Source organism: Schistocerca nitens, chromosome 9 (assembly GCF_023898315.1).
Source record: "Schistocerca nitens isolate TAMUIC-IGC-003100 chromosome 9, iqSchNite1.1, whole genome shotgun sequence".
NCBI classification, from domain to species: Eukaryota; Metazoa; Arthropoda; class Insecta; order Orthoptera; family Acrididae; genus Schistocerca; species Schistocerca nitens.
This window is the reverse complement of record NC_064622.1, coordinates 8,442,089-8,586,267: the sequence shown is the minus strand read 5'-3', so window position 1 is coordinate 8,586,267 and position 144,179 is coordinate 8,442,089. Positions and strand designations below refer to the sequence as shown.

The 144,179-nt window shown below is 39.4% G+C and overlaps 1 protein-coding gene and 1 non-coding gene across 3 annotated transcripts in view; both read left to right on the top strand.

Moving 5' to 3' along the window:
* The window catches only part of Trnas-cga (transfer RNA serine (anticodon CGA)), a 75-nt gene extending 37 nt beyond the window's left edge, over positions 1 to 38 (top strand). The window contains exon 1 of the tRNA in view: positions 1 to 38. This exon is cut by the window's left edge and continues 37 nt beyond it. This is a non-coding gene — a tRNA (tRNA-Ser).
* Positions 39 to 47,658: 47,620 nt separating this feature from the next.
* On the top strand, positions 47,659 to 133,265 carry LOC126203421 (splicing factor ESS-2 homolog). 2 transcript variants are annotated; one of them, XM_049937731.1, is made up of 8 exons: positions 47,659 to 47,793; positions 47,909 to 48,051; positions 48,326 to 48,482; positions 50,539 to 50,834; positions 74,140 to 74,299; positions 81,234 to 81,485; positions 97,155 to 97,377; positions 130,763 to 133,265. In XM_049937731.1, the coding sequence occupies exons 2-8, from the start codon at positions 47,953 to 47,955 to the stop codon at positions 131,085 to 131,087; spliced, it is 1,512 nt and encodes a 503-aa protein (XP_049793688.1). In that variant the 5' UTR covers positions 47,659 to 47,793; positions 47,909 to 47,952; the 3' UTR covers positions 131,088 to 133,265. The 2 variants fall into 2 exon arrangements, with proteins under 2 accessions (XP_049793688.1, XP_049793687.1); XM_049937730.1 differs by having other exon boundaries at positions 47,660 to 48,051.
* The last annotated feature ends 10,914 nt before the right edge of the window (positions 133,266 to 144,179 follow it).

The window sequence follows — 144,179 nt, the reverse complement described above, 5'->3', positions numbered from 1 at the left end:
AAAGGCAAAGGTCCCGAGTTCGAGTCTCGGCCCGGCAAACAGTTTTAATCTGCCAGAAAGTTTCAAAGTTTAAACGGATTGTAAGTCGCGTTCTGGGGACGTATGTACCGAGAAAGTGGAATAAGAACGGAAAAGATTCACTGTTGTTTAGTAATAACATTCGGAAAATGCTGAGGAAGCAAAGACTGTTGTACTTTCCGTTCGAAATAGAAAGCGGAAATGACGAAAGGCAAAAATTAGTAGGAATGCATGTGTCTGTAAAAATATCGATGCGGGAAGCTTACATCAACTACCACCGTCGTACCGTAGCAAAAGATCTTGCCAAACACCTGAGTTAATCCTGCTCCCACGTAAAATCATTAAGCTGATCGAAGGCTTTTATCAAGTCACTCGCTGGCCAGTCTAGCGTGGCAATAGAAGATAGCAAAGGGAAACCTGAAGTTTTAAATTTCTCGTTTAAGAACTCGTTCACGCAGGAGGATCGTAAGAAATACCATCGCTTGGCAATCACACAGACTCCAGTATGAAGGTCTGATAAATCATATTAATATTTTTTTTCCTTCTTCGTTCTTTTCTTTTTATACGTGCAAGCTATATATATTTGTAAAGTCAACGGTAAAGTAACAAGTTATTTTGTGGCCAAGATAATGTTTTGATACATACAAGAGAGGAGATGTTGTTGTTGTTGTAGTCTTCAGTCCTGAGACTGGTTTGATGCAGCCCTCCATGCTACTCTATCCTGTGCAAGCCTCTTCATATCCCAGTACCTACTGCAACCTACATCCTTCTGAATCTGCTTAGTGTATTGATCTCTTGGTCTCCCTCTACGATTTTTACCCTCCACGCTGCCCTCCAATGCTAAATTTGTGATTCCTTGATGCCTCAAAACATGTCCTACCAACCGATCCCTTCTTCTAGTCAAGTTGTGCCACAAACTTCTCTTCTCCCCAATCCTATTCAATACCTCCTCATTAGTTACGTGATCTACCCACCTTATCTTCAGCATTCTTCTGTAGCACCACATTTCGAAAGCTTCTATTCTCTTCTTGTCCAAACTGGTTATCGTCCATGTTTCACTTCCATACATGGCTACACTCCATACAAATACTTTCAGAAACGACTTCCTGACACTTAAATCTATACTCGATGTTAACAAATTTCTCTTCTTCAGAAACGATTTCCTTGCCATTGCCAGTCTACATTTTATATCCTCTCTACTTCGACCATCATCAGTTATTTTACTCCCTAAATAGCAAAACTCCTTTACTACTTTAAGTGTCTCACTTCCTAATCTAATCCCCTCAGCGTCACCCGATTTAATTAGACTACATTCCATTATCCTCGTTTTGCTTTTGTTGATGTTCATCTTATATCCTCCTTTCAAGACACTGTCCATTCCGTTCAACTGCTCTTCCAAGTCCTTTGCTGTCTCTGATAGAATTACAATGTCATCGGCGAACCTCAAAGTTTTTACTTCTTCTCCATGAATTTTAATACCTACTCCGAATTTTTCTTTTGTTTCCTTTACTGCTTGCTCAATATACAGATTGAATAACATCGGGGAGAGGCTACAACCCTGTCTCACTCTTTTCCCAACCACAGCTTCCCTTTCATGCCCCTCGACTCTTATAACTGCCATCTGGTTTCTGTACAAATTGTAAATAGCCTTTCGCTCCCTGTATTTTACCCCTGCCACCTTCAGAATTTGAAAGAGAGTATTCCAGTTAACGTTGTCAAAAGCTAGTCTACAAATGCTAGAAACGTAGGTTTGCCTTTTCTTAATCTTTCTTCTAAGATAAGTCGTAAGGTTAGTATTGCCTCACGTGTTCCAACATTTCTACGAAATCCAAACTGATCTTCCCCGAGGTCCGCTTCTACCAGTTTTTCCATTCGTCTGTAAAGAATTCGCGTTAGTATTTTGCAGCTGTGACTTATTAAACTGATAGTTCGGTAATTTTCACATCTGTCAACACCTGCTTTCTTTGGTATTGGAATTATTATATTCTTCTTGAAGTCTGTGGGTATTTCCCCTGTCTCATACATCTTGCTCACCAGATGGTAGAGTTTTGTCATGACTGGCTCACCCAAGGCCATCAGTAGTTCTAATGGAATGTTGTCTATTCCCGGGGCCTTGTTTCGACTCAGGTCTTTGAGTGCTCTGTCAAACTCTTCACGCAGTATCTTATCTCCCATTTCATCTTCATCTACATCCTCTTCCATTTCCATAATATTGTCCTCAAGTATATCGCCCTTGTATAAACCCTCTATATACTCCTTCCACCTTTCTGCCTTCCCTTCTTTGCTTAGAACTAGGTTGCCATCTGAGCTCTTGATATTCATACAAGTGGTTCTCTTCTCTCCAAAGGTCTCTTTAATTTTCCTGTAGGCAGTATCTATCTTACCCCTAGTGAGACAAGCCTCTACATCCTTACATTTGTCCTCTAGCCATCTCTGCTTAGCTATTTTGCACTTTCTGTCGATCTCATTTTTGAGACGTTTGTATTCCTTTTTGCCTGCTCCATTTACTGCATTTTTATATTTTCTCCTTTCATCAATTAAATTCAATATTTCTTCTGTTACCCAAGGATTTCTATTAGCCCTTGTCTTTTTACCTACTTGATCCTCTGCTGCCTTCACTACTTCATCCCTCAGAGCTACCCATTCTTCTTCTACTGTATTTCTTTCCCCCATTCCTGTCAATTGTTCCCTTATGCTCTCCCTGAAACTCTCTACAACCTCTGGTTCTTTCAGTTTATCCAGGTCCCATCTCCTTAAATTCCCACCTTTTTGCAGTTTCTTCAGTTTCAATCTGCAGTTCATAACCAATAGATTGTGGTCAGAATCCACATCTGCCCCTGGAAATGTCGTACAATTTAAAACCTGGTTCCTAAATCTCTGTCTTACCATTATATAATCTATCTGATACCTATTAGTATCTCCAGGATTCTTCCAGGTATACAACCTTCTTTTATGATTCTTGAACCAAGTGTTAGCAATGATTAAGTTATGCTCTGTGCAAAATTCTACAAGGCGGCTTCCTCTTTCATTTCTTCCCCCCAATCCATATTCACCTACTATGTTTCCTTCTCTCCCTTTTCCTACTGACGAATTCCAGTCACCCATGACTATTAAATTTTCGTCTCCCTTCACTACCTGAATAATTTCTTTTATCTCGTCATACATTTCATCAATTTCTTCATCATCTGCAGAGCTAGTTGGCATATAAACTTGTACTACTGTAGTAGGCATGGGCTTTGTGTCTATCTTGGGCACAATAATGCGTTCACTATGCTGTTTGTAGTAGCTAACCCGCACTCCTATTTTTTTATTCATTATTAAACCTACTCCTGCATTACCCCTATTTGATTTTGTATTTATAACCCTGTAATCACCTGACCAAAAGTCTTGTTCCTCCTGCCACCGAACTTCACTAATTCCCACTATATCTAACTTTAACCTATCCATTTTCCTTTTTAAATTTTCTAACCTACCTGCCCGATTAAGGGATCTGACATTCCACGCTCCGATCCGTAGAATGCCAGTTTTCTTTCTCCTGATAACGACGTCCTCTTGAGTAGTCCCCGCCCGGAGATCCGAATGGGGGACTATTTTACCTCCGGAATATTTTACCCAAGAGGACGCCATCATCATTTAATCATACAGTAAAGCTGCATGTCCTCGGGAAAAATTACGGCTGTAGTTTCCCCTTGCTTTCAGCCGTTCGCAGTACCAGCACAGCAAGGCCGTTTTGGTTAATGTTACAAGGCCAGATCAGTCAATCATCCAGACTGTTGCCCCTGCAACTACTGAAAAGGCTGCTGCCCCTCTTCAGGAACCACATGTTTGTCTGGCCTCTCAGCAGATACCCCTCCGTTGTGGTAGCACCTACGGTACGGCCATCTGTATCGCTGAGGCACGCAAGCCTCCCCACCAACGGCAAGGTCCATGGTTCATGGGGGAAGAGAGAGGAGATACGCCCTTCAATTGATTAGTTCCAGTATCTTTCCGGCCATCCTGATTTAGGTTTTCCGTGATTTCCTTAAATCGCTCCAGGCAAATGCCGGGATGGTTCCTTTGAAAGGGCACGCCCGACTTCCTTCCCCATCCTTCCCTAATCCGATGAGACCGATGACCTAGCTGTCTGGTTTCTTCCCCCAAAAACAACCCAATTTCAGTATCTTCAACTGCTTGTTGCTATAAGTGGTAGTTGGCAAACGTATGACTAGCTCCGTCGTATCAGTATTGTTTAAAAATATGTATTCCAACGGTATATTAAGAAGTGTTATAAAAGTTAAAGGGAAAACGTCGAAAAACCCATGGGTCACACAAGAAATGATTTCCAAGATGGAGGAGAGAAGAAAATTGAAAAACAAGAACACTGAAGATGCAAGAAAGATATACCGAGGGTTAAATAAAGAACTGCGAAGAGAAACAGAGCAGGCTAGGAAAAAAATGGCTAAAAGAGGAATGTGATGAAATTGAAGAACTGGACAGAAAGGGAAGATACGACTTACTATACAACAGAGTAAAGACTATGACATGGGAACAAAACAGAGCAGGAAGTGCTACTATGGAAATTTTGAGTAAAGACGAAGAGGTAGTGTACAAAGATCGTGACGATGTCCTCCAGAGATGGGAAGAATATATAAAAGAGCTATATAACACAAATAGCAAACCAGAAACTCTGGAACTTGAATCACACAACAGTGTAAGTGATGAAGAGAAAGGACCGACCATCATAATGGAAGAAGTAAAGTCTGCCATTGCTGCAATGAAAAATGGCAAAGCATTAAGTACAGATACAATACCGGGAGAAATACTAAAATGCTTGAACCACAATGGAATAAGAGAAATGTTGAGATTATGTAATAAAATATATGACAGTGGTGAATGGCCTGAGGACTTTTTGACAACAGTAACGATTCCATTACCGAAAAAACAAGGAACCAAGAAATGCAGCGAGCACAGGACAATCAGCCTCATTTCACATGGAGCCAAAGTGATGTTAAGAATAATTAATAAAAGACCTGAAAAAGTAATGGAGGAGAATCTCGGCGAGGATCAGTTTGGCTTTAGACGGAATACGGGCACCAGAGATGCAATAGGGCTCCTACGAATCTTGGGAGAAAGGTTTATTGAAAAAGGAAGAGACCTATATATGTGCTTCATCGATTTAGAAAAGGCATTTGACAATGTGGTTTGGGACAAGCTGGCGACTATTATGAGGGAAAAGAGAGTGGACTGGAAAACCAGAAGACTTATAAACTCATTATACCTTAATCAAAAAGTTTCAGTTAAAGTGAGAGGAGAGAGTACAAACTGGATCAGACTAGGGAAAGGAGTAAGACAAGGATGCTGTTTATCACCTACTCTTTTCAACCTGTACTTGGAAAATATGATTGACCAATGCTCATTAGATGACAAAGGAGTAGAAATTGGAGGAAGAAGAGTAGGGTGTTTGAGATTTGCTGATGACATGGTCCTTCTAGCCACAGTGGAAAAAGAATTACAGGATTTGGTGGACACCATTGCAACTAACGGAAAAAAATATGGAATGAAAATTAACACAAATAAAACAAAAGTATTGGCAATAGGAGGAAATAAGGAAATAAAAATTGTGCTGAATGGAGAAACACTAGAACAGGTGCAAAATTTTAAGTATCTTGGAAGCAGGATAGACACCGACTGGAAGTGCACCACAGAAATTAAAACAAGGATAGCAATGGCAAAAGAGGCGTTTTATAAGAAAAGGAGAATCTTCTGCAGTGATCTGGACAGAGAACTCAGAAAGAAACTCATAAAATGTTTTGTATGGAGTGTTCTTCTATATGGCGCTGAAACATGGACTATGAGGAAAAAAGACGGAGAAAGGCTGGAGGCTTTTGAGATCTGGACATGGCGGAAGATGGAAAGAATAAGTTGGATGGACAGAATAAGAAATGAAGAGGTACTGAGAAGAGGGGGAGAGAAAAGACAGTTACTAGATGTAATAAAGAGAAGAAAAAGAAATTGGATTGGGCATATACTAAGAAAGAATGACGGACTGATAAAAACAGTTTTAGAAGGTTATGTAGAAGGGAAAAGGAAGCGAGGAAGGAAGAGATTCCAGATACTGGATGACATGATGGACGGCACAACATACAGCAGCCTTAAGAAGGAAGCAATGGATCGCAGAAAATGGAGAGGCAAAGGACCTGCTAATGTAGCAGATAACTGATGATGATGATGATATAAAAGTTATTAGGAAGTTCAAGTTTATTCATATATTTACATCGATGACACCTGTCTGTTCATCATTTCGCCCGCGCCGAGAATCCTGCATCAGGAGGTTCGAAGCAGACAAGAGGAAAGAACTGTGACTGACGCCCGAACAACAGAGACTTATATGCATTGACAATAGAAAATAGTGCATTGAGAATGGCTAGTTACTAGCCGAAATCTGGATCTGCGTAATAAGATTTAAAAAGGACGACTGATTGCTGCACTCTGTAATTTATAAGACAAGAGGAGTTTGCGCGAGCAGCGGAGGGACGATCCTGTAACAGCATTGTGACATCGGCGCTACGCACAATGGAACTAACGTGAAGCAGTACGTAACTCGAAAATCTGGATATTGATCTTAAATGTATTGACGTTGGAGGTCTGTTGACATTAGTACCAGTTAAAGTTTCACCCAGGATATGTACACAGATTCAGTCATTCCTTCCAATAATTTATTCAATTATTCAAGCAGCAATTATTAATCAGTTACTATTACTTTGTCCCCCCACTCACATGACACTGTTCAGAGGACATACATGGGTTGTAGTAGGCATGCCTGACGTAGAGAACCAACTGAAAGAACTGAAAGCAAATAAGTCACCAGGTCCGGGTGGGATCCTAATTCGATTTAGCAAAGACTACTCTACGACACTGACTCCTTTCTTATCTTGCATTCATCGCGAATCGCTTGCCAAGTGCAATGTCCCAAGCGACTGTAAAAAAGCGCAAGTGACACACGGATGTGAGAAGAGTAAAATAACGCACCCGAAAAATTACAGACCAAAATCATTGACATCGGTTTTCTGCAGAATTCTTGAACATATTCCCAGTTCGAATATAAAAATTTCTTTGAGAAGAAAAAACTCCCGTTCGCGAATCAGCACGGCGTTAGAAAGCATCGTTCGTGTGGAACTCAGCTTGCCCTTTCCTCACGTGGCCTCCTGCAAACTGTGGATGAGGAGCAAGAGGCAAGTACCATATTCCCAGATTTCCAAAAAGCACATCTACACTGCTGGCCGCTCAAAATACAGCATACCCAAGGAAGCATTCAAATCGGGTGACATTTGCAGTATGCCTTTGCGGCGACGAGGGATACAAATGATTAGCATTTCAGCGCAGGCGCGCATCACGGGCGCCAGTAGCACCACCTGCAAAGCGCTATATAAAGGGGGGACAGACGGCCGTGTGGACGTACTGTCGTTGTTCTTTCGCGCGGTTGTTTTGCGTAAGCAGCTTCAGTATGTCTTGTAGAAGACAGAGAGCGTCTCTCGAGCACGTTTCGAAGTTCTACCGAGGAAGAATGGTTGCCCATAGGGATTGCTTATTATCATTCACAGAAATCGGTGATCGTTGTAAGAGGTCCATGATTAAGGAATTTGTTGCTAGCGCACTCGAGAGGATGTAATTTCGATGGATTGCTCACGCGCTGTCTGCGATATGTAAGCTATAAGAGAATCTCAGACCAGAGAGCAGTGTTGTATGCAGTAGGAACTGTGGCAGTAGCAGCAGGAGGTTGTAGTAGCTTGCTGTCTGGTGTATGGAGTTGGCTGGGCCGGTCGTGTGGAGCGATGGCGGTGCCTCAGCGTTGTAGAATAAGGTAAAAGCAGCCTCGCGCATTATGTACTATTGTAATATCAAGTCCCATGTAAATGTTTTTCAAAAAATCTCTTAATAATAATCTTTCTCAAAAAAATTAACTTTTGACAATCATTCATTTCAATTTAAAGAATTTACTATTTTCTCCAATCCTTGGTCATCCCGATTATTGAAAAGAAAAATCAGTTGTTTCTTTTTATACATGACAAATCTATCGGCCAGCATTGCACTGGGCTGTGCCAGAAAAATTTCTTATAGGAGCAGATATATATGCGTTATCCGGCGACCTTATTGAGGTAAGAATTTTCAGTTTATTCAGAATGATCTTTCATGGCCATGACGCAGCACTGCTGACGTCCAAAATTTACCAGTTCAAATTCAGTCACTTATTGAAAGCTTATAACTGAGCCACAATTTTTTATTGAGAGATTGGTCACATTTTATTATTGATAGGTTACGCAATTTATTTATTGGGAGGGTGCGCTAAATGTCGATGTTATAGTTATATTTTTTACTGTTGGGAGGTTTCGGAACTTTTCTGTTTTGAGGTTACACTGTAACCTCCCAACAAATAAAATATTATGAATAATATTGACATTTAGTGTAACATCCCAACAGAAAAGTTCCGAAACCTCCCAACAGTAAAAAATATAACTATAACATTGACATTTAGCGCACCCTCCCAATAAATAAATTGCGTAACCTATCAATAATAAAATGTGACCAATCTCTCAATAAAAAATTGTGGCTCAGTTATAAGCTTTCAATAAGTGACTGAATTTGAACTGGTAAATTTTGGCCGTCAGCAGTGCTGCGTCATGGCCCTGAAAGATCATTCTGAATAAATTGAAAATTCTTACCTCAATAAGGTCGCCGAATAACGCATATATATCTGCTCCTATAAGAAATTTTTCTGGCACAACCCAGTGCAATGCTGGCCGATAGATTTGTCATGTATAAAAAGAAACAACTGATTTTTCTTTTCAATAATCGGGATGACCAAGGATTGGAGAAATTAGTAAATTCTTTAAATTGAAATGAATGATTGTCAAAAGTTAATTTTTTTGAGAAAGATTATTATTAAGAGATTTTTTGAAAAACATTTACATGGGACTTGATATTACAATAGTATATAATGCGCGAGGCTGCTTTTACCTTATACTACAACGCTCAGGCACCGCCATCGCTCCACACGACCGGCCCAGCCAACTCCATACACCAGACAGCAAGCTACTACCACCTCCTGCTGCTACTGCTACACAGTTCCTACTGCATACAACACTGCTCTCTGGTCTGAGATTCTCTTATAGCTTACATATCGCAGACAGCGCGTGAGCAATCCATCGAAATTACATCCTCTCGAGTGCGCTAGCAAAAAATTCCTTAATCATGGACCTCTTACATCGTGTCGGACGGAACCAAGCAATTGTGGTGCCGGTCTGTAATCGCCGGATGCGGGAGGGAACGGCGGACCGACGGGACCAACTGCACCCACCTCGCTGCACCAACACACGTGGTGACAGGCTTACTGTGCGAATGACAGTGATGGATCGCTCTGCCGTATCACCAACCGTACCACAACAAATGCGATCTGTCGCGCAACAATCGGTGTCCGCGCGCACCATCCGACGTCGCTAGCAGCGGAGCGGACTGTCCGACCGCAAGGCGTCCGTTGCTGCGGTTACCACCGAGTCGACGCCACAGGCGTTTGTGCCGGCACTGGAGGACGGACACGGACAACCAATGTAAGTACATTTTTTTTTACCGACGAATCCCTAATCTGCCTGCATCACCACTATCGTCGGAGTAGAGTCTGGAGACGCAGTGGTGAGAGACCATTCAACTGTGCCTTATGTATCGCCATACTGGTCCTGCACCTGGTATTATGGTTGAGGTGGTATTGGATTCTCACTGCCGCACCCACCTAGTGCGCATGGCCGGAACACGCCAGCGATATGTCCCTGAAGTAATGGAGCCCGCAGTCCTCCCATAACTTGAGAGCTTGCCGATGGCCACGTTGCAGCAGTGTGATGCGCGACCACACGTGGCACGCAGTGCTCAAGACTTCTTCGTCGGCCATCGGACTGCGCTGCTGCCTTGTCGGTCCTGTTCTCCCTATCTCTCGCCTATCGAAAACGACTGTGCCATGACTGCTGAACGACTGGTCCGGGATACACCGCCCGCTGCTGCACCAGATCAACTTTGCCAGTATGTGGAAGCAGCATGGGCTGCTATACCCCAACGATACATCCGGAGCCTCTTCGATAGAATGCGGTGGCTTGTAGCAGCAGTTGCAGCCAGCAATACCGATTTCATCAACTGCCTCAGCTCACATGGGGCTGTATTTTCAACAACCCTGTCATCTTTGTACGACGTGTTATCTCCCAGCCGGCCAGGGTGGCCGAGCGGTTCTAGGCGCTGTGTAGTCTGGAACCGCGCGACCGCTACGGTCGCAGGTTCGAATCCTGCCTCGGGCATGGATGTGTGTCATGTCCTTAGGTTAGTTAGGTTTAAGTAGTTATAAGTTCTAGGGGACTGATGACCTCAGGAGTTAAGTACCATAGTGCTCAGAGCCATTTGAACCATTTCTATCTCCCAAATCAGTTCGGCTGTGATATCTTCGATCCTTATTGGTACTGCATTCTGGATGGCCAGCAGTGTACATACTCGTACATGAGGTCATTAAAAACTAAAGAAGCACTACAATATTGAGCACTATAGAGTGCGAGAGAAGTAACTCTCTATTAAAAATCGTTTATAAAATTTTTAATATTTAACCAATTTTCACGAAACAAAAAAACATTTTGTTCCTTACAGTGTTACAATTGTTATGTAGTGCTAAAATTCAACATAAGCAACACAATTATCTACTAGTTTCCATAAACGGATGTGTCTGTTTGTGACAGTCTTCTGCAGATAATTCCGCGGAACTTCTCCAAGAACTTGGCAAATTCGCTCTTCTAATTCATCAAGAGTTTTTGATTCTGTGCGATAAACTGCCTCTTTAGTTCACATCCAGAGGTCAGAAATCCTTACTGTCCATTCAAGGTACCCGCAACGTCCCAACCAGCGTCCAGCAAAATGGGTGTCGAATTTCTCGCGCACGAGATTTACGAATGAGACGGGGCCCAATCTGGCACAGCGATTATGACACAGTAATGGCCCCATGTGGATATAATTCCATCAACATAATATTCAAGCATATGAAGGTACCGTTCTGTATTCACTCCGTCCCGAATAAGATATGGACTCACACAATAATACACTACTGGCCATTAAAATTGCTACACCAAGAAGGAATGCAGATGATAAACGGGTACTCACTGGACAAATATATTATACTAGAACTGACATGTGATTACATTTTCACGCAAATTGGGAGCATAGATCCTGAGAAATCAGTACCCAGAACAACCACCTCTGGCAGTAATAACGGCCTTGATATGCCTGGTCATTGAGTCAAACAGAGTTTGGATGGCGTGTACAGGTACAGCTGCCCATGCAGCTTCAACACGATACCACAGTTCCTCAAGAGTAATGACTGGCGTATTGTGACGAGCCAGTTGCTCGGCCGCCATTGAGTAGACGTTTTCAGTTGGTGAGAGATCTGGAGAATGTGCTGGCCAGGGCAGCAGTCGAACATTTTCTGTATACAGAAAGGCCCGTACAGGACCTGCAACATGCGGTCGTGCATTATCCTGTTGAAATGTAGGGTTTCGCAGGGATCGAATGAAGGGTAGAGCCACGGGTCGTAACACATCTGAAATGTAACGTCCACTGTTCAAAGTGCCGTCAATGCGAACAAGAGGTGACCGAGACGTGTAACCAATGGCACCCCATACCATCACGCCGGGTGATACGCCAGTAAGGCGGTGACGAATAGAAGCTTCCATCGTGCGTTCACCGCGATGTCAACAAACACGGATGCGACCATCACGATGCTGTAAACAGAACCTGGATTCATCCGAATAAATGACGTTTTGCCATTCGCGCACCCAGGTTCGTCGCTGAGTACACCGTCGCAGGCGCTCCTGTCTGTGATGCAGCGTCAAGGGTAACCGCAGCCATGGTCTCCGAGCTGATAATCCATGCTGCTGCAAACGTCTTCGAACTGTTCGTGCCGATGGTTGTTGTCTTGCAAACGTCCCCATCTGTTGACTCAGGGATCGAGACGAGCTTGCACGACCCGTTATAGCCATGCGGATAAGATGCCTGTCATCTCGACTGCTAGTGATACGAGGTCGTTGGGATCCAGCACGGCGTTCCGTATTACCCTCCTGAACCCACCGATTCCTTATTCTGCTGACAGTCATTGGATCTCGACCGACGCAAGCAGCAATGTCGCGATACGATAAACCGCAATCGCGATAGGCTACAATCCGACCTTTATCAAAGTCGGAAACGTGATGGTACGCATTTCTCCTCCTTACACGAGGCATCATAACAACGTTTCACCGGGCAACGGCGGTCAACTGCTGTTTGTGTATGAGAAATCAGTTGGAAACTTTCCTCATGTCAGCACGTTGTAGGTGTCGCCACCGGCGCCAACATTGTGGGAATGCTCTGAAAAGCTAATCGTTTGCATATCACAGCATCTTCTTTCTGTCGGTTAAATTTCGTGTCTGTAGCACGTCGTCTTCGTGGTGTAGCAATTTTAATGGCCAGTAGTGTAACAACTGCGCCGGTTAACAAACACCCCAACATGAAACTCGGCTTCATCTGACCACAGGATATTCCTGAAAATATGAGACCAGTCCTCAAACCAAGCAAGTATCATCTCCTCATATTTCAGTATAGGCTCACAGCCTTCCAACGATAATTCCCGGCAGTAATGTGGTTTCCATGCACGCAAATTCAGCTCTATCTTCAGAACAGTGCGGGTTGTGGTTTGGGTTAAATCACTTCTGCGAGAAGCCTGTCTTTGTGATTTCTGGGGCTTCGAGTGAACATTTCCTGGACCGCTCGCACATTTTCCCCCGTCCTGGATGTTGAATTTCGACCCATTCTCCTAACATCTGATACACGACCAATGTCCATTAGTTCCGAGTGTCACCTCTTTATGGTCTTTGAATCTACCGAAGCGTGAGGTCCTTTCACACTTCGTCACCATCTCTGTACTTGTACCACGGATCGCCACACATCCTACTGAGATGCCAGCTGAGCCCAACTCGCTCAAGGTTAGACGTTGCGCCATAGTCCACCACTGATATGTGCAGTGACATAAATGGAACGTAATGTAATAAATTCTACCGTTGTAGGGAACAAAATATTTTTTTAGGGTTCCGTACATCAGTCGGTGAAAAAAGAACTCCTATACGATGGATCACTATGTAGTCCGTCTGTCGGTCTGTCCGGCAGTTAAGACACTTTTTTGTCAGGAACGGGTGGACATATTAAGCTGAAATTTATGTTACATGCTAAGGTCTATGGTCTCTTTGGCGTTGTAGAAGATTTAAGCTTTCTACGTCATTGCAGTCAAAAGATGAGCTCATTCGTGTCACACATTTTGTTACTCGCAAACTCGCTCACCAAAAACTGTATGGCACTTTCCATTTAACTACAATCATTAAATCTGGCAGGAAGCAAGGTTCAACAGTAGAAGTATAGGAAAAAATCGTAAAATTGTTAATTTGTAATTATCACACGAAAAAGACATTTTTTTGTAATTTGTTATCCGCCTGTCTGTTTGTTTGTTAAGACACCTTTTCGTCATGAACAGGTAGGCGTGTCAAGTTGAAATTTATGTTACCCACATAGTTCTACTGGGTAAATCATTTAAGCATCTAAGTCAATGAAATCAAAAATACGATCATTTGTGTCTCATATTTTGATACTCGGAAACACACACACCGAAACTTATAGGGCAGCTCCCTTTGACATAGAATCATGAAATTGTACAGGAAGCAAGATTTTACAGTACAAATAAAGGGAAAAATCCGGTAATTGTTGATTTATAATATCACAAAACACAATTTTTTCATCATGTTATTCAACTGTTATCTTCCTATCTTTTAAGACGACTTTTTCTCAGGAACGGGTTGGCGTATCAAGTTGAAATTCATGTCACATACTAAATTCGACGGACCTTTAGTGGTGTACAAAATTTAGGCTTCTACGTCAATTCAGTCAGAAGATACGGCCACGTATGTGACATATATTGATATCTTGCCAGCATCGATATCGGTAACATGCAAAAACAGCCGAAATTCTCGATTCTCGAGGTGGATGAACTGCCCGTGTACCTAATTAAGTTTGTGTGGAACACTCGATGCGTGAGTCCTACTCGAACTCCGAATTTTTGTTTTCCGAAAATTAGTTAACTATCAAAAATTTATAACCAGTTATCAACAGATAATTATTTCTCTCCACCGTGTTGACGTATGTAGCATATTTTCACTCAATAATATCATACGGATAAACGTTCTTGGTTATTTATGTTTAAGAAAGGAAGTCTTCATTGCAAAAAACGTGCTGTAACTATAATATGGGGTGCTCACCCACGATCATCTTGTAGACATCTATTTAAGGAGTTCGGCATTGCGACTACCGACCGAGCGAGGTGGCGCAGTGGTTAGCACACTGGACTCGCATTCGGGAGGACGACGGTTCAATCCCGTCTCCGGCCATCCTGATTTAGGTTTTCCGTGATTTCCCTAAATCGTTTCAGGCAAATGCCGGGATGGTTCCTTTGAAAGGGCACGGCCGATTTCCTTCCCCATCCTTCCCTAACCCGAGCTTGCGCTCCGTCTCTAATGACCTCGTTGTCGACGGGACGTTAAACACTAACCACCACCATTGCGACTACCGCTTCACAGTGTATATATTCCCTCATGAAGTTTGTTGTAAATAATTCACTACAGTCAAAAGGAACAATCATGTACATAATTACAATACCAGAAGCAGAAACGGCATTCATTACTCCACATTAAGGATGTCTTTAGCACAAAAAGGGGTGTGCAATGATGCAACAAAAAAAATTTTGATCACTTACCCGGTGGGGAGAAAATTTCTCTTTGACAACGTGCTATAAAATGTCTGACAGACTGCAAAGTAAAATCTGAAAACAAACTGAGAAAGTTTCTCCTTGACAGCTCCTTCTATTCCGTAGAAGAATTTCTGTTACTTTAATATGTAAAAGGTGGTGGATGGGACTTACTGACAACATGTGTACATCTTTTTCTCCTTTTTGTAATAAAAAAACTTAGAAATATTTAGAAAGTAACCATATGGAGAAATTCATTTGCGATGGGAATGTAAAATGACTCGTTCCACATCATTACGATGTATCATGCAAAATGATCCATGGAATATGAAACTACAGAAGTTACTACTGATCAAAACTAGAAAAAAATCTCCTATACAAATATGTAAAAAACAAACGAAAAGTTCGCTTTTATGTTGTGACGTGGTAAACTTGGATGTAAAAATCAATATCTAAATAAGAATTTTAGTTTACTCAGTATGAGAAGCAATGGGCGATGTGTGATAACACATTAGTGAAAATAAACTTCTTTGCCAAGATCGCTAATAATAACCGTTACTCTCGATAACCGGTTTCGATAGTCAAAATGTGGACAGACAGGTTAATGCATATCTTAAAAGAGCAGGAAAAGTACGCTTTTTCATAAATTGGCAGGTACGTAAAAGACGAGAAGACTGATGGACGCATCAGCGTGTTAAAATTAAAAGAACTATATGCGTTATGTGGTGAATAGCTGTGTATATAGTTGTTTTAACTCTGATATACCGATTTATCGGTCTTCTAGTCTGTTACATACCTGTCAGTTCATGAGAAAGAATACTTTTACTGCTATTTTAAGACACATGCAATAACCTCTCTGTCGACATCTAAAGAAGTTAACTTTGATTATAGAAACCCGTTATCGAGTATAAAAGTTATTATTCGCCATCTTGGCAAAGATATTTATCTTCACTAATGTAAAAAACAAACATGTGTCTGATTAGAATGCCTTCAATGAGATAACCAAATTAAACGCTGAATTAATTGAAACTGCCTCACTAACTGTTACTCCATGCCTCTCTCCGGCTAAAAGTTGGCTTACCTGAAGATCTTTTGTCTCCTGGACCGTGGCGGTATTGAAGATCTAAACTGCAGCCGTGTCTCAGCTAAATAGTGGTACAGAATGAAGGACAAGGGGAAAGTACAGAATGAAGGACAAGGGCAAATCCATAAACACATAACGGATAGGCAGAAAATGTAAGGATACAAGGAGGGGTCTACCTGCACATTAATGTTGGCTTTCGGTAGCTGTGCCACTGACCCTTTAACTTAAAATGTTCGTGATAGGACTGCATCTCTTAATAAATAAAAATACAAGTCTAGTAGTTCTTTTCAAACCTTCACACGAACTCGCTTCGCATATTTATTTCTGAATTTGATTCCTACAGATCAAAAATGTTTCCTTGTTCCGAGATTTAACGGATAACTTTAAATTACATTCTATCAAAAGAATGAGAATCACGAAATGATTGGCACACAAAGTAATTTTTCCTATAGCAGATCAACAAATTGTCTACAAAGCACACGGAATGATGATAATAGTTCTCTAAAGTACAGTTGAATGTTTAGTAATGCTACTTGTTAAGTGATTCTAAAAGTCACTGCTCATATCTTCGAATAATCCCGAGGCTAGTTCAGACAACAACACTAGAGCACACAGCATACAGAATACTGAAATCGCGAGTATGTTACATACTGACCAGGTCTTAGCTCCAAGAAAACTTAAAAGCGTAATAATGGAACTGAGAGCGTTTCGTCATTATATAGACGGGCGCTAGGACATTATGTGATTTCGGTTTTTTTATTACTATTTGAAATGGTCAAATTATTCCTTTTTAAATAGATGTAATAATTATCGTCAGATTTTATTTATCTGATTACTTACATGAGCAGTGGCTATTAAAATATTCAGAGCCAAATTATGCTTACGCTATGGGAATTCCTGACTTTCAGGTATGGCGTCCATATTGATTACTAAGATTTGGATATTAAAAATTACGCAATTCTTAATTATGACAATTACATAGTCGTTATTGGTGTCGTTGGGTTCAGAAAATTTAGCCCATCAATAGTATGTTAACAAATTCCAGAAATTTATAATGGTTTGGTCAAAATACGAGCTGAAAGTTTGAGCTGCTTGAAATTTTTAATTAATTACATCTGAATTAATTATGTTTGAGCTAAAATAAACATGTCTTTGAAATGACCAAAATTTGGTCTACAGTTTAGAGATAATCTAGTTTTCTGAACCTATTTATTAGTTCACTGGACTTTTATGGGTGCCTTCTAGACCGAAAACTTGAAGTACAATAACTTTTAAAATACATCATTTCAAGCAAAACTAATCAATACAAAACGTTCAGAACAGCGAATTGTATAATCTGAATAAACAGGATTCGCAGGGGAAATTAATTTACGTTAGTTTGTAAATTCATGTAATGTTTGCTCAGATAAGAGATTCTATCGTGAAAATTTTTGGAAAGAATGACAGCAAGAAAAGAAAAAAAGTAGTATAGATGCTAGCTATTGCAATTAGGAGTATAAAAGACCGGATAGGATGGTGGGGGCCAAAGATGACTGAATATACAAGGGGCAGTCAAATTAAAATGAGAAATGCTAATTTGTCGAAAACAGACATTCTGAGCCCGTGGCTGTGTACAAAATACAGGTTGACTCTTACAGAGAAGACAACAGCAACCAGTCACTTTTGACAATGTTATTTATTTATTTAAATAGCGCCGCTACCGGTTTCGAACCTATAGGTTCACCTTCAGACGGCTAGTTGACGTTACGATACATTTTATATTAGTTTTCACTTCTTGTTTTCCCAAATGATGAACTTTTCTTGGGGTGGACGAACAACAAAGGTCGCAGCGTATACTCACTGAGAAAAAAGAATGAAACACTCAGAAGGGGAGGAGGAAACGACAGGAGACTTCATTCACGGACTGAGGCGGTGTGTGAAGTTATTTCAGTATGAGGCCACGACACGAAAGCCGTCTGTCCTGGATTCATGCTAAGCCCTGTCCTCTCCTGAGACACACTGGCGCATGGCTGCCGTACCTGGTCCTTGATGTCCTGGGTACTTTCACTGGGACGGAGCTGACGTCAGACCCGCTCCCACACACGTCCTGCTGGGGCCTCGGCTGCCGATCTGCCGGTCACGGGAATCACCTCAACACCACGCAGGCGGTTCTTACACCCAAACCGCCAGGTGTCAGACACTCAGATCGGTATCAGTGATTGAATGTCGGTAGACTGTGAACCAGAACACTGATTTAGTTCGTCCTGTGTGTTGTCGTCCAGTAAAACATGCGTAAGCTGTAATTAAAATTACCACCAGAGCTACGGAGCACAGGAAAAGTGTATCTGTGAGTGACTGCCTTACAGATCTCGCGTGGGTGAGAAGGTAGAGTGTTTAGTTGTAATAAAGGCCCCGCGTGAAAATGTTTTTTAACCATTTGATTATGAAACTCTTATACGGGAGAACATTTTCCAGACATGTAAAAGGACTTTCCGGAGTTTGTAACAATGTTATTTTGGCAGTCTGCTTCTGCTTCGTTAGTTGAACGCTATGTACATATTGATCTTATTATTTTGTTTATTATTAATCATTATTATCACTATTACTTCCGCGCATGTGATGCGGCTGTTTCTTTATTTTTCTGTTCTGATTGTATATTCTGTGAAACTACAAATGCAGGTACTATATAAGTTTACTACTTTCTAATAAACGAAGCGAAAGCACACTGCCAAGAGAACATTGTTGCAAACTCCAAACAGCCCTTGTACATGTCCTAAAGACGTTTCCCCGTAAAGTACTTTCACGCATCATACGGTAAAAAACTTGTCGTCATTGGCATTTGAACTCGGGACCAGGGGCAGGGGTATCTAACGCTCTACCAACCTCCCCACGGGAACAACAAGCGTTAGTTACTCACAGTTACGCTTTTGATATGCTCCGTGGTTCTGGTGTTACTTTTAATTAACCTTTACGCCCGTTCGGCTGGACCACAGCACATAGTACGAACTAAATCTCAGTTTTTGTTGATGCTCTATCGATATACAGCGTTTGGTACCGACCTGAGAGTCTTAGATCTGGAGGTCTGCCTATTAGAGCCACGTGCCATGTCTGGACGAGGATTGTACTGGTAACAAATGGCACGACGATACAGTCGTGTGAGAGACAACACAAGAGAACACGGGACCTGAAGTCATACCCGATAACTCACCACCACACCGTGACACCTGGACTAGCACCGCTGTGCTTTTCTGAAACGTTGTTCAGACAGGAGCTCTCCTCAGATAGCCGCCCCACTCGCCGACATTGGCCATCCGGGTTAGTGCACAACTACTGCGATCAACGAGGACCAAAAAAGGACTACTGGGAAAAAAAAAAGTTCGTGAAGTCACAAATTCTTGTACAGTGGTAGGGGGAGTGTCATCAACAACATACCGAAAATCCGGGTCAACTGGAGAACGGGATACAATTCGTCGGCTTTGACCAGTGATGTATTTTAGTCATAGACATTCATTTGTTTATTTTCGGTTATATTCTGTGTCGAAGTGTAGTTATCGTAAACAGAAATAAATGAATGTGTTGTTGGGTGACAGATGTTGTGTACGCTTTTTGTCGCTTGTGGCAATTTTAAATCATATGAAAAAAAACGACGTACGTAACACTGACATCCCGTACCTCAGCTGAACTACGATGGTTGTATCCTATACTTCAACTGACCTATATTATACTTTTGTCGCTTTTCTCGCCTTCGCTAGCATTTCTTCAGTTGACCTATATAGATGAACTAAAGTACAGGATACAAACTTTACGTTTGTCGCTTTTTTCGCTTTCGCGAGTACTAGTACCCTAGTCTTCAGATGATCTCATATAAAGGTCAGCTGAAGTACAGGATACAAATTTAACGTTCGTCGCTTTTGCCGCCTTCGCTAGTACTAGTATCCTATCCTTCAGCTGATACTAGTACTAGCGAACGCGAAACATCCGAGATACGTAAAATTTGTGTATATGTCAACTGACGCACGCCATGCCAATATTACGTACGTCGTTTCTTTGCTTTCGTTACCACAGTACCGTACCCTTCCATTAACCTATATAGCTCAGCTGAAGAATAGGATTCTAGCCATTTCTGTTGTGAAAAAAGTGATAATGTACGATTGCGTTCGAAATATGGGTCTACGTGATTATGTCCACGATCTGTGTTCTCTGTACTGCAGTTGTTTGTTTCTCGCCATTCTGTTATGCTTTTAAATCTTTGGAATGCATTCATCATCTGTGGTAACTTGTGACGTCATTGGTCAAATCCGACGAGTTGTATCGCATTCTTCAGTATTCCCAAAAATCTTGACCGGCAGGGTTAGGACGCGGGGGTGGGGGCGGCCGTGTAATGGTAATTTTTTCAGAATTTTCTTGAACAGCTGAAAAATCTGTGTATCTAGCGAAAATATTTCCTGGCACAAAATTAAACTACATTGACTTTCCTACAGAAAAGGTCCTGTTCATTTTTTTCTCTTGAGCTAATAGAAAAACCACATTTACTAAAAATATTTCGAAGTTGTGTCGCAACCGCGAAAATTTTTGAGATCAGCTGTATTTGGCATGGAAAACATATCTGCTGGTGATACACGAAAATTTGTGATGGACCGGGACTCGAACCCAGATGCCCCTCTTATCGTTTGTGACCAGTCGTCTGAACCACTCGGTTTTCGCGCACGCTTCCACGACCGATCCAAACCTCACATGCCACAGTACAAACTAGTACACCACAGATGGGCAAAAAGACAGTAATACTAAAGCTGAACACGTATGTCTCGTTAGCCCTGTTACGGGAATCAATTAAGCTGCGAGCAATGGAGGCGTATACACTGTGCCGTGTGGAGGTTTACATCGGTCCTGGAAGCGTGCACAAGTAGCCGAGCAGGTTGAGGCGACAAGTCGCCATGTGCGGAAATACGGGTTCGAGTCCCGATTTGGCACAAATTTTCATTTGTCACCAATAGGTGTGACTCCCATGCATAATATAGCTGATGTCAAAATATTCGCAGTTGCCACAAAATTTCGCAATATTACTGCAGCGCCGATTGTCACCAATGTCTGTTCCTTCAGAGATGCTTGCATGCATGCGTGTCTGCTCCTTCAGACATGCATGCATGTAAAAATAAGTGAAGAAAAAAACTAAAAATAGTGCTTTAATGGTATAAATTGATACCTACAGTTGAATGAAGTGGATGAAGAACAAACATTAAATGTGAGTAGCACACCTAAGTGCTGTAGAACCATATTAGGGAATAAATTGTATTCTGGTGCTGCTACAGGCCTGAAAGTTGGGGGCAGAGGTCAGAAGTGTGAGGGAATCTAGGTCGCCAGATTTTGGTCATGCTGTTCCCTCCTTTAAAGGTCTGCAGAATGAAGAGCGAGTAGGCTATGCCCCATTCTGTCTGCTGCACTATGACTCAAAAACAACTACAGGTTCTTTCGCAAAGTACCCTTCCACAGCTCTCCTTATGAACAGCTGGCAACGCAGTGCCTAGACACAACGGAGGAAGGGGGGTGTTTGATTTTTCACAAAGTACCAGGTGAGCAAAAAGTCAGTATAAATCTGAGAACTGAATAAATCACGGAATAATGTAGATAGAGAGGTACAAATTGACATACATGCTTGGAATGACATGGGGTTTTATTAGAACCAAAAAATACAAACGTTCAAAAAATGTCCTACAGGCGGCGCTTCATCTGATCAGAATAGCAATAATTAGCACAACAAAGTAAGACAAAGCAAAGATGATGTTCTTCACACGAAATGCTCAATATGTCCGCCATCATTCCTCAACAATAGCTGTAGTCGAGGAATAATGTTGTGAACAGCACTGTAAAGCATGTCCGGAGTTATGGTGAGGCATTGGCGTCGGATGTTGTCTTTCAGCACCCCAAGAGATGTCGGTCGATCACGATACACTTGCGACTTCAGGTAACCCCAAAACCAATAATCGCACGGACTGAGGTCTGGGGACCTGGGAGGCAAAGCATGACGAAAGTGGCGGCTGAGCACACGATCATCACCAAACGACGCGCGCAAGAGATCTTTCACGCGTCTAGCAATATGGAGTGTTTTTTTGGTTCTCATAAAACCCCATGTCATTTCAGGCATGTGTGTCAATTTTTACCTCTCTATCTACATTATTCAGTGGTTTATTAAGTTTTCAAATTTATACTGACTTTTTGATCACCCGGTATGTTAACTCTACAGTGAAGACGGATATGAGTTACTAACCACACAAACGCAAGAAAAACAGGAGAAATTGATTTTCAGTCACCCTGTACGGCTACTTCAGCTTTCTTCCGGGACAGACGACTTACCCCACCACGAGCACCGCTCGATGTTCAGTTTACAGGCTGGCAGTATCACCCCAGCATTTCCTGGCCAGTTCCCTTATGTAACTAAACAAAATAACTTCACTGAGCTCCTGCTTACACGGTGCTATTATTTTCAGTTTATCAAGTGAGTGGTTATTTACATCTGTTAAGCGAGCTTTTATATAAAATACATTCCTATAAGCAATGGCTAATAATTGTTTAATTTGTGAACACGATATTGTCAGTGACCTGTGTAGTGGTGGTGAGAAGGAGATTGGATTGATAAAGGTGTCAACTTGCTGCTATCTGTCACTGGCAGCATATTGTAAAGCCATGTAACTGTGGTGGCGAACTCATGAATGACGAGAAAATTGTTGCATTTCTCTAGCCATTAACTGTGTTATTGTTAGACTGCATCAACCCCTTCGATTCAGGAATTGCTAGCATTTGTAGAGTGCTAATTGGAACAGTTCTCGGGTATCCGACCGGGTAGCGTCGTAATTTCTCCACAATATTTCGGCAGACGTACACACTGCCATCTTCAGGTCGTTCCTGGCGAATGCTGTGCTGTTCCTCTCGGCCGAGAAGTCCTATAAAGAAACTAAATACGCTGCCTTGTTCGCCAGTAAGACACGACAAGCGAATCAGCTAACGCTTGCAGCTTTTCCCGACAGAGGCCAGCACATTCCGGCCGTCCGTACAAGCGATTTAGCCTCACGCCAGTACGATTTCTCCGTTTCTTTGTTTGCGCCCACGCTTTTAATAAATTAATTCAGAGTTTGTTTTTAATAAGCAAAAATAAAAACATGTGAGGGTCTAAATAAGTGACCAATATAAAATGGGGCAAAGTTGCGGAAATATTACAAGCATTGAGCTAAGATTGATTAGGACAATACAGACCGTAGTATCATGTTCCAACCAATATGTGAATTTGCGACAAAGAATAGGTTTAGTCGGTCCACATCCTCATCATACTTTGTTTTCCACGCAGACGGACTGAACAATGATTGGGTATTTGCCGAAGATACCATATGTATATGTTGTTATCTTCACCAGACATACTAGAAGACTGAGAAATAACAGTATTAAATGATCATTTATCGTACGTCCTTGGGAACTGAAATAGCATTCATGGTTCTTCGCTGATATCTGAGACACTCCCTGATGAATGTTAGGACATCTCGCTGGCTCGCTGCAGCTAGATACATCGCTTGGTTTGCGGATGAAATCATTGCCCACGCGAAATACAGATAGCTTACTTTTTTATTTTATTTGGTTTCAGGCAGAGTCCGATTCATCAGATACAATTACTGCGCATAATGACACAAACAGGGCATTGGTCGGATTTCATTGCATAATATAAAAAAATAATTAAACGAGGTAAGGAGTCGACAGAGTACGTAAGTCCGACTGCTCCATTACAACAAAAGCAATGAAATTTTATCATTAAATAAAATTTATACGTAAATAATGAAACACTAAATATATCCTCAAATATTAAGTTTCCTTTTACAAAGACGTGTGAAATGGCAAACACATTTGGCAGCGGTCGTATTCATGGAAGTAATGGAAGCTAAGAGAAAAATAACCCTAAATTTTTAAATTATTGTATAGTATAATTGTTCGTGGGTGATGGTATTTATCACATTGTATGAATACATGTATAATGTCTTCGTTAATGAGACACGAATCACAGTTTGAAGAAGGGATGAATTTTAACAAATGTCTCGTTTTAGTGCTATTCCCATGACCAGCTCTTAGTCTGTTTAGAGCTATTTCTCTTCTCGTGAGCGCCGAGTTGAAAAACAAAAGCGAGGATGGAATCTGTTGCTGAATCGCTCAATTCCATGATTCCATGATTTGATGTTACAGTCGATATACAATAACATTGTCCATACCGTTTTTGCTTATCCGGTGAGTCTTCTACGAAAATCACTGAATGTTAGGGGTATGTCGATGGGAAGTAGATGCTGCAGCATTTTTGTCGATTGATCTGCACTTTCGCTGTCCACAATTCCATATCCTAGTCACCACTGAAGATGAATACGTTGACGCAGCACCTTTGCTCGACTGGGACTTCCCAGTATATCGTGTGTCAGAGAATTAACAGTTATTGCTTCAGCTGCCCTGATAAGGCAGGTCGGAATCAAATCAGAATAGGAAAAGAAGAATTCTGCTTCTTGGTGGCAGTCATGGGAGGGCTGTAGGCCAGTAGCTTCAGGAGAAATTAGGTGCATGGTACCAGGTCACAAGTTTTGTCAAACGAAGTGCTAGCCTTAGCCAAGTGACAGAAAACTTATCTCAGCTATGCAGCGCCTTTGACAAGGAAGATCAGGTAATTATAATTGGGGCAGCATGAAACAACCTGGCTATTAATCCTAGATATAGGATAAAATAGGAGCAGTAACAGACCACACGAATGTGGGTTTTTTTGGAGGTCTTTCAGCGCCATTATCGGCCCTGGGTCAACTCTGCTGTAAAGCATGTTAACACTGAGCTGAACGGAATGCTCCAGACACGGACAAAATCTCACATAAGTGTTCTTCCAGTTGACGCTGTTGGTAAGTGGGAATACACTACACATGGCCTGCACCTAAACAGGAAGGGGAAAGATAAGTTAGCTTCTCTATTAGCAGGTACTGCAAGGGGGGGGGGGGGGGGGCACAGTCACACAAAGGATGATCCCTGTGTTTAATGGGACTAGGCAGACAGGTTTTTTTAGGTTAAAGCCAAAGTCCAGACAGACAACACTCAAGAAAAATAGAATAAAAGAAGCTTTATGTACAGTAAACAGGGATAAAGCTAAGAGTAGCATCAATTTACTTCATCAAAATATCTGGGGAATAAAAAATAAAGTAGATGAGCTGTTAGTGTGTTTAGATGATCTCAAAAATAAGAATGAGTTTCATACTTTGTCTGTCTGAACACCATGTAACTGTGGAGATGGAAAATGTCACTTTAAATGGGTATGATTTAGCATTTTACACTTGCAGATATAGCATGGATAAAGGCGAAGTTGCCATCTACACAAAAAAGGGTATAAATACAGAACTGTAGAAGTAAGCAACTTCTGTGTGAATCAGCACTTTGAAGTTTGTGCATGTGAACTACAGCTAGATACTGTGGTGTGATATGAGCAACAGTGTACAAGTCGCCATTAGGAGACTGGGAGCTATTCATAAAAAAGTGTGACTCCTTATTGTGCTCTCTGTCAGACAAAAAGAAGAAGTTATTTATCTGTGGTGATTTTAATGTAAACTTTCTAAGCATTTCTGATCGAAAAGTGAACTAGAAGTGTTATTAATGACATATATCTTAGAATCAGTGATCAATTTCCCTACATGTATAGTTCAAGATAGTAGCACTCTAATAGACAATGTTTTCGAGCACATGTTTTCCCTGTGATAAATGGATTATCAGACCATGATGCACAGTTGATTAACTTTCAAAACCTAGCAGCGTGTACAGTTCAGAAACCATTAAGTAAAAATGTAAGGATTCTCAACCCAGCATCTATAGAGCACTTCAGAGAGTGTTTAAGAAATGTTAATTGGGGAGATCTACACTATGTGATCAAAAGTATCCGGACACCCACAAAAACATACGTTTTTTATATTACGTGCATTATGTTGCCACCCACTGCCAGGTAATCCATATCAGCGGCCTCAGTAGTCATTAGACATCGTGAGAGAGCAGAATGAGGTCCTCCGCAGAACTCACGGACTTCGAACGGGGACAGCTTGGTGTCACTTGTGTCATGCAACTGTACACTCCTAAACATCTCTAGGTCCACTGTTTCCGATGTAATAGTGAAGTGGAAGCGTGAAGGGAGACATACAGCACAAAAGCATACAGGTCGACCTCGTCTGTTGACTGACAGAGACCACCGACAGTCGAAGAGGGTTATAATGTGTAATAGGCAGATATCTATCCAGACCATCACACAGGAATTCCAAATTGCATCAGCATCCACTGCAATTACTATGACAGTTATGGGGGAGGTGAGAAAACTTGGGTTTCATGGTCGAGCGGCTGCTCATAAACCACACATCATGCCAAACGACACCTCGCTTGGTGTAAAGAGCGTAAACATTGGACGATTGAACAGTGGGAAAATGTTGTGTGGAGTGATGAATCACGGTACACAATGTGGTGATCCGACGGCAGGGTGTGGGTATGGCGAATGCCTGGTGAACGTTATCTGCCAACACGTGCAGTGTCAACCATAAAATTTGGAGGTGGTGGTCTTATGGTATGGTCATGCTTTTCTTGGAGGGGGCTTGCACCCCTTGTTGTTTTGCGTGGCACAGGCCTACATTGATGTTTTAAGCACCTTCTTGCTTCCCAATGTCGAAGAGCAATTTGGGGATGATGATTGCATCTTTCAGCATGATCGAGCACCTATTCATAATGCATGGCCTGTGGAGGAATAGTTACATGACAATATCATCCCTGTAATGGATTGGTCTGCACACAGTCCTGACCTGTATCCTATAGGATACCTTTGGGATGTTTTGGAACACAGACTTTATGCCAGGCCTAACCGACCGACATTGATGCCTCTCCTCAGTGCAGCACTCCATGAAGCATGGGCTGCCATTCCCCAGAGAACCTTCCAGCATCTGATTGAACATATGCCTGTGATGGTGGAAGCTGTCGTCAAGGCAAAGGGTGGGCCAACACTATATTGAATTCCAGCATTACAGATGGAGGGCGCCATGAACTTGTAAGTCATTTTCAGTCAGATGTCTGGATACTTTTGATCACATAGTGTATATAATCAGCCAAATACTAAGGATAAATGCAGCATATTTCTTAATAAATTTATATCCCTTTTTGAACATTGTTGCCCAAAAAATACTAAGTGTAACACCAAACCGTTTTCAAAGAAACCTTGTATTATTACAGGTTTTAAAGTGTCTTCAGAAAGAAAAAGAAAACTGTATGAGACAGCAAGAATTAGTAAGGACCCAGAAGTAATTTTACACTATAAAAATTATTGTACCATACAGAGAAAAGTGATCAGAAAATCAAGAAATATGTATATTAAGGATGAAATTCACAACTCGAGCAATAAAATCAAATCAGTGAGGACTGTTATTAGAAGGGAAACCGGAAAAGTAACCACTGGGGTAGGTAGTATTACTTTAAAGAGAATGAAACCATGTTAACCAACAGTACACAAGTAGCTACTGTATTTAACAACCATTTCTTAAGTGTAGGTGAAAAAATAGGTGAGAATAGCTCAAAAGAAAAAGCCACCAGTACATGGAAGAGTCAGTTTTGAGAAATCCTAGTCAGATTAATTTTCACCTAAGAAATTCTTGTGAAATAAGGGAAATAATTAAAAATTTGATAACTAAATGTTCTGTTGGAGTATATCACACCTCTAACAAGGTATTAAAACAATGTGTAGCAGTTACAGCTGATGTTCTTATTCATATATGTAATGTATCACTAACTCAAGGTATTTTCCCAGACAGGTTAAAATATGCCATTTTCATGTCTCTCTACAAAAAAGGGGACACCACAGATGTTAATAATTGCTGGGCAGTATCCCTGTTTACAGCATTTTAAAAAATCGTTGAGAAAGTAATGTACTCAAGAGTGGTTAGCCATCTCAACAGTAATGGGATACTTAGTAAATCACAGTTCGGATTTCAAAAATGCTGTTCCACTGAGACAGCAATATACAGAAACTCCAATAGAAAATTATACAAATAATGTCTTTGGAAAAGTTATTGATTGCTTTTCTGCTAATGAGCTTCCTCTGAACTTTGAAAAAACACAGTACATTCAAATTTCTACTACAATGAGTACAGTTGCTTCAATGAATATAACATATCAACAGATGTCGCCTATCTAGGGTGGTGCATACTAAGTTTCTGGGTGCACATAAAGATGAGAATCTGAAATGAAAAATTCATATTTTGAATCTCCTAAAGCGACTAGGTTCAGCAAATTTTGCCAATTTTGAGGATACAGAAATTATTAAGCTAACATGCTTTGCATTCTTTGACTCTCTGTTGTCATACAGATTAATGTTTTGGGGTAACTCAACACATAGACGAAAATTATTCACTGCTCAAAAGAGAGTGGTTATGATAATGTATGGGGCTCATAGTCGCACATCTTGTAGGTATCTGTTTAAAAGTTTAGGAATTCTTACAACAGCCTCACAGTAAATTTACTCAATACTGAAATTTGTTCTCAACAACATGGACCAGTTTAAAAACAAGAGTGACATTCATGATTACAACACCAGAAGAACAAAAGGCTTACACTATTCTCTACTTAACCTATCTTTGGCACAGAAAGTGGTAAAATATGATGCTGTATAACTTTTTGATAAATTGCCATATGAAATAAAATGCCTGACAGACAACATAGATGAATTCCTGAACACGAAAAAGTAAATCTGTAGGTATAATTTATGCATTTTGTGCCATTTAAGGGAATGAGGTAGGTAATAAAAATGTTGAGCATTTTTTTTTTTTAATTCTTGATTCATGTGTGCATTTCTTATGCTTTTGGCATGTTTCACATCATAATGGTTACCATGAGATCGATCGATGGAACATGTAACTAACCAGCCAACTAAGAGATTGTAGGGCACTCATTCAGTCAATATATGCTAGGACATAGTCGACTTGTAAGTTGTCTTTAAAATAAAGTATAGTTTGACAAATGGTGCACAACTCCATGGCTATTATCGACACATCTGAAGGCAAAAGGAAAGCTAATAACCTGCTTCATGGCAGAAGAGACAGGTGTAAGGCCCCAACTGCAGCACCACACTGGCACAAGCAACTGTTACAAGGGGGCCAGTGCGAGTCACTGAACTCTTCCTCAACGATGTGTAATGCCAGCTGTAACACATATTAAGTCGATAGGAACACATTTTGGTACAGATTTAACGTTTAAGGGATATGACAGGACGTATGAGAAAAGGTCACACAAAAAATGTAACTCGCGCCAGATGAGCACTGTAGTGGGAAGGTCAGCAAATGGCAATAGCTCGTGCTGAATTCTATTGCAGTCAGGTAGACCATGTTGTATTGGTGCTTTAGTAGAGTGGCCAGCAAGTGGTCGTAGCATGTGGTGAACTCCATTGTGTTCGGGCAGACTGCATTGCACTGGCACTGCAGTAGGGTAGCCAGCAAGTGGCCATAGCTCATGCCAAAGTCCATTGTGGTCAGGTAGACCGCACTCTACTGGTGCTGCAGTAGGATGGCCAGTAAGTGGCCATACTTCATGCCGAACGCCATTATGGTTGGGCAGACTCTGTTGTACTGGTGCTGCAGTAGGGTTGCCAGCAAGTGGTTGTAGCTTGTGCCAAATTAAAATATTTCATTATGGAAGCGGAATCGCTTTATGGTCAGAAGTACGTCTGCAAAAGACCATATTTCTATGGTCTTAATTAGTAAGAAAAGTGTGAAGTTGTTGGAATTCGTGATTTAAATCAAAGAAACCTATTTAACAGTCACAAAGACAAGTCAGTCTTGTTGGAACTGCACTAAAAAGAAACAGATTTTTAATACATTAATTTTTCAGTAGACCTAATATATGTTTCTAAAGCTATTTTTGTTGTAATTACTACGAAAACTAATCATTACTGATGCTAAAATAGATACTATTTTTAAATGCGATTTCATGTGCATCTGTTTGAGATGAAGGAATGCAGGTGTAAAATTGGCGCTAATAACTATAGAACCTCTTATTTGTGTCTTTCCTTCTTTAATTCGCTATATGAAATCATATCAAAACTCGACATAACACTTTAATTATGCAAAGCCATGTAAAGGGTCACTAACTCTTTTATAATGTGTAGATTTACACATGAGCATTACAGAAAACCGAAAAGGCTGTGTATACCATACAATCTACATGAGCAATGAGCTCTAAGCCAGTATGATTATAAAGTTTCATTATTAAACTAAAAAAATTACATAAATTTTGTGTTTGCATTCTTTACACTCAGTTGGATAGATATATGGGTTTACTGAAGCTCCAACAATATGATGAGTCGAGTTCTTTCTGCTTTAATTGAAAGCTTTTAATAATTTCATGAACTACCTCAAATTGAAATTGTTCCATATTTAATGGGCTGATAACAATGGAAGACGATTAAGAAATTTATTTTTGTTACAGAGGATTGCATATGTAGTACTTATTATAAAAGAAAAACAATCCATTTACGCAATCATTACATTCAGATTTATTTTTAAAGTTTTTACAAAGAGCTGAAGAAAAGGCAGCTACTATTGCCTGTGTGGGAAAATTTCTCAAACTGGCAATGTTTACTGTAGGATCTCAAAGGATGGCAAGCAGGTGCTGAAGTAGATATACTATTTGACTGGAGGCATCCAATTCTTGTCTATTTCTGCCAAATGAGGACTGTAGTGAGACATTATGCCAAGGGAAGCAAGGAAATAAATGGAGGGGTGTGTGCCCGATCAGCCAGTCCTTTTACTGCTGCCAAGTATCATTTGGTATGATTCCTGTGCAAATAAAAGAAGAATTCAAGAGTAAGGCTTCTGTGGCTGTATAATAGTGTTATGGGTTATAGTTTGGTTTCATGTTCCTTTGGACATATATGCATGTTCAAAGGTGCATTATATCGAACTACACAGACACTGTAAAATAGAGACACCGCCGTACTGTATTTCATGCCACACCAAGGCAATCTGACAAGTAAAACAATGTCCCTCCCTGTGCGAGAATCACATGATTGGTGTGAGCACTGTGGGACGTTGACACTAGGAAATATGGATGTTTGAGGCTGACTGTCATGTTTTTGGATAGCTGAAGCAGTTAAGAGACTGCTCACCTAAGTCGAGAAATCTGGGATCTAGTCCCAGCTCAGCACAAATTTTCATATGTGACTAGTAAACCAAATGGCTGTTAATACATTCAAATTCACATTTTCTAAATATGTTTCTTAATAGGATAATAATCTGTCTTGGATATTTTAATTTCCCCCAAATTTAAATATAGGGCAAATATTCTACTTCCCCAGTGACATTATGGGAGTGTATGAAAAACCTCTATCACAATTAAGCTATTGGGGATTGGGAAAATATGGCAAGAATGCGTGATGTTGTTAATGATGGGGAGTGGGGAAATATAACAACAATGCAGATTGGTCCAGAACTGTCTCAGCCCCACAACTATGTATAATAAATATTTCTCTTATCTGATATATAACTGTCTTATTCTCTCACTTGTGACTAAAAATCAAAAAGAAGTAAAAAATGATTTCTTGGTGATGCAGCTTGCCGCATTTTTCTATACTGTTTTGGAATATTTGATTCTACAATAGATTTGTTCAAACGTGCATATGAGATTCTCATAAGAAAACCCTTTGGTGTGAGGTTGTAAGTTCAATCTTCAATAAGGCTCACTTGAAAGCATTGTGTCGCCGATCATGACAGGATAAATATTAGCTGCTAACGACTCAGCATGAACATCAGGAGGGTGGCAGAAAATGAGTGTCAGGCAGGTGTAGAGATCAACCTTCTATGGGATGTAAGTGTTACACTTCAAAAAATGGAAATTGTCGACATTCAAGAATGTTCTAAACAAACCATTATCTTGCACCGTGAACATCAAATAAAAAATGGCATGTCATAGTCATCACAAAACTTTGCAGCATAAAGATAGAAGGCGAACTCCATGAGAATTACAAACTGTGCCGGATGTTCAGCTAGGTATCCACTGTTAAACCATGCATATAGAATCATACAAATGTAATGGGGTGATGAGAACTAATGGAATGTGATGGCATCCAACGAAATGCAAAATAGTCTGCCATAAGTCTATTGTGAAATTGGCTAGCCTTTAAGGTGTAGCTGCAGATAATGCAACGATATGTTTGATAGAATCTGAAAAAAAACAGACATCCAGAGGCTGAATTTGTCCAATGGTTTCAGGTGGTATGAACTGCAGTGTCACACACTTTTCAGGACAGACAGTTTCCCCTAAAGGAGTATGATTTTTATATGCAAACCAGGAATCAACCAAGAGCAAGTTATTTTGACCAGCTGTCTGCCAAAAGCACTGCTCATATCATAGTTATAGTTCTCTGACGTTCATTTCCCCACTCTTGCTTGCTACGACGTAAATATTCCGCACTGCCCTTGCAAAATCACGCACACAAGAAAGAAACGTAAAGGGCAGAGGACCTTCAACTTCTTGCATCACAGTAAATAGCTTTCTGGCCAATTTACCATCCAGATTAACAGTCGGCATAATTGCACCTGAATGCGTTGAGGCATTGATGTTAGCTGATCTTGATACAACTCTCTTGGTACCTCTAATCTCCAGGGTTCTATTTATATGTATTTCTTCTTCAAATCCAGATTGGTCGGAATTGAAAACAAATTCCTTACTGAACGATAGCTTAAGTTTGTTTATCTCATCTATGAATTTTCGGGCCAATTGCACAGTTTCCTGTGCTGTATCGACTCTTTGTTTGAAATTTCGTTATCTTATGTCTTCCAATTCTGTAGCACTGTCTGAAATTATGCATTGACTCTGCTTCCCTTGGAGTCACTGTAATCTGTGTCATGCGCAGTTTGATGTCCATAATGTAGTAGATCACTACCGTGTAAATTGTATCGAGCATTCTTGAAACGCGCAGAGCGCGGTTTTTGTAACAAGTGCACCTTGTCCTCACTTGAATATCTGTAGGTTTTTTAATGTACTATCGCTCATATTGTTGTGGGCTTATTGAAATTTGTTCGTAGTTGTTTTTTTACTATGCTGTGGACTATCTTCCGTGTATGTAATTTAGTACCTACTCCTTGAACCACGATTGGCCTTGACTACATTTCACTGGAGACGGTATTTTTGTCGCTATCTGATAAGAATGATGAACTACGTGACTTCACACCTGTTTCAACATCACTTTCACTTGTTAATCATGTATCGTCATCATTGTACTCCTCATATACATTGCTCGCACAATCGAGCATATACGACACCACACATTCCACTGACTCATCTTGCAGAAACGCTAATGTTTCATCTGCCACTTCTTTTTCAATCTGAAAAAGTCATTGGGTTTCTTTCTAACAAAACTTCAGCTTGACATCTGTTGTCGTACATTTTATGTAGTGTTTTCTTTGTTCATCATTTCCATTGCTCTGCTTTGTATCAACATCACTAGTTCTGTAGCGCTATTGTGGGTTACACGTCGACTAAGCAGCTGAAGTAGGTTGCGTATCCTCATGCTATATTCACCATTGGATACCTCCAGTTAAGCCCCTGTTGCCATTAGCAGCCAACATTGTGGTTGCGTGGCAGACAATGTGTGGGACGCCAAATGCTGTAAACATTATTGGCCTTTAGCGGCTTCACACTCAAGTGGTTCCTTTTCAGAGAGTTTTTAATCTGACTAAAGTCCCCTGGTTTTAATTAATTCAGTAGTGCTTCTTGAAAACTTAAACATGTATATGCCTCTGTATGCATTTCATTACCCAAACTGTTATTTTTTCTGAACTTTTTGTTTTTCTTCACTGTTTTTGAATAGTAATGATAATTGCAACAATGTTGGTGGCTGCTGTGGTTTCTAAGCATGCCATTGTAAGCTTTCCATCTCACAATGTGACTCCTGTGAAAAGAGTTCTGCAAGTACTTGCAGCAAATTGCTGAAATTATCTTGCCCAAACGACCTGAAGAAATAAATGTGCATAAGATTTCATTCTGCTATAAACACCTAAGCAAATACTTGCAGAAGCTACTTCCGAAAGTAGGACGACTGGGCACTGTCACTGAGGCTAAGAATTTTCTTGGAGAAATTCATGATGCACACTGTGCTGTCTTAAAGTATATTTATTCACAACCATTTTCGATCATCTTCACAGTGCTGGCACAAAAATGGAAACAAAGTGAACACTGTGAATATCAATATAAATTACATTTTCATGAGAGTCAATAGTCAGAAAAATTAAGCACACTTACAAAATATCTACAGTATTATGACGACTTCACGTGTCATATACGCTTATTAGAGAAGTATATGCCATAGCCGACTTGCAAACATCAGGAAAAGATACTTAACGCCATAATACCGGTTTAAGCAAGCACATAATTCTTCTGACCAATAATTCTCATGAAAATATAATTTATGTTGATATTCACAGTATTCACTTTGTTTTCATTCATGTGCCAGCACTATGAAGATGATCCATGATTGGAAACGGTTATGAATAAATAAATATATTGTATGGAACCATGCATTTCTCTGGTATATCAATGCTGTTGACAGCTGCCTGAAAAATTTTTTGGTAAGAGTTTTGATATTTATCCATTGGCGCAAAGAGACAGTCACAAGTGGGGCAGATGAGTTGTGATACATTTGTAATTGTGCCACCCCAGAATGACCCTTGACATAGAATCATCCTTAAGAAACACAACTAATCTGTGCTCAACGAACTACATGAATGAGAATTAATAAAGTGTGTGGCCCTAGTATTGAATCCTAAGTTGGAATGCTTGTGATAAAGCAATAAATAACATTTAATATCCCATAGAAAAAAATCTGTTAATTGATCAAAGTATACTAGTTAATACGAAATGAAAGGTCATTTGTCATGGCAATGGATTTATTGAATAAATAGTGGATTTAATTTGAATTTAAACACAGAAGCAAAAACACATATCGATATCTCTATATCAAAAATCGGGTAAGCACTAAGGAGGTTAGTAAAGTTTCCATAGACCGATGACCTTGCTGTCGGGTCTCCTCCCCCAAACAACCCAACCCAAAGTTTCCATGAAGGGGTAGAACTCTGTGCATGATGCTGTCCCTCTTTTGAGTATCAATATTTATACTATCTGGTTCTTTCTGTACTGAGTGTCAGTGAGTGTGAACCATTAAATGTAAGAGTACACTACATGCGTTAACTAAACAGCTGCAAATGAAAAAAAAACACACGCTACAGACAGTGATAGAATATCTGGAAAATTCCTAACATGCCAGGCTGCAAAGATACACATCTGCTTCTTGTGTGTAACTCCATACTCGCCTCCGATAGTCTGCAAGTGTGTGCCTAGTACACCCTAGATGGATTCGAACAATGGACTCTGCTACTATCATTACATCCTAGGTACACGCTACAGAGAGTGATAGAATATCTGTAAAATTCCTAACATGCCAGGCTGCAAAGATACACATCTGCTTCTTGTGTGTGTAACTCCATACTCGCCTCCGATAATCTGCAAGTGTGTGCCTTGTACACCCTAGATGGATTCGAACAATGGACTCTGCTACTATCATTACATCCTAGGTGCCTGCTGCTATTTCGATCCTCTGTCGACTCCATCCTCAGACCAATTCTCTTGATCAGCATTCCCAAACGAATTCTCCCAAAATTTTCACAAGAAAAACCTGCTTCTCGAAATGTGCTCCTTGAGGAACACGATGGAAAATATACACTACCAACTGACACGTGTTTGGCTGTCTCTATGCCAGTCTCATAAATATGTTCCTATACACAGCCTATCTCCATAAGATGAGCAAAATCACTTGGCCACCCTCCCCCAATATAGTGGCTTGCCTCCAAGTAATACAGCATGATACATCTTCTGAAGTCACTAACGCTCATGTCTGGTGAATTACTTTTAAGATAACTAGCTGAATAATGTTACGATTGTTGATTTTTAATATCTTTTCGTAGAGATAAAGAACACACTTGGATTCATTGAGAATGGGACTGGAAATTGCTCACACTATCATTCCAGTATTTATCTGGACTGCTAGTGGAAACCAAAGTTGATGCTTCAGGTATAAGCATGATTTTATTTTGAATATCTCTGAATATGCTGCACCATGATGATTCACAACAAAACTGAGTTAGTTGGAGATGTAATACAGGATGTCTTTTTCAACCTGTGACATAATGAATGTGGTGGCTATGTATCAGCATGGTGTCTTTCAGCCTAGTTTGGATATCGCAATATCAGTAGCACAACAGAAAATTTTATTGCACAGATGTTCTTATAATAAAGTAGAGGGTATAAATGAACGTAAAATCATTTATTATAATATTGTACAAGTTACTTATCGGCACAACTGTGGGAATTTCATATTGTCATGTGGAAACATTCTGAATGGCTAAATAATACTTACATAGTAGAGTTATAATTATGATACAGAATCATGTAACATACAAAACTATATTTTTCAATAAAAATCAACTTCAGTTTAAAAAAAAAGAATTTTTGCTGGACTGGGCACAATAATACACAGTACAAATTGAAACATACATTTTTAGCATAAACAGATCATAGCATACACAACAAAATAAACTTTACATATACAACACATAAAAGGCAATGATAACACAGAAATAGAGGTAAACCTACAAAATGTCATTGATACAACACAATCACATTGGTGTACTTCCTTGACAACAAGCAACATGAAAATTAATATGGGTAAGAATTAGTTCAAAACGAGTTTCTAGAACTAATCAGTATATTTTGATATCAAATGCTATGTTTACTAAATAAGTCACTGCAGTACTGCAATATTGAAAATTCCTGTTTTCGGTTTTTTAGTTTGTAAGTACATATCACAGTTTTAGCTTAAGACATTTTTGATATCAAAATTGTATGCAGTTTTAATGTTGTTGAAAAAGTAAATAACACGATCCATTATACTATGGCTGGGCAAACAATTACTGAGGTCTGAAGGAGCATCAGTTTCCTCAGCACACCATTGAGCTTGATGCAGTATCAAGTGCTGCTCAACAATCACGTAACATTTAACTTATGTGGTACCAGAGAAAGTGATCGTGAGAAACTGAAAATATACCAAATGTATATGTTATAGCTCTGCTTGGAATTTGAGTTTTGTGAAACAAAGACGGACACAGTAATAGATATTACCACAATACAAACTCCTGTTGCAGCTGAACTAATTTACAATAAGAATTTTCATACAGTATTTATGGATACCTCACATAAACATTCGTTGTAATTTTTTGTGTAAAGCTAGCAGTCTAAGGCGAAACCAGTTCCTCCAAAAACATTACTCGACTATGAACATAATACAATGTTTTATTTGGTTATTAGAGACTATAATACTTCGCAAGTGAGATGCAAATGAACATTTTGATCTCTGTTCAGACATTAGAATAATGTGTAAAACGTTGCCAATTTGTAATCAAATTTAAAACAATATTATAATATTCAGCTGAAACATAGAAGAAAATTAATTGGGAATTGAATGTCTAATAAACGAAATAAATCATATTAAATACAATGTAGTTATGATTATTAGACAAGACTCATTGGAAGACAGTACCAAGTGATAGCTTTTTCACTTCAGCTATGCTGACATGTCCCAATTCAGAAACTGTGCAGTGCACTGTCTTCACTGCATTAGTGAATCCTTTGTGTTCACTAGTTATTCTAGTGACTCTAGTTACCGTCCGGATAATCAAGTATCCAAATTATTATAATTCATGTTAGAGAGACTTATTTCTCATCTGTACTTTGTTCGAATAAATAGTGTCTTTATTTATTCTTGAATTTTTTAATTCGTTGCGAAAGGACAATAGACTTTCCCAACAGCCAATGTGTCAAATCTTTACTCTTGATTACTGTCGTGCGAATTACCTATTAGCCATGAGACGCCATCTGGGGTGTTTCGGCCGCCAAGTACAAGTCTTTGTATTTGATTGCACTTCAGTGACATTCATGTCAGTGATAAAGAAATTATGATGTGGACAAAATACCCACACCCAGCCCCGAGGAGAGAAAATCTCAGACCCAGTCAGGAATCGAACCTGAGGCGCTGTGCTCAAGAGTCAGAAATGCTAACCTCAAAGCCACAGACTACTGACTCAGCTTTGGTAGAGAAAGTGGAGCAAATGACGCAAGTCCTAACTCATCACTGCTTCCAGATTCTTTCTTTTTTTTTTATTTTTGGAAGATAAAACAACAAGAGTAGTCAGTCTTGATTTTTTTGTTAACTTCAAGGCCTGGCAAAGCAATGCGATTTTTGTTGTCCTACTTGTAAAGCACGATCTGATTCTCAGATAATTAGAGACATTACTGCTCACAACATTTCTGACTCAACATTGTGGCAGGAGATTTTTAACTGTATCGCCCAACATTGCATGATGTTAATAGAGTTGTCCAAGCCTATGAAACTACCTGTAACAGTCGGCTCATTGAATTTACTGACTTGGAAGCTATGGATAAAGAAGCAGTTCATTGTTGCAGCAAACCTCACGTACACAAACTCTGTGTTCCCAGAGGGCAGTATTGAAATTGACTAAGTACTGCCAACAGCCCAACAACTTGCTGTACAACACAATGTGGATGAATAGCTCAGTATTTCGTTTACCCCAAACCTGGCAGATAAACGCATAACCAAAGGCACATGTTGAGCTTTCACACTAGTTAACCAGTCCACCTACAGGCAACTGGGCGTTCCAAAGCTAACACATTCGAAAAAGAAACTAGTTAGCTACAATAAGTGTAAGATACCAATCAAAGGTCGTTTCGTCATCACTGCTGTTTACAGGGAGATTCAATTAACTTTTAATTACCTCAATCATCAACAGCAAAGAAGTGCAAAATCTTTTGGGCTAGGTTCCTTTCGCACCTTTGAATTCTCTGGTAATGACTTAATCAACTTCATTGGTACACATCGATCATCTGAAAAAGTCAACTCACTTTGTTCGAAATTCAAGAATATTTTTTCTGGCTCACTTGCTATTGCTACTAATTCTGAAGCACACATTACACTGGAATTGGACACTCGTCTCAGTTTGTGCAGGCTCATCAAGTGCCATAAGCATTGTGTGACCCCATGAAGTCTGAACTGGATTGCTTATGAGGAGAACACAGCAAGTACCATAACATGATTTCCGAGAAACTTCGTTCAATGGGAGAGGGGTCAAAATAAGCGAACACTTGTCTTGGCACACTCGATCGTTTCTGAAAAAACGACGTTCAAAGTTTTCGAGGTAGTTTCGAGGTACGTTATGTGCCTTTTACAGGACGATATCCTCAAACGAAATGGTGGCACAGTGATTAACGTCGCGGTTTCTTAATTTTGCGCACCATCTTCGACACCCGATTTTACTTTTAGTTTTTTTTTTCATTTTTACACTTACGTTTATAGAAGATTACTACACGAATGTTTTCTAGTGTATGTTGATATAACGTTGCCCTCATTTGTCTACTAATTATGTGTCAGATGAATGATCTAAAAAAGAATGACAAAATTATTAGAAGTAGTTTTCGATGACATTCCTGTACTCTATATTGATTCATATTCAATTGTAAGCCCCAGTTTTCGGAAAAGTGACCATTGCTCATTGCTTGCCGCAAAATTATTGCCAACGCGCGAAATCATCTCCAATGTTAACGGCATTTCTTTTCTGAGTAAGATTCCCTAATTTGATAAGAAACATTCGTGTAGTAACATTCTATGGGCTTGGGTAGATGCGTTTCGAACACATGACGCAATATTAAGAATCTGCAACACTCATCACTGAGCCAACAAGTCATCTGAAAATATCGCGCGGTAAAAGCATACAAGGTACTTCGTTTTCAGATATGGTCGAGTATCTATAGAAAAGCCGAGAGACATGTTCGCTTAGCGAAGTTCCTGAGAAAGCAGGTGATGGCACATACCATGTTCTCCTCGTTAGTGTTATTGGACATTCTCAAACCTATTCCTAGCAGCACTTGGGCTGCGTCTACTGTAGCGGTCCGCAAATCTGAAGAGAGTATTAGCATTTGAGCCGATTTTGAGGCCACTGTCAATCCACAGATTCTTGTTGACTTTTTTTCAAACACTGACCCCGAGGATTTGACTTTGAAGTCGATGGTGGGAGCTCATTATTGAATGACTGATGTCGCTGATGCCTGTCTGCAGCTCCCTCTCGACTCAAAGAAATTCGTGGTGCCATCATCCAAAGATGAAGAAATGGATCTACCTTCCGCAAACCTCTCAGAGCTCCAGTGGTTTTCCTCGACAAGCCTATAACCGGAATGGGCGAGAGTGAAGCCTCATGGTTCGTCACTGAAGACATCTCTCCCCAACCCTGTCTGGACACCACAGCTGCTGACAGCGTCGAATGTAGTCCCAGCCATATGAGCCATGTTCTGGGAAGGGAGAGTGTTATTTCTTCTCCGAGCATAACGTCATGGAAACAGCAGATATGGAAAACACGAGTCTCCATGGTTACGGCGCATATAACAAGAACACATCAGCCAGTGATAATACATAGCCAAAGGAAGCTAAGAAGAGAGTTTCCTGTTCACACCTTAATTGACACTAGAGAGAGGGGTTATCAATAAGCCACATCAGATAATAACTAGACCACACCCCTTCGCACTATAAAGCAAGCAGGAGCATGTTCACTGTTGACTGCACTTGCTGGACTGTGACGTGTCAATGCACTGAGCTCCAGCCTATTGCAATCCACCTGGAGCACACCTGGAAGTCTGCAATGGTAGAAGAGAGCCTGGAAATGGAGTGTTCAACACTTCACTTTAAATATACAATAACCACACTGTTTCATTTACTAAGTAATAGCTCTTTCACATCAGCTATGCTGATATGCCCTAACTCAGGAACTGTCTTCACTTCATTAGTGAATCCTTTGTGTTTACTACTGACTCTAATTAACATCCACATACATCACTTACCCTAACTCAAACTAAATAATCTTATTTCTCCCTAGGGTAATCACTTGTACTTTGTTAGAATAAACAACTTGTTTGTTTACTGTTGCACTGTCGAATTCGTCGGGAAATATAAAGGGATAGAGGACTGATTGCCTCAAAAACGTCTCTTGATTCAAAAGAAATCTCTCATTCCAAAAATTACTCCACTGTGATTTTTTCAACATGCTTTTGGAAATGGACCTTATTTTTAATTATAAACATCTTTTCATGTTATTTCTGCTTCAGTTAAATTTAATTTGTTCATTACATAACTTCACTAAGCATCATCTCACAGTCTTATCACCTAGCATCTTCTTAAAAATGTTGTGTACATACAAAGCATACAAGGGAGCCAGTCTTACATCTTGTGCCATACTTGAATTGATAATTGTATCTGCCTTCACAATGTGCTGCTCTAATTGTTAGAGTATGTGACTGTAGTCATTAACTAGATGATGTGCTTGTAACATAGTAAGATGTCTACCCATCTCAAAGTAAAACATTGACACTTCTAGTGAGGCTCCTACCATAATTCTCGACTGGCATAACAATATGATTCAGAGCTTAGTGTACATGTAACTGACTGATTTAACTGCTTTCCAGTTTCTTCCATAGGGGTACATCAAGAAACTTTTGATTGAATGTCTGTTGATACTGAAGTGTGTTTGCATATTACAGCCCTACATATCTGTTTTTTTGTACATCAGACCCCTTCACATTTGAGACAATGGGATGTTTCAGTTACCATGGTGTAATACATGTACTGAGATTAGCGTTGGCCTTTTTGAGCAGTTACCACAAATTTTACTTTATTTTTGAGTATGACCACTTGAAGTAGTGTTTTTCTTTCAGAGACACTCACAGAGTGAGACCTTAATGTTTGTAATATAGCATGACACAGCAGTTGTGTTAGTTGTGCAAGGGATGGCTATGTTTCTGTTTGTTGTGAAAAATAAGTAGATTAGACTGTTGCAATTTTAACAATTCTGTTCTCCTACCGCAATCCCCTGAGCCACATCCACGTTGCCTATAAGTGGTTCCTGTTTAATACGTATCTATTGGACCACCTACTATCTGACTTATTTTACTCAACTCATTAGGTACATTTTGTTTATAAAAATATCATTATTTTGCTACATAGATCATTGTATATATTATTGATAATGATTTTCAGTTATCTGTAACTGAAACTCAGTAACAACAGCAACTATTAATGCATACACCCTAATGTGACTTTTAATATCTCTATGACTATTTCCTGCATTATACATGTTGCCCATTTGCACATGGTTATACAGAGTTTTTTGATGGATATAGAAATGGCACCTGCAGAATGTACATATAATATGTACATGAAAATTCATCTTTCATTTATTTATTTGGGTAACGATTTAGTTGGTAATTAAAATCAAAACTTCTGTTTGCCAGAACGACCTAAAATAAACTGACTGTGGAAGTAATGTCAGAACAAGGAGCCAGGCAGAAGACTTCATGATTTGTATTTACAATACATGTCAGATACATACAATGGAAACTATGCCACATTCCTTCGATGACATTCACCAAGAACCACTTCTTTCCAGGCTCAGGGGTAGTAGAGTGTTTCCCAAGTTATGCCATCCTTTCTCTTGGTTCACTAACAAAAGTGTTTGTGCTTTTTGGGACCAAAGTGTTTTGTTTAAATTAAACAACTCCACAAAATTTTATGCTTGATCATTTCATGTACAAATTAGTTTTATGTTCTTCCAACTTGTCATTTGTCAGCTACATAAAACTAGGAGCACACACATCAAAAGTCCTACTGTATATATATATATATATATATATATATATATATATATACATATATATATATATATACTCTGAGTACCTTATAACTTAGTTCATGTGAAATTAATTTTTACTGTTAGTTACAAATATCATTAAAAAGAAATATTCCAGACTGAATTGTCAAATTACCACATTTTTATTATATCTATGAATAGTCCACACTATTGCATGCCTTTTAAAACTGGGCTCTGTTGATGTGAGCTCTCTGACAGCATTTCTGCCTAGTGCCCCAAGCACAGAGGGGAGTGGAGTAGAGGAGTGGGGAGGAAAATGGAAGTCACAATTAGACATGGCTAGAGCTGTACAATGCTGTATCCAACAGAGTTTCCAGCCTCTTCACTTACCCATTAGTTTCCTTACAATAAGAACTGTATTACACCAGATTATATTGCGCATTAGATGCAATATATCGGCCACGTGCTGTGCAAAAATCCAGAGAGGTAACGAAGCAAGATTGTTCAATGTGGTCTAAGAGCTGTTTTACTTTTATGACTTTTATATATTGTTTGAAGCCTTAAAAAGTCGTTAATATGCCACCATACTGTTGCCTGCTGGGAAAAATATTGTAATGCATTTACAATAACAGTCATAAAGACGACATAACGCACATGCTGTCTGTAGAGATTGTAACAGTCTCAAATACGACTTGAAAAGAATTTGGGCTTGGCAGTCTAGTGGAAAAGTGTGTGCCTGGAAACCAAAATGTCATGGGATTGAATCACTGTTGGACCATGCATTTTTTAGTCTGCCTTGCAATCTAATAGTCACCTCTCAATGATATGGAAATTAGTCAGAAATGACACATGGTTCTCAGTTGGAGAACAGGGCTAGTTTATGGACAGACAAGTCGCCGAAGTGGGGTCCAATTGAAAGATTTCCAATAGGCCATTCAGCCATACAAAATCATTATTATTATTAGTTGAAAATAAGGTAAGAGTTTAATATTAGTTTTATTAGTATTCGTTTATTTGATTTTCCACTCACGTTACACATCCATATGTAAATACAGCTACATGCAGACCATTTAAAAGACTTTTTTAATACACATGTGAGTTAGTAATTCCTGCCTAAAACCTTTTATACATTACAAAAATAGAAACTCTTTTGAAACACAAGGAGTTATCGACAATAGTCTTTTTCAGTTCATTTTCAAATCTACCTGTCAGACATTTTATATCAACGGCTAAGGCGTCACAAAACTTGGTGGCAGCATTATGTACCTGTTTTTGCGCTAAAGACAGTCCTAATTTGACCTAACTAACGTCATTTTTCTTCTGGTTTTTAATTATGTACCTCATTATTCCTTTTGAAATGCAGCGGATTATTTATAACAAATTTCGCCAGGAAATTAATTTACTGTGAACCAGTAATCAAAATCTCAAACTCCTTTAAACAGATGTCTACGAGTTGCTGTTGGATAAGAACTGCATATTATTCTTACAATGTGTTTCTCAGCAATGAAGACTTTATTTCTTATAGATGAATTACCCTAGAACATTATTCCATAATTGAATGAAAGTGTACAAAATGAGTCAATTTGCTGATTTGTCTCTCTCCAAGAATTGTGATGATTCTAGGTGCAAAATGGTATCAACTAAGTTGTTTTAGGAATCCCACAACCTTGTTTTTTTCAGTTCAAATTGTCAACAACAGAGACATCTCAAAGTTATGAAGGTTCTGTGCTGGTTATTATTTCCTCAACATGTGGTACACTTATAATTCGTGAGGTAGCAGAATTGAATATGTTGTGTATTCTTTAAATTGAGATTTGAGTTCATTTATAGAAAACCACTCAATAATACTTGTAAGAATATTATTTTCCAGGTCTTGTGTCACTGTATGTATAGTTGCATAGATTACAATATTAGCCTCACCCACAAAAAGAACTGATTCTCCATGTGTGTTAGATGGGAGGTTGTTTGCATACATGAGAAACAATAATGGACCTAGGACTGAGACTTGTAGAACCTGTAAGTGATTTCTCTCCAGTCAGAATAATCTTCCCTACTTACATTGATTGTGGTACAACTTTCTGCATTCTTTTGGTTAGATGCAACATTAACTATTGTTAGGCTATACCATCGATTCCATAAAACCTCAGCTTATCCAGGAGAATACTGTGATTCAGACAGTCAGATGCTGTAGATAGGTCACAGAAACAACCAGACAGTGCTATCTTGTTATTTAATGCTTGTAAATTTGGTGAGTGAACGTTCGAAAGGCAGTCTCAGTTGGGCATCTCTTCTGATATCCAAACTGTGGTTTACTCAGGCTATGGTGGTTGCTCAGGTGGGACACTTTTCTAGAATACATCACCTTCTCAAAAATATTGGAAAATCATGTTACTGGTAAAACACGTTGGCAGTTATTGTCATCTGCCCTACCACCTTTCTAATAGAGGGATTGAACAATGGCACGTCTCGATCTCTCTGGGAAAATGTCCTGAGTTTGTGTTGCAATACACATTTCACAAGAGTTTTAAGTACTCATGCTGAGAACACCATCAAATGCAGATGTGCACAGAATACATAATTTTCTTAATTTCGGAAGCAGGGTTGGATGAAACATCTATACGATTGACATGTATATGACTGAATTTTATGTGACTTACTTTTCAACATACTGCTTTGATTTTGCTCTTGAACTGTTTGTTCCTATATTTTCTAATAAATTTGTGACATGATCATTAAACATACCTGATACCTTTGACCACCCATTTGTAACCATTCTATTTAAATCAGTAGTGATGTTATCTTGTTCTGTAGCATGTTGTCGTCTTTCTTGTTTCATGACATTCCATATAGACTTAAATCTGTTGGGAGAGTAACTGATTTCTGACATAAGATACACATTTATTGATTTTTATAATTTTTCTAAGGAAGAAAATTTTTCTAATAAATTTTTGTAAGTAAGAAAATTTTACTAAGTAATTTTTCTAAGTAAGCAATCATGGATATCCCTTTTTAACCATGCATCTATCCTATATTTTTCCATATATATTTAGTGATGATACTTTTAATATGTTTAGCTCCATGAATAGCATTTCTCCGGACTAGGATACCATATGATAGTCATGCACGAGTTAGCCCACAGAACATTTTTAACTGTGAATGTGTGGTTATTGCGCTCAACATTTTTCTCATCAGAAATATGGTTGAATATATTTTACAACAGATGATATTAATATGATTCTCCCATGTCAAGAACCACCATCACACCTTCTACCTGTTTTATATCCAAGTCTCCAAGCTTCACAGCAGTGTTGCAGAAGTTATGAGTTCTGTTTGCATGCATGTGCATTTGTTAAGTTTTATAAAAAGATTATATTCACTTAAGTGATTGGTTCCATTGTTCATATTTATGGAATCTCCCTTTTGTATGTTGTCTGTGGAAATATTACTGATAACAGATGAAGTGTCAACTATATATAAGAAATGTTTCCATCTACCATTTTGAGCATATCTCTTTCATCCACATTGTTCACCTCATTTTTATGGTCACCTTCACCAATTATTTGAACTTCTTAAACCTCTCAATCCAATAAAAAATATTATTTATAGAAGCAGTAGACAGTGCTGATGTTCTTGAACAAAATTTCGACGAATGGAAAATCAATTTCCTGCCTGGGGCACACCGCCACGTGAAACGTTTTAAAGGACGTAATCGTCCCCTTTGACAGTAATACTATTATTCATTAAAACCTGAATTGCAAACATCAGCCGTGTGGCTGTTATGAAGTGTTGTAATCCAAAGATTGTACTTTCAGTAAAAGATAATGTGCATGCACACTTACTGCCATAATTTTCAAAAAACAAGCCTGATTCACACTAGATGTCAATAGGACAGAATGAAACGTCAGGCGATATCACCATAAGATGGTGAAGATTTCACATTAGACGAAATGTCAACACGATGCCAGTTTTCTTAGCCCAGTACCAAATGGTGAAAGTGAGACTGTGAGCATAGTATTTAAATCAAGTAAACTAGTAATGATATAGTTTATTAATGGCCAAAGTAAATTTTATGAAGGAAGTTAATTTTGAATGTTAAATTTCTGACAGGTGGAACAGCATTTCAAAACACTGGAATTTATTTGCTGGCGAAAATATATACATACAAACACGTAAAACAGTATTTATAAGGGAACACAGAGAGCATATTTATTTTATCCATTATGGTTTTTTCCCTACATATCAAATAACGACATAAACACCTGCATTTTCTCCTCAAATAGAGCTGCCTTTTTCGTTAGTAAAAGGTTGTCTAATGAATATTGTTACATCAATTTATGTTCTTGCTTATACACACTGTTGGTGCCACCTTTGTTCAATTATTGTAAAACAAAGGTCAATTTTCGCTTTCAGATATCTGACTGCTCCTATAGAAGAGCAATCAATGGGAAAAAATATCCAAATCGTCATGGGACATTTACAATTTCGCATAAAAGTAAAGCAATACAACAAAAGTAGAGGCTAAGAAGAAGCAAAAGCACAAACCCACTACTATAACATGAGAGAGCTTGGCGAAAATAAAGTTACCTTTCTTCCCTAGCAAACTTGGTAGTGACGTCCAGTTTCGTTACATGCCGTTGACAGCCTGCGTGAATGCCGCTATTTGAAATGCATTGATTTCTAAACATTACACAGTATCAATACTTCAAGTTACGATTCATACAGACAGGTTTCAAACTTATCGTGAGAAAACAAGCGTCAAAATCTTTAACGTAGTTTTTACATGTCCTTGCCGACTTGCTATCACTCACGGACGCCTGTTTAGGCACCCGTAAACCACTGCATCCTAGCTACTGCTATATGTGTGGAAGTCGATAATTTCACAATGCAAACGCTAAATTTCTCATACCTTCCAAAGATATGTGTGAGTTTTCTGACTTCTGATGTTTACATTGAATCCAGCTGATAGTTTTGAGTGTATGAGTATGTTATAAACAAATTATGAAAACAATGTCGTACTTTGTGATACATAAAACCGTGTGTGGTTTAATACAGTTACCCCCTCGGTGAGTTTTAAATGTGACAGGTGCAATTTCGCCCTTTTGTGACACCAGTGATGGACGATGTTTATGCCGTGTGTGACTGAAATATAAGCCAATTTATTTGTGAAAATGCGTGAAGAATCGGGGCAAACGCCGAAACCGGGCGAGAGAGCGTTGGCAGTTATGAAGTTTGTGGAAGATGTTGCAATTTTTAAAGCGCCAGACACACCAAAAATAAAACGGAAGGCGAAAAAAGTGTTGGATGAAGATTCATATATACAGGTTTGTATGTTAATGACACCTTTGAACATAATCTCTTGTTTAAGAATTAAGTGTATGCTATGGTAATACAGTGTGTGACACTTCTTGTATTGATTTCCCCATTTTGTTTGGTAAGCTGTTAGTAATTTATGGATCAAGTCGCAATGTGTTCCAACCGAACGCCTGGGATAAACTCTCGTAAATGTAGACTGTTTAAGATTACAGTTCTTGATATGTTTAAGATTACAGTTTTTGATATCGACACAAATATGTAAAATTACACTCTTCATTATAGGAGATGGGCAAAATAATCCAGCGAGACTTTTTCCCAGATCTGGAAAAACTAAAGGCCCAGAATGAGTATCTAGATGCTGTGGAGAAAAATGACATTGACAAGTTACGGGAGCTTTATTCAAAGTATAGTAGTGGAAAACGCCCACCAACAGAGAGATGTAAGTATATAATTTCCATTTTTTATAAGTTATTGGTGTGTATGCTGTTTTCCATAAACATTTAGTTTACAGCCAGTTATAATGCAAGCGGTTGAGAGTAAATGCAAGTCTGTATTTGCAGTGCCAATGATGTCAGATGTAGAAAGTGTAAACATAAAAAGTACTTGCTTACTATGATTCTGTTATGTTATGTGGGTTCATATTCTGGTGTAATTCGACAAACCGAACAGAAGTTAGAGTGCAAAAGCGTGTAATAAGACTCATTTAAGGTGTAAATTGCGTCTCAGTGTAGTTGTTCCTTAATGAAATTTGTTGGAAGTAATATGTCTCTATTTCTAACCAATATCTCAATACATAACTCCAATACTAGGAATAAGAATGATCTACTTAAAGATTTAAACTCACTTACCTTGGTCCGAAAAGGAGGTCAAATATTCGGAAACACACATTTTCAATAAATTGCCAGCAACCATTAAAAACTTGGTTTCAGATAAAGCATAGTTTAAACATAGTCTGACAGACCTCTTTCTACTTTAATAGATGAATATCTTAACAGAGTCTGTTAGACCAGCTTAAGTAAAAATGTCTGTTAGATTTCAGTTTTGACAGCACTTGGTCACAACAGTCAAGATTATGTATTTTGTGTATGATAAATTTATTAAAAGTGGATAACCGTGTTTAATTCTCACAGTGTATTAACTCAGAATTTACTGTAATGTATTCACATATTTTAACAATCTCCTGCCAAATGATCAGGGAAGTGAGTATTATATTCAAATGTTTTATTTTTACCTTCTGACTTGTTCCACACCCAAGAGAATCATTTGTGAGTCTATGGGACAAAAACTGAATCCAAAGTAATCTACATGTCCAAAGAGCATTTGTATCCTGTCTCATAATGAATCGGTAATCAGAATGAAATGACAGTACTTTTGTTTTTTATCGCTTGCTAGAAACACAGAAGAGATGTAGGCTACTACAAATATAATCAGTGAGACAGTGGAAGAAACAGCTGCATTTTATTTTGCAGAAACCAGTAATTACAGCCTGTTCTGTTATATACAGTCCATATATAAAGTGGTATATGTGCTAGTAAAAATGACTGTAACTTCATAACAGTGGTGATTAAATTTTTAAAGTGATACACTGTAAACACTGTTAAGAGTCTTAAACATGTTTCATAGTTTAAGTAATTTTAAGAAATCCTAATGTGAATACATGCTGACAACCTTGCTGTTAATTGCCCTTAAGCTCCTTCCTAATGTGAATACAACCACAGGACATTCACTGTATTGAGAGAAACAAGGGTCATAATAGTAAATATTTGCAAGATGCTCACCACACAGTAAAAACAATTTTGTGCTACTTGATACAGCTGGGATCACCATTTGATCCTTCATTAACTGTCAATGACTGTAGCTGAACTTTTTCTCACAGCATCAGTACCTGCTACTGATGTTTTTCTCATGGTATTGCATTTGTTGGCTTCACCTACTGAGAACCATAGGTTTGTCTTTGTCTAACCTAAGCCGAGGGCTGCACTGCAGGTCAGTCTGCCATCACAACCTCCATTCCAAAAAACAGCTTCTTTTCATGCCATATACTGTGGCTTTACCAACTTAACTAAAATGGCACCATCCAGCCTAACCTACAACCAGGGCTATACTACAGTTGATTTTGTCACTAAAAGCTTTGTTCCAAAATGCTGTAGATAAATATGTGGAAGCTGAGGTGGTAGCAGTTATCATAATCTTTCAAGCACCAACATACCCGGGAAGAACATAAAATTCTTTCAATTTCAGCACTCGAAATATGATTCCTGTCACTGGTTACTTAAATCTATCTTCCCCATTCACTATGTGAAACAGCCTTGCTGCAAGCAAAAGCAAGGAAAAGCAGGCTGGCTGATACTGCCGCTGTAAGTTATTTCACTTGCATCATTGCTATTCTGTTTGCATCTAAGCAAATAGAAAACTATGAAATGTCCAAGACACATCATCTCATTCTTCAGTGTAATACTAAGTATCAGTTAAATAATTGTGTATAAATGTTGCAGATGCTAGCCCCGCTACATTTGAAACTCCTCTTGACGTTCGAAGGGAGGATGACCCTGCAGGTTCTGCAACGCCTAAACAAACAGCAAAAGATATCCATGGCAATGATAGGGCCTCTGAGGTGACGGAGAGTGCATCCGATGGCAGGAACAGTGACCCAGAAACAAAAAGCCTGGGAGAAGAAGATGGGGGCTCTGTAAAACTGAGCTTAGATCAGTACCTGAACTCTCACACCAGTGAGGACAACCAGAGCTTTCAGGAGATCATGGAAGCAGCAGAAGTAAAGCATAGACAGAAGGTTAGAATTTATCATTACTTTCCAGGCACACTTGCTTAAGAGTAAGAAACATTTATGGCTTTGCAGTGAAATTGCACTTACGGTGCTGGTTGCTTTTCCATTGGGTGCTGCTGTTGGTAATGGTTCGCACAGTGAAACCTGGAAAGTCAACACAATGAATCATGAGTCAGACGTAGGTAGCCAGTGAGTTTATTGTTTATAATTTCCTATAGTTTGGAAATAAAATTAGCTAGTAGCCTGTTCATTTAGGTTTGAGTTTGACCGTATCATTGAAGTTTTCAGCAACATTGGAAATAAGATATACAACTAGGTTTTTGCAATGACAAATGCATATCTTGGGCCACGCTCCACATAAATCTATTACGGCAGCTTTGTATTTGTGTTAAGATCCAATTGCTTCGCTAACTTAAAAGCAGAGTGTCACATTCCAACCTAACAGAGGCCTCAGATTGCATTACGGGTCAGTCTGCCAGTCCATGTACAATTTTTGCGCCACCTAAGAAATATGAAAATCATTTAGCAACATTAAAATAACCAAATCACTAAACACTATACTGATGCTCTCCATTTCAAAACCAAATGTAATCATCTGCTGCAAGAAATTATTAGTCAGCAATTCTCACTGGTTGCTGTATACTATCACGCGATTGGCTGCGACCAACATCAATGAATTGCCAACATCAGTAGACAATGAAAGAGCCACTGATGCCATAAGTGCACTTTAGCCATGCATTTCGTTTCCTTAGTCATTAAAATGTCTGCAGTACAAGTGGGATAAATTATGTCACCACACAGCTTTTTTTGTTGTTGCAATATTCAGTGATAGCAGTGTACTTCGAAGAATGAAGGTCAAAATCAACTATTATATCAAAGAATTTCATACATCTGGCATAGCACTGAGTGTAATATTAGCCAGAAACTGAAGATACAAGATATGGAAAATACCCCTGGGAGTACAAAATCTTGGTTTTAACTTCTATATTTACAGCTTAGACTAAGTAACTTTCTCCTATAATCCCAACCATTGCCCATACATCTTTGTAACTTTGGTTAAAACTTTTACTTTCCAAGGCCATAGTAATAGTAATTTGGTTTTTTAAGCAACACAGATATTTCTCTAACTTGGAACGTAAGTGACTCACTTGTTGCAAAATCTGAACTGCTTCAAAGATATACTAAAACATCACATTGATTGGACTGCAAAAGAAACTGCGTGCCAATATGTACTTTCATGGATCAAAGAAGTCTTCATGATGGCATCCTTTTTTTAAAAAAAAAGAAGCCTCCCTTGCAGTTCTGTAACATCTCATTGTAGATTCAGTGTTTGTAATGTGTAGGCCCTACTCAAGTCAAAACTTTGACAAGAAGTGGTCTTTCTATGATCAAAACAAAATATGTTTACAACAGTTGTAGGTTACCAAAGATAAAGTTTTGATTATGTTCTCTGAGGGTGTGTGTTGAGCTACCCAAGCTAATTATCAATTCTGGTGGAGTTCAGAAAAATCATATTTTTGCTCAGTCGCAGTACAGATTTTGGCACTTTGGAGGGTTTGGAACTGATGGGACCATTTCATGGTCACATTTTGGGCACAACACTGTCACAAGTGACATCTTAAAAGGGATCAGTCATTATAGGATATAGATTCCGCCATTGGCATTACTGTAGCATCCGATTCCACCCATCTGCTTTGACCCATGACATCATAAATATGGCAGAAACGGCTAGTTCCAGTGAATACAATATGGTGATAATGACATCTCTGCATATACACGCCAACAAACGTGAGCAAAAATAAAAATTACTATAACAATTTCACTCCATAAATACAATGAAACTAACAGAACAACCACAGAAAATTGAGGGTTAAGGGCGGATTCAAACTAAATATACAAGAATAAAGAAACACCACACCATCCTAAAACAAATAATATCCAAGAAATTTAAATTACAACATTGTGTTACACCAACAAAACCATAGGAATGAGACATTTCTCTTGACCTATATAGCCCAACTGTAACTATTTATACCAAAAAACCGACACCTTTAAGTCTGAAAAGTGGAATCGGAAATTTCCCTTGGCCTGTATAGCTCAACCACAGCGATTGATATGAAAAAACCAACACTTACAAGGCATCTACAAACACAATCAACTCAAAAATACCACACTGGCGTGACATCACACACCACAATACCATTGCATCATGGGTCAAAGTAGACGGATAGAATCGGATGCTTCTGTTGACCACCGCTTTTTTACAAACACACTGTTTTTTCTTTTTACCCAAACATGTTTCCGCACGTCTGTGCCATCATCAGTGGGTTCTTGTTCATTGAAAACTCTAAAAATGAACGTATTTTACTTTGTAACTGAGCTAACAAAGCGAGACCAAAAGAACGTTTTGTTCATTTTGCTTGTTCTTGTTCGTTTTGCTTCTTACCGTGATTTTACATTATATGGTTTTGCAGGACCAATTGTATGGTGTCCTGCACTGATATCTTGTCATCTGCAAACTAAATTATGTAAATGTGAATTTCATCAGCGAGTTAACACATCTCTTGATTTTTGAAACATGATCTTGGTATGTCGTAATGTTTCACATATATATTTTTGTTGTTACTCAGATTTTGTTGTTACTGATCCTTCTTTTTTGTGTTCTGAGATTACTGCACATGCATATTAATGTACTTTGTGTAATTTTGTTTATAAATGGGATTTCACTTCGCAAAATGCGATGAGCACTATGTTTTTGTATTTCCTAACCCTGTCAGTGTTCATTTGTTCCCCGAGAGGAGCTATTTGTTTTGTCTTTTCCGTAATGCTCCTTTAATGTCTTAAATAATGTGCCTTTACAGAGTGTAGTGTTTTCATTTAAAGCTTGTTTTTCTTCTGCTATTGCCTTCTGTATGTGGAAGTTCTCTTCTATTGTCAGTTTACAGTATAGGCTGTGGCTATATTTCAATATTTTTTAAATCTGTTGCAACTGTAGTTGGGTGGTAGTTATGGGCTATTAGGTGGTCAGCAATTGTGCTATGGGTGCTGTTACTTTATAGGGCGCTGAGGTGTTCTGAATATTTTGTTTCAAAGTTCCTGCACATTTGCTCTATGTACACTGACTGATAAGTGTTGCATGTGAGTTCATATATTTCTGATGTGTTGATTTTATCTGAGTTTTTTCTGTGTTGTGTCTGCCCTGTACCCTATTTGAAATATCTGTTTTGTCAATATGTTACATGTTCTATGGACAGTTTTGTTATTTTAGGTGAGTAAATACCATTTTGTTTTGTGTGTGTGTGTGTGTGTGTGTTTTGTTGTACTTTGTGTCTTGCACATGGCCATCGTTTGTGAGTTGTGTTGATCTGTATTGTGTAAAGTTTTGTGTGTGTGTTGTGAGTTCGTTCCTTTCCTTTTTACAAATTTGTTGGTTTAATTTCTCTATCATATGACACTTGTAACCATTTCCCTGTAATATCTGTTTCATTGTGTCTACCTCCTGTGTAATTATGTTCACTTACTGGTGTTCTTTTCAATAAGTGGAGCATGAATCTGAACTTGCTTTCTTGTGTGCCACCGAGTGCTTCAGCAGATTGTGAATGGTGGCACTTGTGGTTGTAAGTTACCTGAATATTGTGACGTGATGGGTATTATTCGTTTTCTGTATGGCGAGGTCCAGAAAATTTGGTGTGTTGTCTGTTTCTGTTTCTAATGTGAGATGATTTAAAAATTGAGAGGTGCCAATGAAATTCACATTGACATTGTTTAGTTTGCATGACAAGCTATCAGTGCAGGACACCATACAGTTGGCCCTGCAAAACCATATAATGTAAGATCACAGTAAGAAGCAAAACAGACAAGAACTGCTTTAGGACTCACTTTGTTAGAACAGTTACAATGTAAAATATGTTCATTTTTATAATTTCCAGTAAACGAAAACCCACTGATGATGGCACAGGGCTGTTGAAACGTGTTTGGATAAAAAGAAAAATCAGTGTGTGTGCAAAAATGCGGAACCTATATCCTATAATTTAACTGCAAACATAGAATGAAACACAGGAGAGTCAACCATGTAGGCAGCAGAGGAGATGATAGTTTTTCTAACTGTGAAAAAATAACTTTTCTTCAGCATTTATGACATATATATTTCTGCTTGAAAAGAAATTTGAAATACAGAATGTACTAAATTGTAATCTTTTGTAATAATTCTGTTTTAATTTCTGTTTGGTTCTGTTTTACAAGGTAATAGACAAAATAGAAGAAGGGAAAGTTAAGATAGGAGATTCAAATAATTGAAGTAAGAAATAGCATTTATAATTCAGAACAGTAGAAAAGTTTTGTTTGTTATTCTCCCCTAGTTTCTCTGTTCTTAGAAATTTTTAAGAGTGACTTTTTATTAATTGAGCAGTTGATATCAAAATTGATTTTTATGTCTGGTTTCTTATCAGCTAATCATATCCAAGAAAAATTCAACTAAGAAAACTAATAAATGTGAGAGAGAATTGCTTGATAAATTGTAGCATACAATTCCACTAGGGGTAAGATAGATACTGCATACAGGAAAATTAAAGAGGACTTTGGAGAAAAGAGAGCCACTTGTATGAATATCAAGAGCTCAGATGGAAACCCAGTTCTAAGCAAAGAAGGGAAAGCAGAAAGGTGGAAGGAGTATATAGAGGGTCTATACAAGGGCGATGTACTTGAGGACAATATTATGGAAATGGAAGAGGATGTAGATGAAGATGAAATGGGAGGTACGATACTGCGTGAAGAGTTTGACAGAGCACTGAAAGACCTGAGTCGAAACAAGGCCCCGGGAGTAGACAACATTCCATTAGAACTACTGACGGCCTTGGGAGGGCCAGTCATGACAAAACTCTACCATCTGGTGAGCAAGATGTATGAGGCAGGTGAAATACCCTCAGACTTCAAAAAGAATATAATAATTCCAATCCCAAAGAAAGCAGGTGTTGACAGATGTGAAAAGTACCGAACTATCAGTTTAATAAGTCACAGCTGCAAAATACTAACGCAAATTCTTTACAGACGAATGGAAAAACTGGTAGAAGCCGACCTCAGGGAAGATCAGTTTGGATTCCGTAGAAATGTTGGAACATGTGAGGCAATACTGACCTTACGACTTATCTTAGAAGAAAGATTAAGGAAAGGCAAACCTACGTTTCTAGCATTTGTAGACTTAGAGAAAGCTTTTGACAATGTTGACTAGAATACTCTCTTTCAAATTCTAAAGGTGGCAGGGGTAAAATACAGGGAGCGAAAGGCTATTTACAATTTGTACAGAAACCAGATGGCAGTTATAAGAGTCGAGGAGTATGAAAGGGAAGCAGTGGTGGGGAAGGGAGAGAGACAGGGTTGTAGCCTATCCCCGATGTTATTCAAGCTGTATATTGAGCAAGCAGTAAAGGAAACAAAAGAAAAATTCGGAGTAGGAATTAAAATCCATGGAGAAGAAATAAAAACTTTGAGGTTCGCCAATGACATTGTAATTCTGTCAGAGACAGCAAAGGACTTGGAAGAGCAGTTGAACGGAATGGATAGTGTCTTGAAAGGAGGGTATAAGATGAACATCAACAAAGGCAAAACGAGGATAATGGAATGTAGTCGAATTAAGTCGGGTGATGCTGAGGGAATTGGATTAGGAAATGAGACACTTAAAGTAGTAAAGGAGTTTTGCTATTTGGGGAGCAAAATAACTGATGATGGTCAAAGTAAAGAGGATATAAAATGTAGAATGGCAATGGCAAGGAAAGCGTTTCTGAAGAAGAGAAATTTGTTAACATCGAGTATAGATTTAAGTATAAATAGTTTGGACAAGAAGAGAATAGAAGCTTTCGAAATGTGGTGCTACAGAAGAATGTTGAAGATTAGGTGGGTAGATCACGTAACTAATGAGGAGGTATTGAATAGAATTGGGGAGAAGAGAAGTTTGGGCCACAACTTGACTAGAAGAAGGGATCGGTTGGTAGGACATGTTCTGAGGCATCAAGGGATCACAAATTTAGCATTGGAGGGCAGCGTGGAGGGTAAAAATCATAGAGGGAGACCAAGAGATGAATACACTAAGCAGTTTGAGAAGGATGCAGGTTGCAGTAGGTACTGGGAGATGAATGAGCTTGCACAGGATAGAGTAGCATAGAGAGCTGCATCAAACCAGTCTCAGGACTGAAGACCACAACAACAACAACAATTCCATAAGCAGAAATCCTTAATAATAAACATGTAAACTAGTGAGACAACACGGGAAAAAGGATTTCAATTCAGGAGAAACTGTGTGTACTGCAAGAACGAGAATGTAGAAAATGTAACCCACAGGAACAGGATGTAGCAAAAAATAACAGAATGTGGCCTCGACAATTGGACTTGAGCTATATAGTTCAAGTACACAGAGTGATGGGGGAAAAAAGAAAAAAAAATTGTAAAAGAAATCATCTTACACACCTAATGAAAAGTAACTAAAATGTGCAATCGACAACTAGAATTGTGTGAATTTGTGGCGCTTTCTGTCAGCACTCCGTGTCGGTGCCTGCAGCAGTCCACGGCACATTTCACACTTTCTAAGATGATTGAAACTGGCTGCTGCCAGCCAGGAACTTCACACGCTTCCACATGTGCACTTTTGAGACACTTTTTGTCTGTGCTTTAGCTTAGTGCTGGGAGGGGTCTACAAATTTATTTGCATGTTTCTCATTGTCCACTAGGCCTTTTGCAAGGTGTATCCATTGCTAAACGACCCAAGGGCACCTGCTATCCTACCCCTGCGTGTTCGCAGAATGTGTCTCTGGCACTCACTGTATGTGGTCCGACTTTCCCCTCAGCTGCTGGTGCTGAGCATTGGTGAAAGTGGCCATTGGCAGATATATCACAAGCTCAAGTAGATTGAGCATATCTGCCCAGATAGCCGTGTGTGTTAAGCCACTGCTTCAGGGATGGGTTGGTGCGCTGGTTCCCCATCGAATCCACTTGGCAGATTAATGATGAGGTCGGTGTCCTGACCAGCCTGGATGTGGTTTTTAGGGAGTTTTTCACATCCCATTATGATGGTGTCCAAGTCCTGCCTCAGTCACACAATTCATAAACATTAAGAAAACTTCCACTTACTTTCACATGAAGTAACACTACAGAAAAACAGTTGGGGTACACACATTCCATCCCAAGGGGTATTTGGGGGGGGGGGGGGGGGCAGGAGGGGACAACAGGAAGGACATCTATCCAGCCGCCCATTAAATTAACCATGCCATGTTTGCAAATAACCATGCTGACCCTGTGTCGATGCAAGACAAAGAAGAAGCCAAAGTAGACAAGCGATACCTAAAAAATTAAATCCTGAAAGAAATTGCACTCCACACCTAATTTGAAATTATGAAAAATAACAAAATGCAGATTTCACAGCTTGAATTGAGCTATATAGCTAAAGTTGACAGTGCTACATTCAGAAAAAATCAGCAAAATATTAGTGAGAACCAAGGTTATAAGTAAAACTGCTTCTCCTTTCACTCACACCCATTTAAGCTATGCTGTTAGGTTTCTGCCTAACTACACCTTTGGAAATTCCAACATATTCGGAATAAACAGGATAGTTTACACCAGTCATGAGGACAGTCACAGACAACATTTAATAACAAACCACTCAAGCCACACACATCCTTCGCATCATAAAATCATGACGTCATGACTCAAAGCCTTGGATTGAAATCACTCACTAGAATTCACCCAAATTGCAGGCCAGCAGTTAGCTTCAAGAGGCAAAATTTTAGTACTGCCAGTAGACACACACAACAGGGTGTAGATTTCAGAACTATTAGTTCCTTCCCCTGGGAGGAGAGTGGGAAAGATTGAAAAGGAAAGGCAAATCACTCGGACCCAAGGATAACCATCATTCTCACTACAGGTGGCTCCCTTTTATTCTGGGGTCTGAGTGACATGGCTTTCCTTTTTAACCTTCCCCACTCTATACATCTCTCGTCCCTGAAGAAGCCACTAATTGTACTGAAAGCTAGGATAAAGTCATCACTTTTACCTTTGGGTGTGTCTGTTGTCAGTATTAAACCTTTCCCTTCCTGGAGTTTTTGTGTGTTAAATAAGACAAGTTTACACATTGTATCCTGGGAGACCTGTGGGGTGTGGAAGATTGAGGAACAGTATACAGAACACTATTCAGAATAATGAGTCATTTATAAGCACAAAGGTTATTACTAATGTGCCTTATGTCAATATGCCAGGCTACTTTCCATTAACGTATATATCAATTATTTAGCAGGTAGTGTCACAGCTGCTGAAAATGTGAATGAGACAGTTTCCTTAGGCACACTGTTTTAATCAGAAACATAAGCTAGTAGGCTCATTCTTGAGAAAGGATGTACTTAAAATGACTAGAAGCAGGTATTATATTAAAGGATTTTTGTTACAATATTCCTTAAATGAAGGTGTTCAGAGTACACTGGTTGCAGTATAATTGAGTTGCTGTGTATGGAGCCATTAAATCATCCAAACCCTCTTCCGTACACAATCTCTGTAAACAAAAGACTAAAGAAAGTATAACTGTTACACAATAGGTATTAAAAAACTGCATAGGGTTACAGATCTACAGGTACATAATGAAATGCGTTTAACTGTCAAAAGGGTAGTCATATGATATGAATTATAAAGAAGTGGAATATGGACGTAAGCAGTTCAGACAAGAAGAAAATAGAAGCATTTGAAATGTGGTGCTACAGAAGAATGCTGAAGATAAGTTGTGTACGTTGAATTAGTAATGAGGAAGTGTTGAATAAAAGCGTGCGAAAAAAATCTTCGTGTTACAATTTGAATAAAAGAATCTATATTTAATTAAGAAAAATTCTGAGACATTAAGGAATTGTCAGTTTGATAATGTAAAGAAGGGGGAGAAGGAGGGTAAAATTGCAGGAGGAGACCAAGGCTGTAATGGAGTAAGCATGTTCAAATTTATGTTGGTCGCAGTGGTTAGACAGAGATAAAGAGGCCTGCATAAAATAGACTATCATGGAGAGCTGCATCAAACCAGCAGTCTTTGAACTGAAGGCCACAACAACTACAAGTTGGCTGTCAGTCGCACCAGGAAAGTGTCAAGACATATTCATATCAATGTCAGTGACACTGAAAAACAGCTGAAATAACTGAAGTAGAACAAGGCCCCAGTAGCTGTTGGAATCCATGTCAAATTCTGTGCAGATTTTGCAGCTTAGTAAACCCCTCTTAAAACCGGGGCCCAGTGGTCGAAAGAAATCACAGGTTACACCATCTACAAGAAGTGTCATAAAAGTTTTCTTCAGAACTATTGTCCAGTATCATTGAGATTGAAACTACGGTCAAGTAAACTGTATTCTTTTTACTATCTGTGCAGTTGGCTATTTTCAACCTTGAGTCATTTTCAGGCATGTATCTCAACCTCCTAGCTTCGCTTTACATTTTAATACAGGGCTGGTACATGTGGATACATCATTTCATCTATCTTTTGCAGAGTCTTAGAAAAGGTTACAGGAGAATATGGGGTTGGGAAAAGGAATGAGAGAGAGGAAAAACTGATTGAGTTCTGTAATAAATTTTGGCAAGTAGTAGTGAATACTCTGTCCAAGAATCACAAGAGGAGGCAGTATACTTGGAAAAGACTGGGTGATACGGGAAGATTTCAGCTAGATTACATCCTGGTCAAACAAAGATTTCGAAATCAGATACTGGATTGTAAGGCGTACCCAGGAGCAGATATAGACTCAGATCACAATATAGTAGTGATGAAGAGTGAGCTGAATTTAAGGAGATTAGTAAGGAAGAATCGATATCCAAAGAAGTGGGATACGGAAATACTAAGGGATGACGAGACATGCTTGAAGTTCTCCAAGGCTATAGGTGCAGCAGTAAGGAATGGCTCAGTAGGCAGTGCAATTTCCTAAGAGGAATGGACATCTCTAAAAAGGGCAATCACAGAAACTGGAAAGAAAAATGTAGGTACAAAGAAGGTAACTGCGAAGAACCCATGGGTAACACAAGAAATACTTCAATTGATTGGTGAAAGAAGGAAGTACAAAAATATTCAGGAATACAGAAATACAAGTTGCTGAGGAATGAAATAAATAGGAAATGCAGGGAAGCTAAGACGAAGTGGCTGCATGAAAAATGTGAAGAAATCAAAAAAGAAATGATTGTCGGAAGGACTGACTCAGCATATAGGAAAGTCAAAACAACCGTTGGTGACATTAAAAGCAAGGGTGGTAGTGTAAAAGTGCAATGGGGATTCCATTGTTAAATGCAGAGGTTCCACTGTTAAATGCAGAGGATGGTTGGAGAGAGTATATTGGAGGCCTCTATGAGGGGAAAGATTTGTATGATGTGGTAGAAGGAGAAACAGGAGTTGATTTAGAAGAGATAAGGGATCCAGTATGAGAATCAGAATATAAGAGAGCTTTGGAGAACTCCTGTGAGAGAGATCACAGTTTGTAGTAATTGATGGAAAGTCATCAAGTAAAACAGAAGTGATTTCTCACATTCCCCAAGGTAGTGTTGTGGGCCATTTGCTGTTCCTTATCTATATAAATAATTTGGGAGACAATCTGAGCAGACGTCTTAAGTTGTTTGCAGATGATGCTATCGTTTATTGACTAGTGAAGTCATCAGAAGATCAAAGCAAATTGCAAAACAATTTAGAAAATATATCTGTATGGTGCGAAAATTGGCAGTTGACCCTAAATAACGAAAAGTGTGAGGTCATCCACATGACTGCTAAAAGGAATCCGTTAAATGTTGGTTACATGATAAATCAGTCAAATCTAAAGGCTGTAAATTCAACTAAATACCCAGGAATTGCAATTACAAACAACGTAAACTAGAAGGAGCACATAGAAAGTGTTGTGGGGAAGGCTAACCAAAGACTGCATTTTATCAGCAGGACATTTAAAAAATGTAACAGATTTGCAAAGGAGACTGCCTACACTATGCTTGGCTGTCCTCTTTTAGAATACTGCTGTGCAGTGTGGGATCCTTACCATATAGGCTCAAAGGAGTACATCAAAAAAGTTCTAAGAAGGGCAGCATGTTTTGTATTATAGCGAAATAGGGAGAGAGTGTCACTGAAATGATACAGGAATTGGGATGGACATCATTAAAACAAAGGCGTTTTTCGATGTGGAGGAATCTTCCATGATGTTACAATCACCAACTTTCTCTTCCAAATGCGGAAATATTTTGTTGACACCAACCTACATAGACAGAAATGATCACCATGATGAAATAAGGGAAATCACAGCTCCTTTGGAAAGATACAGGTGTTCGTTATTTCCACACACTGTATGAGATTGGAATAATAGAGAATTGTGAAGGTGATTCGATGACTCCTCTGCCAGGCAAATGTGATTTGCAGAGTATCCATGTAGATGTAGATCAAATAAGGCAGAAGGGGTAGATAAGATTCCATCAGAATTTCTAACATCATTGGGGGAAGTAGCAACAAAACTACTGTTCACATTGGTGTATAGAATGTATGAGTCTGGCAACAAACCATCTGACTTTTGGAAAAATATCATCCCCACAATTCCAAAGACTGCAAGAGCTGATAAGAAGAATTATCACACAATCAGCTTAACAGCTCATGCAACCAAGTTGCTAACAAGGATAATATACAGAAGAATGGAAAAGAAAATTAAGGATGTGCTAAATGATGATCAGTTTGGCTTTAGAATAAGGTAAAGCCACCCAAGAGGCAACGCTGACTTTGCGGTTGATAATGGAAGCAAGACTGAAGAAAAATCAAGACACGTCATTGGATTTGTCAACCTGGATAAAGCGTTCGACAATGTCAAATCGTACAAGATATTCGAAATTCTGAGAAAAATAAGGCTAAGCTATAGGGAGAAACGGATAATATACAATATGTACAAGAGCCAAGAGGGAATAATAAAAGTGGATGACCAAGAACAAAGCACTCAGATTAAAATGGGTGTAAGACAGTGATGTAGTCTTTCCCCCTACTGTTTAATCTGTACATCAAAGAAGCAATGATGGGAATAAAAGAAAGGTTCAGAAGTGGAATTAAAATTCAGGGTGGAAGGATACCAATGATATGATTCGCTGATGACATTGCTATCCTGAGTGAAAGTGAAGAAGAATTACATGTCATGCTGAACGGAATGAACAGTCTAATGAGTACACAGTATGGTTTGAGAGTAAATCGGAGAAATACGAAGGTAATGAGAAGTAGTAGAAATGAGAACAGTGAGAAACTTAACATCAGGATTGATGATCACGAAGTAGATGAAGTTAAAGACTTCTGCCACCTATGCTGCAAAATAACCAATGACAGACAGAGCAAGGAGGACATCAAAAGCAGACTAGTACTGGCAAACTGGCAAAAAGGCTGTTCCTGGCCAAGAGAAGTCTACTAGTATCAAACATAGTCCTTAATTTGAGGAAGAAATTTTTGAAAATGTTTGTGTGGAGCACAGCATTGTATGGTAGTGAAACATGGACTGTGCGAAAACCAGAACAGAAGAGAACTGAAGCATTTGAGATGTGGTGCTACAAGTGAATGTTAAAAATTTGGTGGACTAATAAGGTAAGGAATGTGGAGGTTCTGCGCAGAATCGGAGAGCGAAGGAATATATGGAAAACACTGACAAGGAGAAGGGACAGGATGATAGGACATCTGTTAAGACATCAGGGAATGGCTTCCAAGGTACTAGAGCAGGGGTCTCCAAACGTTTTAGTCCATGGGCCACATTGACTCCTCCACGAAGTCATAAGGGCCAAGATCTACCTAGTGGGATTAAAGCACCCTAGCACTCCATGATCACCATAATGTAAGGCTAAAGGAAAGATGAAATCGCAAAAATCTAAGGTTGTGGGAATAGCTAGCACTGAAACGAACTACGATTTTTATTTAATTACATAATTTTGATTGGTAGACGTACCTGACCGAAATTCTGGCGTATTTTATTCTGGCGAATTTCACCGACAAAAAAGTATGTCACTGCACATTCTTCATGAAAGCGCCCTGCTAAGTTAACGAAATCTCAAAATCATTGTTAGCAACACTATTACTGCAAGACGTAACAGAGGTAGAGTATGTCAATGCATTGTTATTTCAAGCGGCGCAATAATAAGTTTAGTTATGTAGTCTTGTAGCGAGTAGCAGAGCCAATGTTGCGGTGTATTGGTCGCAATAGGCCTCGAAACTCAATTGTTGGCGGTATAGGTGCCATCTCAAATATTTGGCGGGCCGGATACCGGGGATGTCCGGCCAGCTAACGCAGGCCGGTTTGCCGGCCCTCGCAGGCCGGTTTCGGCCCGCAGGCTATAGTTTGGAGACCCCTGTACTAGAGGGAGCTGTAGAGGACAAAAACTATAGAGGAAGACGGAGAGTTGAATACATCCAGCAAATAGTTGAGGACATAGGTTGCAAGTACTACTCTGAGATGAAGAGGTTGGCTCAGGAGAGGAATTCATGGCCAGCCACATCAAACCAGTCAGCAGACTTATGCCCCCCCTCCCCCCCCCAACGTAAAAAAAAAAAAAAAAAAAAAAAAAAGAAGTTTGGGGGGCGCACTCTGTCAGTCATAATGAAGTATTTTGAACAGAAAGACCTTGTTCATGCCAACCAGTACAGATTCTGTACACGTTATTCATTCAAAACTCAACTTGAACATTTTTGCATGACATCCTGGAAGCCCTAGATCAAGGCAGTGGGGTAGATGCAATATTTCTCGACTTCCAAACATCATTTGACTTATTGCTACACCAACATATTAATGAAAGCATGGTCACCCGTGGTATAAAATTAAATTTATGACTGGATTGGTGATTTCTTGATTGGGAAAACACAACATGTTATCTTGGGCAGAGAGTCATCAGCAGATCTAAAGGGGACTTCGGGCATGCCATGAGAAGCATGTTGGAACCCTTGCTGTTCATGTTGTGTATGAATGACCTGCAGTTTCTTGGTGGGTGAAATTTGCCTCGGCAGCAGCAGAATGAACAAACTCCTATTTTGCCAGGTGTCCCACACAGCAGCAGCATTTCCTGTGGCAGCACCAGAGCTTGAAGCCTTTACACACCGTAGTGAAATTTGTTCTGCAATAGGTTGTAATCACGTGTTGTTTGGCAAAGATTAGACTCCCCTGCTACAATGGTAAATAGCATTTTTGTTTCAAAGAAATGAATGATTTCTTTGTATCACAATTGTGGGTCCTTTATTCAAAAATGAACTCAGTTTCTTTTTAAACAGCTCAGTTTTCTTGTGACACATTATCATGTGTTTGTTGAAATGCTTGAAAACACTGCAATTTGATTTTTTGATAGGGCAGATGTAACTTATGAAAATCTGTCACATAGTGTACCTGGAATTCTAATACATGCCTCTCAGTTAGGAAATCCATTTCCAAAAAAAGATGAAGGTTTAGCAACATTCATGATTAGTAATGCTCATATGTCTTGTATACATGCAGATAGTTAACTTTTGGGCAAAAATTTAATCTTCATGCAAAGAAGTGCTACTAGCTTTATTTTGGGTGCAAGACTGGAGCTCGGCGTACGCTGTTTCACACATACTACACTAATGATGCGCTGGTTAAAGGTATCGTGTCAGCCATTCTTTGCTGTTCTCATGATTTAGTGAGAACAGAACAGATCATTAGTTTTATCTCACAACAATAGTCGCTATCATCTCAAAACCAAAAAACAAAAAGAAAATGTGCATTATGTAAGTTCCCCATATGCTGCAAGGCCTGTTCATCAGAGTGAATAATGACTAATACCAATGACTCCCAAGACTTTGACTGTGAGTGAAGATGGATATAGTATTTCAAAAATTCCTCTACTATCTATGAACAGAATAATTAATATTATTAACTGTGCTAGAAAATGATAGGAAGATGGACAGACTCATTTATATGGGAGATGTTTTGGCTTAAGGTCAGAAAAGGCAGTAGCAGACATTATAGGTTCTCAGTTACTGCTGAAGACTTTCAGAAAACAAGTTGATGTGTGCATAGCATAAATTTCGAATTGTACTAAAATTGTGTTGATTCCACAGGTTTATCTAGATGAGGAATGGTTTTATATTTACTTTAGAATGACCTGTGATTATTGTGTTTCAAATTTAGAACAACAGTGAAATTGAAATACAAATCATTGTAAATCAGTTGCCTCCAAAAAATCACTTTCAACCTTAAACTTCAATACCATCACTTACAAGGGAACAGTCTAATCCGACCTGCCCTGAAATCTTTTATACTGGAAGAATACACCGAAAGAAACACAATGTCAAAATTTTCGCTGTTAAGACACATTGCAAGTATTAAAAACAGAGATAGTTGAAATTGCCAAATGTGTAGCTTGCCAGCTACCTAGAGAAATGTACACCCTTGTCTTAGCTGCAAGCACAGCATGGTGAGCACATATCCTTGGTAAGCGGATGACGTGGCACAACATGATCATAATTGCAAAGCAAATTCCAGCTTCGGTTGATAGTTTCTCTGGCACAGTTGTTTACAGTTACTACTCGTTCAAATTTGCAACTCATTAAATGTCCATAATAATTAGCAGGAGTTGTTAGTAGCATGTCCTTGTACAAGTTCCAGAGTTTTACAATAGCATGGGATTCAGTTAATGTTTTCAACCGTGCAAAGACAAAATATGAAGAATGTATGCCATCTAAACCTCCTACTTCTCCTTAAGACCTATTTATGAGTTGATTTCCAGGGCATTCATTCAAATTATGTTAACATTTCATTATAAATAGTGGAAACATTAGAAGAAACAGTTGATAATTTGGATTATGATTGTTGTGCTAATAAAAGTCCAGAACAAAAATAGAGTACAAACCAAACCCAAAGAAAATGTGTGCAATAGTTGCTTTCAGTGAGAAAAGGAAGACTTTGAATTTTTTGGTTAAATGAAGGAGGGAGTAAACACTTAAACTTAAGCAGCGTGCAGAGTCAATTTCGTTTCGTAAATTCTGAACATGAATAGTACAAATCAGGTGTGTCCAACCTTTAAGCTTACTGTGGCCACATTGGAAGAAGATGAGTATTTTTGGGGCCAACAATAGTATACGTAACACTAACAGCAACTGCAAAAAATTTTGAAGAAAGGACTCTTTACTTGCAAAAATCTGTAATATGTCTGGAAAAATGGGAAAGAATAATTTTCAATGTTAAATCGAAATATCTTCTTACCATTTGCAGAAAATAATTAATTGCTTTTGTTAGATTCTCTTTCTCTTAGAATCTTCATCTCTGTCTTTAGGATGATGATGAAAAGACTTAATATAATTCAGATTCCACCCGAAACTAATAGTGAGCCTCTCGATAAAAAAATTTTCAGCCATGTAAAGTATTGTTCAGAAAATTGTCACACAGTATACAACTTCTGATGGCTCTTTCTCATTTCAGGTTTATCAGCAGAACAGGATTGTTAAACTTCAGTCATTTTTGCATTGTCAGTTTGCCCCACATTTGATGAATTTGATCAAATATGTCTGGTATGTAGTTCAATATGCAGAACAGTGGCCTGACCATTTCTTATGCCAGTCCAGTTGTGTATAAATAAAACTGGTAATTATTGTGAAGTGCCTGAATGTATTAATTTTTCTTTTATCGGGTGTGCCTGGTGTAAGGAAAATGTTTGTTTTCATCATCCAATGGATATTTCACATTTTTTGTGACAATTACAGAGAATAAACAATGAACTATTTTATTGTTAGTAAAATATACATTTTTCCCAAATTGTCATAAGAACTGCACTACAGGAATTGTTATGAAACAGTTAATGTCAAAAAATTCAAATCCTGAGTGAAGGAAATTATCTGTAATTTTACACAATCCATCTACATCTACATCCATACTCTGTAAGCCACCTGATGGTGTGTGGCAGAGGATACCTTGGGTACCTCTATTAGTTCTCCCTTCTATTGTAGTCTTGTATTGTTCATGGAAAGAAAGATTGTCGGTAAGCCTCTGTGTGGGCTCTAATCTCTGATTTTATCCTCATGGTCTCTTCGCGAGATATACATAGGAAGGAGCAATATACTGCTTGACTCCTCGGTGAAGGTATGTTCTCGAAACTTCAGCAAAAGCCCGGAGTTTATCTATCATCTCGCTAACGCTTTCATGATTACTAAATGATCCTGTAATGAAGTGCGGTGCTCTCCGTTGGATCTTCTCTATCTCTTCTATCAACCATATGTGGTACAGATCCCACACCGATGAGCAGTATTCAAGCAGTGGGTGAACAAGTGTACTGTAACCTACTTCCTTTGTTTTCAGATTTTATTTCCTTAGGATTCTTCCAATGAATCTCAGTCCGGCATCTGCTTTACCGACGATTAATTTTATTTGGTCATTCCATTTTATATCACTCCTAATGCCTACTCCCAGATAATTTATGGAATTAACTACTTCCAGTTGCTACCTGCTATATTGTAGCTAAATGATAAAGGATCTTTTTCCTGTGTATTCGCAGCACATTACACTTGTCTACATTGAGATTCAATTGCCATTCCCTGCACCATGTGTCAATTCATTGCAGATCTTCCTGCATATCAGTACAATTTTCCATTGTTACAACCTCTTGATATACTACAGCATCATCCGCAAAAAGCCTCAGTGAACTTCCGATGTTATCCACAAGTTCATTTATATATATTGTGAATAGCAACAGTCCTACAACACTCCCCTGCGGCACACCTGAAATCACTCTTACTTCGGAAGACTTCTCTCCATTGAGAATGACATGCTGTGTTCTGTTATCTACAAACTCTTCAATCCAATCACACAATTGGTCTGATAGTCCATATGCTTTTACTTTGTTCATTAAATGACTGTGGGGAACTGTATCAAACGCCTTGCGGAATTCAAGAAACACGGCATCTACCTGGGAACCCGTGTCTATGGCCCTCTGAGTCTCGTGGACAAATAGCATGAGCTGGGTTTCACACGATCGTCTTTTTCGAAACCAATGCTGATTCCTACAGGGTAGAATACTAGTCTCCAGAAAAGTCGTTATACTCGAACATAATATATGTTCCAGAATTCTACAACTAATCAACATTAGAGATATAGTTCGATAGTTCTGCACATCTGTTAGACCTCCCTTCTTGAAAACAGGGATGACCTGTGCCCTTTTCCAATCTTTTGGAAGACTACGCTCACTTGATATTCTTTCCTCTGCTAGTAACTTGTGTAACAGTTACATCTGCAACAGTTTTGCCACATAGGGTATCCGCGTGGTTTGAGGCACCTTGCCACACCATTCTCGCAGCCGCCCCCGCCCCCCTCCCCATCATTGGTTCGAGTCCTCTCGGGCAAGGGTGTGTTTTGTCCTTAGCGCAAGTTAGCTGAAGTTAGATTAAGTAATGTGTAAGCCTAGGGACCAATGACCTCAGCAGTTTGTTCCCATAGGAACGTACCACAAATTTCCAAAATTGCAACAGTTTAGTTGACAATATGAATTGCAAGTTATTAAAAAAAAAAAATTGTATGGTTTAAGTGCTTAAAACTCGTGAGTGCGTGCTTTGTACTTGGACTAGGCAGTATTACATACAATTGCCATGGCATATTTGCCGATTCATGCACTAGGCAGGAAGGGCTGTACAAACAGCTGTTATAAGTGGATATACATATAGCAAAAGTGAGTAGCTTTACAATTTTTTAAAAAAATTACTTGCAGTGCATTTCTTTTGGTGTATTCTTCCTGTGTGGAAAAATTCAGTGTAGGTTCTAACATGTCTGATTTAGCCATTCCCTTGTTAGTCAAAAGCTGAACTGAGGCTACAAAATGATGGCAATACAAGACATAAACTGCCTTACATGTTTCTAACTTTTAATTAACATCACTCTTCCCTTTCAGATTAGACAGTGCATGTATTTTGAACATCATTTAACTTGTCTGTACTCATTCTTTACTCATTCTTTCTTTAAACTTCTGCTAATATATTTCTTCCAGTAACTGTTACTAGATTTTGTTTTGTGAATAAAGCTTTCTAAAGATGACAAGGTGGAATGCCTGCTGTGTATTTACACTTAGCACAGGATGTATGATAGTCTGCGACAGCAGCCTCGAGCTCAGCTCGGTGTGGCATACCTCCTCTATTTAACGGCTATTTAACCCAGACAGCAAACAGATATGACTCTGGTTTCAGCTTTAAAAGTAACTTCAATATGTCAGCCCCATTGATGATGAAGCAATGTATGACCTATGCTACACCAGAAGTAATGTACCCGGCGATTACATTTTTCATTGCAGACTTCATGACTTAATTACTCAAATTCAAATTAACTGTGACCAATAATGAAAAGATAGCTAGTTCATTGTCAAGTAGCAACATTAGACTATAAGATGTGAAATTCAACCAGTTTCCTCAAAATAATGTAGTAAGAATTACAAAGTAATTGTAAAGACATGATACTTTTTAAAAAATCAGTGTAGGTAAGACCAAAACATTACAAATGATACAATTGTTTTACATGGTGCCGGCTAGTTAGTTTAGAAAACTGATGGCAAGGATCACACTAAGCATAGTTGCTGAAAATGGTGGTGAACCGGGCAGAGAAAGCATTCTCAATGTTAGGATTTTCCTGTTTGCAGTCAGTGGTAAGTGTGCAAAGAGCTTTCTGTGGCAAGTTTCACAAGACATAAGCAGTTTACAACAGCATAGTGAAGTGTACAAGAAATTCAAGGAGGGTGTTTGTTTGTGCTACACAGAATGTTCAGGCCAACTGGGCTTGTCAGAACATATGGCAGACCATGTGGGGGAGAATCCACATGCAAGTGTCAAACACGTGCGGGATTCTGAGAAAGTTAATGTGTTCTATGGTGTGTTGAACAAGACAGTCTGTGGACCCTTCTTCTTGACTGAGACAACTGTCAATGGTTTCATGTATCTCAATATGCTGTAATTGTGGCTCATGCTGCAACTTGAAGCTGACAGCAGGAATTTCACCTCTCAACAAAATGACACCCTTCCACATTTCAACAATTGATTGCCTGGATAAGATGTTACTACATTGCTGGGTGGGTTGTGTTGTAGCAGCTGCCCTGGCACTTTGTGTGTGCTACCTTGATTGTCTTACTTGACGCCTTTTGAATTTTTCTTGTGGGATTACATCAAGGAGAGCACATTTTACATCTACCACAGAACGCCAGAGGCTCACAACACTGCATCACTGCAGTTGTTCTTACGGTCACTTCTGATATGCTGGGTCGGGCATGGTCAGAATTGGACTACCGATTAGACGCCTGCCATGTGATGAATGGTGGCCCCACAGAATATTTGTTAACATTGTAAAAATCTTTCGCAGTTTATTTTTCATATACTCTATCATTTGTTATATATCTAAAAACAAAGATGATGTGACTTACCAAACGAAAGCGCTGGCATGTTGATAGACACACAAACAAACACAAACATACACACAAAATTCAAGCTTTCGCAACCAACGGTTGCTTCATCAGGAAAGAGGGAAGGAGAGGGAAAGACTAAAGGATGTGGTTTTTAAGGGAGAGGGTAAGGAGTCATTCCAATCCCGGGAGCGGAAAGACCTACCTTAGGGGGGAAAAAAGGACAGGTATACACTTGCACACACACGCGTATCCATCCGCACATACACAGACACAAGCAGACATATTTAAAGGCAAAGAGTTTGGGCAGAGATGTCAGTCGAGGCGGAAGTGCAGAGGCAAAGATGTTGTTGAATGACAGGTGAGGTATGAGTGGCGGCAATTTGAAATTAGCGGAGGTTGAGGCCTGGAGGATAACGGGAAGAGAGGATATATTGAAGGGCAAGTTCCCATCTCCGGGTTCCAAGCCAGAACAAATATGTTTAGGAACAAAGAAGGGGTTTTGATAGGGGAGAGTAATAAAAAATTGACAGGTGGTCAGAATACTTCCAAGAGTTACTGAACCGAGAAGTAGAAGGGTTAGAATGAGAGGAACTGGTGGAACTAACGTACTATGAACCAGAGGTTTTAACACCAGAACCTACACTGGGGGAAGTGATGCAAGCCATTAAGACCTTAAAAAACAATAAGGCACCTGGAGAAGATCAGATCCAGGCCAAACTTCTCAAATATGGTGGGGAGACGCTGTGGAAAACAACTCATAAAATAATACTGAATATCTGGCAAGAGAAGAGCATTCTAAAGGAGTGGAAAACAGCTATAATGTGCCCCTCATACCTAAAAAAGGAGATAAATTAAAGTGCCAAAACTATCGAGGAATCTCCCTACTAAATACTACATATAAAGTTTTCTCCAAGATTCTAACCAGTAGGCTTACTCCATGTGTGGAAGAGATAGTTGGAGACTATCAGAGTGGCTTTAGAATAAATAAATCAACAACTGACCACATATTCACATTGCGCATACTACTTGAAAAAGTTACGAACATCAAATTAACATACACCAGCTTTATATCAACTATAAACAAGCCTCTGATAGCATCTCAAGAGTGGCACTGTGGATTGTAAATGGAAGATTCTGGAATACCTAAGAAGCTCATTAAACTTTCTATGATGACCCTCAGCGAAAACAACTGTAAAGTAAAAATACAGGGCGAAATCTCCAGAGAAGTGGAGTTAGACAGGGTGACAGTATTTCCTCATTGCTATTCAACCTTTGCCTAGAAAAAGTGATAAGTCAGATAGAGTTAAATAAAGGAGGAACCTTCTTAAATCGTTCACTACAGTACCTAGCCTACGCTGACGATGTGGCATTACTCGCACGAAACACTGCTGTGCTAGGTGAAGCCTATCAACAACTGGAGAAAGGTGCAAGGAAACTTGGTCTGACAGTCAATGTCGAAAAGACCAAGTATATGGCAATTACCAACCAACAAAACCTACTAAATCTCAGGATAGGCGACAGGGAGTTTGAAAGGGTGAGAAACTTCAAGTACCTTGGGTAGACTATCACTGAGACAAATGACATTGGCAGTGAGGTGAAAGCCAGAATAGCAGCAGTTAACAGATGCTACTTTGCCGCATTACCCATGCTTAGGAGTTTGCTTCTATCACAAAAATCCAAAATCCTCATTTACAAAACAATTATAAGACCAGTTGTTATATGTGGTGCCAAAATGTGGACCATGACTGTAAATGAGGAAAAGATGCTTAGCAAGAGAAAGGTGCTACGTAAAATATATGGCCCAATATATGATCAAGAAGGCTGGCGCATTTGTACGAATGCAGAACTACAACATCTTTTTGAAGAACCTGACATTGTTACTACCATTAAAATAAGAAGACTGCGGTGGGCAGGGCACGTGGTCAGAATGGAAGAAGACAGAGCATGTAAGAGGGTTTTTGATGGCAAGGCTGGAGGCAGACGGCAGAGGGGTCGCCCCAGAAAGAGTTGGGTGGATGGAGTTGAAGAAGAAATGAAAATAACTGGGTGTCAGAGGATGGAGATGGAAAGCCATGGATCGGATAGAATGGCAGGATATTGTGATGCAGGCCAAGGCCCTTCAGGGGCTGTAGAGCCAAGGAGTAAGTAAGTAAGTAAGTAAATGAGGTCATCCACATGAGTGCTAAAAGGAATCCATTAAACTTTGCTTACACAATAAATCAGGCAAATCCAAAGGTCATAAATTCAACTAAATACTTAAGAATTACAATTACAAATAACTTAAATTGGAATGAACGCATAGAAAATGTTGTGGAGAACGCGAACCAAAGACTGCATTTTTATTGGCAGAACACTTATAAGCTGCAACAGATCTACCAAAGAGACTGCCTACACTATGCTTGTCTGTCCTCTTGTGGGACGCCTGTGTGCAGTGTGGGATCCTTGCCAGATAGGATTAATGGAGTACACTGAGGAAGTTCGACGAAGGGCAGAAAATTTTCTATGATTGAGAAAAAGGAGAGAGAGAGTGACAAATGTGATACAGGCTTTGGGGTGCACATCATTAAAACAAAGGCATTTCTCGTTTTGGAGGGATCTTCTCACAAAATTTCAATCACCACCTTTCTCCTCCAAATGCAAAAATATTTTATTGATGCCAAACTACATATGGAGAAACAACCATCATAATAAAATAAGGAAAATCAGAGCTCGCACAGAAGGATATAGGTGTTCATTTTTTCTGCATGCACAGGAAATTAGTGGTTTACCTCTGTTGCACAGTAGACAGTAAACTGCAACAGCTATATGAACTGCACTGCACACTTCTCATGTTTTGTGCAAATTTTTCATAAGTAGCAATATTCATTTTGATATAAAACCTTGCTACATTTTTTTTTGCATCCTTAATATACATGTGACATATGTTTCTCATTTTTATTTCCAGTATTCGTGGTTATACGCAAAAGAAGACAATTCTGATAAGGATAAGAACAAAAGGCTTGCACTACCATCAATAGAACAACAAGCAGCTGGCACAGAAAGGCCACTTATGATTGACACTTGGGGCTACACTAACAAGAATTACATAATGTATGTTCCAGATGGTAAGTATTATGCCCCACTAATAGTTACATGTTGTTTTACTATGTTCCATATTACTGGATAGTATCTCCATCCCGGCTTCCATTTTATTTTTAAGACAGTAATAGTTATATGCTAAAAAACACCCTGTGCACAATTAATCAGTATTGTGGTCGCAAAATAGCTCAAGGATGTCAACATACAAATAAGTGATTGTGTTGGCTAAAGACAATGGTCAGTATTTGAAATCAAAGTGAATGTATACTGTTAGTCTTTGAGGTTCAGCATGTTGTGCACCAAAATGCTGACTGCCGAAGGAGGATTAAACACACTATTATTACAGCATATCTGTTTCTTTCATTAGTTAACTCCACATAAATAGCAAAAACATTAGCTTTCCACTTTGTTCAAGTCATCCTTACATCATAAATGTGATACTGTTGGAATAAACATTTCTCTCATAGTGCAGCAGCAAGGGACATTTTCCTGAGGACACTGATTGAGTAATAAAGTTAGATGCACTCATCTAAACATGGTCAGAGCTGCCCAACTGATCATGACAATAAGACAATGGCATTTTGAAAACAAAAAGTATAGAGCAATTGATTGCAGTAGATTTAGTTTAATGAGTTCTGTGCTTCACCACAACCAGAGCACGTGCTGCCAGCTACCAAGCTCCTTCTGCCTAGTACTCCCTCCCCCACTTTCTGAAGTGAAGGACATTTCTGCCAAATTTGCTCGAGGTGCTTCGCTGTCTCTGCTGAAACCATGAATATTGTTGAAACACCTCTATTTCCCAACATCACAGAGTCCAGGAATTTTAATTACAAAATCATTCCACTGAGTGAAGTGGTGCAAAGGGAAGACACTGGACTCACATTCATGTGGATAGCAGCTCAAATCTGTGTCTTGGCCACCCAGATTTAGATTTTGTGCAGTTTCTATAAATCACGTAAGGTAAATGTTGGGCATTTACTTTGAAATGGATACAATCATGTAGGTTTCCTTTCCCAATCCAACCAAATGCTCTGTCTCAAGTGATTTCATCATTATCAAGACATTAAACTTTTTTCCCCAGTCAGTCAGTCAGTCATCTTCCCGAAACCTGGTTGATTTGATGTCCACCATTTGCAAACTTGTGACTACTATACCATACTGCTGATTTGGCTTTCTTTGTTATACTGAGTTATTTAGTTGAAATATTAAAATGCCAGATGATACAAATTACAATTATTAGAGGCTGGATTTATCTCTTATTGAAAGTCTTTTGTTTTGAGTTAAGTTTGCTTTTATATATCGCCAATTCAGTTGGTATGAGTGATGGTGTTATTTAGCTGTTATTCACCAAGTAATGTGATATAAAATTTGAAAATGAATAAAGGCTGCATTGTTGGTCTGGATGTTCTCGTTGTTCAGCTGCATAGCATGTAGAAGGGATATACAGTCACCTGAAATCTTAAAATGTGGTGTAATTTTACTGTTAGAACCCTCAGGGCCTGCTTGAGTGCAGTTCCTGAAAAAGAGCGTGGATGTCCAGTTGGTATCGAGGCAATACTCATGGGCTATTATTCTTCCCAACACAGTGATCATAGTTGCAAGAATGTCAGGAAACATCCAATATTTGTTTTCCGAAACTCCTAAGTTTATCACTGTCTTATGAAACCCAGATCACTGTAAATAAAAAGTTCATTATCTATTCACTTCATCACATGTATTGACTGTATTTGTACAATTACTTTTACATGACAATAACTGCTGTTCTTCACATCTCAAGCCATCAATGGCTGCCTTAACAATAGGCAGGATCCTCCAAAAACATACGTCCCTCTTCTCTCAAGCCTAGATACCAAAAGATTATAGAGGTGGTGCAGTGGTTAGCACACTGGACTCGCATTCAGGAGGAAGACGCTTCAATCCCGCTTTCGGCCATCCTGATTTAGGTTTTCCGTGATTTCCCTAAATCGCTCCAGGCAAATGCTGGGATGGTTCCCTTGAAAGGGCACGGCCGACTTTCTTTCCCATCGTTCCCTAATCTGATGAGACCGATGACCTAGCTGTCTGGTCTCCTCCCCCAAAACAACCCAACCCAAAAGATTATAATATAACAATGCACAAAATAAACTCATAGCATTCCTTTAGTCACTTCTTTGCTGATAACAGAGATACACAAGTGTGCAGTAAGTTTTCCATTTCCTTCGACTGATAGCACAGCTGCAGCACTGTTTCAAGATGGTATTAGTAAGTGATGTAATTAGTAGTTACAAGAGCCACAGATATTCCACTGCACTCTCACAGATAAATCGTCATTAGGTAATTTACAAAATGTAAGAAACAGTTAAACAGCGTAATTGTTGGCATGTTGCTTTTGTTTGGCTGTTTACTGTGTCTTTGAATCTTGATACATTCAGTTGGTAAAATAACAGTTCAGGGATTCTTAATTGCACAAACAAATTTCATCCTTATATGAGGGTCGCCCAAAGAGTAATGCACCACTTTTTTCTCAGCCATCACAATGGCATGAATGTGAAACCGTATGTATACATTATTTGAAGTTTTCCATTTCCTGCGACTGATAGCATAGCTGCAGCAATGTTTCAAAATAGCATTTGTAAGTGATGCACTTAGTAGTTACCAGCAGCGTGTTGTCATTGAATTTCTCACTGCAGGGAAAGAAATTGTTGGGAACATTTACAAACATTTATGCATAGTTTATGAGACATCTGCAGTCAACAGATATTTGGAGGGTGAGGCCATTATGAGAAGGTAATTCATCAAAGCTCCAAGATTTGCAACATTTGCCGAGGTCTTCCATGATTGGCACACCTGACAAGATGTAACATGCTGATGTGCTCATTCATCGTGATGACAAAAGGAGGCAGCACCATAATTCTGGAGTATATGTGAACACATTAACGAATATGGAATGCTCAGCCTCACTCAGTGCGTCGACTTCAGAACACATCACTAAACAGGGTTGGACAGTATTACTCCATTCACCTGACAGCCCTGACCTAGCTCTCTCAGAATTTCACTTGTTTAGGCCATTAAAGGATGCCATTTGAGGAAGACATTTGGAGGCTGATGAAGAGGTAATTCACACAGTGAAGAAATTGCTTCACGACTAGAACAATGAGGGGTACCGACAGGGCATACACACCATTGTGTCTCACTGGAGGAAGGCCATAGAACAGCAAGAAGACTACATGGTAAAATAGGGACTGTAGAAGAAACATCATTCTTTCTTTTGTGTGCATTTCATTGTGTTCAATAAATACTTGTTGAAGAGAAAAAATGTGATGTGTTACTGTCTGGGCAACCCTTGTAGTTTAATCCTATTTCATTAGAGTGGGCAAAAGACTTAATTTAATGTAGAAAAAAATCTGCATTAGTGTAGAAGGTATCAGAAAAAAACACTCTTGAACAATACCCTAACTACTTATGCTTTAGTGTTATTCAGTATATTATAGCCTTCATACAATATGAGAGTTTACAAAGTGGCTCCTCCACTAAGCATTCTTTATTCTTTTATATCTACTGATTGGTGTATGACAGCAAGACGTTACTAAAATTTTACTATAAATACAACTTAGCAGCATGCAGGAATAGTTCTGCAGTTATCTGTCAAAATGAACTATGACATCAACAATGTGTGTAGTTTTCACTGCTGAGCAGTGTGATTTTTGGATACAAATTTTGTAATAAACTTAGCTTACTTCTGAATTTTTCTTATTCACTTCATTTGGGATTATTATCTTCCTTTTTGCATTAAATAAGTACTTCTCTTTACAGAGCAGTTAATCTGTAATGTCTGAAATATCTGAAACTTTTCTCTGATGCCAGTACTTTATATCTTAATGAGCTAATGGCTAGAAATTAGCATTTAGTTTTTATTGACACAAAAGACTCACATGTTATAGTAACCATTGAAGCTCATGGCAAGTGTTCAGAAAGACAACTGCCAGTCTCAATGCATGCATTATAACAGCACCAAAACATTAAACCAAACTTTTTCAAATATCCATATTGTCTGTTTTACAGTGTGTCAGGCAGCTAAGATTCAGCCAATCAGTTTCTCTTCAGTTTCTGCTGCGGTTGTGTGTAACAACTGTGGCAGCACATCTCAGATGAACACGTGGAGAATTGCATCATTCAGCCAGGGTAGCAACAAACATGATCTCTTACAATTACAACCCCCTCTCCTAGCCGTTGGTTGGGCGGCTTGCGTGCCTCTGCGATAAAAATATCTGTACTGCAGGTGCAACCACAATAGAGAGGTATCTGTTGAGACGCTAGACAAATGTAGTTTTTGAAGAGAGCAGCAGCCTTTTCAGTAGTTGCAGGGGCAGCAGTCTGAATGATTGGCTGATCTGGCCTTGAAACATCAACCAAAATGGCCTTGCTATGCTGATACTGTGAACAACTGAAAGTAAAGGGACACTACTGCAGTAACTTTTCCTGGGGACTTGCAGCTCTACTGTATGGGAAAAAATAGCCCCCATTCAGACCTCCAGGCAGGGGCTGCTGAGGAGGGTGTCATTGTCAGGAAAAACAAAATTTCTGTTCTGTGGGTCAAAGTGTGGATTGTTTGATCCCTAATTGAGCAGATAGATTAGAAAATTTGAAACAGAAAATGGATAAGTTGAAGTTTGGTGTTGTGGGGATAAGACTTCTGATCAGGTGAATACAGGATTACGAATACACTGTCAGAAAAGGGTAATGTGGGAGTAGGTTTAATAATGGATATAAAAAAGAGGAATGCAGGTAAGCCACTAAGAACATCTTAGTGAATCTATTATTGTAGCCAAGATAGATACCATACTAAGCCCACAACCACCGCATAAGTACAAGTTTATATGTCAAGTAGCCCGGCAGATGATGAGATTGAATCAATGCATGATGAAATAAAAGAAATGTTCAGGTAGTTAAGAGAGACAAATATTTGTGATGGGGACTGGAATTTGATAGTAGGAGAAGGAAGAGAAGGATAAATAGTGGGTGAATTTGGTCTGTGGGAAAGGAATGAATGAGGAAATTGTCTGGTAGAAATTTGCACAGAGCATATTTTAATCATCACACTTGGGTTTAAGAACTATGAAAGAAGATTGTATACATGAAATAGGCTTGGAGACACAAGAGGGTTTCAGATTGATTATATAATGGTAAGACAGAGATTTCGGAACCAGATTTCAAATTATAAAAAACATATTCATGGACATATGTGGACTATGACGTCAATTTATTAGTTATGATTTGTTGATTAAAACTGAATAAATTACATAATGGTAGGAAATTAAGGAGATGGGACTTCGATAAGTTGAAAGAATCAGAGGTACGGCCTCTGGAACGATTGTCTAGAACTTTAGAAAGGAATACAGTAGAAGACAAATGGGTAACCTTGGGAAATGAAATAGTGAAGCTAGCAGACGATCAAATAGCTAAACGACAAGGTGTAGTAGAAATCCTTGGATGTCACAGGAGATACTGAATTTAATTGATGAAAGGTGAAAATATAAAAATGAAGCAGGCAAAAGGGAATATGAATGTCTAAAACATGAGATTGACAGGAAGTGCAAAATCGTTAAGCTGAAATGGCTGAAGGACAAATGTAAGGATGTAGAAGCATATAGAACTAGGGAGGGAAGGTAGATACCGCCTATAGGGAAATTAAAGAGGCCTTTGGAGAAAAGAGAAACAGCTGTATGAATATTGAGAGTTCTGAAGGAAAACCAGTACTAAGCAAAGCTGAAAGGTGGAAGGAGTATGTAGAAGTCCTATACAAGGGAGGTGCACTTAAGGCAATATAATAGAAAGGGGAGAGGGCGAAGATGAAGGTGAGATGGGAGATATGATCCTGCAAGAAGAGTTTGACAGAACACTGTAAGAGCCAACTCGAAACAAGTCCCTGGAGTGGATCAACATTCCATCAGAACTACTGATAGTTTGGAAGAGCCAGCCATGACAAAACTATGTCATCTGGTGTCCAAGATGTAGGAGATAGGTGGAATACCATCAGATTTCAAATAGGGTGTAATAATTCCAATTCCAAAGAAAGCAGGTGTTGACAAGTGTGGATATTACCGAACTATCAGTTTAATAAGTCATGGTTGCAAAATGATAACACTCATTCTTTATAGAAAAATGGAAGCACTGGTAGAAGCTGGCCTCGGGGAAGATCAGTTTGGATTCTGAAGAAATGTAGGAACTCACAAGGCAGTACTAACCCTACTACAACTTTTCTTAGAAGATAGGGTAAGGAAAGGCAACACTACATTTATAGCATTTGTAGGCTTAGAGAAAGTTTTTGACAATGTTGACTAGATTACTCTGTGGATTCTGAAGGTAGTAAGGGTAAAATACAGGGAGTGAAAGGCCATTTATATCTTATACAGAAACCAGATGGCAGTTATAAAGAGCTGAGGGACATGAAAGGGAAGCAATAGTTGGGAAGGTAGTGAGACAGCATCGTAGCCTATCCCTGATGTTGTTCAGTCTACATGTTGAGCAAGCAGTAAAGGAAACCAAAGCAAAATTTGGAGTAGGAATTAAGTTGGAAGAACAGTTGAATGGAATGATGGAGCAGACATTGTCTTGAAAGCAGGATATAAGGTGAATATCAACAAAAGCAAAACAAGTATAATGGAATGTAGTTGAATTAAATTAGGTGATGCTGAGAGAATTAGATAAGGAAATGAGACATTTAAAGTAGTTGTTGCGTTCTGCTATTTGTATAAATTTTTTTTAAAAAAGGTAGACTTTCTCCAGATGCAATTTTTACCTATACCACATTTATCACATCTGTATATTTTCTGTTCTCTTCCTATATCTAGAAGGCTGTGAAAATTCATTATTTGTTCATTTACATACTTCTTGGATGGAAGTTTTCACATTTTGCGACTTGTGTCTGTGATCCTGTGAGTATATCTAAATTTTATAACTAAATGCAATGTTGTTTTACAGGGGTGGCTCTGACACCAGAGGAGGAGGTGGAACGAGCTCGGAGGAAGCAGGAAGTGGTACACCAGAACACTCGCCTTGCCAAGAACCCATTTGATGAGCAACACAGCAAAGAAGTTATCCACCAACTGGCTCAGAGCCAGGCCCAAGCATTGGAGGGCAAGATTGGTGTGGATGGCAAAGAACTCACACAGACCAGTGCCACACCCACAATACGAGGCTTCTCCTTTGTGAAAACTCCTTCTCCAGCTCCTGGTGAGTTAAGTTATTTTTTCCATATTATGAGATGTTAACAGAATATGTGTTAAGTTTTAACACAAACTCTCCTTTGCTTACCCTGCATTTTAGCAATTTACACACTTTTCAGTAGTGCATCTGGAACACAGAAGGGTTAAAATAATGACATATTTTAAACATCAGAGATGTTTACAGGTAAATACAAGTAAGCAACAAAATCATAATGCTAAGGATAATGGCAGCAGCTTCCAAAAGTGAATACTGAAGCTTGTCTTAAGGAGCAAACATGTGGAGCTTGAATTTAGGAAGAAAAGTTGCTGAACAGAGGTATGATGACATACAGAATGAATGTAGTGGGGCCTAGGGAGAGCGATTTCATCTCAAATCATGAGGTCACGCCAACTGGTGGTCATGAATTTCTGTGGAAAAATTTGTATTAGACCTCTCTATCATAAGTGTTAAGAAATAAAGTATTTTCATTTTATATTAATTTTTGTAAATTGCACAGCCTTTTGAAAAATGCATATTTCATAAATAACTCTTAAAACAGCAGGGAACAAAAAAAATTAATAAACCAAAAGTACGGGAGACCTGACAGATGTTTTGTGTTAAAGCTCCCTCTCAGAGTGTTGAAATTTAGTTGACACTCACTACTTATGGGCTTTTTTTAACTTACAAATTTAAGACAGAAATACTAAATTTAAGTTAATTTTTCCACTTAATTTTTTCTTTTTCTTTTTTCTTACTTGGAAAGTCACAGAACACTATCTTCTCTGTCATGTTACCAGATACTACTGATGTAATTATAAGCAGTATCTTCTCTGCTCCAGCTACCTGTATTATGTAAATATTTATTACTAAAAATGTAAAAAATTGCATTTTTATGAATTATTTACTCGAAAACCCCCATCCAAAAACTTTTTGAGAACTACACAAAATATTGTTTGGTTAATGTGTTAGTAGTCAGTGCAAAAACAGTGGGCAATATTTTTCTGTGTTAAGTGTTAGAAATTTTTCAACATTCTGCATATTTTGCATCACTGAATTCCTAGTGTAAAATATGCATGTTGGAAACACTTTTTCCAGTGTTCTTCTGTCTATAGCAAACGAGTGAGAACTTGCACATAAACCATTCTGCATTGAGCTTTGTGTTTGGTTTCAACTTTTTGTTAGATACAATGTCAGTGAGGAAATAAAGTAGAAACAAGGGAGGTGTGTGAACTATGAAAAAAAGACACAAGAAGTGGTGTTTAAGGAAAGTGAAAAACACTCCACAGCTGTTGGAAATCTGTCAGAGATATTGCAGAAATATCTTGGTTCTCAATTAATGGTAGTAGCATCACCTCCATTGTACAGAAATTGCTACACTCATTACAAGAAGAAATTTAGTGACAACCCACCTGAATGCTCACCATCAGCTGAATGTGAAACTGAAGAAGACAGTGCAGACGTTTATATTCCAGGGTTGTTGATGTGTTGAATGTTAGCATTTTTGCTGTAGCCATCCAGGAAAGGTAAGAAGCCCTAGAAGAAAACAGTATATAAAAAGAAAAGTGGAAGAAATTGAAACAAGTTTTACACAAGCAACATCTTAAAAACTTCGTGAAGTGGGTAATGTAGATGCACTTGGTGCAGAACCTGAAGATAGTGATACATGCACAGAATGTGATATGTGGTTTCAGAACCTAAATACCACTATCTCTGCAGCCCCCTTTACTGAGAAGGTACAGATACTGCCACTGATACGAGGTAACTCTAAGCAGCAGATACAGAAATACATACCCACTTCCTCACATTATTTGATTTCAACAGCTCATAAAATAAAGAATGAGGAAGGTATTTGGGCATGCCCTGATTCTTACAGTGGGCATCCATTGCAAGATGATATGCTTACTGTTGCTCTGGAATATTGCCTAAGTGATGACAAAGATTGCAGCAGGCAAAGTCCTAACCAGGCTGATGTTATCTCTGTTAGTGAAAATCATAAAAAAAAATTATAAAAGTAAAAAGATATATGACAAGATCAATAAGAGAAGCATATCTCCTATTGAAAAAGGAGAACCCAAATTTAAAAATTGGTCTCCCAAAATTCTACTCCTTACGAAAAAATTGGTAAAATGCCAGCCAATGAAGGAAGGAAGTACGCACATGTATTTACCGCACTAACTTGAAACTTGTTTGTTTCACCACAAGCAGTGTCATGGGGAAGAACTACACAGAGCTGGACCTGATGTTTTTTTGTATATGTCAAGAACCACAAGATAAATGTTGGTTGCAGCAGTGTGCAATGTATCCTGGTGCTGACATGATGACTGTTGAAGCATTACATCTTCAGGACATTGACAAAGGCATAACATATGCATTGTGGGAGGGAGGAGAGTGGTGAAGAAGACAGTAGAGCCAGAGAAGTTTGTTACAGAAGTTAGGCATTTGGTCATGAGAGGAATAGCTCACCATCATATCTGGAGGATTCAGAGAGAGGCGATAGCAGAAGTAAAATCAGCCACATCTCAGAATACTGACACATTAGTTCTTAATTTCGACTTTGCTGAGAAAAGATCTGTTGCTTTGCAGAACGAAATTCAAAGTTACCGCTGGCACACATCACATAGGCATCAATATTCACATGTGGTGCTCACTTCCTTGGAACATCACACTGTTTTGCTATTGTCATTGATTATCTCATTCATGCCTTTGCACATGTGTGCTATGCTGTCTTGCATGTGTACTGTCAGCATGATAACTGATGACATAGCATCTAGAGGCCATGCATTTCCTAAACATGTGTACGTGATTGATGGTGCAGCATCTAATTTTAAAAACTACTTTCAGCTTTATGAGCTCGGTCAACACTGTAGTACAGGAATTAAGGGAAAAAAATGGATATTTCCAGCAATAGGTCATGGAAAAAGTCCATGTGATAGGGTAGGAGGTCTTCGTAAACATCTTGCAATAAGATTTGATCTCCAGCATGAAGCTGTTGATGCTATAAGAGGTGCTACTGGATTTGTACACACCATATCAACATTAGTAACAAACATGAATCTCTTATTTCTAAATGAAAGTACATTAAGGGAACTCCATTTAAAAAAGAGAGAAGAGTGGTCTGCTACGAAGCCTGTAGTAGAAATTTAATCGAGTCACAGCTAGGTTGCCACCCAGAGTGGCACGTATATTGCAAAAATGGTTCTCCATGAAATGCAACCTGTTACTATGTGTGAACTGCAGAGACCACAGTATACATTAGAAGACTTTGTAGTGAGCTACTTCATTTCATCTATGTATGACTATCAGTGGTGGGTGGGAAAGATAATAAGTATCTCTCATGAGCTGCAAGATATAACCATCTCCTTTATGACACCTCATTGTCCTGCTAATGCTTTCAAGTGGCCATCATCAAAAGATCAGTGTGCAGTTCACATTTCCCAAGTACTGCTCTTGTTGGGTCATCCTTGTCAGTGTGCAAGCTCAGCTCGGCTATACAAATTCAATGAGAAACTTATGAAAAAAACAAATCAACTATTTTCAACAGTGCAGTGTTGATTGTTACATTGTAGTCAATTTTAATTCATGGGAAGTTGTAGAGAAGTAAAATCATGACAGAAGACAATAATAATTTGTGAATAATATCATAAAAAGAAAAATGGGTATAAATATTCTGTTTCTGTTTTGTTATAAAATGCTTTCGAACAAAAGTATGAATTGCTTCCCACTCACTTATAATGTTGTAGAGTGATTATTCAGATTCATAAATACCGGTTTTGCGTGACATTTACTTAAAATCAGCCCTCAATTTGAATATTTAAGTGTCCATGATTTTTTTATCTTGATAGTAGACAAGTATTGCCCACTCTGATTGTACATTCCCCAAGTACAATGACCAACTAATGTACCACAAAATTTTTAGAACATTTAGTATGGGGGTTTTGGAGAAAATAATTTCTAAATAACCAAAACATTTCAGATTCTTTCATCTTTATGTGCAAATATTTTGACAGTTTAAGAATTTCATCATTAATGTCATAGCTGACAGTTAGCTGTTCTTCCACTTTATCATTTCTCAAAACAGTTAACATCCCGTGACTATTCATATTTTCAAAACATAATTTTGAAATTCACAAAAAGTTACAAATTTTCAAAGTTTATTTTTCCAAAAAAATGAAAAACGCTCAGAAGTTTGTATGTATTAATCATGTCTCTTAGTATTGAGAATAAAGTATTTATTGAAAATAAATTCAAGTGTATATCACTGTTGGTTTCTTTATTACAATTTTTCAATTTTGCCTTTCGTTACAACATTTTCACAAGTACTCTCATTTAGGGAGGTCTGTAGTGTTTTAACAGATCATCAGAAAATATAAATATTGTATTTCTGGAGAGGTATCATGTGGAATTTCAACATATATGTTTTTCAGCAAACTTTGAAGTAGTGATGTGACACATTCACTTGTGACCTGTATGATTTGAGATGAAGTTGCCTGGGAGTGAAATGAGAGCAAATCTCATAAGGACCACAATTTCTTTAAAATTTGTGAAGTATTATTGTTGGAATGGATGGCCCAGATAAAAATTGTCTGGAGTAAACGTTAATGCTTTTTATTAGAGTTGAAAATTTTCCAGAGTAATAATTTTTGTTTTTTATTGGAGTTGAGTGATAGCCATTACTGATAACAAAGTAATAATTAAACAGAGATGAAATGTAATCTTGGAACATGTTTTTATAGAAAAAAAGATTATCTAACAAGCTGATATCAAGTGTCAATCTTCTGATTACACAAAAATGTTGTATGGTTCAATACTTCACACTGCCATCAGGAGCTCCAATGCTAGGCGTGTTATGGATTCTCTTGGGGTAGCATCAGGAGCCAGAAAGAAATCCATTGTGCACTCAGTATGGCTACCGAAGGGTCTCAGATGTGGTGGAGGCAGCTCTGCCTGCAGCTATTGAGTGTCCAGGGCTCAGTCAGGTGGCATAAGTAACATCTGTCGCTCAGTTTCTGAGGCCACCCTCGGTTCATACAGGTGGCTGACAGAAGTGGCACAGACTGCTGGCCTCGTATGTGGGGTGCAAGCAGAGCACACAGTTTGCAGCATCATTCCCAGAATTTATAGGGGTCCTATAATTTGGAGCCAAGAGGAGGGCCTCAACCAAAGGCTTCGCCGATTCTGTAACAGTCTTGGATGCAGATTTCTGGACCTACATTATGGGGTGGAGAATCGTGGGACACTCTTGATGGATCATGGGTGCGCTACACAAAGGAAGCAGATACTCAGGTAGCAGAGTACTTGTGGAGTAAACAAGTGGTTCTTTAGGCTAGGTGCTCTGATGACCACTCTCAAGTGACACACAGTAGCAAAATCAGATTATGTAAAAAGGAAATACACTTTGGCTGTCAAAATTTTAACAGTAAATTGTGGAAATATTTGTAACAAAGCTTCTGAATTTATTGCCCTCCAGGAAAGTTGTTGCACACAAATTATTCTTGGAACTGACAGCTGTCTGAAATCCGTAGTAGAAAGCTCTGAAATATTTGGTGGGGCATGGAACATACATAAAAAAGACAGATAAGTGGGGGAGAGATCAAGGCAGTCGACAAAAAAATTGTGTCTATCAAGGTCAAAATTTAGTCTGAGTGTGAAGTTATCTGAATGTGTGTAACAGGTCTTGGTGAACTCAAGTTAATTATCAGATGTTTTTACCAGCCAGCTGATTCTGCTGCGACAATTTTAGAATTGTTCAAAGAAAGTCTACACTTAGTAGTGCAGAAATGCCTAGATCATGCAATATCAGTGGAGGTGATTTTAACCTGCCGAGTATAGACTGAGACATCTACGAATTTATTGCAGGTGGCACTGATGGACAGTGTTGTGAAGTATTTTTGAAAATGTTTTCCAAAAGTTACCATGAGCGGCTAGTTCGGCAGCCCACACGCAATGGAAATATTTTAGACCTTGTAGCTACAAACAGGGTTGACCATTCCTACAGTGTCAGTCAAGAGACAGGGATTAGTGACCATAATGTAATCATATCAATGATGGTTACCCTAATTAATAAATGCATCAAGAAGGCTAAGAGAGTGTTTTTGCTAGAAAGGGCAGATAAGCAGTTATTAGCATGCCACTTAAAAAATGAATGAATATCATTAAGTTCCAGTGTGCTGGACATAAAGGAATTATGGGCAAAATTTAAATGCTCTTTAAATTGTGCCCTGGAGAAGTTTGTGATGAGTCAGTGGGTTAAGGATGGAAGAGACCCACTGTGATTTAATAACTAGATTCAGAAACCGCTGAGGAAGCAAAGACTGTTGCACTCTCAGTTCAAAAATGAACACGCAAATGATCAGGAAAAAGTTAGTAGACATTCATGTGTCTGTAAAAAGGTTGTTGCACAAAGCGTACAACAACTACAACTGTCATATCTTAGTAAAATGTTTTGCCAAGGACACAAGAAAATTCTGATCCTAAGTAAAATAGCTAAACGGGTCAAAGGATTCTATTTAGTCACTTGAGTCACTTGTTGACCAGTCTCATCTGGTAATAGAAGACAGCAAAATGTTGTGTTTAAGAGATAATTCACTCAGGAGGATTGTACAAAAATATCATTGTTTCACTGTCGTTAAAACCTCCCATGTGGAGCACATAGTAATAGGCATCATTGTTGGAGAAAAAGCAACTGAAATAGCTGAAAAGAAATAAGTCACCAGGTCTGGATGGAATCCCAGAGAGTACTGTATGGCACTGTCCCCATACTTAGCTTGCATATATTTCGAATCTCTCACCAAGCACAAAGTCACAAGTTATGGTAAAAAAGCACAAGTGACTGCAGTATGTAAGAAGTGTGAACGAATTGACCTGCAAAATTGCAGACCAGTATCTTTAACATCAGTTTGCTTCAAAACTATTGAACATATTCTAAGTCCAAATATAATACATTTCCTTGGGGCGGAAGAGCCTCTGTCCACAAATCAGCATGGATTTAGACAGCACTGCTAGTGGGGAAACTCAGCTTGCCCTTTGTTCACATATCCTGTGAATCATGGATGATGGGTAACCAATTCCTCTATGATCTAAGCAACAGGTTTAGCAGTAACCTGTGGCTGTTTGCTGTTGATGCTGTGGTGTATGGGAAGGTGTCATCGTTGAGTGACTGTTGGACAATACAAGATGAGTTAGACAAAATTTCTAGTTGGTGTGATGAATGGCAGCTTGCTCTAAATGTAGAAAAATGTAAGTTAAAGCAAATAAGAAGGAAAAACAATCCTATACTGTTTGAATACAGCTTTAGTAGTATACTGCTTGACGCAGTCACATCAATTAAATGTCTAGCTGTAACGTTGCAAAGTGATAGGAAATGGAACCAGCCCATAACTATGGTAGTAGGGAAGGCGAACAGTCAACTTTCGTTTATTGGGAAAATTTTAGGAAAGTGTGATCACCTGTAAATGAGACCACATATAAAACATTAGTGTGTCCCATTCTTGGGTACTGCTAGAGCATTTGTGGTCCCCACTATCTTAGGTTAAGGGAAGACATCGAAGCAATTCAAAGGAGAGCTGCTGGATTTGTTACTGGCAGATTCGATAAACGTGCGAGAGTTACAGAGCTGCTACATGAACTTAACTGGGAATGCCTTGAGGGTTGGTGGTAGTAGAATCATGCTGCAGTCAGCTTCAAATGTCACTTCCTTAAATTTTCTCAATAGCTTTCCACAAAAAGAATGTTGACTTCTCTCCAGGGATTCCCATTTGAGTTCCCAAAGCACCTCTGTAAAGCTTGCATGCTGTTTGAAACTATCGGTAACAAATGTAGCAGCCAGCCTCTTAATTGCTTCAGTGTCTTCCTTTAATCCAAGCTGGTACAGATCCCAAACACTCAAGCAGTACTCAAGAATAGGTTGCACGAGCACCCTGTATGCAGTCTCCTTTCCAGGTGAACCACTCTTTTCTAAAATTCTCCCAATGAACCAAAGTTAACCATTTGCCTTCCCTACCATACACGTGCCCATTCTGCCTCATATCACTTTGCATCATTATGCTCAGATATTTAAACTGCACGACTGTGTCAAGCAGGACACTAGTAATACCGTATCCGAACATTACAGGTTTGTTCTTCCTACTTATTCTCAGAAACTTAAACACCAACTGGACATTTTGTCTGAGTCATCTTGTATCTTCCTACAGTCACTCAACTTTGATACCTTACCGTACACCATGGCATCATCAGCAAACAAACACAAATTGCTGCCTACCCTGTCTGCCAAATCAGTTACGTATACAGAGAAAACAGTGGCCCTATCACACTTCCCTGGGCACTCCTGACAGTATCCTTGTCTCTGATGAACGCTTGCCATCGAGGACAACATACTGGGTTCTGGTATTTAAGAAGTCTTCGAGGCACTGACACATCTGTGAACTTATTTCATATGCTTGTACCTTCATTAACAGCCTGCAATGGGGCACCGTGGCAAATGTTTTCCAGAAATCCAGAAATATAAAATCTGCCTGTTGGCCTTCATCCATAGTTCTCAGTATATAATGTGAGAAAAGGGTAAACTAAGTTTTGCATGAATGATGCTTTCTATTCGAACTGAGAATATGTTCAAGGATTCTGCAGCAAACAGAAGTTAGGGATAGGGTCCATAATTTTGCTGGTCCACTCTTTTACCTTTCTTATACACAAGAGTCATCTGCGCTTTTTTGCTGTAGCTTGTGCTGGGCAACAGATTCACGGTAAATGCATCCCAGGTAAGGGGCCAATACTGTAGAGTACTCTTTGTAAAATCAAACTGGGGTTCCATCCAGACCTGGTGATTTATTTGTTTTCAAATCTTTCAGTTGTTTCTCTACCCCAGGTATGCCTATTTCTATGTCTTCCATATGGGAGTCTGCCCGACGGTCAAATGACGGTATGTTTGTATGGTTCTCCTAAGTGAACAATTTTTTGAACATGAAATTTAAAACTTCAGCTTTCATTTTGCTATCTTCAACTGCCATACCAGACTGGCCAACAAGGGACTGAGTGGAAGTCTTAGACCCTCTTAGCAATTTTACATAGACCAGAATTTTCTTGGGGACTCTGCCAAATCTTTTGCTAAGGTGTGACAGTGGTAGTTGTATGCTTCGCCCTTAGATCTTTTAACAGACGCGCCCTTCGCATGTCATTTGCACGTCCCCTTTTGATCCCAGAGTGCAACATCCTCTGCTTTCTCAGCATCCGCTGAATTTCGTTATTAAATCGTGGTGGGTCTTTTCCACCCTTTATCCACTTACTAGGCACATTACTCTCCAGACCACTATTTACAGTCTACTTAAACTTTGCCCGTAATTCCTCTACATCCATCTTACTGGAACTAAGTGTTGCCAGTTCACTATCTAAGTGAGATGTTAATAACTGCTTATCTGCTCTATGTAGCAGAAACTCTCCCCTAGCCTTCTTGACTGGTTTATTAACCTTTGTACTCATAGTTGTCCTTAAATAATTGAAGATCACACAAAAATAGCCAGGCAGTGCCTGAGTGTGAACGTGCTAACATCTGTGTAAGAGTCTGCTTTAAGTTTGCACCTCAACATCACACAAGTAATAATTATGTCATTCACATCTAATGAGTCCACAGTCTGAAAGTTCACAAGTAACACCTATGTTGAGAGACTGCATGTAGCTGTTAAATTGCCAACATATTTTTGCAATAGGTGCGTGTGAAAGTCTGCAATCAGGAACTAAACATGTAACACGTGCACAGCTTTTCATAAAAATCTGCAATCGGAATCAAGTGACATTTATTACGGAGAAAGTTTGCAATCGGCAAGCATTGATGTAATATCTGTGTAACAAGTACGTATAATATCCGTGTGACAATACCATATTTTCGTCAAAGCACGCATCTGATTATCCACCATTCAACATCTGGATTTTTACAGTGATTGGGCGTCAGTTGATAGTTTCACTGACTTTACCAAAAACATTATGTGTGCGCTGTTCTTTTCAACATGTTACCATTATGTCGTGTCATTACTGTGCTTATTGATTACTGTCCCACTTCACTGAGATGGTGTTACTAAGTTTATGTCTGGAAATGGAAGTGTGGAGGTCTCCACCTGTATAAGACGTGTCAATTTGAAACTTTACCTGGTCATTGCATCAATTACAGTGCTCATAAATGTGGAAAGAACCACAACAGTAACACCTGTGTAGTGTATATCATTTGTATGATCATAGAAGCCAGTTTTCAGCTTTTTTACTGAGACATCGAGCTACGAGACAGTGAGCGCTTGACAGGATATGCAGGCAGAGGACCATTCCATTGAGTAGGAGGAAAAAACCAAGAGAGAAATTGAATCAGTTGGGTAACAAAACAAATACAAAATAAATTGAAATGTAGTTCCATATTCATTATACAGGCAGAGGTTGCTCATCATTGATTTTCTCAATTGTACATACGCAGTGTTGAACAGAACAGGTAGCAGTTAGTGTGATTGACATGATCAATGCAGTGCAGTGCTGTAGTGGATGAGTCATGACACAGAAGAATTGGACGGTGTCATAATCTGTTGGCATTTATTATACTTTTTTCACAAAGCAAGGAGGAATTTTAATGTCAGTACCAGCCCTCACACTATAAGATAGAGAATGTTTAGAATCTACTTATTAGAAATTGTGTACCATCATCTTTTTCGCTATATACAGAATTCTGAAACTCAAACTAGTTAACATGAATTGATGTCTTTCACATCTGATTTAGTGGCCTCAATCTTAGCAGCTGACATACAGAAATGAATGACAAAGTAAAAACAAAATAATAGGAATAAACAGAAACATAACAACTCATCAGAATAGTAATATGAAGCTCTACACTGATCAGCCAGCAGAACATTGTGACTGCCTACCTGCTATTGATATAAACCAGTCCAGGTGACAGCAGTGCCACCTGGCGAGGAATGACTGCTAGATAGACATACTCACAGTGCGTGTAGTATCAGCGCATATGCTATCTGCGTGTAGGATGGGAAAGGCGTGTAATCTATCTGAGTTTGACCGAGGGCAGATTGTGATGGCCCAGGGGCTTGGCACAAGCATTTCAGAAACTGAACGTCTTGTCAGGTGTTCGAGGAGTGCTGTGGTGAATGTCTGCAACACGTGGCGAAACCGAGGTTAAATCACATCCAGACATCGTGGGGTTGGGCAGCCGCCCCTTATTATAGATGTCAGACATTGTAGGCTGGACAGGTGATGAACTGTGGTGGAAATAAAATCACACTTTAATGCTGGGCAGAGTACAAGAGTGTCTGAACACACAGTGAACTGAACACTCCTAACAATGGGCCTCTGCCACCGTCGACCCGTCAAGTGTCATTGCTATCACCACGGCATTGGCAACTATGACTGAAATGGGCACATGACCATCAGCACAGGATGCTGATGCACCCTTCATCGTGTCGATGGCAGGGTGCGAATCCGTCATCTTACTGGGGAACAGCTCCTTGACACCTATGTGTGGGATGGAGGTAAGCTGCCGGTGGCTCCATTATGCTGTGGGGAGCATTCAGTTGGACATCCATTGGTCCAGTGGAGCTCTTGCAAGGCATCTTGGCAGCCAGGGAGTATCGTATTCCGGTTTGAAGACCATTTACACCCCTTCATGATGATCATGTTTTCCAATGGCAGTGACGTTTTTCAACAAGATAATGCACCATGTCAGAAGGCCAGGAGTGTGATGGAGTGGTTTTAGGAACACAGTAACAAGTTCCAATTGATGTGCTGGCCCCGCAACTCACCAGATCTGTACCCGATCAAACTCGTCTGGAATGTGACCGATGTGGCGTCAGAGCTCATCGCCCCCCTCCCCGGAATTTACGATGTGGTGCCCTCGCTCCAGTGCACTACCGAGGCTTCGTTGCTTCTGTGCCATGATGCTTCACCACTGTTATCGAAGCCAAAGGTGGACATACTGGCTGTTAGGTTGGTGGTCACAATATTCTGGCTGACCGTCATACTTTATAAGGTTAAAAAAACAGCCCCATTATAGGCACCATTTTCATACATTTTGTTCAGCACAAAGAAATAAAACATGATTTTCATATGGCATGGAAAGTTCTGACAGAATGAAAATAATTTAGGAGTGAAGGTAACTACTTCCCAAATGGTAGAAGTGTTAAGTCTTCACACACAAAAGAAATGAAAACTTCATGCGCTGGTTTTTGTACGTGTGTGCTTGCGTGCGCGCCTGTGCGTGTGTGTGCACACAAGTGTGAAATGTATATTGCATATCTTTTAATTCATCCTGCATACTTTTGACAAAAATGTCATGTAACATAAATGTAATTTATGTGCTTAAGCCTGACACCTGTCAATGTTAATACTAACCCTGTATGCAATGACTTTATTAATTGATTTTATCAGAATGTACAGATAGCACTTAAGAAATGTAAGGAGGACAGCAGTGGATTTTTACATAATAGATGTTTTCTGATGTATAGTTAGTTAGTTAGTTGGTTGCGTGTTCCATTGATCAGTCGCACTGTACAGTAGCCGTTATGATCTGGAACATGTCAAGTGCACAAGAAATGCACATATGAAACAAGGTTACATTCCATGTGGGACAAATACATCTAAAAACAAAGATGATGTAACTTACCAAACGAAAGCATTGGTATGTTGATAGACACACTTACAAACACAAACACACACACAAAATTCAAGCTTTCGCAACCAACGGTTGCTTCATCAGGAAAGAGGGAAGGAGAGGGAAAGGCGAAAGGATGTGGGTTTTAAGGGAGAGGGTAAGGAGTCATTCCAATCCCGGGAGCGGAAAGACTTACCTTAGGGGGAAAAAGGGGCAGGTATACACTCACACACACACACATATCCATCCGTACATATACAGACACAAGCATTAGAATCATTAATGTCTGCTTGTGTCTGTATATGTGTGGATGGATATGTGTGTGTGTGTGTGCGAGTGTATACCTGCCCCTTTTTCCCCCTAAGGTAAGTCTTTCCGCTCCCGGGATTGGAATGACTCCTTACCCTCTCCCTTAAAACCCACATCCTTTCGCCTTTCCCTCTCCTTCCCTCTTTCCTGATGAAGTGACCTTGGGTTGCGAAAGCTCGAAATTTGTGTGTGTGTGTGTGTGTGTGTGTGTGTGTGTGTGTGTGTGTGTGTGTGTGTGTTATTGTTTCTATCAACGTACCAACGCTTTCGTTTGGTAAGTTACAGAATCTTTGTTTTTAGATATATTTTTCCCACGTGGAATGTTTCCCTCTATTATATTCATATCATATATATATAATCAGTTACCCCATTCCCTTAAATGGCAAAACATGCATGTACTATATTAATAGATTTATTTATTCATGTTCAAGAATTCGTCTGTGGTATAGAAGGAGTTGTCAAGGAGATATGATTTCGGTTTATTTTTGAAGCTATACTGCTGTCTGTCAGACATTGTATTTCATCTGGTAATTTGCCAAAAAATTTTATAGCAGCATATTTAACCCCTTTCTGTGCCATAGATAGGTTGAGTAAAGGATGGTGTAAGTCTTTCTTTCTTCTGGCATTAGAATCATGAATGTCACTGTTGTTTTTAAACTGGTCCATGTTGTTGAGAACAAATTTCATTAGTGAGTAAATGTACTGCGAGACTGTTGTAAGAATTCCCAATCTTTTAAAAAGATGCCTACACGATGTGCGACTATGAACCCCACACATTATTCTAACCACTTTCTTTTGAGCAGTGAATACTTTTTGTCTAAGTGATGAGTTACCCCAAAATATTATTCCATATGGCATCAGAGAGTGAACGTATGCAAAGTAGGTCAGCTTACTAATTTCTATATCCTCAAAATCGGCAATTATTCTGATTGCAGATGTTGCTGAACCTATTCGCTTTAGAAGATCCAAAATATGAATTTTCCAATTAAGATTCTCATCTATATGTACACCCAAAAACTTAGTATGCTCTACCCTGTCTACTGACTTCTGTTGATGTGTTATATTTATTGAAGGAATTGTACTTTTTGCAACAGAAAATTGGATGTACTGTGTTTTTTCAAAGTTTAGAGCAAGCCCATTTGCAGAAAACCAATTAATGACTTTTCCAAAGACCTTATTTGTATCATTTTCAATTGGAGTTTCTTCTACTGGATTAATAATGATGCTTGTATCATCAGCAATAAATCTAGAAGTAATGCCAGTAGATTAGCACTTGTTATAATTAGTCGTTAGTATGCTTTACAGAATTAGCTAGCAGTGGCATCGTCTGCCTTATTCATTCTTCATCCCCAGGATAGAATGCAAACCAGTCAGTAAAGCTTTTGTTCCTCTTACATACGTGTGGTCTGTTTTCAGTACACTGTATCTTTGTGACTTACAAGTAGTTCTCACACTGGCAGATATCAGTTGCATGAACCTGCATGCTGATGATTTATTAGTGTGCTTCTTTCATTTTGAAAGGAGATGTCTTAATTGTATATTCACATTAGTTTGTTTTGCTGGGAGAGAGATCTCAGATGTACGAAAACCACAGTATTGCTAACATCTCTGTTTGCACTATAGGCCATTACATTATTGTCCTAGAAAATCAGATAGTCCCTATTTATGATATCTTTGGTTTTCCAGATGTCATTGGCATAAGATCATCAGGGATAATACTATATTAGATATGCTTACTGTATGGGCTTCAACTAGAATGTGAGTTGTTGTTAGAATTTGATTTCCAGTGTTATCTTGTCCCCCATTTGTTCCCCTGTGTAAATATATGATACCTTCATGTCCTCATCCTGTTGCAGTTATGATGAATCTGTGGTTGGGAATATCTTGACAAATGATGAACTGGATCCCAAGCATTGCTTAAACCGAATGTCTGTACCCTGCTTGCCAAGTTGATTGATAATCTGACTTTTAACAGATTCCTCTGTTATCCAGAAATTTGAAGCTGTGCTACAGTACTCATCCGCATATACATTGTTTCAGTATTATGCTATAAGCTATGAAATATTGAAATAAATAATCCTACACATTTCTGTTAGCTTGTTGATTCTCTTTGCAGCACCTTCCGCAGGATATTTCTTTCCCCATCCTTAAGGAATCCAACTTTTACTCAGTCTCAGACAACCTCAACATCAATGAGACATTTGACCGTAACATACCTTCCATTTTGCCTTTTTGTTATTCTCTTCCTTGGCCTCATTCGCGGATTACTTTGTCACGGAATTAGTCTTGCCATCAGTTATGTTTGTTCATGTCAATTCTTGCTCTCCTTCTGTAGCTGACTGTTGGTACTTAAGCTTTGTATTCTTTCCACTAACCTGAGACCAAGTGATGTACCTCAGATTACAGAATTAAAAAAGGAATTTCTGTGAAATAGAATGTAATTGTCTTGACTTCTGTTACTATTATTTTGTAAGATCACAGTTACAAATGAGCTGGCTGGTCATTTCTGTACTTTCCATCAAGATGTATTGAGGAAAGCTGTACAGTTAACACTCATACATATGTTTGGAAGCATTCCATACTCTCAATTAGTGGTACAAATTTTGACTTGGTTTTCCTCAAAACTGCTGTATTGTCATCTGAAAAATCAGAGAATTTTTTTAGAGCAATTCAAGTGACAGAGAAAATATTAGTTTCTGTGTATACTTTGTTTATATGTACAGTGTTTATGTTTACTAAAAACTTGGTACGTCTCACAGGTGTGAATGAGTCTCCACTGATGACATGGGGTGAGATTGAGGGAACACCATTTCGCCTGGATGGTGGGGACACTCCGGTTAGGCCAAACACAGGCCCAAGTTTCCGCATGCCAGAGCCACCAAAAAGAGAAAAACTTGCTCTCGCCCTGGCAGAACGTGCGGGCGAGAGGCTTCGTGACCGCAAAACTCGTGCTATTGCTACTGCATATCAACAGTTGTCCACGTGAGTACTAAGTATTGTAAACATGTTTAACTTACAAGGGGAGGTTCCCAGGGGTGGGAACTAGTTTTTGGAACCATCTATATTGTGATGTGGCTTAGGGTCTCAGGTATCTCACCAGGAGACATTCACCCTGGTGGAACCTCATTTGCCAGTAACCAATGAAAAAAATTTTTTTTTAAAATTTTGTGTGATGTTCTAGTGTGTTAAAATTGACAGTTATGCATAGTGGTTAGCATATGAGGTTGGCATGCAGAAGGTTGAGGGTTCAAAACAAATCTTGTCAGGTGCTTCTCAATTTCTTATTTTCAAATAGTTATTGAAATGACTCTGACCATTACTTTTTTTTCAATTAATTGGTTTAAATGGAATTTTTTAAAATATTTCTAAACCTTTGTCACATCATTTTAATCACTGTATTAACTTCTACATTTATTCTTATTTCTTCTTCTTCTCTCTCTCTCTCTCTCTCTCTCTCTCTCTCCCTCTCCCTCCCTCCCTCCCTCCCTCCCTCCCTCCCTCCCCCCTCCCCCCTTTCCCTCCCTCTCCCTCCCTCTCCCCCCTTTCTCTCCCACCCTGTCTTTTTTTGTGCTTGTGATTTTAATTATATTTTTGTATTACTTTCAAATTAATTTCTTCCATTTGATCATCTTATATTTTTCATCCACATTATTGGATTCATTATATCTGTTCTTCTTTTGCTTATTTATTTATAATATCTTATTTAATTTAAGTCTTCATCTGAATTATTTTGTCCATATTGCAATAAGAATTTTTGTTGTAAGTGTTTGAATGACGATTACCACCGAAGAAATATACATCTTGTATGGAACGAAAAATAAATTTTTAACAGCACTGCACAGCCAATATAAATAAATTATTTTGTCTTCCATTTTTTAACTGATAGATCAGCATTTTCAAATGTTTAAATATTGTGATAAATAAATAAAAATAATTAAAATCACATGCACAAAGATTCCAAATGGAAACAGAAAAATTGGAAGAAAGAATAAGAGCAAATGAAAAAGTTAATATGTTGATGAAAATGACATGACAAAGGATTAAAAATTGTAAAAAATTGCATTTAAACTAATTAACTGAATAAAAGTACTGATAAAAGTCATCTAATAATTGAAACTTCCTGGCAGATTAAAACTGTGTGCCCAACCGAGACTCGAACTCGGGACCCGAGTTCGAGTTCGAGTCTCGGTCGGGCACACAGTTTTAATCTGCCAGGAAGTTTCATATCAGTGCACACTCCGCTGCAGAGTGAAAATCTCATTCTGGAATCATCTAATAATTATTTAAAAATAAAAATTTTTGAAGCACCTGATGAGATTTGAGTTATCAACCCTCTGCATGTCAGTGACATATGCTAAGCACTACACTACAACACCAGTAATATATGACCATCAGTTTCAATGCTGTAGAAGATCATGCATAATTACAATTTTTTTCATCAATTGTTCGCAAACGAGGGCCCACCAGGGTGGGATACCTGGGATCCTAACCTACATCACCATATAGAGGATGTCAAAAAGTCGATCCCAGACTTGGGGACCTCTCCTTGTTGGACATAAGTTTAATATTTTAAAAAAGGGTTATTTGGGTTACTCACTATTATGTATTTAGATAACTGGTTTCGACTTGGTGCTCTGGTCACCTGTTTCATAACATCATTTGTAGAATTTCTGTAGTTTATGTTGTAGCTTGGTCTGATTGACAAACTGTACTTTCCAGCATTATATTTGGATGAGTTACGCATCATCTTGAAACCAGTCATGTTAAAGAAATTGAGAGCGACCTATACAGTGTGCTTTTTTTTGCCTTATTGTACTAACTGCAGTTAGAGTTTCTCAAAGACTTTCATGTCTTAAATTATCAGATAAGCTTCATAACTGACTACATACTAGAATTGGATGACGTATTTATCACACACATATCCATCCACACATATACAGACACAAGCAGACATCATTCATGTCTGCTTGTGTCTGTACATGTGTGGATGGATATGTGTGTGTGTGCGAGTATATACCCGTCCTTTTTTCCCCCTAAGGTAAGTCTTTCCGCTCCCGGGATTGGAATGACTCCTTACCCTCTCCCTTAAAACCCACATCCTTTCGTCTTTCCCTCTCCTTCCCTCTTTCCCGACGAAGCAACCGTTGGTTGCAAAAGCTAGAATTTTGTGTGTATGTTTGTGTTTGTTTGTGTGTCTATCGACCTGCCAGCGCTTTCGTTTGGTAAGTCACATCATCTTTGTATTTAGATATAAGTAACATAATCAGTTACACAAACAGGTGTACACTCCAAAAATATCATATTGTAGGTAATCACTGATTACTTAGTAGGTGATACTTGCTGTGTTTCATTATCCTTGTAGGAAATGACTAATGGGTGCAGTGTTGTGTAGCTATTTTCCCAGTGAAAACCTTAAATTGCATCTCGAGCAAGAAAGGAGTAGTTTTCAACAAAGTTCATCAATAGAATCAACTCATCCAGTTTTAGACTTCCTGTAGTTGCCTGCAAATGCTTACATTGATGCTTAGCAATGTAGTGAGAGAAAGAGACAAAATTTTTGTTACTAGGTCTTCAGTTCTTCCATTGTCAGTCGTTTTGTTTCAGGTCTGTCCTAGTCAGTGATAATCAATCACTTAAATTGAATTATATCTTCAGGATCAATATTTTCAAGTTCAAAGACAGATCCCATAATTTTTGTTTCAGGACCATTGTTTCTGAACATACTGCACAGCTTTGAAGCATACAGTCTTTTGATTCCAAACAGCAGACAGTTTCGCTGAGCAGCATGTTATAATCTTTTACTGGTGTGTGTGACACACTCACAAACTGAGTCACAACCTGCTGTAACTACAGCCACATACCACTTTGTCTGTAATTCACATAATTTGAAAATCTGCCATCAGGTACATTTCTGTTTTGATTATCAACAGTCATTTTTTTCAAACTGCTCAGTAGCAAGTACATTTGCTTCAAAGCCTTTTCTCCATTTACTTGAATGAAAATAAACACTTTTCCCTAACCAAATTTAACTGTTCTTGATCTTTAAAAAATCCCATTAACTTTTTCTTTGTGTTTTCTGGAAGCTGCTTTCCAAGCTTGATTGTTTGATGATTTGGATTTTAAACTTCCTTGCTGTTCTTGGTATTTTTGTCCTGAAACATGAAATCCTACCATAGTCTTTTTAATGGACCATCTCTGAGGTCGAAATACTAATTTTTTCTCAATAGTTTGCTATAATAAAACTTTCCGTTGTTGCTTTGGCCATCTGGTTGTCATCTAAACATGCTAATAAGACATGGTTTGCTTACACTAAGATTCTCCAATCTACTATGATCAACCCTACCAAATGCTGCAGTTTTCTGAGTAATTGCGTTTTCAACCTGATGCGTCTTTCACTTTACAAAGCTTTTATCGCCACTTGAATCAATTTGTTTACATTTCAGTGGTGATTACCCAACAGTTGATAAGCTTGTATTCAATTTTTTAGAAATGTTAGACTTATCAGCTTCATGTGATTGGGATGAAAGTAACATCCGTGGAGCTTTCTTTCTGGAAAAATCTTTTCTTCATAATAGGTACATTTTTAGCGTGATCTTACATCACAATTTGTCATACATTTTAGCTGATCACCCATTTTCAGATCAGTTATGTGCAGACATTTTCATATTATATGATGCTGTGTACCAAAAGGTAACAGGCCGTGGTGGCCAAGCGGTTAAAGGCGCTACAGTCTGGAACCGCGAGGCCGCTACGGTCGCAGGTTCGAATCCTGCCTCGGGCATGGATGTGTGTGATGTCCTTAGGTTAGTTAGGTTTAATTAGTTCTAAGTTCTAGGCGACTCATGACCGCAGAAGTTAAGTCGCATAGTGCTCAGAGCCATTTGAACCATTTGAACCAAAAGGTAACAGCAATTTTGCAAAAATTCAAATCTGTGTAAGAACAATGTTTTATGATGAAATAATGCATGAGCAGCTTCATCCATGAATAAACTGCTCAGTCAATTGAGCACTTTTCTGTTCTTCTAAATAAAATTTTAGGCATTTGCAGATTTTGTAGGCTACACAGAATTGTTAAACAGTGGAAAGACATGGATGAAATAGCAACAATACGGCAAGGATGGATCACTACTCACTAAATGGAGGAGGCATTGAGTCATAGACAGACACATTGAAAAAGACTGCCAAAGTATTAAGCTTTTAGATAAAGTCCTCCTTCTGAACATGCACAAGCTCGTGTCCCTGCCCCCCCCCCTCCCCCCCCCCCCCACTCCACACACACAGCCACTATTTTTGGGTGCTGGAGCCTGACTATCACAAATTCACTGCTGAAATAACTATGACAAAGTTTTCTGTCACTGCAACACAGTGCATTGACATCTCTTGGAATCCCAAACTCATTGTTTGGTAATTTAATCTGGGATAGGTCTGTAATTATTTAACAAGGTTTTTCCAGTTATCTACATCTACATCTAACAGTGGAAAATTCAGGATGGAAAATAACAATGTAATGAAAACAAAAGTTGTTACTCACCATATAGAAGAGATGCTGAGTCACAGATAGGCACAACAAAAAGACTGTCACAAATAAAGCTTTCGGCCAGAAAGGCCTCCATCAAAAATAGAAAACATACGTGTGTGTAAGTTGCACTTGTGTGTGTGTGTGTGTGTGTGTGTGTGTGTGTGTGTGTGTGTGTGTGTGTGTGTGTGTGTGTGTGTGTGTGTGTTCTATTTTTGATGGAGGCCTCTATTTTTGACGGAGGCCTTACTGGCCGAAAGCTTTATTTGTGAAAGTCTTTTTGTTGTGCATATCTGCGACTCAGCATCTTTGCTGTGGTGAGTAGAAACTTTCCTTATCATTATATTGTTACATCTACATCTACACTGATATTCTGCAAGCCACCATACGGTGCCTGGTGGAGGGTACCCTGCACCACTACTAGCATATCCTTTCCTGTTCCACACACAAAAAGAGTGAGGGGAAAAATGGCTGCCCATATTTGTCCTTACTAATTTCTCGTGCCTTATTTTTTTGGTCCTTATGCACAGTGGCTGTTGGCGGCAGGAGAATCATTTGGCAGTCAGTTGAAATGCCGGTTCTCTAAATTTACTTAATAAAGTTTCTCGAAAAGAACATTGCCTTCGCTCCAGGGATTCCCATTTGAGTTCCCAAAGCATCTCCATAACACTTACATGTTGTTCAAACCTACCGATAACAAAAATAGCAGCCCGCCTCTGAATTGCTTCGATGTCTTCCTTTAATCTGAGCTGGTACAGATCCTAAACACTTGAGCAGACTCAAGAATTGGTTGCACCAGCACTCCTTTACAAGTGAACCACTCTTTCTTAAAATTCTCCCAATAAACCAAAGTCGACCATTCACCTTTCCTACGACAGTTCTCGCACGCTCGTTCCATCTCATATTGCTTTGCAATGCTACGCCCAGATATTTAAATGACTTACATGCATCAAGTAGGACATTAGTAATACTGTATCCAAACATTATAGGTTTGATCTTTCTACTTATCTGCATTAACTTACATTTTTCCACATTTAGAATCAGGTGCCATTCATCACACCAACTGGAAATTTTGTCTAAGTCGTCTTGTATCTTCCTACAGTCAGTCAACTTCGACACCATGCAACACGCCACAGGATCATCAGCAAACACCCGCAGATTACTGCCCACTCTGTCTGCCAAATCATTTGTGTATATAGATAACAGCAGCAGTCCTATCACACTTCCATAGGACACTCTTGACAGTACCCTTGTCTCCGATGAACACTCGCTGTTGAGGACGATAAACTGGGTTCTGTTATTTAAGAACTCTTCGAGCCACTCAGCTATCTGTGTACTTATTCCATGTGCTCATACCTTCATTAACAGCCTGTGCAGTGAGGCACTGTGTCAAATGCAGTTTGCAGTATATCGTGTGAAAAAAGTGCAACTGAATTCCACATGAGTGATGCTTTCTAAAACCATGCTGATTGGTGGACACAAGCTTCTCATTCTCAAGAAAGGTAACTATATTTGAACTGAGAATATGTTCAAGGATTCTGCAGCAAACAGAACTTAGGGATATTGGTCTATAATCTTGCGGATCATTTTTTCACACTTTTTATATACTGGAGGCACCTGCGCTTTTTTGCGGTTGCTTGGGACTTTGTGCTGGGCGAGAGATTCATGATAAATGCAACATAAGGGGCCAATACCATAGAGACTCTTTGTAAAATAAAGTGGGATTCCATCCAGATCTGGTGATTAATTTGCTTTCAGATATTTCAGTTGTTCCTCAACACCAGGGATCCTTATTACTATGTCATCCACGTGGGAGTCTGTCCAATGGTCAAATAACGGTATGTTTGTATGATTCTCCTGTGTGAATGATTTCTTGAATGTGAAATTTAAAACTTCAGACTGGTTACCAAGGGACTGAATGTAAGCCTTAGACCCACTTAGTGATTATACGTAAGACCAGAATTTTCTCATACCAAGGGACTGAATGTAAGCCTTAGACCCACTTAGTGATTATACGTAAGACCAGAATTTTCTCAAGTTCTCAGTCAGATCTTTTGCTAAGGTCTGATGGTGGTAATTGTCATATGCTTCGCGAATAGACCTTTTCACAGATGAATGAATCTCTACTAACCTTTGCTTCATTTGTGCATTCCCTTTTGACCAAGAGTGCAGCAGACACTGCATCCTCAGCATCCTCCGAATTTCATTATTAAATCGTGATGGGTCTTTTCCATCCTTTACACACTTATTGGCACATAACTCTTCAGACCACAATTTACAATCTGCTTAAACTTTGCCCATAATTCCTCTACGTCCATCTTACTACAACTAAGTTATGTCAGTTCACTGTCTAAATGAGATACTAGTAACTTCTTGTCTGCTCTATCTAACAGAAACACTCTTGTAGCCTTCTTGACTGATTTATTAACTTTCATAATCATATTTGCTATAATGACATAATCATTACTAATCCCCATTTCTATACTGACATTATTGATAGGGTCCAGCGTGTGGGCTGCCGAGCTAGCTGTTCGAGACAATTTTCAGAAAATATGTTCAAAAGTATTATGCATGACTGTCTGTCTGTACCCCCCTCCTCTCCCTCCCACAGTGAAGATATAGACATCCCAGTCTATACTCGGTAAGTTAAAGTCGCGTCCAACTGTATTGCTCGATCTGGGTATTTACACGCTATTGACCATAGACTTTCTTTGAGTGGCTCTAGAACTGTCACTGCAGAAATGGGTGGCTGGTAAAAACATCCAACAATTAACTTGGTTTCATGTACACCTGTTTAGTGTAAACAGATGACTGTCACACTCAACTTCAACCTCAACAGAGACAATATTTTTGTCAACTGCAATGGAAACTCGTCCTCCTATGGCCTCTAACCTGTCTTTGCGATATACATTCCATGACTTGCTAAATATCTCACAGCTTTCCGTTTTGGTTTCAGCCAGCTCTCTGTCCCAAGAATAATTTGAGCACGAGAACTTTCCTGGAGGGCAGTAAATTCGGGAACTTTTTTAAGAACACTTCAACAGTTTACTGATAAAATTGCAGCTGTCAGAATGTCTTTATTCCAAATGCCATTTGACTTCCCATGCTGTATATTGACTGGCAACTATTCATTGGAGCACCTCAAACTATTGCCTAGCCTAAAAAACCCATATGTGCGCTCCACAAGTACTCTGCGATAATGCAGATATAGAAATCTGCAGCCAAGACCATCACAGAGTAGACGAAGCCTTTGGTTGGGAGCCTCCACTCAGCTCCAAACCAAAGGAACCCAATCAACTCGGTGAATAATGGTGCATATTGTTAGCTCTGCTTACACCCCACTCGTGAGGCCAGCAGTCTTCACCATCTCCGCCAGCTGCCTGTACGAACTGTGTATCTCCACAGAACCCATGCGAAAGATGCTGCCGATGTGTGCCACAGCTTGCAGATGACTGCACCCTGCACACTCGATAGCCACAGGCAAGGCTGCCTCCACATCTCGGATGAGGCCCCCATGGCAGACATAGTGAGTGCACATTGGCTTTTTTTCCAGCACTGAATGCTACCTGCCTAAGAGGCTCCATAACATGCCTAACATTGGAGCACCCAATAACTAGTAAATCCCTCCCCCTGTGTGCCTGCTCAGACCCTACTGAAGGAGCGACCCAATGCATCAGGTGCACTAAGAAGTGCCTCAAAAGCAGAGCCTGTGGGCAAAACAAGTGATACCTGAGGTGTCCCTTGTGATGTGCCAGATTCTCTTCCACTGCTACACACGGAGGCAGCAGCCTGAAGATGACTGACCTTACCCAAAAGCACTTTCAGCTGTCCACGAACTGGTGTCAGCTCCTCCTGCATCCGCACACAGCATGCACACATCTTAACCATCCTAGCAAGAGTAAATGAAGAAGTAAACTATAAAAGGAGACAGAATTCTAGATATGCAACTTGCTACCCTCGTCATGTGTCACTAATGGACACTGATGTGTTAATGAGCTATGCACATGGCTGTTCAGTGAGCAACTTTTGTGCTACAGGCTGAATGAATTTGCACTTACAAAAACGCAAAATTAAACCTCTTAAATAGAAAAACACGCACGAAATTTAATAAATGTACTACCAGGAAAACACAGAAAAAGACGAACACTTAACTTACCACTCTGTAGATGTACTCATATATCAGCCAAGAGCTGGAGCCCAACAGCTTATGGCTGTTAAATATTGAGTTTTTATTTATAGTGATTGCAGTTTAGATTATTACCCATAATCTTTAAAAATGTCCACACAGGTATAAATACACTAGTTCAAACATCAAGCAACTATGAATGCTGTCAAAGTCATAGGAAAGGTGAATAATCACAAAAAACTGTTAAAAACCACAACAGTAATAATATGAACTTCAGAAATAGATTACCGTTGTATTTTCATCTGGTTTTGTGATTATTTATGTGCTTCATGACTTGGACACCATTCATACTCGCTTGATGTTTGGACAGTTGTGTGAATACCTATGTGGATATTCGTATTTGTCATTTCTGCCTGTAGATGAGGAGTACACTCAAAATTGCAATCACAACAAATACAAAAAATAAATTATTTTACAGCCGTTAGTGGAAACAGCCATGTTTAATCATTATTTCATGTAATTCAATAATGAACCTATAAGGCAACAATGTGTGGCTTGGTGGCTCAGTGGTAAAGTGCCAGACTACAAATCCAAAGATCTCAGGTTTGAATCTTGGTCAGTCCTAGGAATTAATTATATTTACCACTGCTGTCACCTCTGGCATTGTTTGTCTTTGTGAAAAATGCCAGGCTGCGTTGTGGTTCTGAGTCCAAATTAAACTGTTGCTCCCCCTGTAACTGGCTGGGTAAATCAGTTCAAAGGTTAGAGGATGGCAACGACATGCCACATCCAATGGGACCATATCTAGTAAAGCACTGTGGAGTTCAAACCGATATTCACATCGATGACAGCTGTACTTTTACGAAGGCAACAATACTTAAAACACATTTTGAAGATAAACAGAAATTTTATTGGCTGCTAAATTAACAAACAGTATTTAAATGTACTGATAAAACACGAAAATTGGAGCCAAACTTTTGCACCTAAACTGAAATTACATCAAAATGAAAATAGGTGTTTCCGACAGAATGAAATGTGATGTAAACAATTATAAAATCACAGGACTCGTATTTAAGGTAAGTGGTGTCAAATATAGGCAGAATTTTGTACATTTGGAATTTTTTGGCAACTTTATGGGCTGATAACAAAGTGGATACAGTAGTAGGAAATTTTCAGTCAGTCAGACTGACTATGCACTGATAAATGATAATGTTTCCAGTTAAAAAATTTTCATTTCGTGTAATGTATATTTCCTTTCTGTCAGATAAAAGTGAAAAAAAATTAAATTTTTGATAAAAATATTTAAATGTATGATCAAAATATAGTAATTCATGAATAAAGGTTTGCCTCAGGAAAGGTACACCACAAATGCAATGGTACAATGTGATTAGTAGTAACATTTACACACATCGAGATACAATCACCTTTTGTACCATACTGAATTACTGTCTGAACACTATCATTGTTAGAAGACACTTTGACTATAAAAATACTAAACTGACTTTTGTGTAAAAAGTGGTAATAAATATTATTTCAGACTTTGTAAAGATAGATCTGCAGGTTCGCTTGTGGAGAATACAATGCAGTAAGCAATAGGTTGCTCTGTTTTCAACAAATGTGTGCACAGTTTCCTGTTACATCTACCTGAAACATATGTGAAAAGACTATAATAATAATAATTTTGTGTGGCTCACTGCTGTGGTGCAAGTCTTTCAGCTGGATGCCACTTCATCATCTTGTGTCCCTAAGCTACCTCAGATATCCAGCTGGGGAAAGGGGACATGCTGTTTAATGTGGAATCCAAACCACATTTCATTTCTGATGACTTGTCACATCATTGAGAGGTAAAGGCTGGCCCCCCGGAAGTCCGGGGGTTAGAACAGGCCCGAGGTATCCCTGCCTGTCATAAGAGGTGACTAAAAGGAGTCTCACACTTTTCTGCCCTAGAAGTTCAGGTCCCATTTTATGGTTTGACCTGCCACTTTCCAAATTGTACAGAAGTGCGGGCCATAGGGTGAAGGATGCCTTACGTGGTGCATGAGTTATCCATAGTGCCTTTAGATTCGATCTCCTGAACCTCTTGTCATGGCTTTCATCTCCACCTGCAATTCAACTATTTGGGCGAGGACACCATCCGGAGTAATGTCATTTTCTCCCATTGTCTGCTGTCCTCTTTCGCCCCCATGATAATATTGGATTTCTCTGCACCCAATACCCAGCACGGTAGCCAGTCTGTTGTGGTGGGGCCGTCATGTACCCATTTGGTGGTAGCCACCTAAAAACACAGGGATCACGCTGCTGGTGCCTATCGGAGTGGGTGGCATCAGGACAGATGACCCGCAATGAAGTGGACTAAGTCATCTCTTGCTGGTGACCGTGCGGCGCCATCAGTATCTAAGGAGGGCAAGATCGAGTACAATGCTGACAGATATGACCCTAAATTGTTTCCCTCCTTCGCTACACCATGGGAGGAACTTAGGGCTACAGAAAGAACAGAGCCATATTCGCCTCGGTATTTAGTCTATAGCAGAATGGACGGGGACTCTTTTCTACCCATGAAGCCTCAGTTTTTTGTTGAACATCTTGAGGATAAGTTTGGGGAAGTGACAGCACTGTCCAAGATGAGAAGCGGTGCAGTCTTGATTCAGACAGCATCCCCAGCCCAATCCTGGATGTTATTCGCTTGTAACCGGCTGGGTGATATTCCTGTTTCCGTCACTCCCCATAAAAGCCTCAACATGGTCCGGGGGATTATTTTCCATTGCGACCTCCTCTTGCAGTCTGACGAGGGCCAATCTAGAATGGCGTGGTGTTCATTTCATCCGGCACATTTACAGGGGACCCAAAGACAACAGGGTTGCTACCGGTGCCTCCATCTTGGCCTTTGAGGGTGATTCATTGCCTGAAATGGTCAAGGTGATGGTTTACTGCTGTGTCATTAACCATACATCCCTCCCCCTATGCGGTGCTTTAAGTGCTGGAGATTCGGGCACATGTCTTCCTGCTGTACTTCCAGTGCCACATGTCGAGAGTGCAGACGTCCACTGCACCCAGATACTCCATGTGCACCTCCTCCCACTTGCATTAACTGTGGAGAGCAGCATTCCCCTTGCTCGCCAGACTGCACAGTACTCCAAAAGAAGCGGAAAATCGTGGAATACAAGACCTGGATGGTTGACTTACCAAGAGGCTAAATGTATATTTTAATGATTACAACCCATTCAGTTGACATCCACATATGCTGCAGCTACATTACCATCGCCGTCACAAGTACCAGTCATACCACACACTATGCTATGAACACTGGACCCTCCGGGCCTCCAGAATACACCTGCCCCCTTGGTGGTAGGGGGAAAATCTCGTGCCGTTCCTCCCAAAGTACCTACTTTGGGAGCAAAGCCCCCCCACAAACGCAGGGGACATTGGACCCCTCCCCCCAGCCAGAGAAACAACAGCCTACTCCCACTCCTCTCTTGGGGAAGGGGTCCCTTGGGACCCTCTCTCCCAAAGTCTCTACTAATGTCACAGGGGACACTCACCAGTGGCTAAAGGAGCCAAAAGCTGCTGGGCGAAGAGCTTCACGGTCTTCCTCCGTGCCTGAAGCTACTTGAGAGAAGTCCTCCCAGCAAGCCCCTAAAGAGAAGTGAGAGGGCAAGCAAATGAAGAAGTCTGCTAAGAAAAAGAACTCTCCGGTGGCCCCAACACCACCACTACCTACCAGTTCTGCACCTGAGGATGAGGTGGAGATCTTAGCATCCCCTGAGGACCTGGATCTCACTGATGCCTCATCCGCAATAGGAATGGATACAGATACTCAATTGGTGGCAGCATGTGACCCTGAGGCGTAACCTGCCTCCTTGCATGCTTCATGCCTTCTCAGCATCACGATAATGTCATCCTCCAGTGGAACTGCTGTGGATTTTTCCATCACCTGGCTGAGGTACGGCAGCTGTTGAGCTTTACACCTACTTTCTACATTGCCCTCCAGGAAACCTGGTTCCCAGCAATGTGGACTCCTGCTCCCCGCGGCTATAGGGGATATTACAAGAACTGTAGCGACTATAATAGAGTGTCAGGTGGAGTTTGTGTCCGTGTCCTGAACTCAGTATGCAGTGAACCTGTGCCCCTTCAAACCCCTCTTGAAGCTGTGGTTGTCAGGATAAGGACGATGCAGGAAGTAACTGTCTGCAACGTCTATCTTCCTCCAGATGGTGCAGTACCCCTGAACGCATTGGCTGTACTGATTGATCAACTCCCTAAACCTTCCCTACTTTTGGGAGATTTTAATGCCCATAACCCCTTTTGGGTGGCACCGTGCTTACTGACCAAGGTAGAGATGTCAAAACTATCCTGTCTCAACTCGACCTCTGCCTCTTAAATACTGGGGCCCCCCACACATTTCAGTGTGGCTCTTGGCACTTACTCAGTCATTGATTAATCCCTCTGCAGCCCAGGACTTCTCTCATCTGTCCACTGGAGAGCCCACAATGACTTGTGTGGTAATGACCAGTTTCCCATCTTCCTGTCACTCCCCCAGCACCATTCCCCCGGACGTCTACCAAGATGGGCTTTAAACAAGGCAGACTGGGGAGCTTTCACCGCTGCTGTCACCATTGAATCTCCCCCACATGGTGCCATCGATGTGGTAATTGAGTGGATCACTAGAATGATCATTACTCCGGCAGAAAACACGATCCCTTGTTCTTTAGGGTGCCCCCGGTGTAAGTCAGTACCTTGGTGCTCTCCGGAAATCACTGAGGCCATTAAAGAGCATCGATGAGCTCAACAGCGACATAAGTGGCACCCTTCCCTAGAGGGCCTAATAGCATTTAAATGGCTCCTATGCCGCATTCACCAGCTTATCAAAAGACGGAAACAGGAATGTTGTTAGAGGTAGGGCTCGACTATTGGGTACCGTACGTCACCTTCCCAAGTCTGGATGACAATCAGACATGTTTGTGGGTACCAGACCTCGACAGGCGTCACGGGCATTAACATCAGTGGCACGTTATCTGCTGATGCAAACCCAATTGCCGAGCAATTTGCTGAGCACACACACACACACACACACACACACACACACACACACACAGACAGACATCTCCAGCAGCTCAGACTGGACTGCAAGTGTCACATTGAGCGGCAGTCTGGAGTGGGGCTCAACATGACAGTTGCATTCTGGTCTGAGCTACTGGAGATGATGATCTTGTGAGTGTGAGTGTTTGTGTGTGTGTGTGTGTGTGTGTGTGTGTGTGTGTGTCATCTTTTCTGAAGAAAGCTTTGGCCTAAAGCTAAATGTGTAACCTATGTGTGCCTGCAACTCAGCATGTCATCTTTATTCTTTTCCTGACATTGATGATATTCCGACCTGGGTTTCCATTGTTTGAAACATAAGAGATCATTAAATAAAATTAATAAAGGTAATGACAAAGGGTTCTACAATAACTTCAGACACCAGTAATTATAGATGAAACAATTATTATTTGATAAATCAGACATGACTTAGAGCTAACAACACACACCTTGTAACACATCAAAATCGGAAACATAAATAAGTAGCCAGAAGAGGAAGTCTCAGCTTCTTAATACATCATTTTTGTCTCAAGAAAATAAACGTAATACAGAGGTTACTTATTACACCTAATGCATACTGTATGTGAGTTATTATTAACATATGCTCTTCCTATCATTGATATTACATATACATTATGTGATACAGAGTTTCTTCATAAAAGTAATAAAAAATAAAACATATTTTTATATGAAACACTTCACTATTCTGAAGAGATATTGTGTCATGGACATTGCTTTCTCACCTCAATTTTTGTTATTTCTGTACAACTACTTCTCAGGATGGGTAATTGTAGCATTAGGTGAGAAACAAAGGGTTGACAAACATAATGCTTTCCCACACATTTCATTTTAAAGAAAGCAACCTTTGTGAAAATGGCTCCAGTACACAGTTACCAATGGAGGGATACTTCGCAGAGGTTCATGGATGTCCCTTAGGTACATCCTGTACAAATTTTAACAATATTTAGGATTGTTCAGCTGAGATGCATAGGTCACTTGATGTGGATAACCATGCCAAAATAGTATAATTCTGGTTCAACAAAAATAAAACTTATATTGTGAGAAATAGCAGATAAAACAAGAGAAAAAAATAAAAGCCTTAAAACATGTTGTGGAGAGAGGTGTAATAGCTGATGATAACAGATCTGTTAAAATTTGATGAGACTTTAAAAATAATGACACTACTTGGATTCTATCAAATGTAACAAGCAAACCATAATAATTTTTCTCTCTTCAGAATTTGATCTCCTAGGCAGTATTCACAAGCAAATGATGTTATGTGGTGCCATTAATTTGTGGGAGAAAGAATCAGTTTATTTGTTCAAGACAGGACAAGTGTGCTGTTATTGGTTTATAAAGAATCATTCCATGTGTACCTGTGGTGCTGCTTGATGTAACTGTCACTACGACTTGAGGCTGCAAGAAAATGTATACATATTGGCCCTCATAAATTTAGTGCATGAACACAGAACAGCTTCACTCACGACACAACTGCACACTATGACCACAAAGCAGATATGTTTCCTCACCACAGGCAGAGAAGGATATTGACAAGTAGTCATTCTGATTCACAACAACACTTGTGATTGTGAAGTAAATGTCAGAGAAGAGTTGCCCGCACTCATCCAGTGACAAGTTTAGGACCATTCGCCATATAGCCGCAACCTTGCACCCAGTGACTTTCACACAGTTCTCTATTGAATGGAATAATTTGCAGAACAGTAGTTCCACAGTGTAATAAGATGAAAAGTTAGCACCAATACAGAAGGTGTTTGGGCAATGGTGACAGTCCTGTAGAAAAAATAAAATGTGCACCATATGATAACATGGCTTAAACTTTTTGTGAAACTCGTCTTCTGCTAATAAATACTCATCATTGTAACTCACAACTCTGGTATTTGTCATTAAACTTACTAGAAAAAGTAGAATATTTCGACTATTTGTTGTGCGTTATTGGATGATAGTTAAAATCAGGAGTATAAAGCAAATAACCCAGTGGCATTGTGTGCTCTTGCTTGAAGAAAATTTTTGGTTTTGTTTCACTTTACTCACGATTCACTACTTACAACAGAATAGGTTCAGATATTAAATATACAAGAACACAATTTTTATGGAGAAGATCTTACAATTTAATTCCAGTTCATTTGGAAATATTCTTAAAAACCAATGTCAGTAATTTTTATTTCAAATGTTTCTTGTGAAAGAACTAACTTTGAAAATATTATTGGCAAGGACTTAGCAGATAGTAGAAGCTTATTAAAAATTTTAAGCATGTTGTTTTATGTGAGTTTGAAGCCTTTTTCACTCTATTTTTCAGTATATCAAAGTCCAGTTTGCATCTAGTGTTGTGGAGATGTACAGGTTGTTTTAAAAATACCTTTACAAACCGTGGGGACATGTTCCTTAGCACAAAACAAGAAAAAATGTTCATATAAACATATGCCTAAAAATCCTAAGTTTTTGAATTACGAATGAAAGTTTACAGTTTCGGTGATTGGAGCTTATCAACACACAAGCTCATAATAAATGCTCAAAATGTCCTCTTCTCACTTCAAAAAGTGCATGGACTCATCGAATCATAGACATTGCACCATTTACAGCATTCCGTGGCATGTCGAAGAAGAGTTTCTGCATCTGGGTGGTTTGCTGCATAGACTAGTTGTTTAAGCTGCCCTCAGAGATATTAATCCTAATGATCATTGAGGTCGAGAAAACATGCTGACCATGGAACTGGTCCTCTTCTGCCTATCCACCAGCCAGTGCATCTCAAACACTGAGACTGAAACGTGTTTCTTCTTATTTACTGGGACTCATCTTCAAGTAGGTCTTGGAGCATGTTCTGAATAAAGTCCTTGTGGACAGCACCTGTAAAGCATGCTGGGAGAACATATAGCCCTACCAGAGTGTCATCCGCAATTCCAGCCCACACATTAATCTTAAAACTAATGCTAAATATCTAGCCTGTACTGTAGCAAGAAGACTGCAATCAGCCTATATGTGTTGGTTGTGAAAATTTTTTATTCCATCTCTTCTGAATATTGCTTCGCCAGTAAGCAAAACTGAAGAGAGAAACAATAGACTGGCAGTTTGGGCAACAAACCCTCAGCAAAAGCTCTACTTTGGTAAGTGATCGGCAGGTGTAAGCCTCTGCACACGTTGAAGATGATACCAATACCAGAGTTGCTTGTGAAGTATCTTCCATTCTGAACTTGGAGATGTACCACATGCCAGGGTCACTTGTCTTATCCTACACAGATACCTGAACACCCCCCCCCCCTCCCGCCTTGTGTGTGTGTGTGTGTGTGTGTGTGTGTGTGTGTGTGTGTGTGTGCGTGTGCGTGTGTGTGTGCGTGTGTGTGTTTGCATGCTCATGAAATGAATATCCTACCGTGTTTGAACAGAGCACTTTCATTAAACTCACTACTTGCAGTACCCATATGCAAGAGACTCGTTAAAGACATCAATGACTAATGTAGACAAGTCTCCTTGGCAACCCAATGCCATCTAGGATACAGTGGGTTGTTGAGTTGTTCCTGGAAAACTGTTGAAAGTCAGCTTTCTTTAATAACTCAAAAACGAAGGATTTTCATCGATATGTTTCTTGTGTTGGGGGTAAGGAGTCTGTCCCCTAAATTTGTAAAAGTATTTTTGAAACACCCTGTATAATCTCTTTGGTGTCAAACTCATTTAAGTTGGTTTTGACATAAAGCAATTTTGTGTAAATTAGCAGTCAATATATTGAGCTCAATTGGCAGTGTTCTTTACATTTCACTTCGCTCGTTATTCTGATTACTTTTTGTTTTTCTTTCTTCCTTTTTTTTCCAGAATTTCACTGACAGAGCAGGAATGTCCTCTTTATCACTGTACCATAGCAAATGTGTGATTGAAATAGGGCAAAATATGTTGTCTTCAGATATTCATTAGTGACTGCATCTGTTAGTTTCCATGTAAGATAACATACTGTAGCTATTCTCTTGCAGGCGTGATTAGTATGTTCCTCCCAGTTTAATTTGGAATCGATGTGAAAGCTTAACAATTTTACTGATTTACTTTCCACAGCTTTAGTTAACCCCAGAATTAGGTCTTGCATTGTATCAGGATTACAAAGGAGGCCATTCATTGCTAGTCCTAAATTTCTCTGTGTTGAAGCAATCCTGTGGTGTCATGGTGTGTTTAGCAGTGTCGTATCATCTGCATGACATACCATTAAATTTGCTCCTTCATGGAAATTTAAAGGATTATCTGCAATGATGAATAGAAATGGAACAAGTACAGAGCCCTTCGGCACTCCAGTCCAAACTTCTGTCCATGAGGAGCATATATTTTTATCTCAGACAAACTGTCTCCTGTTGGTGAAATATGACTTTCTTACAGCTAAAGGTGGGCTGTGTATGCCATAAATTTTCAGTTTTGCAAGTAGGGTGTTAAAGGGTATGCATTCAAAAGCTTTTCTGACATCACAAACTACAACTGATACCAGATCCTCGCTTCCAAACGCAGTTTAACACCTTATCAACAGAAGCCATAGTATTTTTAACATGTTGGAATCCAAACTGTTTGTTGGACATGAACTCACACTTTTCGAAATTGTTATTTAGCTGGTTGTTACAATGTAACACAACCTTGTATAGGTATGTGTAATACGACATAGGTGCACTGGGTCTGTCACTCTTTCAATGAACGTTACCTTTAATAAATCTTGCAAATATACAGTTGTGTCTCTTGATTGCTCCCCAACCGTGTACAAACTACTTCTTATGGACTTTGTATCCTGGCTGTATGTTGCCACTGTAAGAAAGTATTAGCTGTTCTGCGCTACTAAGTGAATTCGATTCTTCCATAAAAACGCTTCTGTTTCTTAACTCGTCATCTCAGTAATCGGACCGTACAGCTAGTGACTCCTCCTGCCTTATGTCACAGCTTGCTGCTACCCTCTGCTGTTACTACTCGCACGCCATCTTCACAAACCACAGATTGCACCGCACACAGTGAATACTTCTCATGTACATAATGCCTAATAAGTTATTAAATGTCAAATCGTCTTGAACTGTCGTGAAGGCTCATAGTGGAACTGGTATTCCTAAGAACATCGTGTTACACTATGTTGTACATTAGATACTCAAAAACATTGGAGAAAACTGGGACAACAAAAGCTGGTCTGTAGATTTGGGACAGATTTGTTAGCATATAGGGCCATTCCGTGCCAAGTGGTCTAATATCGAGAAATGTTCCCACATGACCATCATGGATTTTGATGAAATTTTGTATGAACATTCACACATGTTCTCAATGAACACTGGTAAAGTTTCAGTTTTAGAAATTCAATACTTTCGGAGATACAGTCACTTGTTTAAGACCATAGCACAGCTTTCTATAGTGCGTCCTTGAATTTTCGGCAACTTTGAGATGAGATATCTCTGTAAGTATTTGCATGAAAGAAACAAAACTTGGCCATCTTATACAACTTTTAGAGCTCTTTAAAGTAAAATATTAAGAAAAGGATATCTGAGCAATTTTCATATAGATAATTTGAAGCAAAGTTGGGCAAAAAAAATAGCTGTTTAAAAAAAATGCGAACTTTAGTTTTTTATATCTCCAAAAGTAATTGTGGGATGTACATGAAACTTTGCACACCATAACTCACCAACCCAAGGTCTTAGAATATAGAATGTCATTCTCCTATTGCTTTCCATTATTTCACAAATCTAGGGTAAAATTGACGATTTTTCAAAAAGTGCTAAAAATGGGTATTTTTAGTCAAATTTTTCAAAAAAGTGTTTTCTCCAAACTCTTCTAAACTATGGTCATTAGAAAGAGCATATTCTAAACTATCTAGAAAAGTGGATTTGGTTTTGCAATGCAAGCATATAAGGCCCTAAAAAGTAGCATCATCAAAGAGGCGCACTGGAAGTTTGAACACATTTTTCTGGCACTCAAATTATACCTGAAACCTTTTATTATGCCTAATAAATGTTTATTAGTGCCTTGAATAATTGAAATAAAGAGATCTGGTAAATAGGCAATGAGACTGTCAGAAAAACTTGAAAACTATGGGAAGTAGCACTTTTGCTTTTATTGTAAGTGTTCATCTGCATAAAACTCTTCCCATTTGTAGTAAATTTTCTAATCAATATTGCAGAGATGTTAATACCTAGGTGTTGTAAACTGTGAATTTTCGTCTTAAAGTTATTAGGGAAACATGTGAAATTGGTTGGTTAAACATCTAAGAGTTTTAATTTTATATTTAATCACACTTAAATATAGCCTACTACCTTGGTAAATACGTAACCACTAGTTTCACAGAGAAAATTCAAAAGATTCACTGTTTATAGAAAATATAATGGCAACAATAACTTTAACAATCAGATTGTTTCATTATTGTGAGCCTTGTTTGAACAATGAGTATTTCAGTGGTGTGTTTGCAGCATAGTGAGTGGGTTCTCTCGACTGAGTGTGGCTTGTTAAGCGATTCGTAAGACCATCAAAGTTTGTAATCTAATTTACAAAAAATTGGTTTTGATTGTGTCTTTTATAGCATATATCTCTTATTAGATTATTTTCATTGGTATTATACATTGTGTATAATTTCATTCAGTAGCAATTTGTCTGAAATTTAAGCAGATTATAATTTGCACTTAGAGGCCAAATACATAATTTAGTTACTGATTAGAGATGGATGCAGAAGGGAACAGCATACCTTCCTGCTCAATTGGGCAAGGAGATAGTGGAGCAAAGTGTCATTTCACTTTCTTTGCCAAAAAAGCTGCTTTAAAATGGTTTGCGGATTTTAGTGATGAGGAAAAAGAGTTGTTGTTCCGACGTTCTAGAAGCAAAGCTGGACAATACCTCTCAAGTTTGCCTACACTATGAAGCCCTGTTATCGACATAATATGAGAGGTTACAAAAAAAATGCTTCAATCCCTTTGGGAAGGTGAATCATAATGTTAAGGCAGGAATTCACACCCTTGATGCTGAAACAGCTAATAAGGCTTCTTCTATGTTGAAGCGGCAGCTTGTTAACAACATAAAGCCAGGTCAGAAAATTTGTCCGGCTTGCAGGACTACCTTAAATAAACACTTGGACGAAGCTTTATCAGCCTCATCATCACATTCTGATGAGGACTTTACACCAAAAGAAGAATTAATTAGTAGCTTATTGTCTATCGGTATTTCACCCCTGAAGAGAACAGTAAGCTACAGAGATAAGCCCCAATATGTGAAGAAGAAAATTCAAAAGGCTCAAAATGTGATTAAAAACAGAATTGTAAATGCAATGGGTGTAAACCGACAAATTGAAGATGCTAGTGAAATTAAGGAATGTGGAAACTGTGCCGACGATGCACATTTGTTGACTGAACTGAAAGCCAAGATGCAGAATGCAATTCATAAAGAACAGAGGCAAATTTTAACCTTGGCACCTGTAAGTTGGACAGTCAAACAGCAGCTCAGTTCGGCGTGTCCGAAAGAATGGTGAAGAATGCTCGGAAGCTTAAGGCAGAGAAGGGCATTCTGGCACTTCCCGAAAATAGGCAAAGCAGGAAATTACCAGCAGACGTTGCTAGTAGAGTGCAAAATTTTTTTGAAGATGATGAGTATAGTAGGGTGTACCCTGGAAAAGAAGATAGTATTTCAGTTAGACTTTTAGATAGAAAGACATTCATGCAGAAAAGATTGTTACTTTGCAATTTTCGGGAAATGTATGTTATCTATAAGAATATAAATGGTCCATAAATAGGGTTCTAAAAGTTTTGTGAACTTAGACCCAAATGGTGTGTAACAGTAGGATCAGCTGGAATGCATGCATTTTGCATCTGTGCAATTCACCAAAATGTTAAGCTTATGCTTAACAGAGCTGGTATACGTGAAAATTATAAGGAGATTCTCAGCAAGGCAGTTTGCAGTTTGAACTCTAAACAGTGCGTGCTACATCGCTGTGAAAGGTGTCCTGGGCCCGAAGCTATAGCATCTGAAATTGCCAGCTATTTCCTAGGTCATGAGCCACAGGAAGTTATTGTGTTTAAGCAATGGATACATACCAGTCAGGCCACACTGGACATGAAGCAAATGGTAGTGGATGAATTTATTGAAGATGTAAAAAATAAAATATGGAGTCTGTCATGCCATCATTACATCGCCAAGCATCAAAGCTTGCATCTTAAAGGCCTTAAATGTCATCTGAAAGACGAAGACCTTGTTGTCCTAATGGATTTTGCAGAAAATTATTCTTTTGTCATTCAGGATGCTGTGCAAGGCTTCCACTTGGACAATAGTCAAGCAACAATTCATCCATTTGTTATCTACTTTCGTCAAAATGAGAAAGTGAAATCTTTAAGTATTTGCATTATCAGTGATTGTTTGTGGCACGACACTATTACAGTTCACGTTTTTATCAAGGAGCTCATCAAATATATAAAAGCACGGTTTGCACAGATATCCCACATTCATTATTTCAGTGATGGCTCCAGTGCTCAATATAAAAATTTCAAGAATTTCCTAAATTTGTGCTATCATAAGACTGATTTTGGAATGACAGCCGAATGGAATTTTTTTGCTACTAGTCATGGGAAATCACCTTGTGATGGGATTGGAGGTACAACTAAGCGGTTAGCACCAAGATCAAGCTTGCAACGGCCACTTAATGGACAAATTCTTACTCTCCTAGATCTGTTTCACTTCTGCTCTGAAAACATTAATGGAATTAAAATTGTTTTCGTCAGTAAAGATGAAATTGAAAAAAATATTGTGTCACAAGAAGAGAGGTTTAATCTTGGGTCAAACTGTAGCAGGCACTAGAGAAAATCATCACTTTGTACCTATTGTTGCTCATCTTTTCTAGCTAAAATGGGTCACAGTAATGGAAGAGGCATATTAATGTCTGCTCTCCAGCCAGGACAATATGTTGCATGCATCTATGAAAATGTGTGGTGGATTGGGAATATCTGTGAGACCTCCACAGAGCAAAGGGATGCATTAATAAACTTTATGCACCCACATGGTCCAGCAAATTCATTTTATTGGCCACCAAGAAGTGATAAGTGCTGGGTTCCGGAACACCACATTATTCAGTTATTCCAGCTCCATCAGTAAATTCGTCTGGCCGGCAATACACCATTCGTCTTGATATTCATCAGAAAATTAATGTAGCATATCAAAAATTGAAATAGGTTAGAGGAAACAATCTAAGGAACCCAAGAGTGCCTTCTAATTTTACACAGGGCACTTAAATAATTTTACTATCAGGCTTGGGAACCTGTGTAAAGAAACCCTTATCAGGCTTGGGATCCTGTGGTAAAGAAACCGACCCGTGGCTGTTGTTGCTAAGCTATCGGGCGGTGCCCTTATGGCAATGGGAATGCTGGTTATCTCAGGTGAAATGAAGCTAGCAGTGGTTAAGCCACCATGGACCATAGCAACTCATTTAACACTTCTTTTCCATCAGTAAGCTGGTGTTGGTCATTAAATAGGCAACTAATAATTAGATGATTATGCAAATAAATTTTACAATTTACATTCATTCTTAGTAATACTTGTGTGTGTGTGTGTGTGTGTGTGTGTGTGTGTGTGTGTGTGAGAGAGAGAGAGAGAGAGGGGGGGGGGAGGTGACAATTAAGAAATAACATTGTTTCTATTTTTATTCTTTTGCTATTCATCAGGACTTCTTATTTCACTTATCCCAGACATTAATAAACATGTATAAGGCAAAATAAAAGATTTTGCGTATAATTTGAGTGCCAGAAAAATGTGTTCAAACTTCCAGTGCGCCTCTTTGATTATGCTACTTTTTAGGGCCTTATATGCTTGCATTGCAAAACCAAATCCACTTTTCTAGATAGTTTAGAATATGCTCTTTCTAATGACCATAGTTTAGAAGAGTTTGGAGAAAACACTTTTTTGAAAAATTTGACTAAAAATACCCATTTTTAGCACTTTTTGAAAAATCGTCAATTTTACCCTAGATTTGTGAAATAATGGAAAGCAATAGGAGAATGACATTTTATATTCTAAGACCTTGGGTTGGTGAGTTATGGTGTGCAAAGTTTCATGTACATCCCACAATTACTTTTGGAGATATAAAAAACTAAAGTTCGCATTTTTTTTTAAACAGCTATTTTTTTGCCCAACTTTGCTTCAAATTATCTATATGAAAATTGCTCAGATATCCTTTTCTTAATATTTTACTTTAAAGAGCTCTAAAAGTTGTATAAGATGGCCAAGTTTTGTTTCTTTCATGCAAATACTTACAGAGATATCTCATCTCAAAGTTGTCAAAAATTCAAGGACGCACTATAGAAAGCTGTGCTATGGTCTTAAACAAGTGACTGTATCTCCGAAAGTATTGAATTTCTGAAACTGAAACTTTACCAGTGTTCATTGAGAACATGTGTGAATGTTCATACAAAATTTCATCAAAATCCATGATGGTCATGTGGTAGCCTCTAGACTACTTGGCATGGAATGACCCTATAAATATTAAAAAAAAATAAAATAATAAGCTCTGCAAGTAGTGTCATCCAGCTTTGGGTCCTTGTTTGTAAGAATTTCTCTATATTCTTTACAGTCTGAACACCTCCTGCCTAATGTGAGTCAGTTCATCTATATACTATTTTAACACTTTCTTTTTATGCGTAAGGCTATTTTTTATTAATTAATAACTCAGGCACTTTTTTCAGGAAATTACCAATACCTATTTCAACAGCACCCCGTCAGTTAATCAGTCAATAACCAAAAATAATTTTTTTCTGCCCCCTCATCCATGTAATACTAGACACACTGTTGATTGATGTGTCTGACTTACACAATTGTTCACATCAAAATGTTAAAATTAGTGGTTCTTGGACTGCTAGAGCTTCACTAGTAAGTTGACATCATACCTACCTCTTAAAAATTAACTATAATTGTAACCAACCAAGCATTATTCTGTGTGGAGCTGTAGTTTGTACAGTGCAAATTTTTCGAACTTAAGGTATTAAGAAATGTCCTTGTGACATGTTTATCAGTATTAGCCATTTCAATGCTGTAATCGCCACAGATAATTACTTTTGTTTGAGATTTTAATACTTTCCTCTTAGGCAGGTCAGATCTTTTGAAAAATGTATTTACATCCGCACCAGGTCATCTATATACGTTAACAATAGTGGTACTCTCTGCATCCTGTCTGATACAGCTTGATTCTCCATCCAGTTCAGCACAATAAATGCTAACAATCCATCTTAGAAAACATTACAGTGTCTATAACAAATATTGCAACATCTCCATTCATCTTTCCACTTACATGTATAATGTTCTCAATATAATAACCCTGAGGAACAAAATATTCTACCTGATCTTCTGTCATTCAGTGTTCTGACACACATACATCTTCAACATTTTCAGCATTGGAAAAATGTTCTAATTCTAATATTGTGTTCCTAATGCAGTGAATGTTCATTAGTGCACAGTAACAGATTTATACTTATTGTTTGTAAACACTCTTCCTTTCAAGTGTTGCTTTTAGCATTATGCCCAAATGCAAGAGATTTACTACCTGTCGAGTCACTGACTTTTAGCCTAAAAAATGTACACAGTCCTATTATTATTCAAGCCACTACTTTCATAGATAGTTTTATTCGATTTGATTTCCCCCCCCCAGCAGGTCTGGGGGTTAGAATAGGCCCGAGGTATTCCTGCCTGTCGTAAGAGGCGACTAAAAGGAGTCTCACACGCCGGCCTGTATGTGATGGTCCCCAGTAGGGTTTGACCTCCATTTTTCAAAGTTTTGCTGAAGAATGAGCCAATTGGGGAAGGGTGCCTCGCATGGTGCCTACTGTCCATCATGCACTGAGACCTCTCATATCCTTCGTCAATATGGATCTGCACTTCCACTCATTCTCCAGCTGTTGGGCGAGGTCACCCTCCTGGGTGCGTTTTCCTCCATCCTCCGTGCAGTATCACTTTCTGCACTGTCGACGATAATGGACTTCTTAGCTCGTTTTCACCTGATGTCCAGCTCGGTAGCCAGTCCGTTGTGGTGGGGTTGCCATGTACCCTGTTGGTATTGGTGATGACTGTGCCGTTAACTCCCCACGTATGCCAAGGAGTAGATGCCTGTCACCCTGGGCCATTGCGACTCCCAGAAATGGCCATCCTGCCTGATGGCCTTTGCTGCGTCTGGGTGGTGCCTGGGGGCAGGTCCCTTGGTCAGAGTGGGTGGCATCAGGGCGGATGACGTGCCATGAAGCACAGTACGTCATCTCTTGCTGGTGACCAGCAGTCTCTTAAGTGGTCAAGGTCTAACTTCAATGTGAAGAAATACGACCCCAAATTCCCCCCCTGCCGGCCACACCAGGCTAAGGATGGCAGCAAATCTTATTCCCCCAGTACCTCATATGTACAAGAGTTGATGGGGAATCTTTCTTGTCAATGAAACCGCAGTTTTTTGTGGAGCATTTAGAGGACAAGTTTGGGGAGGTGGAGGGCTTGTCCAAAATGTGGCCAGGGTCGGTCTTGATCAAAACAGCATCCTCTGCCCAGTCACGGGCACTACTCGCCTGCGACAAGCTGGGGGATGTTTCTGTTTCCATCACGCCCCATAAGAGCTTAAATATGATCCAGGGTATCATATTTCACAGGTACCTTCTTTTTCAGTCTGACGTTGAGCTGCGTACCAATTTAGAGTTGCAAGGTGTCCATTTCGTCCAGCGCATCTACCAGAGTCTGAGGGATAGTCAGGTTGCCACTGGTGCCTTCGCCTTGGCCTTCGAGGGAGACACATTACCTGAGAAGGTCAAGGCGACGGTCTACCGCTATGACGTAAAGCAATATATCCGTCCCCTGATGTGCTGCTTTAAGTGCTGGAAGTTCGGCCATATGTCTTCCGGCTGTACTTCCAACATCACCTGTCAGGATTGTGAACGTCCTTCACATCCCAACATTCCCTGTGCCCCACCTCCCATCTGCGTCAACTTCGGAGAGCACGATTTGCCTTGCTCTCCAGACTGCAGGATTCTCCAGAAAGAAAGAAAAATAGTGGAATACAAGACCCTGGACTGACTGAGGCTACATCCTGTGCATATGACGTCAACCTACACCACCGCTATGACAACGGTTCTACCATCTTCCAATCTGCCGCGTACAGTTGGCTCTCAGAGCCATCAGACTCCAGCTGCACCCTTGATGGTGGGGGGCACTTCCCTCCCTGTTGCTCCTGCACAACCTACTTCAGGAGCAACACCCCCCAACCATCAGGGACATCAGTCCCCACTTCTCAGCTGGAGAACCGAAAGTCTTCTTCGGCTCCTCTTGCCAGGAAGGAATCCCTTGGGTCAAAGCTGACACCTGCCAGTGGCTGAAGCAACCACAGGTAGCTGGTCATAGGGCTTCACGGTCCTCCTCAGTCCCTGAGACTGAATCAGTGAAGCCCTCCTAACCGGACAAAACTAAGAAACAGTGAGAGAAACCTAAAAAGAAAAAGACCCCCAAGAACCGAGGCACTGCGGTGGTACCCACACCACCACTACCTACAAGCTCTGTGGTCTGAGGATGAGGTGGAGATTCTGGCATCTGCTGAGGACTTAGATCTCACTGGGCCCTCAGACACAATGGATGTCAATCACACAGGTACTCTTCTGGTGGCAGCAGATGACCCTGAGGTGTAGACTGCCTCATTGAGTGTTTCATGCCTTTCCACTCTCATGATCATGTAATCCACCAGTGGAATTGCAGCGGTTTTTTCCACCACCTGGCTGAGCTATGGCAACTGTTAAGCTTTGCACCTGCTTTCAGCATTGACCTCCAGGAAACCTTGTTCCCGGCAATGCGGACCCCTGCCCTCTGCAGCTAAAAGGGATATTACAGGAACCGTAGAGACTGTAATAGTGTGTCAGGTAGAGTTTGTGTCTATGTCTTGAACTCAGCATGTAGTGAACCTATGCCCCTTCAAACTGAGAGATTTTAATGTGCATAACCCCTTGTTGGGTGACGCCATGCTTACTGGCCGAGGTAGGGAGGTCGCAAATTTACTGTCACAACTTGACCTTATACAGGTGCCCCCCCCCCCCCCCCCCCCACACACACACACACACACACACACATTTCATTGTTGCACATGGCACATATTTGGCCATTGATCTCTCAGTTTGCAGTCCTGGCCTTCTCCCATCTATCCACTGGAGAGCACATGATGACCTGTGTGGTAGTGACCACTCACCCGGCATCATGCCCACAGACACTTATCCAGGTGGGCTTTAAACAAGGCAGACTGGGAAGCCTTCACCTCTGCTGTCACCGCTGAATCTCCTCCACATGGTGCCATCTATGTTGTTGTTGGGCAGGTCACTACCACGATTGTTTCTGTGGCAGAAAACGCGATCCCTCATTCTTTAGGGTGCTTTTATGTGGCTCCGTGCCCACGTTTGCCAGCTCATAAAATGACGGAAACAGGAATGTCAGGATAGGTACGTCTCGACCATTGGGTGTCATACATCACCTTCCCAAGTCTGGACGAAAATCAGACATCTTTTTGGGTACCAGACCCCTCCAACAGGTGTCCCTGGCATTAACATCAATGGTGTGTTATCTACCGATACAAATGCGATTGCCGAGCACTTTGCTGAGCACTGTGCTCAAGTCTCTGTGTGGGAGAACTACCCCCAGCCTTTCACACCCTCAAACAGCAGATGGAAAGGAAACTCCTCTCATTCACTACAAGCCACAGTGAACCTATACAGAGTGGAAGCTCCTCAGTGCCCTTGCACATTTCCCCGACACAGCTCCTGGGTCAAATTGGATCCACACTCAGATGATTAAACATCTCTCGTCTGACTACAAGTGATATCTCCTCATCATCTTCAACCGCATCTGGTGCGATGGAGTTTTTTCATCGCAATGGCGGGAGAGCACCATCATTCCGGTGCTAAAACCCGACAAAAATCTGCTTGATGTGGATAGCTATCGGCCCATCAGCCTCACCAATGTTCTCTGTAAGCTGCTGGAACGTATGGTGTGTCGGCGGTTGGGTTGGGTCCTGGAGTCAAATGGTCCACTGGCTCCATGTCAGGGCAGCTTCCACCAGGGTCGCTCTACCACTGAAAATCTTTTGTCCCTCGAGTCTGTCATCCAAACAGCTATTTCCAGATGCCAGCACCTTTTTGCCATCTTTTTTGACTTATGTAAATCATATGGCATTACCTGGCGACATCATATTCTTGCCACATTGTATATGTTGGATCTCCGGGGCCCACTCCCGACTTTTATCTAAAATTTCCAGTCGCTCTGTACTTTCCGTATCCAAGTTGGTGCCTCCCATAGTTTCCCCCGTATTCAGGATAACAGCATTCCGCAGGGCTCCGTATTGAGTGTATCTCTATTTTTAGTGGCCATTAATGGCCTAGCAGCAGCTATAGGGCTGTCGGTCTACCCCTTCTGTGTATGCGGATGACTTCTGCATTTCGTATTGCTCCTCCAGTACTGGTGTTGCTGAGTGGCGCCTACAGGGAGCCATTCACAAGGTGCAGTCATGGGCTCTAGCCCACGGCTTCCAGTTTTCAGCCGCGAAGTCGTGTGTCATGCATTTGTCAGCGTCACACCGTTCATCCAGAACCAGAACTTTACCTTAATGATGATCCATTCACTGTAGTGGAGACATCGATTCTTAGGACTGGTTTTCGTTGCCCGATTTACTTGGCTACCTCACCTTCGTCAGCTTCAGTGAAAGTGCTGGCAGCACCTCAATGCCCTCCGCTGCCTGTGCAACACCAACTGGGGTGCAGATTGCTCTACGCTGCTGCAGCTTTGCAGAGCCCTTGTTTAGTCCTGCCTTGACTCTGGGAGTCTGGTTTATGATCCGGCGGTGCCCTCATCATTGCATTTACTAGACCCATTGCAACATTGTGGCATTTGACTAGCGACAGGAGCTTTTAGAACGAGTCTGGTGACCAGTGTCCTGGTGGAGGTCGAGTCCCTGCATCGGAGGTCAGGCATGCACAACTGCTTGCCAGTTATGTTGCACACATTCATAGTTCTCCTGCACATCCAAATTACTGTCTCTTTTCCCCAACCACAGCGGTTCATCTCCTGCATTGGCAGCCCAGGCCAAGGCTTATGATTGTGGTTCGCATCCAGTCACTTCTGTCTGAAGTGGAGTCCTTCCCGTTACCACCTCTCCTCGAGGTCCATTCATGTACACCTTCATGGTGCACACCTAGGCCGCAGATTCTTCTGGACCTTTCGCATGGCGCTAACAACTTTGTTAACCCTGTGACTCTCTGCTATCACTTCCTCTCAATTCCTGACATGTAAAGGAGCCATGGAGTGGTGTACACCGACGTCTCAATGGCTGATGGTCACGTGGGCTTTGTGTATGTTCATGGAGGACATATTGAGCAGCACTCCTTGCCTGAGGGCTGCTGTGTTTTCACTGCAGAGTTGGCAGCCATATCTCGTGCTCTTGAGCACATCCACTCATGCCCTGTGTACTGACTCCTTGAGCAGCCTACAAGCTATCGACCAGTGCTACCCTCACAATCCTTTGGTAGCGTCCATTCAAGAGTACATATATGCCCTGGAACGGTCCTGTCATTCAGTGGTGTTTGTGTGGACCCCAGGACAAGTCAGAATCCCAGGCAACAAACTTGCCGACAGGCTGTCCAAACTGGCTACGCAGAAACCGCTTTTGGAGATGGGCGTCTCTGAAACTGACCTGCGTCCTGTCTTATGCCACAGGGTTTTTTGGCTTTGGGAGACGGAATGGCATAACAGTACACACAGCAAACTGCGTGGCCTTAAGGAGACTACAAATGTGTGGAAGTCTTCCATGCAGTCCTCTCGCAGGGAATTAGTTATCCTCTGCCATCTCCGCATTGGCCATACATGGCTAACGCATGGTTACCTCCTCCGTCACAAGGACCAACCTCGGTGTCGCTGTGGCTCACAAATGATGGTTGTCCACCTCTTGCTGGACGGCCCACTTTTAGCCGCTCTGCAGCGTACTTTTAACTTTCCGAGCACCCTACCTTCAGTGTTGGACAACAGTGCCTCAACAGAAGCTTTAATTTTACGTCTTATTTGTAAGGGTGGGTTTTATCATTTTATCTAACTTTTAGTGCATGTCCTTTGTCCCTCTGTGTCCTCCACCCTCATGCTTTTAGGGTGAAGGTTTTAATTGTTGCAGAGTGACTGTCTTCTCCTTTTTGTTCTCATGGTCAGCCAGCCATGGTAATCTGCTCTCTTGTTTTGATCTCTTCTACATGTTTCTTGTGTGTCTGTCGTTTTCGTGTCCAAATTTGTCCATTTTAGTGTTTGTTGCCCTTCTGTCATTCTTGTGGTTTTCTCCTTTCTTCCAGCTGTGTTTTGTATGTCTTGATTATTTTATTCCCACCCTGGTGGAATTATTTTAATTGGAACGAGGGATTGATAGCCTAGCAGCTTGGTCCCTACCCCCCTCTTTTAAACCAACCAACCAACCAATCCATTTGAGTTTTTCTTTGACGTTATTTCACGACATGTTTCATAGTTTTTGTGCACACTATGCTTGGTGTGTAGGTTATGGTGAAGCTTACTTGTATCCACTGCAGTTAAATTTGTGTATTCAGAGCAGTTTCTTTATTTTAATGTTTATTCTTTGAATTTATATATTTACAGACAACCTATAAATTAGATTGTGTCTATGTGGCAACTACTGTATTTCTTGATTTATCCTTTTCTAAAAAAATTCTGCAGAGCTCTCATGCGAACATCGACTTAATTTTTTGCAACGTCAGTGGTGCCCATTATACAAATGATAGTCATTTTCTTGTGTTGTTTTCATTTGAATGTCAGCAACTGCAACACGTTTAGTTTGCACACCAGGTTTCACTGTGCTAGTCAGTGCTATGCCTCGATTTCTCTCTCGGAATACTCCAGTTTTGCTGTGTCTCTCTGTTAGGAAAAGAACACTACACACTTTTTAATTGAGGATCCCTGTTCACTATCCTTTTTTTTCCTCTTAAAAAATGACTATTCACTTTCAGATAATTTTTTTCGCAAGTTTCGATCATTTGCACAGTCCTGAACACTGTCATTTAATTTCAAAACATCATATTTGTTTTTATCTGTAAATGTACTTGCTTTTGCAAAGTTTGTTGTCCTGTATGGGCTAAGTGCTATCTTTGTGTGTCACTTCCTTCCACTAGGACAATTCATCACTTATTTCTTGCATCACCTCACTTGATTTTTGCTTTGATCACAGTTCACAGTTTTCACTTTTCAGTGCATCAGTGTCACTTCTTAAAATACTGACTGTGAATTGCAAGATTGAAAATCATTCTCGTAACTTTATTAATTTACTGTTACAGTTCTCTCTGACTCCTTTTTTAGTCAAAGAACTAACTTTTTCTCATATTGGAATAATTACACTCTTCTGCATTTGTGGCCATCTTGACTCGTGATGGCACACATAATGCCATGTATTATAATCTAAAAGCATTGCAATAGTGTGAGAGAGATTATTTTCAAAAATCTTTATTCAGTTTGGCACAGTTTTAGCCAACAGTATTCCAGACGGCTCAAGGCCCCCACAACCATAAATTTGCTTTAAACTGTGGTTCAAACTGTTTATTTTCAAATATACATATTTCTTGCAATTTATTCAGTTTTGGTGTCTTAGCTACACCTTATTATTACAAGGGGCAGTCAAATAAAAATGAGACAGATCGGGAGAAAAATAAGTAGACTTTTATTATTTCAATAGTAATTGCCGTAACTGTCAGTACATTTGTCCCACTGTGAGACAAGACGATGAATTCCTTATGAAAAAATGTTGTACCCAGACAAGCATTTCTTTGTCCATAGCAATTCGCAGACAATAATGTCTTTCTTCAGGGTTAAAAAAATTTGGAAATCACATGGGGAGAGAACAGGACTGTATGGAGGATGTGTAAAGGCTTCCCAATGCAGTGTACTCAAAACAACTTCAACAAGATATTGTTTCAAGTATGCTGCGGAAGTTTCAGTGGGGAGCTCTTACATGTAATCCATACAGTCCTGAATATCTCATCATGTGATTTCCATATTTTTGGGGCCCTGCAGAAAGGCATTAGTGGGTGTCAATTTGCTTCAGATGAAGAGGTGCATGTCTGAGTACAATCATGGCTCTGTAGGCAACCAAAACTTTTTTCCGAGAGGGTATTAACCATCTTGCCTCACAATGGGATAAATGTGATAACAGTTATGGTGACTACTACTGAAACAATAAGCAGTTTATTCACATTTTCTCCCATCTGTCTTATTTTTCAGTTTACTTATATCGTTACTTCTCAGAATTTGTGTGTGTCATATTCCATTTAAATGTGATTTCTGTTCCTTTCATCTCTCAATTGATGTCTCTGCTACTACTGTAAAGCAATTAGCATGCTATGATTCACTGATACTGGCAAACTGCAGTTTGGCTACAAAAGAAATGACTTACAAAACACTTGTAGGAGGGATACTTGAATACCACTCAAAATACAGTACAAAGTACCCTCTGCCACGCTCTTCACTGTCATTTGCACAGTACAAGTGCAGATGCACTGCAACCTCATGATTTTTTTGCTATCAATTTTTAATGTTATCTCACTTCTCTTGACAAATCAAGCAAAAAAAGATTTATTTTCTTAATGTACTTAGCTCTTGAAAGCAATACTTATGTTTGTTTACAGGCCATCCCCAAGACCTGGCTCTGGAACTTTAGAACGCCTCAGTTCAATGTCACCTGCTGCAAGGCGACTTGCAACAGCTCAGCTACGAACATCTGACCGCGCGCTGCAGGCATCCTACAGCCCCAGCCCCAGACGCTGCACAAGTGGAACAAGCAATGGCAACACCCCCACCCCCGTCACTCCAGGAACACCTCGGTCTGCAGCGTCAGGGTCAACGCGAGCTGCTGTCTCGGCAGGGATTCGCAGGCATCCGACACCGGGCCGGAATCTCACAGATAACTTGCTGTGCCTGCCTAAACGGGCACGGGCATCAGATTTCTTTTGAGCTCACTTTCCATTTTTGTAAATGACTGGAGTATGAAGAGTTACACAGGTGCTAGAGCTGTGAGCTGACAGAGGTTCTAATTTTTTTTTATAATAACCACAGACTTTTTGTATAACCCTTGAACCTCTGGTTTCCTGTTTGGTGATTCCTGCTGGTGCATTTCACTGGAAATCCATATAATTATACATTGGGTTACTTTACGTTGCAGAATGTTACAGCAAGGAGAATGAACTGGCCAAATATGGAACAAAAATGAAGCTTACGCCAGCATGACAATTATCATTTTAAAGCACATAGTGCTTGTCCTAGCCACTGACTGAAGTTGTCCGTGTGTAGCCTTGTAGCAGTAAAAATTCAGTTTCTCATGTTTAGCGACCACATATAAGAAAGTGAATTAAATAGCGGCTATCCATCTGTAGCATATTTCAGACCTCTGTGAATCAACCATTAAAAGAAGACAAATAAGTGGATGGACAACACATGTACTTACTGCTGCTGTGTTTTGTGCTGACTACTTATATACTATTGTGTGGTTCAATGTTTTCAGGATATGTTCAAACAGATGTAAACATGGCCTCATTTATGTGTACACCTTAAAGTACTGTAAAATAATTGCAAGACTATTTTCTAATAATTTAGGAAGTTTTTTGTAAGTTGGTCAAAAATTTGTGGAATATCTAACTGCACACATTGTGCTTGGATTTCCAGCCATGGTGATGGGAGCAGGAAATAGAAATGGTATAAAAATATTTAAGAAATTCCACGTGTTGAAATTAATGATGTCAACATTACACTTCTCCAGAGGAGATATAAACTGCAGTAGAGTCAGTGTTAGTAGATCCCAGATAGATGGCAGCACTGTTGCCAACTTTCAACTACGAAGCACAAATGGCTGTGGGCGAAAACAGTAGCCACCCGTAGAGCTGTGACAACACTGAGGCATTGCCATAGAGACGTCTATAAAATCACATTATGTGATTGGTAGAGGCAGGCGCATGAGCCTACTGCACCCAGCCAACTGCAGCTGCCAGGGATCAGCTTACGCTGACTCAACTATAGGTTGTGGGACTAAAAATTAGGAGGAGGATATTTGTTTTGTGCCACAAAACAGCATTATAAAGAGCTCTAGGCCCAAATGAATGTAAAGACAAGTCGAAACATCACCACAATCTTCAGTAAGATGCTTTGGTTCCTCACTGCATTGATGTTATCAAAATTGGGTGAGAGAGAGAAAATGTATGTGTGTCCATCCTTGCCTGCGTCCGTCCTAATCAAATGAAAAGAAATTAAATTAATTTTAATGACAGTTGAAAGCAGCAGTGGTAAAGAGATCCAATTCAAAAGATAACACAGTAAGTGTGTTATAATTAATATGTAATAGAAACTATATGAAGCCCCAGCTGTAACCTCCCTAGTTTTAAGTTGGAAAAAAATCTTAAATGACTACAAGTAATCCCATGCTGTGTTGAATATATCATACACTTAAGTCAAAAAGGTGAATTTGTAGATATTACTGACAACTGGAAAAACTTAAGAAAGAGAAACCCAATGGTAGGTGCAAGTATTTTTCAGTGTACACTAAAAAAATACTGGAATAAATCTTTATAAATTAATTTTCTGTGAGAAAATGAGTCCTGATGAACCACATAACTAATTATTAATAGTGTCAAAAAGTTTTTAAAGATTTGTGTCAATAAAATGCACACATTTACAAACTTTAAAATATAAAAAAAAATATTTTAAATATATAACTTTTTAAAAATGCACTGTTTTCCTTGTTTGAAAGCCCAAGGTTGTTCCTCTAATTAACCATTTTGTATTTTTATCCATCTAACAAACACAAAAGGACCTTAAATGCAACAAAAAATAAAATGAAATTTGTTGGTCCTGGTGGTGAGCTCACCATAGTAACAAGAGGCACCTTAGTTTTGCTCGTTATATTATACACAGTGAAAATCACATTTATGAGCACTTTTTCTGAAGACCTGATGTTAGCAACTGAAATACATTGATATGATTGTAAATACACGGTCTTATGTGTGGGGCTCTGTTTACATGTTAGATCAGTAAAACAAAGCTTTAGCGTTTAACGTCTAATCATTCTTACTACTTTATATGTTGCATCTAATGTGTATATAGTACATGGAATTGACTGGAGAAATCAAAATTTTTGTCAGTCACTTCTGATGCACAACAGCCTTCTTTTCAGAATAAAATTTTTGCTTCAGAATCTGATTACAAAATTAAAGTATATTACAAAAATTAATAAAATGTTACAGTTTGAATGCTATACACATTTTGTGTTGCAGAAAGTTTTGTGACCAACTGTGCAGCAGATCAGTGGTATGTATCATTCTACTTCTTGTCGTGGCTTCAGCAACTTGTTTTATTGCACATCCAGTAGACAGAGACCCCAGGACCAACGTACACAATACCTGCAGCTGCAGTTCAACTGAGCCACTTCATATATCAACATACTGACTGGTTGGTCATGATGGAAATGGAGGCCAGCAAGACCACTGATAACTGAAGTAAATGAGACAACTTAGTTTGGGAAAAAAAAAAAAAAATAATTATGACATGATTTGTAGCTTTTTATTTAATGAAATATTCAAATTGTAGCGATGGTGTGTGCTTGCTCTTCCCAAGCATTCCATTTGTAATGTGATCATATTTTAAGGTGATTAACATAATAACCTTGGTTGAGCCAAAAAACTGCAAAATCAAAACAAAAATGATTATGGTGTAAAGAACAGAGTTGATTCAGCTAAAGCAGATGTCTTATTCTGGAATAAGTAGTTCAACTAATAATAATAGAATTTTAATTTCAAGTCCACATTCTAGAAATATTGTAGAACAGGCAATGGAATCCCCTTCTTTAGAGTCATAAGTGTATATAGCGACACGTTACAGTTCTCACTTAAAACTGGGTAGAGAGAGATTGGAAAGCACATTCTGGTGTGTATTTGTTTCTGTGCTCTCGTAAATCTTCCCGAGTCCGGATCTCCTCAACAACCAAGTTGATGTATGGTTCAACTCTAGAGCAGGCATTTTATCCACACCCAGTGCCACTAATTCATGGGTTTTATTGCTACCTAAATATCCTCAACGATCACAAAGAATTCAAAAAGTCATTCCCGTTTAGGATGAGCAGTGGCATGGAAGACGGTAGTTAAGCTATGTATAGGTACTGGGAGGAGTATAGTCTTTCAATAATATAAGGACTAAAATTAAAGTTTCCTCCCCCCACAAATCTGGATATTCTTCCGTCTGACATAATTTATTAAATAAGATGCATAGCTCGGTTGTCGGCAGAGGACGTGTGTACAGTTACTAATAAAGCTGACTCCCACTTCCACAAGGAGAAGAGACTGATATTCTTAATTTTTGGAAATGAAAAGCCTCCTGCTATTAATTGTGTGATAACAAAAAGTTGTGCCCTAGATTCTTGTGGCAGTAATAGTATTTAGTTTAATGCTTTACTACTACCTCAGTAATATCTTCAGAAAGTGTCAGGAGTCGGTGATCATAGTTGTTTCTTGTGACCCTCCTAAGGTACTGGAAATCCTCCAAAAGATGTGTTATACTTCAGTGAAACTGAGGGTATGCTTAATTTAATAAAGAAACTCTTGTGCCACTATCTTCATTTGGCCTCCATTGTTATCTACTACGTTAGGATCGACCCTTGAAAAGTCATGTACACAATGTGTGGAGTCACTTGCTTACAACGGCAGTATACCACAAGGACAACTTGCGCTCCTGACCGGTTTGTGTAGTATTCAAAAACCTAAATCGGGTGCTAGTGATGAGTATGTCAACTTTATGTGGACTGCACTTATAGACCTTATTTGTATTCTTATTCTATGCACTTTCAAAACACTCACTCCTGATATTTTTTATTTTGGACTTGCATTGGTGCTGTCTAGGCAGCACAGTACATGAGCTGATTCAGGCAGTTCATTGTGTTGTGTGGATTTGTGTTTATCAACAATAAGAAATTGTTGGTTTGTATAGCTCAGTAACGAAGATTTTTTTAGGACAACTGGGGGGGAGTTAATACTTGGTGATAACTCTCAACATTGTTTCGCCCCATTTTGATAAATAATCACTCAAATGATCAATAGCGTATGTAATAAACTAACCAAGCAACTAATGCAACTAAAGAACTCTGGCTCTAGTTTAAAAGAATAGTCAATCATGCACTGGATAGTTACGTACCCAGTAGAACAGTTCAAAGTTGGATGGAACCTCCATGGTATACAGTCACTGTGACGAAAGTTCTAAAGAAACAGAGATTGCTGCATAATAGGTATAAAACAAAGCGTAGGACTATAGATAGAGAGATGCTGAATGAAACATGTTTGGCTGTCAAGTTCATTGACTACCATAGCAGAATATTGTCAAATGATCTTTCACAAAATCCAAAGAAATTCTGATCATATGTAAGGGCTGTTAGTGGCACCAAAGTTAGTGTTCAGTGTCTAGTGAATGAGACAGGAACTGAAATTGAGGGTAGCTAAGCAAAACCTGAAAAGTCTTAAATCTGTTTTCAAATGTTCTTTTACAAAGGAAAACCTAGGAGACTTGCCCCAATTTAATCCTCGTACCACTGAGAAGATGAACAAAATATCATGGATGCCTCGAACAAATAAACATGACCAGTTCTTGGAAAAAGACACAAGTCACACCTGTCTAGAAGAAGAGTAGTAGAAGTGATTCACTAAACTACCATCCAGTATCCTTGACATCAATCAATTTGTTGTAGAATCCTAGAACATATTCTGAGCTCAAACATGAGCAGGTATCGTGGACAGAATGATCTCCTCAATGCAAACCAGCACGGATTTGGAAAACATCAATCATGTGAAACCCAACTCGCACTTTTCTCAAATGACATACTGAAAGCTTTGGATCAAGGCAACCAGATAGATGCAGTGTATCTTGATTTCCAAAAAGCATCTGACTCAGTACCACACCTACACTTACTGTCAAAGGTACAATCATATGGGATATCAAGTGAAATTTGTGATTGGATTGAGGACTTTTTGGTTGGGAGGACACAGCATATTATCTTGGACGGAGAGTCATCATCGTATGTAGTAATAACTTTGGGTGTGCCCCAGGGAAGCATGTTGGGACCCTTGCTGTTTATATTGCATATTAATGGCCTTGCAGATAATATTAACAGTAAAATCAGGCTTTTTGCAGAGGATACAGTTGTCTATAATGAAGTACTATCTGAAAGAAGCTGCATAAAGATTCAGTCAGATGTTGATAAAATTTCAATATGGTGCAGAGATTGGGAACTTGTTCAGAACTGTAAAATGTACATTTCGGTTTATTGGTAGAACACTGGGGAACTGCAATCAGATTGCTTACAAATCACTCATGTCACCCACCCTAGAATATTGCTCAAGGGTGTGGGACCCATAACAGACAGGACTAACAGGGGACATTGAATGTATACCGAGAATGGCAGCACAAATGGTCACCGGTTTGTTTAATACAGGGGAGAATGTCACAGAGATACTGAAGGAACTGAAATGGCAGACTCTTGAAGACAGGCGTAAACTATCCCGAGAAAGTCTGTTACCAAAGTTTCAAGAACCAGCTTTAAATGATTACTCTAGGGATATACTACAACCCCCTAAATATCACTCACACGGGGATCATGACGATAAAATTAGAATAATTACTGCACCCATGGAGGCATTCAAACAATCACTCTTCTTGTGCTCTGTACATGAATGGAACAAGAAGAAACCCTAATAACTGGTACTATGGGATGTACACTCTGCCATCCACCTCACAGTGGTTTGCAGAGTTTAGATGTATGGATTGGGGGGGGGGGGGGGGGGACAGCAGATTCCAAATAATGCCTTAGCAACCAACCACTCACAGTGTATCTTGAGATAAATATGAGAGGAGAGGGAGTATGTAGGTGTGCCAAGTGGCAAACCGATATGCCCCACCATTGTGTCAAACAGTGGTCACTGAAGCATAACCGGAAGTTATGGTACTAGAGGACTCGCAGTGTTGACCAGTCCCCAGCTCAGCAGTCCAGGAGCACCAATGTAACCAGCCAGGGATGGTAGACATCCCAGAGAGTCTTGCTATTTGGAATGATCTGTACTTGGGGCACCTGTAACTTTAATGAATTACCTCAAATTTTGCAATTGTTATGCACACTGGTGGGCAGTAATCATGGCCTTAAAGAGTTCCATAGATTTATGCTGTTGTTGTTGTTGTTGTCTTCAGCCAGAACAGTGGTTCAAAGCAGCTCTCCATACTAGTATACTGTGCAAGCCTCTCCATATCTGAATAACTGTTGCAACCTATATCAATTTCAACCTACTTATTGTGCTCATGGCTATGTCTCACTCCACATTTACTCCCAACACTTCTGTCCTTTACCAAACTGACAATTCCTTGATGCCCCAGGACAAGTGCTATCAACTGATCCCTTCTTTTAGTCCAGGTGTGCCATAAATTTCTTTTCTCCTCAATTCGATTCAGTACCTTTAAATCGATCTGCCTGTCTAATCTTCATCATTCTTCCGTAGTGCCCCATTTTAAAAGTTTCTATTATCTTCTTGTATGAACTGCTTATTATCCATGTTACTTCTATACAAGGCTATGCTGCAGACAAATATCTTCAGAAAAGAATTCCTAACACTGAAATCAATATTCGATATTACAAAATTTCTCTTCTGCGTTTTTTAAACCATCTTTATTTTGGCCAACATCATTTATTTTGCTGCCCGAATAGTTAAAGTCATCCACTTCTTTTAGTGTCTCATTTCCTAATCTAATGCCTTCAGCGTCACCTGATTTAATTCGACTCCCTCCATTCCATTACCCTTGTTTTATGTTTGTTGTTGATCTTACGACTCATTTTTAATATGTTTTTATTAGGTTGCTCTCTTGTGTCAAAGGTAGCTGAGCTAGAGACTTGAAACTTTCAACATAACTCAGAACTCGATGACAATGCAATATTAAACTGCTTTCATGTGTATGTGTATGTGTTGGTGATGTACTTCATGTACAATTGCTATTTCCCCCTTTTCCTGTTCCACCTGTGAATATTTTATGGTAAGAATGGTTGCTGGTAAGTCCCTGTGTGAGCTATATTCTCTCTAATTTTTATTTTTTAGTTATTTTTAAAGATAACCTTAGGAGGAAGCGATGTATTGACTCGGGCAATGAGGAACCGAAATAATCCTGAAATTTACTGCGTGTGTCTAATGTAATCCATCAAAATGTTTGAAATCAGTTGAAGAATTTGATACACACTAGACTAAAATGCAGAAAATAACGATTTAAATAATTTTTTTAATACAACATGTCTTAAAATGGACTAAAAAGTATGAAATAATTTCTTCTAGTCTCACACCGATTCCTATTCCCTTCTAGATAGTCCTGAAACTTTGTGTTCGCGAATTTTTAATAGCTATGAAAATACATGTAGAATTTAAAATGAAAAACATGGGGCACATCCAATACTGATACAGGAATAGTTCACCTGTGTACTATTATCTATTACATCCCCCACATTTTTTATTGTAATAGGTACAAATATTTTCATAGCTATTAAAAATTCACCAGCACAAATTTTCCGATCTGTTTATATGGGATTAGGAATCTGTATGGGGCTTGTCATCAGGAGAAAGAAAACTGGTGTTCTACAGATTGGAGGGTGGAATGTCAGATCCCTTAATCGGGCAGGTAGATTAGAAAATTTAAAAAGGGAAATGATTAGGTTAAAGTTAGATATAGTGAGAATTAGTGAAGTTCAATGGCAGGAGGAACAAGACTTCTGGTCAGGTGACTACAGGGTTATAAATACAAAATCAAATAGGGGTGATGCAGGAGTAGGTTTAATAATGAATAGGAAAAGAGGAATGCGGGTAAGCTACTATAAACAGCATAGTGAACGCATTATTGTGGCCAAGATAGATACGAAGCCCACGCCTACCACAGTAGTACAAGTTTATATGCCAACTAACTCCACAGATGATGAAGAAATTGATGAAATGTATGATGAGATAAAAGAAATTATTCAGATAGAGAAGGGAGACGAAAATTTAATAATCATGAGTGACTGGAACTCGATAGTAGTAAAAGAAAGAGAAGGAAACATAGTAGTTGAATATGGAATGGGAGTAAGGAATGAAAGACGAAGCCGCCTGGTAGAATTTTGCACAGAGCATAACTTAATCATAGCTAACACTTGGTTCAAGAATCATGAAAGGAGGTTGTATACATGAAAGAAGCCTGGAGATACTCAAAGGTATCAGATAGATTATATAATGGTAAGACACAGATTCAGGAACCAGGTTATAAATTTGTAAGACATTTCCAGGGGCAGATATGGACTCTGACCACAATGTATTGGTTATGAACTGTAGATTAAAACTGAAGAAACTGCAAAAAGGTGGGAATTTAAGAAGATAGGACCTGGATAAACTGAAAGAACCAGAGGTTGTACAGAGCTTCAGGGAGAGCATTAGGGCACGATTGACAAGAATGGGGGAAAGAAATACAGTAGAAGAAGAATGGGTAGCTCTGAGGGATGAAGTAGTGAAGGCAGCAGAGGATCTAGTAGGTAAAAAGATGAGGGCTAGTAGAAATCCTTGGATAACAAGAGAGATATTGAATTTAATTGATGAAAGGAGAAAATATAAAAATGCAGTAAATGAAGCAGGCAAAAAGGAATACAAATGTCTCAAAAATGAGATCAACAGGAAGTGCAAAATGGCTAAGCAGGGATGCCTAGAGGACAAATGTAAGGATGTAGAGGCGCATATCACTAGGGGTAAGACAGATACTGCCTACAGGAAAATTAAAGAGACCTTTGGAGAAAAGAGAACCACTTGCATGAATATCAAGAGCTCAGATGGAAACCCAGTTCTAAGCAAAGAAGAGAAAGCAGAACGGTGGAAGGAGTATATAGAAGGTCTATACAAGGGCGATGTTCTTGAGGACAATATTATAGAAATAGAAGAGAATGTAGATAAAGATAACATAGGAAATATGATACTGTGTGAAGAGTCTGACAGAGCACTGAAAGACCCGAGTCAAAACAAGGCCCCGGGAGTAGACAACACTCCATTAGAACTACTGACAGCCTTGGGAGAGCCAGGCCTAACAAAACTTTACCATCTAGTGAGTAAGATGTATGAGACAGGCGAAATACCCTCAGACTTCAAGAAGAATATAATAATTCCAATCCCAAACAAAGCAGGTGTTGACACATGTGAAACTTACCGAACTATCAGTTTAATATGCCACGGCTGCAAAATACTAACACAAATTCTTTACAGATGAATGGAAAAACTGGTAGAAGCGGACCTCAGGGAAGATCAGTTTGGATTCCGTAGAAATGTTGGAACACGTGAGGCAATACTGGCCCTACAACTTATCTTAGAAAATAGATTAAGGAAAGGCAAACCTACGTTTCTAGCATTTGTAGACTTAGAGAAAGCTTTTGACAATGTTGACTGGAATACTCTCTTTCAAATTCTGAAGATGGCAGGTGTAAATTACAGGGAGTGAAAGGCTATTTACAATTTGTTCAGAAACCAGATGGCACTCATAAGAGTCGAGGGGTATGAAAGGGAAGCAGTGGTGGGGAAGGGAGAGAGACAGGGTTGTAGCCTATCCCCGATGTTATTCAATCTGTATATTGAGCAAGCAGTAAAGGAAACAAAAGAAAAATTCGGAGTAGGAATTAAAATCCATGGAGAAGAAATAAAAACTTTGAGGTTCGCCAATGACATTGTAATTCTGTCAGAGACAGCAAAGGACCTGGAAGAGCAGTTGAACGGAATGGACAGTGTCTTGAAAGGAGGATATAAGATGAACATCAACAAAAGCAAAATGAGGATAATGGAATGTAGTCGAATTAAATCGGGTGATGCTGCGGGAATTAGATTAGGAAATGAGACGCTTAAAGTAGTAAAGGAGTTTTGCTATTTGGGGAGCAAAATAACTGATGATGGTCGAAGTAGAGAGGATATGTAATGTAGACTGGCAATGGCAAGGAAATCGTTTCTGAAGAAGAGAAATTTGTTAACATCGAGTATAGATTTAAGTGTCAGGAAGTCGTTTCTGAAAGTATTTGTATGGAGTGTAGCCATGTATGGAAGTGAAACATGGACGATAAATAGTTTAGACAAGAAGAGGATAGAAGCTTTCAAAATGTAGCAGAAGAATGCTGAAGATTAGATTGGTAGATCACATAACTAATGAGGAGGTATTGAATAAAATTGGAGAGAAGAGAAATATGGGCACAACTTGACTAGAAGCAGGGATCGGTTGGTAGGGCATATTCTGAGGTATCAAGGGATCACCAATTTAATATTGGAGGGCAGCGTGGAGGGTAAAAATCGTAGAGGGAGACCAAGAGATGAATACACTAAACAGATTCAGAAGGCTGTAGGTTGCAGTAGGTACTGGGAGATGAAGACCCTTGCTCAGGAGGATAGAGTAGCATGGAGAGCTGCATCAAACCAGTCTCAGAACTGAAGACCACAACAACAACATGGGGCTTGGAGAAATTATTTTATGTTTTTTAGTCCATTGCAAAAACATGTTATATTGAAAAGTTTTTACTGCAAATAATTTCAAGTCTCTATCCATTCTGTTCCATTGCTCTTCCAAGTCTTTTGCTGTCTTTGACCTAAAATGTGTTTTTTTTTTAATTTCTTGTACCTGAACTTTAATTCTGTTTTCTAATTCCTCCATGGTTTCCTGTACTGCTTGCTCAGAGTGAAAACAGAATTATGTAGTTGATACACTTCAGACCTTTCTCACTGCCTTCTGAAATACTGTTTCCTTTTCACGTCCTTCGACATTTAATTGTAGTCTTGTTTCTGTACAAGCTGTAAATAACCTTTTGCTCCCTGTGTTCTGTCCAAGCTACCTTCAAAATTTCAAAAAACTGTAGGCCAGTCAACATTTTCAAAAGCTTTCTCTGTATCTACAGACACTATAATTGTAGGTTTGCCTTTCTTTAACTTAATTTCTAAGATAAAACATAGAGTCCATATTGCCTCCTCACATTTTCCTACATTTCTCCAGAGCTCAAACAGATGTTTCTCGAGGTCACCTATGACTTTTCTCCATTCTTCTGTAATTGATTCAATCAAATATTTTGCAACCATGACTTATGAAACTGTTTATTCGGTAATCGGTACCCACATTCTTGGGAATTGGAATTATGACATTCTTCTTTAAGTCTGAGAGTATTTCATCTGCCTCATATGTCTTGCACACCAAGTGGAATAGTTTTGTCATGGCTGTGTCTCTCCAAAGAATATCAATAATTCTGAAGAAATTTCCACTTAAGCCTTTCAATGCTCCATCAGATTCTTCTTGCAGTATCATATCTCCCATCTAAATGTCACCTACTTGCTCTTCATTTTATATAATATTGGCCTCTAGTTTGCTTCCCTTATATTGACTCTGTATATATTCCTTCCACATTTCAGCTTTCTCTTCCCTGCTTGCCTTCTGAGCTTTGATAGCCGTACAACTGCTTCTTTTTTCTGTAATGGTCTCTCTAATTTTTCTATGTGTGGCATCTGTTTTTCCCCTAGTCATAAGCATTTGTCACTTTGCCATTTTGGATTTTCTGTCAATCTCATTTTTAAGATGTCTGTATCTGTATTCCCTTTCACTTGCTTCATTTTTATATTTTATCTTTTCCTCAATTAGGTTCAGTACCTTCTGCTTTATCCAAAGATTTCTACTTGTCCTTAGCTTTTTTCCTATGTTACCCACTACTACCTTCATTATTTGTCTCAAAGCCACCCTTTCATCATCTATTCTGTTCCTTTCACTGCTTCAATCCAACGTTTCCTAATGCATCCCCTGAAACTCTCATCAACCTCTCGTTCTTTCAGCTTATTCAGGCCCTGTCTCCTTAATTTCCTACTTTTCAGTTTTAATTTGCAGTTCATAATTAATAAATTATGATAAGGCTCCAGATCTGCTCCTGGAAATGTCTTATAGTTTAAAATTTGGTTATGAAATCTGTCTTGCCATTACATAATAAATCTGGATGCTTCCAGTGTCCCCAAATGTGTTCCATGTATACAGCCTTCTTACAGGATTCTTAAACCAAATATTAGTGATCATTAAATTAAATGCTGTTTACAAAATTCTACCACACAGCTTCAACTTTCATTCCTTTCCCCCCAGTCCACGTACTGAACTCCCGTCATGCGCCACAATTAAATGTTCTTTTTCCTTAACTGTCTGAGTAATTTCCTTTATCTCATCATGCATTCTTTGAACCTCTTCACCATCTGTGGAACTAGTAGGCACAGAAATTTTTGATGCTTTGGTCAGTGTTGGCTTTATGTCTACCTTGACAGTGATCATGCATTCACTTTGTTGTTCATAATAGCTTACCGTCATCCCTATTCTCTTATTCATTATCAGGCAAACTCTTGCATTGCTCCTGTTTGATTTTGTGTTGGTAATCCTGTGCTCAACTGACCAAAAGTCCTATTCTTCCTGCCACCGCATCTCATTAATTCCCACTATGTCTAACTTCGACGTATCCACTTCCATTTTTAAATTATCTAATGTAGCTACTCGATTAAGGGATATAAAATACCATGATCAGATTTGTAGAACACCAGTCTTATTATCTTCGTGATCAGTCCCCGTCCGGAGATCCGGGGATTATTTTACTTCCGGAATATTTTACTCAAGAGGATGCCATCATCATTAAACCATACTTAGAGCTGCACATGCCCTTGGGGGAATAAATAATGGCTGTTTCCCCTTGCTTTCATCTATTCACAGTACCAGCACAAGCAAGGCCATGTTGACTAATGTTACAAGGACAGACCAGCCACCATCCAGACTGTTCCCCTGCAACTACTGAAAAGGCTGCTGCCTATCTTGAGGAACCACGGGTTAATATGGCCTAACTACAGATACACCTCTGTACTGCTTGCACCTATGGTACATCTATATGTATCATTGAAGCAAGTAAGCCACCCTACTTCGGCAAGGTTCCTTGGTTCATATTGTTTGTATATTATGAAGTAATTGTATGGGAAAGTAAATTTTAATCAT

Bases quoted from the DNA above. Each gene is read 5' to 3' on its own strand.
- LOC126203421 (XM_049937730.1), top strand. From the start codon at position 47,899: ATGCGTGAAGAATCGGGGCAAACGCCGAAACCGGGCGAGAGAGCGTTG. The intron at 48,483-50,538 runs GTAAGTATATAA...TAAATGTTGCAG, and splicing joins ACGCCCACCAACAGAGAGAT to ATGCTAGCCCCGCTACATTT. The intron at 97,378-130,762 runs GTGAGTACTAAG...GTTTGTTTACAG, and splicing joins GCATATCAACAGTTGTCCAC to GCCATCCCCAAGACCTGGCT.